This window comes from Scyliorhinus torazame, chromosome 21, assembly GCF_047496885.1.
Source record: "Scyliorhinus torazame isolate Kashiwa2021f chromosome 21, sScyTor2.1, whole genome shotgun sequence".
In the NCBI taxonomy this organism is placed as follows: domain Eukaryota; kingdom Metazoa; phylum Chordata; class Chondrichthyes; order Carcharhiniformes; family Scyliorhinidae; genus Scyliorhinus; species Scyliorhinus torazame.
In genome coordinates this window covers 70336941-70481119 of record NC_092727.1, presented here as the reverse complement: position 1 = coordinate 70481119, position 144179 = coordinate 70336941, and the positions used below count along the sequence as shown (strand labels likewise).

The 144179-nt window shown below is 47.0% G+C and overlaps 1 protein-coding gene across 1 annotated transcript; it reads right to left on the bottom strand.

The window, feature by feature from the left end:
* Positions 1-29848: 29848 nt before the first annotated feature.
* On the bottom strand, positions 29849-103767 carry gfap (glial fibrillary acidic protein). Its single transcript, XM_072486928.1, has 10 exons — positions 103591-103767; positions 87104-87508; positions 62757-62817; positions 55978-56073; positions 54921-55082; positions 45575-45700; positions 43217-43437; positions 41863-41906; positions 33865-33950; positions 29849-30056 (listed from the first exon to the last, which is right to left on the bottom strand). Exons 1-10 carry the CDS (start codon positions 103683-103685, stop codon positions 30015-30017), a joined length of 1338 nt encoding a protein of 445 aa, XP_072343029.1. The 5' UTR covers positions 103686-103767; the 3' UTR covers positions 29849-30014.
* Positions 103768-144179: the final 40412 nt, after the last annotated feature.

Genomic DNA, 144179 nt, shown 5'->3' with positions numbered 1-144179 from the left:
CTTGGAAGTGTGGATGAGCAGAGGGATCTAGGTGTCCATGTACATAGATCCCTGAAAGTTGCCACCCAGGTTGATAGGGTTGTGAAGAAGGCCTATGGAGTGTTGGCCTTTATTGGTAGAGGGATTGAGTTCCGGAGTCAGGAGGTCATGTTGCAGCTGTACAGAACTCTGGTACGGCCGCATTTGGAGTATTGCGTACAGTTCTGGTCACCACATTATAGGAAGGACGTGGAGGCTTTGGAGCGGGTGCAGAGGAGATTTACCAGGATGTTGGCTGGCATGGAGGGAAAATCTTATGAGGAAAGGCTGATGGACTTGAGGTTGTTTTCGTTGGAGAGAAGAAGGTTAAGAGGAGACTTAATAGAGGCATACAAAATGATCAGGGGGTTGGATAGGGTGGACAGTGAGAGCCTTCTCCCGCGGATGGAAATGGCTGGCACGAGGGGACATAACTTTAAACTGAGGGGTAATAGATATAGGACAGAGGTCAGAGGTAGGTTCTTTACGCAAAGAGTAGTGAGGCCGTGGAATGCCTACCTGCTACAGTAGTGAACTCGCCAACATTGAGGGCATTTAAAAGTTTATTGGATAAACATATGGATGATAATGGTATAGTGTAGGTTAGATGGCTTTTGTTTTGGTGCAACATCGAGGGCCGAAGGGCCTGTACTGCGCTGTATTGTTCTATGTTCTATGTTCTATGGTCCCCACAAGAGAGACATACCAGATCCAGGCATTACACCTGACCTCACGTTCATCTTAGCCAAAAGGCCAAGAGGCAATCTTGTTGTTTTTTTTTGAAGAAGCGACAGAGAAGGTCAATGAGGAGAATGTTGTTGATGTGGTGAACACGGACTTCCAAAGGCCTTCAATTCAGCGTCACACAAAAGACATGTATGAAATGTTAGAACACATGGAATCAATCGACAGTGACAACATGGATAAAGGATTGGCTGAGTGACAGGATACAGAATGTAATGGTTAATTAATTTTTTTTGGGTTGGAGGAAGGTATGTCGTGGAATTGCGGAGTCAGACTCTTGGGGTGGAATTTTCTGCTCCTGCCAGCGGCTGGTGCAGAAAACATGGAGTGAGGCCAGAAGTCAGATTTCTGAGGTCAGGAAATCAAGACAGAATTTTCCCCTCAGCACTTTCATGGAGGTATAATGGTGGGTCAACTTTCTTCATGTAATGTTGGGTCGACTTTCTCCGTGTAATGATAGCTCGACTTTCTCCGTCTAATGTTGGGTCGACTTTCTTCGTGCAATGGTGGTCGACTTTCTCCGTGCAACGGTGAGCCATCTTTCTCTATGAAATGGTGGGCTGAGTTTCTCCAAGGTCGACTTTCTCAGTGTAATGGCGGTTGACTTTCTCCATGTAATGGTGGTCGACTTTCTCCATGTAATGGCGGTTGACTTTCTCCATGTAATGGTGGTCGACTTTCTCTGTGTAATGTTAAGTTGACTTTCTCCATGTAATGGTAGTTGACGTTCTCTGTGTAATGTTGAGTTGACTTTCTCCATGTAATGGTGGTCGACTTTCTCAGTGTAATGTTGAGTTGACTTTCTCCGTGTAACGGCGGTCGACTTTCTCCATGTAATGGCGGTCGACTTTCTCCATGTAATGGTGGTCGACTTTCTCTGTGTAATGTTGAGTTGACTTTCTCCATGTAATGGTGGTTGACTTTCTCTGTGTAATGTTGAGTTGACTTTCTCTATGTAATGGTGGTCGACTTTCTCTGTGTAATGTTGAGTTGACTTTCTCTATGTAATGGTGGTCGACTTTCTCTGTGTAATGTTGAGTTGACTTTCTCCATGTAATGGTGGTCGACTTTCTCAGTGTAATGTTGAGTTAACTTTCTCCGTATAGTGGTGAGCTGACTTTCTCCATGTAATGGTAGTCGATATTCTCCATGTAATGGTGGGTCGACTTTCCCCGTTTAATGCTGAGTTGACTTTCTTTGTGCAATGTTGAGTTTACTTTCTCCGTGTAATGGTGAATCAACTTTCTCCGTGTAACGGTGGGCCATCTTTCTCCATGAAATGGTGGGCCGAGTTTCTCCAAGTAATGGTGAGTCGTCTTTCTCCGTGTAATGGTGGGTTGAATGTCTCCATGTAATTGTGGGTCAATGTCTCCTAAAATAATGAAACTTGAGGGCACGGACGTTTCAGTATGCAAGAAATAAGTCACAAACACATATCCATCCCCAGTCTCTGTGTTGGTAACTAGTCAGCCCTTAAACACATGACCAAGCACCTTCAATCACGTTATACGTTCTGGGAATATGTAGAATTTTAACCAGAGCATTTGCGCTTGTCTCTGAAAGGTGTCCGACATGTATTGTATTTCAGTCTCTAACTGAGCCATTCTCTGAGGTTTTAGTCGAGACGGATGTGGCTTTACTGGTTCAGAGTTTCTTATGTCTACATCCTGAATAGCTAACAACGTGTCCCCTCGTGTTTTCCTACAACGCTGTCTGTACTCTTTCTATTTCTCATGTAGTGCAATCAGTCTTTTCTGATTGCCCAATGAATGTTCAACCAAATTTCGAAGATCTCCTGCAGCTAAACTATGAGCAGTTTTGTCAATGCTGAGGGACATATTTAGTTTGTTTTGAACAAATAAACATTCCTCAACCCCTCCAGCTTTACATTCTTGCCATTTGTTCATGATAGGTTTGTGGCAGATCTATTCAGTAACAGCTGTTTATCGTTACTTAATAATCAGAACTGAGATTGAATTCAAAACTCTAGCCTGACTCTTCAACACTATCATTACTATTAGAATCAGACTCCTCTTCCTTGTGGTCATCTTCAGTCTTAGAATTCTCAGAAACTGGTTCTCTACTCAAGTTTATCTTTAACAAATCATAGAATCATAGAATTTACAGTGCAGAAGGAGGCCATTCGGCCCATCAAGTCTACACCAGTCCTTGGAAAGAGCACTCTACCTAAGCCCACACCTCCACCCTATCCCCGAACCTAGTAACCCCACATAACCATTTTTTTGGACACTAAGAGCAAGTTTTTGTTATGAATAAACAATAATTGTGCTTACATTTACAGATCTGGTGACTCTGATTATTGGCAGCCAAGGGCCAAAGATTTGGGGTATTTTGATAAGAATTATTGATTAATTCACTTGCGTTATGGCTCCGGGGCACATGCAGCTGGAATTGACTGTGCACTAGCCCAGGGTGTCACAACACTGCCAATCAGAAAAAGACCCATTTATTCCAACTCTTTGCTTCCTGTCTGCCAACCAGCTTTCTATCCATCTCAAGAAACTACCCTGAATTCCATGCACTTTAACTTTACATAGTAGTCTGCTATGTGAGACCTTGTCGAAAATCTTGGTCTAATTAAACCACATCCATCGCTTCTCCCTAGTCAACTCTATTAGTTATATCTTCAAAACGTTCTAGTCGATTTGTCAAGCATGATTTCCATTCGGCTCTCTGGGATCACAAGCCAGACAATTGGGGTAGATTTTAGGGTGTGTTGTCAAGAGGAAATTCCAGAATCAGGCGGGGTGATCAGTAGGTGGGGCCGTTTAATCCTTGGTCACTGCTGAGGATTTTGGGGTTTGATAATTTCGGAGTCCAACATGGGAGAGAGGCAGACTGGGGAGGGAACTATTCCAGGTTATGGGTTTGGATGTTACAGGCCTTCGACTGCCTCCTAGTCATTGATGCTAAAGAATTAAGCAACCTAAATCATCCTGAGATACAAAGAGCTTGAAAGAGCTCCACTACCAATTGGTGAGATCTCAAGTTCTGAATCAGGGGCTTCCTGAATGCCTGCAATTCACCATGAGTATTGACACAGAATGTGGTGAAACACAGAGATTACATCATATGTGGCACATATCCCATTGGACCAAGCACAAATAAAACTAGGTGATTTTGTTTTTGTTGGTTATTGAGGACTCAGTGACTGAACTCATACATGTAGAACACCAACTTGAACAATGGCCAGAGGCAGGTTCCCTTACAAACCCTTTGGCTCAGTGTGGGAATGTTGGAGGATATAGAAAGCACATTTTTCCGAGGACCTGCTACTGCTCCTAAGCAGGGAATTATCTGACACTGTTCCTCATGCTTCCAGGATCTGATATGCGAGAAGAGGCCTGAAAAAAATAGATTCAAACGTCATGGAGAAATCAAAACTAAACACTTGAGCAAATGGCGTCCTGACAACACAATTCCACAAATGGAAATACACATTTAAATGACTAAACTTAGGATTGGTCCCCTTGTTTTTTTCACTGAGTGGCGTACATGCACAACAGGCTGCTGCCAAAACAATAGTTCCCAGTTTTGATTACAACAGACCCGAACTTCCGAGCTCCAGTGTGTTGTGTCTGACGGGTATCTCAAAGATGTGCTGGGGCAGCCCTCCTGGATGTTCCCAGGTAAGGATTGCACAGTAATTGCCCAGAAGTGCAAACTTTTCCTGGGCAATTGTCTCGTGCTGGAAACCATCCGAAAGCTGCAATTTAAACCGTACATTTCAGATGGTCCCAACAGTGTTACATGAACCCAGCAAAAGTTTGAAGAATTCAAATTACTTCTCGACTCTGGGAAATGGTTGTTCACTGACTCATTGTGGGACTCCCCTCACAAACCCCTACCCCAGAGGAATGCCCACCCCTTGATTACTCCCTATTGGGGGCTTGCCCTATTATGTATTTTCTTTTATTCCCTTTTCTTCCCATGTACTTAATGATCTGTTGAGTTGCTCGCAGAAAAATACTTTTCACTGTACCTCGGTACACGTGACAATAAACAAATCCAATCCAATCCAATCCACAGGACTGCCCCCTCTTCTGGGCTCCTCCTTCCCCCACACAGAGCCCTCCCACCACCCACTATAGGGGACTATACTACCCGCATGGGATACCCACGCCTGTGGGGCTGCCACCTTCCCCTCCTCCCATGAGACTCATCCACCACTCCACGAATTCCACCCCCCCCCCCCAACCACCACGGGACATCCCACCCCGCAACAGGACTTCTTTAAACCCCCGACGGCCCCCCCCCACCCCAATCGGAATCCAACCATTCCTCTCCCCCTACAAGGCTGCCCCTTCCCCATCCCCAACTAAATCCTACCCACTTACCTTATGCACACCTTCCCCATGGCTTGTCAAAGACCTTTTAACCTAGCTGATCCTTTTAAATTACCTGATGTACAACAGCTAGTGCTGTAGATAAAGGAGTGTGGTTTACTTACCTTTGACCCTACAGCCTATGATGTTAGGCCCCAGGAACATGTTGAGCTGGAAGCTTGGGTGAGATAGGATTGGTTGGATTTCAAGGTCAGAACCTTTGACCAGAATAGCATTCTGACTCAACTATCACTCAATCGGAAGCCACAGCCCAATGAATTCACACCAACGACATCCATAGACCTTCGACAAACCTTCCTATTGATTCTTTTTCCACCCACCTCTTGCTCAAACTAAATTACTGAACAGTCCCAATTTTTCCTCGATCTGATTTCAGGTCATTGACCTGAAATTTTAACTCACTTTTCCCTCTTCACACATGCTGCCTGACTTTCTGAAAACTTCAAGTCTTTACTGTTTTGATTTCCTTTAATTCATATCATTAATTTCACCCTGACACACTTAACACTATTGCAAGCCTCACACCCATTCCTCACAGCTTGTATGCACTGGTAACTATTCAACCATGATAGCCACATCACTCTAACACGTGAGAGGATACTAACTGAGGCACTTTCCTCTCGTCAATGTCTCGTAACAGGAGGCAGCAGGAATTAATTTTTTATTGCATTCTTCAAGTTGTAAAGCCAATATGCAGAGTGGACACGGTAAACCCTGAATCCATTTCATTGCTTGCTACAAAAACCAATTCAAATTCAAATTGAATCCAATTCATTGGGCTGTATTCTCCGTCGGCGGGATCCTCCGTTTCGTCGGCAGCACACTCACGCCTGTGGATTTCCCATCGGTGTAGAGGTGCCCACGATGGGAAACCCCATTGGCCGGTTGCAGAATCCCGCTACCAGGAAACGGGCGTGGCGGGACAGAGACTCACGACCATGGCCTCCACGAGAGAGACATACAAGAACCAAACTGACAAGAAAAGGCAGTGCACTGCATCTTGGGCTTGATCTGACACTTGGTCAAAAGGCCGAGAGGAAAACGAGCACACCGGCATTTTAAACACCTGCGGGTGAGTCTGTGTGGAGCTGGAGGCCAAGGAGGATTCCTGAATGAGTGGAGGCAAAGTGAAATAAACTAATGAAAATATTTCTAATCAAGAAAGGAGTTTGGAAAGGAAAGGCTCTGATTCCACCCTCTCTGCAAATTTAATTCAGTTCTTGGTCCGTGGTCATAACAAGAATTCCACATCCCCTGTGTACGTTGCAAATACGGAATGGAATGTGGGGTCACGTGCAGCTCAGCCCCTGTCCACTGCTTGTCCCAGACAGCTCAAGTACACTCAATGAACAGGCTGAACTTGTCCCAGAAGAAACAGATAGTGGCCGCGTTCTCTGAATGCCATGATTTGGCCAGCCTGAGAGATACAGATGGGGTGGTAATTAAAAACACACAGCAATCATCAGGTGTTGGTGCTGAATCATCACTCGAACTGGTGCCATCACTGAAATATAATAATTTGTGATTTGGACACAGTGCACAGCCTGGTAGAATATTTCAATTCATTTCCCAAACTGAAAACTTGGCTGACAGTATTTGCACAATGTCAACCCGTGAGAAACCCTCTCTAGGTCTTCATCAAGGTCTGGGAGATTAATTCTGGGGACTGGAACACATTCCAAATTCAGGTACACAGTATTAACACCATCTTCCACACAGGGTTTGTTACAGAGTAAAGCTCCCTCTACACTGTCCCGTCAAACATTCCCAGGACAGGTACAGCACCTAGTGAGATACGGAGTAAAGCTCCCTCTACATTGTCCCCATCAAACACTAAGACAAATGCATAACCAACATTGGAAGCAAACAGCAGAGATTCCTTGCAGCTAGCGGCTAGTAACCCAGCCTCAGTAAGATGCCCATGTGGATAATGTGGACAGATTATGATCGACTGAGAACCAAACACATAGGATAGGATTTTCCGCGCAATCCGCCACGTGATTCGCGGTGGCGTATTTGGCCCGCCATTGACCGACGGCAGGATCTTCTGGTCAAGGACAAACTCCATTGTCAAGGAGTTTCCTACTGAATGTGCCCCTTGTTGCCAGGAAACCAATGGTGAGGGTGCACCATTGGTGGTGCCGGAAGATCCCGCCAGCGTAAATGGCCGTAAAATTCCGTCCGTAGTGGATGAACCAAAAATCTATCAGGGTGCCCGCCCGACTGCTCTGTGGGTATCATACATGCCAGTGTGGAATATGTGTATTCTTCATCTTTATTGCATAGATGGACTTGGAACACAAAGACAACGGGCGGGATTCTCTGAGCCCTCCCGTCGGGCCGGAGAATCATCGGGTGGCGGCGTGAATCCCGCCCCGACGCGGGCTGCCGGATTCTCCGGCGCTGGTTTTTTGGCGGGGGTGGGAATCGCACCGCGCCTGTTGGGGGCCATTGGCAGCAGCCCCCCGGCGATTCTCCGGCCCGCGTGGCCGCCCGTTTTCGGCGGATCCCGCCGGAGTAAAATACACCAGGTCCATACCGGCGGGACCTGGCTCTGCGGGCGGCCTGCAGAGTCCTTGGTGGGGGGGCGCGGGGAGATCGGACCCCGGGGGAGGGCCCCCACGGTGGCCTGGCCCGCGATCAGGGCTCACCGATCCGCGGGCGGGCCTGTGCCGTGGGGGCACTCTTTCCCTCCGCGTCGGCCGGTGTAACGGTCTGCCATGGTTTAGGTTTAAGGTGAGAGGGGCAATGTTTAGAGTAGATGTACGAGGCAAGTTTTTTACACAGAGGGTAGTGGGTGCCTGGAACTCGCTACCGGAGGAGGTGGTGGAAGCAGGGTCGATAGTGACATTTAAGGGGCATCTTGACAAATACATGAATAGGATGGGAATAGAGGGATACGGATCCAGGAAGTGTCGAAGATTATAGTTTAGTCAGGCAGCATGGTCGGCACGGGCTTGGAGGGCCGAAGGGCCTGTTCCTGTGCTGTACATTTCTTTGTTCTTTGTTCTTTGTTCTTTGTAATGGCTGGAACATATGGAGCTCCTGGATGCCATTGTGATCCAGGGAAAACGTATTTGAAGTAAATGTTTGTGGTTTGAGGAGCAATAGAATCATTGAGCTGGAGGCTGATCTGCAAACACTGCAATGTATGAGGGTGGGGGTATGTTACCTGGGTACTTTGTAACAGGAGATGGTCACATACCTTCGGGTAGGGTCTTCTGATTTGGCCCGAGGTCAAGGGCAGTAGGGCGTGACTGTGAGCGAGGCTGGTAAGAGGACCCAAAAGGCAGGACTGCAGGAACCTCAACCTTGGCCGTGGTCCGGCAGGTTTGAGGTACTTTCAGCTTGTTCGGATGAGAGTGGGGGCTGAAGAGTAGATAAGCTGACCTCGGCCCTGTGGTACAGGAGGCCATTCAAGTAGGGGGAACAAAAAGGAATTCTAGTAGGAGACAGGATAGAGAGATGGATTGGTACTGTGCCCTGCAAAAAAGAATGAGAATCCAGATAGCTGTATTGCCTGCCTAGTGAAGATTCTTCAATTTTTTTCCTTATTTTTTCTTCTTAGGTGCACATCTCTCTCGTCCAGCTTCAACTACTTTTAATTTTTCATATCGTGGGATACCGTTTAAAATGCCACCTTTCACATATCACCATTGATCACCATGTTTTGTGATGATGTTAGGATCACCGTTGCCAAACATGTTGTAATATGAATTCTCTAGATATTTCACTGATAACATCTTGAGAGTTGTACATTTAAACAAGAACGGTTTATTGTTAGTCTTTAACTATTTACAGATCCGATGTCACTGTCATGCATGGAGCTGCTCACCAAGCAGGTCGGCTTTCATGGTGTTCTGTCTGACTCCCTTACCATGCGACTCTATACATTATACGGCGGGTAGTGCTATTCTCCAGTCCCAAGTTAACCTTTTTCTGCTCAACATCTTTACATTACAATAGCATGCACACAATATCATACCAATCAACATCTTCTCCAGGGCAATTAAGAAAGGGCAACAAATGCTAGTCTTGCAAGCGATTCCCTAAACCAAGAACAGAAAGAACAATGCTAAGCCTCTCTGTCTGTGATTCATCCACCCCTCTGTCTATGATGTTTGCTCTCTGTGATTCATTCCTCTCTTTCTGCGACTTATTCCCTCTCTCTGTTTTATTCCCCCTCACCATCTGTTTATGAACAGGTGGATTGGCCATGATAAATTGCCCTTAGTGTCCAAAGTTGCCCTTAGTTTTGGGTGGGGTTACTGGGTTATGGGGATAGGGTGGAGGTGTTGACCTTGGGTAGGGTGCTCTTTCCAAGAGCCGGTGCAGACTTGATGGGCCCAATGGCCTCCTTCTGCACTGTAAATTCTATGAATGGGTGTCGGGAGCTGTGGATAATTATTGAGGGGCGATTATGGTACAGGAGAGGTTTGAAGGTCACAGGATTGTGTCTAGAGCTCCACGGTTGCTGCTGCTGTGGAAAAACAGGGTCACTCGAAAGTTCAAAAGTTGACCTGTTTATTGGAGAGATAAAATTAGCAACGACTGTCAAATTCTGATCACAGCTCCAGGCAATGGCGATTGGTCGGGTGACTGTCTGTGTGCTTTATTTATATGTCGCACTTTATTTCCCACCTGAGACATTAGTTTGGGATCACACTTTACCCAACCCCCATGCTCAGTCAGCCCGCTCACTGTTAATTCTGAAGTCAGGCTTGAACACAGCTTGTGACCTCTAGTGCTGGAAAGCAGACTGGCTGAGTCTACCTGAGGTGCTGCTCGCTGGCATCACCAGTTCCAGCAGCAAATAAGAAGTGACATTCAAATTACTGAGAATGAATGAAGAGAAGCAGATTACAAGAGGGAAGTGGTGAGCCAGGACAAGACGGAGGGCATGGGAATGTGGCATTATCTGTCAGTATGTCAGAAGATTGCAACAGTCAGTGGCACAACAATCTATCAGCACAGACCATAAACCCTAAGATGTAGAAGCAGAAGTAGGCCATTCGGCCCCTCGAGTCTGCTCCGCCATTCAATGAGATTGTGACTGATCTGAAATGATCATACATGAGAATTGTACAGGAGGGTTGTATATGAGTGGTGTATATGAGCTTTGCACATGAGGGCTGTATGTGAGGTTTGTATATGAGGGCTGTGTATGAATGGGTAAGGCAAAGGGTTAAGAAAGGTTAAATGAAAATGCAGTGATTTTTCACTGTACTGCCTGGACTGCTCTTTAGCTTTCAGGCCGGGGTCTCTGAGAGGGCAGTTTATGTCGGTCTCTGATGGGATCTTTGACGGGGGTCTAATGGGGGGTCTGATGGTGAGTCTGATGGGGGTCTGTAATGGAGGCCACTGATGGGGGCCTCTGATAGGGGTCTGGTGGTGGGTCTGTAGCCACCTGGGTTGGCCACTTCCCGACTTAAAATTAAGATACGCAAAGGATGCAGAGAAATTCAGCCAACACAGGAGAAACAAGCAGGTGCAAAGTTTCCTGTGTATTAGAACTTGCAGAAACCCAGACAGCACTGAAACCAGCAGCCATCTGCATATTACTAAGCGATCCCCGGGCACAATCGAAACATTTAAGGTGAATAAGGCCAAGCCAGACTCCTTGGCGCAAGAGGAGCCAAGACAAAGGAAGGCCAACGGACACTCAGGGACCGCCCAGCGATCAGGGAACGGCTCCAGTATTGGAGAAATCGATCCAAGTGATCGGAACGTAGTCCAATCACTTAGAACCAGATATGGGGTCCGCCCCGAAGCCCCTGGAGACTATAAAGTAGAGTCCCCGAGTTCAATTCGTCCTTCTTGGCAGGGGTTCTGCCCTAATGGGGTTCTGATCGAGGCTAGGGGGTTGTCGTGTCACCCTCATGCCTGCATGATGTGGGCAGGGTGACTTGTTATTCTTGTGGTGGGGGGGGGGGGGCAGGAGGATGCCCCTACTTGTCAGCAGGGTGAGGGATGTGGCAGGATTAGAACCTTGGGGGGGACAGAGGCCTGCTGATGGAACTCAGGATCCAACAGACTCCGGCAAGCTTTCCACCATGGGTATATTTACATGGCTTAGGAGATAGACTCGCACCTGGGCACCACGCCCAGCACGAGTGGAGAGCAGTCCCAATTCTCCGTTGGAGGGAAAACCTAAGCTCCAGAATGGAAAATCCCAGCCTTAGTCATTTTTTTGGAGCATGGGCGATACTTAATGAAATCCTCCACACTTAGAATGTTTTTTGGAGTGGGTCCTAAAGGCACCAACAAGATTATCTCCTCAGAAATCCGGCCTCCCTTTAAATCTCAAAGTTAAGTTATGTTAAGGGTATATAGTATATAGAATTTACAGTGCAGAAGGAGGCCATTCAGCCTATCGAGTCTGCACCGGCTCTTGGAAAGAGCACCCCACCCAAGGTCCACACCTCCACCCTATTCCCATAACCCAGTACCCCCAGCCAAAACTAAGGGAAATTTTGGACACTAAGGGCAATTTAGCATGGCCAATCCACCTAACCTGCAAATCTTTGGACTGTGGGAGGAAACCGGAGCACCCGGAGGAAACCCACGCACACACGGGGAGAGTGTGCAGACTCCGCACAGACAGTGACCCAAGCCGGAATCGAACTTGGGACCCTGGAGCTGTGAAGCAATTGTGCTATCCACAATGCTACCGTGCTACCGGGTGGCACAGTGGTTGGCACTTCTGCCCCACAGTACCAGGGACCCAGGTTCATTTGGTGACTGTGTGGTGTTTGTACGTTCTCCCAATGTCTGCATGGGTTTCCTCCTGGTGCTCCCACAGCCTAAAGGTGTGCAGGTTATGTGGATTGGCCATGCTAAATTTCCCCTTGGTGTCCATGGTTAGGTGGGGTTACGGGGTTACAGGGATAGAGTGGGGAATTGGGCCTAGGTGGGGTGCTGTTTCAGAAGTTCGGTGCAGACTTCATGGGCCGAATGGTCTCCTTCTGCACTGTATTGATTCTATGGTTCTATAGTTAAGTTGAAGGACCCCCAACCAGTCTACTGAAGGTTTTAAAGAAACATGCCAAATATCTTTAATGGAGAGTGTGGAAGCATGAAAAAGAGCTCAGTCAAGCTAAAGATTGAGGACGAAAACCAAGTAAGATGTTTAAATGCGAGTTTAGTGCCATACATCATCAGGCCTAAGGTTGAGGCAGAATTAGAGGCTGTTCAAGACGGGGGACCGTGGAACTCTGAATGTAAGTGATTGGGCAGTGCCAATGGTTCGGTATGCGCATGTGGTGATTTTAAAGTCACTGTTGTTATGGACCAGGGTTTAGAGAACCCCAAAGTCTATCATGGAGTTCACCTGACCCACAACTTTTAATAGATTGAGGTATGGGGAGCACACGGCCCACTCTACAGGTGTGGGACAGCAGAAATGGAAAAGTATTTTTTAAAGCAAAACAATGTTTATTCTATGAACTCAAATTAACCTTTTTAAAACATACAGTGAACATCTTAGCAACCATTAATTCAAATACAACCCCCAAAGAATACAACACTAAGTAATCCTTAATAACATCCCAAACAACATCCAAAAGACAAAAGAAACATCTTTTAACAGAAGCACATCAGGTTTACATTCACTACTGAAAACATTTATTATTCTGAATTCACCAAATGGTCGAGAGATAGTCTTTTCATGGCAGAAAGAAGAGCAGCACACCTGCTTTGTCTGGCTTCAGCTCCAACATTGAAAACGAAACCAAAAAATCATAGACACACCCAAGCTTTTCTCAAAGTGAAACTAAAAAGCAGAGCCAGAGCTCAGCTCCACCCACACTCTGACATCACTGCAGTAACATGAGCAGACAGACATTTCTTAAAGTGACATTCTCATGACACCTCCCCTCAACAAAAAAATAAAATAAACCATCAACTTCAAGATGGTTTCATTTTTCACCTTTGCACTATCCTTTAAGAAATGCACACAGTAAATATATTTTTCTGTTTCATAAACAACACACGCAAACAGGTATAATAATATAGTCCATTTTTTTTTTCTTCTTCCTCCAACTGAAATCCTTCTCAATTGACAGTCTCTTTGAACAAGAAGGTCTCTGCACGATCCATCCATTTCTCTACGCCTCGGCATCTCTCTTTAAAGTCAGATACTTTAGTTGAGTCTGGTCACAGAGTCCCTTGTAATTCTCCAACACAGGAGTATTGGTTATCACAGCTTTCAGGCAGTCAAATGCTTGTTGAAACTCCGCTGTCCACTGAAATTTTTGATGTTTCTTCAGCAAGTCCATCAGTGGAGCAATCACGCAACAAAACGTTTGCACAAATGTTCGATCAAATCCACTCATGCCAAGAAATCGCAATATTTCCCTTTGTCTTGAGGGTATTGAAAACTCCTCAATAACTGTTGGTTTCACATCTCGTATGACCATTTGACCCTGTCCGATGGTATGGCCAAGGAAAGTGACTTGGGGTTTTCCGAATTCACTTTTGGCTAGGTTTATCACCAAACCCGCCTCCTGAAGTCGATCAAATAACTCAATCAGGTGTTTTAAATGTTCTTTCCATGTCTGGCTGAAAATTACCAGATCGTTGATGTATACTGCACAATTGGGTAATCCTGAAACAATGTTGTTAGTTAACCGTTGAAATGTGGCTGGAGCGTTTTTCATGCCAAATGGCATAACTCTGAATTGGTGTATACCATCTGGAGTCACAAAAGCTGAAATCTCCTTCGCCCTTTCGGATAAAGGTACCTGCCAGTAACCTTTAAGTAAATCCAGTTTGGAAATAAAAGCTGATTGTCCCACTTTCTCTCAATGCAATCCTCCAACCGTGGAATAGGATAAGAGTCCGTTCTTGTAACTGTATTAATCTTTCTATAGTCCACACACAACCGTTGGGTACTGTCTGGTTTAGGTACCATCACTATGGGTGAGCTCCATTGGCTGCAACCCACTTCAATTATGCCATTTTTTAAGCATACTCACAATCTCTTTGTTAACCTGTGCCAATTTTAAAGGGTTAAGTCTATATGGATGTTGTTTGATTGGAACAGCATTTCCCACATCTACACCATGTATAGCCATTTTAGTACTTCCCAATTTATCTCTACAAACTTGCCCATGTGATATCAATAACTCTTTCAGGTCAGTCCGTTTTTCCTCTGGAATGTAACTCAACAATTTATCCCAATTTTTAAGAACATCCACGTTTTCCAATATAATTTGAGGTATGTCAAATTCACAGTCATCTGGATTTGATTCGTCACTTTGAGTTAGAATCATTAAAACCTCCTCCTTTTTCTCTCCTTCCCTTTCAAAGTACATTTTAAGCATATTCACATGACACACTCAGTGAGTTTTCCCTCTATCTGGTGTTTTTACCACATAATTCACCTCACTTAATTTCCTTTCAATCTGATAAAGTCCACAAAACCTTGCTTTTAAAGGTTCACCTACTACTGGTAACAATACTAAAACTTTATCTCCACTTGCAAAACTACAAACTTTGGATTTCTTATCCGCTACCCATTTCATCACATTTTGTGCAACTTTTGAATGTTGTCTAGCCAATTCACCTGCTCTATTTAATCATTCCCTAAAATTTGACACGTAATCCAATAATGTAATTTCCGATCTCTCACTCACCAATTTTTCCTCAATCAATTTAAGTGGTCCTCTTACCTCATGACCAAAAATTAGTTCAAAAGGACTGTATTTGGTTGACTCATTAGATGCATCCCTAATTGCAAACAGTACGAATGGAATTCCTTTATCCCAATCCTCTGGATAATCGTGACAATAAGCCCTCAACATTGTCTTTAATGTCTGATGCCACCTTTCTAACGCTCCCTGCGATTCTGTATAGTATGCAGTTGATTTAAATTATTTTATTCCTAAGCTATCCATAACTTATTTGAATAACCTTGAGGTAAAATTCGATCCTTGATCCGATTGTATTTCTGTGGGTAATCCATATCTAGTAAAGAATTTAAGTAACTCCTCCACAATCCTTTTAGCTGTAATATTACATACTGGAATGGCCTCTGGAAACCTAGTAGACACATCCATTATAGTCAAAAGATATTGATTCCCGTTTTTCGTTTTAGGAAGCGGTCCTACGCAATCAATTAGGACCTTGTAAAAGGTTCCTCAAATGTTGGAATGGGTATTAAGGGCGCTGGTTTTATCACTGCTTGAGGTTTCCCTATCACTTGACATGTGTGACATGATTGACAAAATTTAGTTACATCTTTATGTCGTCCAGGCCAATAAAAATGTTTTTCGATTTTAGTTTGACTTTTCCTTATTCCCAAATGACCTCCCACTGGTACGTCATGTGCAACTCGTAACACCTCCTTTTTATACCCTACCGGCAATACTACTTGATGAACGTCTGTCCACTTTTCATCCGCTAGCATATGCAAAGGTCTCCATTTCCTCATCAAGACATCACTTTTACGGTAATAACACTCTGGTATACACTCAGATTCCTTTTCCGTATATGCTTTCTGATACATCCGTTTTATTTCTATATCCTTTTGTTGTAACTTGGCCAATTTTCCTGAACTAAAAATATCCCCCTCATCCTCCACTTGTTCTTGTTCTTTTTCAACCATCAGATCAAAAATCGTTTCTGATAATTGCACTTCAACTTCATCTTCACTCTTTGATTTCTCCTCTTGTCTTAACCTGTGACTTTGCGACCTTGTTACTACACAATCCAGAAAAATCCCAGGATATTCGTCCATCAACACTTCAGTTGTCTGATTCTCCACTGGCTTCTCAACCACAGTTGGCATCACTCCCACCTGCGATCCAGCTATATCATTACCCAAGATAAACTGTGTTCCTGGACAAGATAGTTCCTCTATTACTCCTGCTACCACTTCACGACTCTTCACTGGACTTTCCAACCTTACCTTATATAATTGTATAATGGAACGCTACTCTTCTCACCCTGAATTCCACATATTACCACCTTTTCTGGCAACATTCTTCCCAAACTACATAACTCCTTATCTCTTACCATTAAAGATTGACTGGCTCCCGTATCTCTTCAAATTGTGACTTCTTTACCTGCTCCTCCTGATACACATGAGTCAACTTTACCCACACAAGTAAATACTTTAAAGACATCTGGCACCTTCTTATCAATCACCTCTTGATCAGGCTGTACAATATTTTGCACCTCCTTCGCTTCACTTGGGCTTTCATTTACCACTTTAACAGACCCCACTGTCTTATCCTGTTTTACCACATCAGCCTTCCCAGTGCCTTCAACCACCAACACTATGACTTTACATGGCCTAATTTATTACAGTGAAAACATTTTAAACTTTTCATTTCTTTTCCACCCTCCTGGATTTCCTTTTTAATCTGAGGTATACTCTCCTTATTATCTTCCATCAGATCACCTTTACCTTTACCACTTGAGTATTTCTCATGTCCCCAGTTTCTATCCCTCACAGGCTGAAATTGATGTCGGAAACCAAACTTTGATTTATGAACTAATTCATAATCATCTGCCATTTCTGCTGCTAACCTCACAGTTTTAACCCTCTGCTCTTCCACATGAGTTCTCACTACATCAGGAATTGAATTTTTAAACTCCTCCAAAAGTATAATTTCTCTGAGACCTTCATACGTTTGGTCTATCTTCAAAGCCCTTATCCACCTATCAAAATTACTCTGTTTGAGCCTTTCAAACTCCATGTATGTTTGATCAAATTCTTTCCTTACATTTCTAAATCTTTGTCTGTAGGCTTCAGGCACGAGTTCATATGCATCTAAGATGGATTTTTTTCACTTCCTCATATGACCCAGAAACCTCCTCCGGTAGTGATGCAAACACTTCACTAGCCCTACCTACCAGCTTTGTTTGAATCAGTAATACCCACATGTGCTGTGGCCCTTTCATTTGTTTAGCCACCTTCTCAAATGAAATGACAAAGGCTTCTACCTCCTTCTCATCAAACCTTGGCAATGCTTGGACATATTTAAATAGATCCCCACCAAGCCTTCGACTATGACGCTCTTTCTCACTATCCTCATCACTATCATCCAACTGTATGTTTCCCTTTACGTCTGCCAATTTTAACTGACTGTCATGATTCATGGCCATTTTCTGAAGTTCAAACTCTCTCTCTTTATCTTTTTCTCTGATCTGTATCTCCCTTTCTCTTTCTTTTTGTTCTGCTAGGGCTATTCTTTCTTTTCTCCTTTCTTCTCTCTCCTTTTCTTTTTCCTCTCTCTCTCTTTCGTATTCAAGCCGCTTTAATTCTTTCTCCTGTTCCATTTGTTTAATTTGTAACTGAATTTTTGCCATTTCCAATGAGTCAAACTGTATCACAGGCACCTTTAAATGCTTAGCCACCGCCATAATTCCCTCAGCTTTTCGCATTTTGTCAGGTAATGTTAACTGCAATGTTTTTGCCAAATCTAACAGTCTGCTTTTAGTCTCTGTCCGTAAGGTACTCCGTGTGACCGTCTCCACCCCCAAAAACTTCTGAGCCTCTGAAAGAGCCATTGTCCACAACACACTCCCTACTTAAACTAGAATACCACACCTGAAAAGCAACCACAATATGCTCACCCCTCACTGTCTTTAAGTTCACTAAGCCAATCCAATAGATAGACTTTTATCCCGGACGAGACCCTAATTTGTTATGGACCAGGGTTTAGAGAACTCCAAAGTGTATCATGGAGTCCACCTGACCCACAACTTTTAATAGAGTGTGGTATGGGGAGCACATGGCCCAATCTACAGGTGTTGTACAGCAGAAATGGAAAAGTATTTTTTAAAGCAAAACAATGTTGATTCTATGAACTCAAGTTAACCTTTTTAAAACATATAGTGAACATCTCAGCAAACATTAATTCAAATACAACCCTCAAAGAATACAACACTAAGTAATCCTTAATAGCTTCCAAACAACATCCAGAAGACAAAAGAAACACCTTTTAACAGAAGCACATCAGGTTTACATTCACTACTGAAAACATTTATAATTCTGAATTCACCAAATGGTCAAGGGATAGTCTTTTCATGGCAGAGAGAACAGCAGTACACCTGCTTTGTCTGGCTTCAGCTCCAACACTGAAAACGAAGCCAGAAAAACACAGACACACCCAAGCTTTTCTCAAAGTGAAATTAAAAAGCAGAGCCAGAGCTCAGCTCCACCCACACTCTGACATCACTGCAGTAACATGAGTAGACAGACATTTCTTAAAGTGACATTCTCATGACACTGTCAATTTGGTATTGTGTGCAGAGCAGACATTAATTGATGATTTATTTGCCGGGTTGGCTGGAGCACAGCATTTCAGTCAAGCTTATCTCTAGATAAATGTGGATCTAGGTTTCCAACAATATTTGACAATCGTGACACAAAGCGCTATTCAGATATAAAACATTCATTGAATCCCTACAGTGCTGAAGGAGGCCATCCAGCACATTGAGTCTGTACCTCTGAAAAAGCACCCTACCGAGGCCCACTCCCCTTAAACCCACCTAAGCTGCGCATCGCTGGACTATAAGGTGCAATTTTAGCATGACCAATCGACCTAACATGCACTGTAGGGATTCTATGATCAAAGTAGGAAAGGCTGAAAATGGGTTGTTGACCTGAAATGTGGGGTGGGGTTCTCCGTTCCCCATCGCCGATTTCGTAATCGGTGATTGGATGGAGAATTCCTTTTGACACCGAAATTGGGGGCAGCGCCTGTTTGACACAGGTTTTGTATGCTGCCGGTCATGGGGGTGCTTCTTCGAGGGCTGGAGGAACTGGTGGGGGGTGATCAGGGGGTGGCCAGGGGGGCACTATCTGGCAGGCCATGTCCGTGCATGGCCGGCGCCATGTTTTACGGCGCGACCGCTGCAGATTGTCGCCATGTGCAGGCGCGGCCACGGACCCGCCCATTCTCCGGCCGTTTATACCGTGGAAGCCGGGGGTTTTACACGGTGCGGCTATTAGCCCCTCACCAGTCACAGCATCAGTGAGGGGGCGCCGCCAATTCTTTTCACGTAAAACACCACAGATCCTCGGTACTTTGCCTCAGAAGCGGAAAATTCAGCCCATTAACTCTGCTTCTCTCTCCAAAGATGCTGTGATGTTTGCAGCTTTTTCTGTTTTCTGAAAGAAAGCAGACTCTGAAGCCTTGAGATAAGAACAATAGTGGATGAAAATAGCATTTTGTAATGGCATGAGGCTCAAAAGGATTGTACATGATTGGTCAAGAAAAGCATGATCACCACAGGATTGAAGGCAACTGCGGCAAGGGAGGGGTTAATTGGATGGGAACTAGGATTAAAGAGACCTTCCTGAGCAAGGCTGTTGGAGGAGAAAAGTCAGAACTTAATACCCACGAGGAGAGAGAGAAAAGAAATAGTGACTGGAGACCAAATGTTGTAAGAGCTGTTGTGGGGTACTTCAGTACAGAATGATATGGGAAGTATATAGATCACGTTTGACTGTAAATCACTGCCTGAGTTTATTGTTGCAGTTTACAACTTACTATACTTGTTCTGACTTTACCACATTAGTCTCATGACAGAACTTTGTTACCAATATGTTCCCATAACAGATCAGGGATTCAGTGCCTCCATATGGGGCCAACTCGATGGTGAATGCTTTTTGGGAGAAACTCAAAGTTTTGAGCTAATGACCTGGGCAGTTCTGGAGGGGAACCTTTGGAACGTGAGGACTATGGTGATCTTTGTGCGGGGTTTCCAGGATGGAAGGCGTACTGATCACAAAGATACACAAAGCTCTTTTGAAGAACTAAACTAATTTTATTAACACTACTAAATTTGAGTTCGCCACTTATTCTGAATAGCAAACACACATGTAAGAACTAAACTACACTCACTAACACTATCTCTATCTACTAACTATAACTATTATATCTTAACTAGCTCTGCAATATACCATGAATCTTATCTTCTTCAGATTCAAATCTAATCTCCTCCCACAAGCTCAAGAGCCAGTGCAATTTATAGTACTGTCCCTTAGCTCCCTCCACTGGCTCGGCTTAACATAACATTAACTCTTCACATGTTATACATTTGTATCATGTCACAAGAACCTTAATGGACTAGTGAGGGATCAAAGGCATTTACACAAAAAGTAAAGTACTTAAAAAGAAAAGGCGAGTCTATTCGCAGATATCTTCACCGCCTCATTCCTCCGCTCTGAGGTCCCCACCTCCTTCAAGAAGACCACCATAATACCAGCACCAAAGAAGAACAAGGTAGCCTGTCTCAACGACTACCGACCGGTGGCCCTAACATCTGTTATCATGAAATTCTTTGAACGGCTAGTCATGAGACGGATCACTGCCAGCCTCCCAGACGGTCTCGATCCACTGCAGTTTGCCTATCACCGCAACCACTCCACAGCAGACGCTATCTCACTGGCTCTGCAATCAATACTTGAACACCTCGACAACAAGGACACCTATGTAAGACTGCTGTTCATAGACTACAGCTCCGCCTTCAACACCATTATCCCAACAAGACTAATAACCAGACTCCGCAATCTTGGACTTGACCCCTCCCTGTGCAGCTGCATCCTCAACTTCCTCACCAACAGACCGCAATCTGTCAGGATAGGCAACAACACCTCCTCCACAATAGTCCCCAACACCGGAGCCCCGCAGGGGTGTGTGCTCAGTCCTCTACTGTACTTCCTATACACGCATGACTGTGTGGCAAGATTTTAACTCCAACTCAATCTATAAGTTTGCGGATGATACGACTGTGGTGGGCCGCATCTCAAACAATGACAAATCAGACTACAGGAGGGAGATAAATCACTTAGTTGCATGGTGTACCGAAAGCAACCTCTCTCTAAATGTTGGAAAGCCTAAGGAACTGGTCATCGACTTAAAGAAGCCCAGCACGCCACACACTCCCGTCTGCATCAATGGCTCCGAAGTGGAGATGGTCGATAGCTTTAAGTTCCTGGGGGTCACCATCACCAACAGTCTGTCCACTCACGTTGATGCAACAGTCAATAAAGCCCAGCAACGTCTCTACTTCCTACGGAAGCTAAAGAAATTTGGCATGCCTGCATCGACTCTCACAAACTTCTACAGATGTGCGATAGAGAGCATCCTATCAGGCTACATCACAGCCTGGTATGGCAACTGCTCGGTCCAAGATCGCAAGAAACTGCAGACTGTGGTGAACTCAGTCCAACACATCACACAAGCTTGCCACCCGCACATTGATTCTGTATACACCTCCTGCTGCCTCAGGAAGACAGACAGCATTATCAGAGTCCCCTCCCACCCAGGCATTTCCTTCTTCCAGACCCTTCCATCAGGCAGAAGGTACTCTCAAGTACAATGTCTGAAGACTCACACATCCAGACATAGGAACAGCTTCTTCCCCGCAGCTACAAGACTCCTCAACGACTCCCCCTCGGACTGATCTGTAAGAACACTATTCCCTGTAAGAACACTATTCACACGCCCTAGGCTCCTCTTGCTCATGTATTTGCTTTGTTTGCCCCCTTGTTCCGCACTGTAACCAATCACTGTCCAAAATTGCCCTTGGTGTTGGGTGGAGGTGTTGAGTTTGGGTAGGGTGCTCTTTCCAGGAGCCGGTGCAGACTCAAAGGGCCGAATGGCCTCCTTCTGCACTGTAAATTCAATGATAATCTATGATTAATCTAGGACAAAGGTTCGGCACAACATCGTGGGCCAAAGGGCCTGTTCTGTGCTGTATTTTCTATGTTCTATGTTTGTACTTCAGTACATGTGACAGTATATCAAGTCAAACAAATCAAATCAATAGATAAAGTTATATCATCCAAAGATGATTATCCGAATCATGAGAGGGTGAGATACCTTCTTGCTTTCAGCCCTCAGATAGATGATGAGATTTATTCATTGGAAAAATCAGAAAGTACAGCAGTTGAACCAAGAGTCCTGAAGTAAACAGGTCAGAAGATAGAGGGCTCGATTTAATGGACACGAATCAGTCCCGTGTTGAGCGCATTTAGCCGGGAGTTTCCAGTGCTGGCAGCTCTGAGAACAACCCCGCTATTAAATGGGGCTCTGCTTCATATCGGGGTCTCACCACCACAGCCTCTGGCCCTCCCGCCCCCTCCCAAGGCCCCAAATCACCAATTAAGGGGTCATTGAACCCTCCGCACCTCTCCCCACAAGGGCAGGACACCCTTGGGCCCGATCCCTGGCACAGGCATAATGCCACCTGAGCAATTTGACACTGCCAGCCTGGCACCCTGGCAGTGCCCCTGCCATCCTGGCAGTGCCAAGGTGCCCAGGTGGTAACATGCTTGTGCCGGGGTTCGGGCCCAGCTGTGCCCTGCCCTTATGAGGTGAGGTGCATGTGCTCGATGACCCCCTTATAGATGAGTTGGCGAGGGGTCCCACATGCCGCAGTGGGGAGTCTAGAGATCGGGGCGTCATTTAGAAATGGCGCCGTGATCTCTCCCTGCACTGGCAAGCAGAGCTTGTTATGGCAAGAAAATGGACTGAGTGCAGCCTTGGCCCAATATGAAGCAAAATCTCATTTAATAGTGGAGTCGTTCTCGGCGCTGCCAGTTCACTAGACACTGGACTCTATTTCGTTTCCGTTAAATCATGCCCCCAGATGCTAAGAGGTAGAATTCCCTGCTCCTCTCGCCAGCGGGATCTTCTGGTCCCGTCTGAGTCAATGGGCTGTTGAACGGCTTGCCGCATTTTACCGCTTCGTCCTGTTGCATTGGACTGTTAAATTCCACCTCTGCAAACCAGAGACCGGGTAAAACATGAAAAAGCCAATTAATGCTTTAAAAATAAAAACAACAGAAAGTTAGGAAACCAAAACAAACTGAAAGAACAGTTTAAAAGGTGTAACAAGAACATAAGAGTTGAAACCATAGTTTAGGCTGACAGTAATTGCTTTCTGTGCCAAGGAAAAAAATCAAATTGTGCAGGAGGGTAAATGGTAAAGAGGGAAATAAATAATTAAAATCCCCCAGCATAGTGAGAATGGAATATTCTGTTTTAAAGGACTGATAACTGGATGTTGTGTTCAGTTCTTGTGTGTGAGAATGGAGGGAGCTTCCTGTGAATGAAAGTCTGCTCATTTCTGAATTTGGTTTCAAGAGATGGAACAGTCTGCCTTGTCGGAGATACACCTCAGAGATGAAGCCTCGAGGACGTTTGGCATAAATTACATTTGCCTTATTCAAAACATTTTGCTTAAATTTGAATTGGGTGTTTTTAAAAGTTGCTATTCCTTTTTGGAGTTTGATTTGTAGACATGTCATACCGATCTGTTTCATAAGAGGCTACGGAGCAAACATCAGAAATTAAAAAGTAGTTAAAGAGAGAAAAGGATGGGGTGGGGTGGGGTGGGTGGAGGCACCCTGGGACGGCACAGTGGCACAGAGGTTAGCACTACTGCCTCACAGCTCCAGGGACCCGGGTTCAATCCCAGCCTTGGGTGACTGTCTGTGCGGAGTCTGCACGTTCTCCCCGTGTCTGCCTGATTTTCTCCGGGTGCTCCGGTTTCCTCCCATAGTCCAAAGATGTGCAGGCCAGGTGGATTGGCCATGCTAAATTGCCCCTTAGTGTCTAAATGTTAGGTGGGTTGCGGGGATAGGGTGGCGGCGTGGGCCTAGGTATGGTGATCTTCCAGAGGGTCAGTGCGAACACGATGGGCCGAATGGCCTCTTTCTGCACTATGGTGATTCTGTGATATACAAAGGAGATATGGGGAGATGCGGCACCTTTTCTGCAGTTGAAGACTGCAAGGTTGGTAGCTTTTAACGAAACTGGTTCATGAATATCTGTTAGGAGAGAAATTCCATTGCCCTGCATATGACAGCCTGTTATTTAAGGATGACATCCGGGCAACAGTAAGGGATGACATCGGTGCGATGGAGGATAAGGTTGAATCCATTTGGGTGGAAATCAGGAATAGTAAGGCGAAAAAGTCACTGATTGGAGTAGTCTATAGGCCACCAAATAGTAACATTATGGTGGGGCAGGCAATAAACAAAGAAATAACTGATGCATGTAGAAATGGTACAGCAGTTATCATGGGGGATTTTAATCTACATGTCGATTGGTTTAACCAGGTCGGTCAAGGCAGCCTTGAGGAGGAGTTTATAGAATGTATCCGCGATAGTTTCCTAAAACAGTATGTAATGGAACCTACGAGGGTACAAGCGGTCCTAGATCTGGTCCTGTTTAATGAGACAGAAATGATTCAGGATCTCATAGTTAGGGATCCTCTCGGAAGGAGCGATCACAATATGGTGGAATGTAAAATACAGATGGAGGGTGAGAAGGTAAAATCAAGCACTAGTGTTTTGTGCTTAAACAAAGGAGATTACAATGGGATGAGAGAAGAACTAGCTAAGGTAGACTGGGAGCAAAGTCTTTATGGTGAAACAGTTGAGGAACAGTGGAGAACCTTCCAAGCGATTTTTCACAGTGCTCAGCAAAGGTTTATACCAACAAAAAGGAAGGACGGTCGAAAGAGGGAAGATCGACCGTGGATATCTAAGAAAATAAGGGAGAGTATCAAATTGAAGGAAAAAGCATACAAAGTGGCAAAGATTAGTGGGAGACTAGAGGATTGGGAAATCTTTAGGGGGCAACAGAAAGCTACTAAAAAAGCTATAAAGAAGAGTAAGATAGATTATGAGAGTAAACTTGCTCAGAATATAAAAACAGATAGTAAAAGTTTCTACAAATATATAAAACAAAAAAGAGTGGCTAAGGTAAATATTGGTCCTTTAGAGGATGAGAAGGGAGATTTAATAATGGGAGATGAGGAAATGGCTAAGGAACTGAGCAGGTTTTTGGGTCGGTCTTCACAGTGGAAGACGCAAATAACATGCCAGTGACTGATGGAAATGAGGCTATGACAGGTGAGGACCTTGAGAGGATTGTTATCACCAAGGAGGTAGTGATGGACAAGCTAATGGGGCTAAAGGTAGACAAGTCTCCTGGCCCTGATGGAATGCATCCCAGAGTGCTAAAAGAGATGGCTAGGGAAATTGCAAATGCACTAGTGATAATTTACCAAAATTCACTAGACTCTGGGGTGGTCCCGGCGGATTGGAAATTAGCAAACGTGACACCACTGTTTAAAAAAGGAGGTAGGCAGAAAGTGGTTAATTATAGGCCAGTGAGCCTAACTTCGGTAGTAGGGAAGATGCTGGAATCTATCATCAAGGAAGAAATAGCGAGGCATCTGGGTGGAAATTGTCCCATTGGGCAGGCGCAGCATGGGTTCATAAAGGGCAGGTCGTGCCTAACTAATTTAGTGGAATTGTTTGAGGACATTACCAGTGCGGTAGATAACAGGGAGCCAATGGATGTGGTATATCAGGATTTCCAGAAAGCCTTTGACAAGGTGCCACACAAAAGGTTGCTGCATAAGATAAAGATGCATGGCATTAAGGGTAAAGTAGTAGCATGGATAGAGGATTGGTTAATTAATAGAAAGCAAAGAGTGGGGACTAATGGGTGTTTCTCTGGTTGGCAATCAGTAGCTAGTGGTGTCCCTCAGGGATCAGTGTTAGGCCCACAACTGTTCACAATTTACATAGATGATTTGGAGTTGGGGACCAAGGGCAATGTGTCCAAGTTTGCAGATGACACTAAGATAAGTGGTAAAGCAAAAAGTGCAGAAGATACTGGAAGTCTGCAGAGGAATTTGGATAGGTTAAGTGAATGGGCTAGGGTCTGGCAGATGGAATACAATGTTGACAAATGTGAGGTTATCCATTTTGGTCGGGATAACAGCAAAAGAGATTATTATTTGAATGATAAAATATTAAAACATGCTGCTGTGCAGAGAGACCTGGGTGTGCTAGTGCATGAGTCACAAAAAGTTGGTTTACAGGTGCAACAGGTGATTAAGAAGGCAAATGAAATTTTGTCCTTCATTGCTAGAGGGATGGAGTTTAAGACTAGGGCGGTTATGCTACAATTGTATAAGGTGTTAGTGAGGCCACACCTGGAGTATTGTGTTCTGTTTTGGTCTCCTTACTTGAGAAAGGACGTGCTGGCACTGGAGGGTGTGCAGAGTAGATTCACTAGGTTAATCCCAGAGCTGAAGGGGTTGGATTACGAGGAGAGGTTGAGTAGACTGGGACTGTACTCGTTGGAATTTAGAAGGATGAGGGGGGATCTTACAGAAACATATAAGATTATGAAGGGAATAGATAGGATAGATGCGGGCAGGTTGTTTCTACTGGCAGGTGAAAGCAGAACTAGGGGGCAAAGCCTCAAAATGAGGGGAAGTAGATTTAGGACTGAGTTCAGGAGGAACTTCTTCACCCAAAGGGTTGTGAATCTATGGAATTCCTTGCCCAGTGAAGCAGCAGAGGCTCCTTCATTAAATGTTTTTAAGATAAAGATAGATAGTTTTTTGAAGAATAAAGGGATTAAGGGTTATGGTGTTCGGGCCGGAAAGTGGAGCTGAGTCCACAAAAGATCAGCCATGATCTCATTGAATTGCTCGAGGGGCCCGATGGCCTACTCCTGCTTCTTGTTCTTATATTCTGATGTTCAGTCCCAAAGCAATGTGATTGTCAAAAAGAAAAAGGAAGCATTCGTAAGGTCTAAAAGGCTTAGGACAGATGAAGTCCTTGAAGAATATAAAGAAAGTAGGAAGGAACTTAAGGTAGGAATATGGAAGGCTAAAAGGTGTCATGAAATGGCGTAGCCAAACAGGATTAAGGAAAATCCTAAGGCGTTTTATAATATGTAAAGAGCAAGAGGGTAGCCAGAGAAAGGGTTGGTCCATTCAAGGAGATTAGAGGGAATCCATGTATGGAACCAGAAGAAATGGGCGAGATACTAAATGATCAGTATTCACCAAAAAGAAGGACTTGGTGATGAGGAGTATAGAGTAGAGTGTGTAGAGTCATGTTGATATTAATAAAGCGGAGGTGTTGGGCATCTTAAAAAGCATTAAAGTAGATAAGTCCCCAGGGCCTGATGGGATCGACCCCAGGAGGCAAGGGAGGAAATTGCTGGGGCCTTTACAGTAATCTTTGTATCCTCATTGGCTACAGGTGAAGTTCCAGAGGACTGGAGAGTAGCCATTGTTTAAGAAGGGCAGCAGGGATAATCCAGGAAATTATAGGCCGGTGAGCCTTACATCAGTGATAGGGAAATTATTGGAAAAGATTCTTAGAGACAGGATTTACTCACATTTGGAAACAAATGGACTTATTAGTGATGGACAGCATGGTTTTGTGAAGAAGAGGTTGTGCATCAATAATTTGATCGAGTTTTTCGAGGAAATGACAAAGATGATAGATGAGGGAAAGGCAGTAGATGTTGAATACATGGACTTCAGTAAAGTCTTTGACAAGGTGCCTCATGGTAGACTGGTACAAAAGGGGAAGTCACATGGGATCAGAGAAGAGCTGGCAAGTTGGATACAGAACTGGCTTGGGCACAGAAGACAGAGGGTAGCAGTAGAAGGGTGCTTTTCTGAATGGAAGGCTGTGACTAGCGACGTTCCACAGGGATCAGTTCTGGGGCCTTTGTTGCTCGTGGTGTATATAAATGATTTGGAAGAAAATGCAGCTGTTCTGATTCGTAAGTTTGCAGACGACACAAAAATTGGTGGAGTTGCCGATAATGAAGAGGATTGTCACAGGGTACAGTAAGATATAAACTGGTTGGAGTCTTGGGCGGAGAAATGGCAGATGGAGTTTAATCCGGACAAGTGTGAGGTAATGCACTTTGGAAGGTCCAATGCATGTAGGAATTACACAATAAATGGTAGAACTCTTGGGAGTATTGACAGGCAGAGAGATCAGGGCGTGCATGTCCACCGATCACTGAAAGTGACAATGCATGTGGATAAGGTGGTCAAGAAGGCATACGGCATGCCGGCCTTCATCGGTCGGGGCATTGAATATAAAAATTGGCAAGTCATGTTGCAGCTTACAGGACCTTAGTTAGGCTTCATGTGGAATATTTTGTACAATTCTGGTCGCCACACTACCAGAACAATGTGGATGCTTTGGAGCGGGGGCAGAAGCGGTTTACTAGGATGTTTACTGGTATGGAGGGAATTAGCTATGAGGAGAGGTTAGATAAACTCGGTCTGTTCTCACTGGAACGACCGAAGTTGAGAGGTCTACAAGATTATGAGTGGCATGGACAGAGTGGATATTCAGATGCTGTTTCCTAGGGTAGGAGAGTCACGTACTAGGGAACATAGGTTTAAAGTGCGTGGGGAAAAGTTTAGAACAGATGTGCGAGGCAAGCATTTTACACAGAGGGTGGTAAATATATGGAATACTCTGCCTGGGGAGGTGGTGGGAGCGGCATTTAAGGGGCATCTAGACAAATATATGAATAGGGTGGGAATGGAAAGAGCAGTACGGCAGCATAGTGGTTAGCACAATTGCTTCATAGCTCCAGGGTCCCAGGTTAGATTCCCGGCTTGGGTCACTGTCTGTGCGGATTCTGCACGTTCTCCCCGTGTCTGCGTGGGTTTGCTCCGGTTTCCTCCCACAGTCCAAAGATGTGCAGGTTAGGTGGATTGGCCATGCATTGCCCTTCGTGTTGGGTGGGGGTTACTGGGTTATGGGCATAGGGTGGAGTTGTGGGTTGGGTAGGGTGCTCTTTCCAAGAGCCGGTGCAGATTCAATGGGCCGAATGGCCTCCTCCTGCGCTGTAAATTCTATGATTCTATGATACAGACTCCGTAGGTATATACAGTTTTAGTTTAGCAGGTACCGTGGTCGGCGCATGCTTGGAGGGCCGAAGGGCCTGTTCCTGTATTGTTTTTTGTTCATTGTTCTTTGATTGTCTTGTAACTCGCCTCTAAAGTGGTTGCAAGTTGCTACAAGTTGTTCGAAAAGCCGCTGACCATTTTCTCAAGGCTTTGTGGTTTTATTTTTCTCAACAGCAACAGCACATCTTAAGAGTGAATGAAAAATTACTGAAATCTCACCTTTGGTAGAGTCACACATCATCAGATTCAGCTTACATCTGCTTTTTCCTGAAGAACTCAAACACTCGACTGATTTAAAAGCCTTTTATTGTTATCTTTGCATTAGAAAAGCAATGAGCCTTTTAGACACAGAACAAAGGACAATTATAAAGAACCTCCATAAAGAAAGCTGTTAGAATATTACTGGTGTCAGCCACGCAGCGTCAGGAAAGTAATTTTCCCATTGTTTAGTTAAAGTAGGTGCAGTCGTATTCAGACATCAATCAGTCTGAGTAGGAGACACAGTTGTTAAAATCACGCTTCTTCTATCCTTCCTGTTGTTCGGGGAGGTAGGCCTAAATGACACTGAATGGTGAGGGGAGCTTAAATGGTTAATCCTACCATTTAAACATCATAACTTGATAGAATGGATCAAAATCAAACAGCACACCTCTACGATTATCAGAAAGGATAATGGGGAGTGTCTCCTCACTCTCCGTGTACAGGGTGTCGGAGGAACACTGCCTCAGTTACTGAGGAGTATTGGTTCTGAGGATCCAAGTGTCCTTTCTCACTTTGAAATCAAAATTCAAAAGAAATGCCAGTAGCAAACACTTTGTGAAAACAGAATTGCTTACAGTTACCAAGGATGAGAAGATACTATCAAAAACCTGACTGTTACAGTACAAGAGATCAAAGCAAAGCACCCCAAGTTAAGTCAACTCCAGTATAGTTGCAAATAGAGCACAAATCACTTTGAAGCTGGAGCTTGTTAAATCTGTTTATTCTCAGTGAAGCTGTGTCCATTTTCACTGTGTTGATGTACCACACAATCCCAGGATTCCATTCACTACCTCCCCTGACCTATTCTATAAATGGCTACACTAGATCCACTAGCTGGTGACCGATGTGTCGGACGTCTCCACACTAAGCTGTTGCGCGCCCCGCTAGGCCACAACTACTCCCTCAGGGCAGTTCCTTGCGTTCCGCACTGGACTCGTTGATTACCTGTGGATAGATGGAAAAAAAAGTCATGGGAAGCTATGTTTGGAGCGGATCTCATTAAAACTTCCTCTGGGTGTTTGTATTCTAATTTAATCTCAAGTTTTATTTTTCTCAAGAAAACTGTATCTTCATCATAAAGGATAAACCCATGGCAATGGACAGAACAGACATGACCTTCTACCCTGATTCACCACTGTGGAGTTCCCTAATCTCAGCCACGCCACAGAGGGAGTCCTGCCATGGTGACCAACTGCCCCTTGCCTTTTGCGATTGTCCTGTATTTGAGGCCTGGGTATCCTGTGTCCCAGGTTGAAACTGCCAGAAAGCTGTTTTTCCTGCAATTCAGTCACTTCAATGTTTCACATAGGCAGTACCTGCTCTCCATCTGTTTGTGTCTGTTCATAGCCCCGACAACCCTCACTCGCCTCCTGTCCCCTCACCCCCATCACTCTCACAGTGCCTGGCACCTTTTCCCGTCCCCACATCCCCCACCGCTTTCACAGCCTCTGGCACCCGCCCCCATCTCTCCCCCCCCCCTCCCTCCACCGTCCCTACACCCCCCATCGCTCTCAGGCTTCTGGCACCCACTCATATCCCCCGCCGTCCCCACATTCCCCATCACTCTCACAGCCCCTGGCAGCTGCCTCCGCCCCCATATCACCGCCCCCCCATTCCTCCCCCCCTCCCTCCCCGTCCCCACATTCCCCATCGCTCCCAAAGACCCTGGCAATGCCCCACACCCCTCATCACTCTCGCAGTCCCTGGAAACCCCCAACCCCCCGATCCCCCCCATTGGTCTCACAGCCCCTGGAACCCACCCACCCCAGTCTCCACAACCCACACCGCTCTCATAACCTCTGACACCACCCCACCCCTGGCACCCGCCCCGTCCCCACATCCTCCAATGCTCTCAAAGCCACTGGCAAGCCCCAAACCCACCCCCAACAACTCCCCACCCCCCTGCCCTGCCTCGTCCCCACACATCCCCATCACTCTCACAGCCCTGAGAACCCCTCAACAACCCCCCCTCACCCCGCGCCCCCCCCCCCCCCCCCCCCCGCCCCCGCCCCCACACTCCCTCATCGCTCTCACAGTTTTGGCAGCTCCCCCCCCCCCACGCCAGTGGACATTCATATCAGAGCGCCCCCTAATTTTCTCTGCAAGATTTGGGTCCCACTGACATGGCCGGGGACGAGGGTAATCACTATCTTGGTCCAGTTGTGGTGACTGTAGACATAATGAGGGAGCGTTGGACAGTTGGAGGCATGGGTAGAATTTTGTGAAGCCCCCAGAAGCCGGAATTGTATGGAAGGCCAGTGGCCAACCCCTCTTCCGTGGGATGAAGCTATGGAATCAGGTTGGCAGTGTATTGATGGCCGAGCAAGCTTACCCAACAGCATTAGGAACCTCTTTTTAAACATTTGCCTGTCATGCATACTCATTCAACAGCAACCTCGCCAGAATTAAGTTATCAGGGAACAAGAAATACCTGTCTTCAGATTCACAACTGTCTGAATATTAGGCTATTGAGTTGATTGATCAGCCATGATCATATTGAATGGTGGAGCAGGCGCAAAGGGCCGAATGGCCTCTGCTCCTATTGTCTATGTTTCTATGCCATTGCGTGATGTGCAGCAGGTGAGGTTCCTAGTGGATTTGGAGTGAGTCAGAGCTGCCCTTTCCACTATACAGAACTTTGTTAATCCACAGGTGATGGGGCATTGATGACTGAGTTTGGGTGGCGGCTGGGAAAGTCTGACTAAGAGCGGGAGGGGGAGGTAGCAGCCCGATGAAGCTTTGTCAGGGGCGGGGGGAGGCAGAGGGAGGAAGTGGACGATAAAGAGAAGGTCAATGTTGAAATCCTGAGAGTGATAAGTGACAGAGGGAAGGTCAAGGATAATAGAGGGAGGGTCGAGGATGATGGATGTTCAGGCCACAGGTAATGATGGATAGTTTCAGAGTGCCGGGGAAAATCAAAGGTCAATTATAACTGGTCAAGAGTGATGGGACAGGTCATGCCAGGCAATTCGGGCTTACACTGTACACTATTAGTAACTGGCAGCAACAGGTCATAGAATCCCTACAGCGCAGGCGGCCACTCATCCCATCGAGTCTGCACCGACCCTCTGAAAGAGCACCCAACCTAGATGCACTCCCAATTACATGCACATCTTTCGACTCTTGGAGGCAACTTAGCATGGCGAATCCACATACCTGCATCTTTGGACTGTGGGAGGAAACCAGAGCATCCGGAGGAAACCCACGCAGACACAGGGAGAATGTGCAAGCTCTACACAGTTACCCAAGATTGGAATTGATACCGGGTCCCTGGCGCTGTGAGGCAGCCACTGTGCCACCATGCCGCTGCCATTAAGAATTAACTAGTTTTGATCAATATCAGGCCAGCACTGAGCAGAGGTGGAGACCTGCAGGTCAGATTAACAACCAGTGCCAGCAGTGCCAGGCAGTATATGGACAGGTTCCATCACTGCCAAACAGGCAGAAAGGAATGTCATTCCCTTTCAATGCCCAAGGGAGGGGAAAAATGATGCAGTGAGGGTGGAAGGCGATGACTTCCAGTTCCAGGGTCACTATAAGATTCTCTGTGGGCGAGGCTGCATCACCATGAAGAATTCTCTGCAGTGAACCTCCAGGATGCTCAGACAGGAGGGAGGGAAAGAAGAGTTTCCTGCTGCCATACTGGGACATAGGACCTCCCGCTGTTCCTGGACACCATTGGAGGAGAACCTGAGGGGGGGGGGGGGGCATCATTGAAGTGTGGTGCCACTCTTTGTCTGCATTCGGACATTTGCCACTTTAGTATGGGATGGCAGCAGCTCCAGGGATCCAGGTGGCAGGAGACGCAGGGGTGGCAGCAGTTCCCAAAAACCTCCTCGCTCACAGCTTCTGGCTTGGTGAATGCCTGTTTGGTGCCCTTTAAACCTGGTGCCTGGACCTTTGACCCCATGAGGTAACAGCGAGAGTATTGTCTTCTTGTCCGTCATTGCCACATGGTTGGCCTGGCTCCTCGCTCACGAGTGCCTAACCAGCTGCCGACCACGTGGTTGCACGTGGCCACTTGTCGCACTAACACGGAGACACCTCCCACTGCCGAAAACCTAACTGCTATTGGGTGATTCTGACCATTGATGTTCAGGTGAGACACTAACCCAAGACCCTTTCTGTCCTCTCAGGTGGATTCCACAACACTGTCGGAAGAAGAGGCAGGGAGTTTCCCTGGGTCTCCCAACAAATATGATTCCCTTAACCAACATCTCTAAAACAGATTAAGTAGTCTATTTCACATGTTTGTTTGTGGGATCTTGCTGTGTACAAATTGGCTGTAGTATTTCTTGCATTAAAACAGTGGCTACAAAAATACCGAATTGGCTGAACAGAGAGTATTGGGGTGTCCTTTATTTGTGAAAGGAGTTATAGAAATTCATGTATTTTAGCCTCGATTTTACTTTATGGAATATTTTGTTGTTAACGAGGTTGTTTCTGGACTTAATAGGAAGTTTGGAAGGTTGGTAGTGCCTGGTTTTCTGGGTTCATCTCAGGTCAACACACGAAGAAGCGTGTGCCAGTGTCAGAGCTCATACCAGGCAGTGTCAGACCTCAGATTGTACACTATTGAGATTGGCGACTGGCAGTAACAGGTCCAAACAAGGTTCTGACCAATATTGGGGCCAGCCCTGGGCATAGGTGAAGAGCTAATTGCTGGATTACCAACCAGTGCCAGTAGTACCTGGCAGAAATGTATAGATTCCATCACCCCCTAACAGAATGGTTATACCCTTTGAATACCCACCTGTCCATCCCTCGTCTCCACTGTTTTGATTAGAATATTCCTTCTCGCTTGAATGTCCGTGGAGCCTTTAGATTCCAGGCTTGTCTCTATGGAAACAGTAAGCACCAGTCATTGAATAACGAGACATTACGCCAGATCGAGACAAGAAACAGAGGCAGGAACCTTCTCCTGAGGGGTAGGGAGAAGGAATTGTCACTGTGAGCAGGGATTAGGAGGAGAGAGTTTGGTGGGGGTGGGGCTGGCAGGTGATGAGGGGTAAATCATAGAATTTTCAGTGCAGAATGAGGCCATCGAGCCCATTGAGTCTGCACCGGCCTTTGGAAAGAACACCCTACCCAAGCCCACACCTCCGTCCTATCCCCGCAACCCAGTAACCCCACCTGACCTTTTTCCAATTTATTCCAATCAAGCAACCCCTAGTGGTGATGTAGCTCATCGCTAAATCAAATCTAACCCAGTCTTCCTACCCCTCTGGGAAATTCTCCTCCCTGGAGCATCTTGTCTTGTCCACACATTCATGCTTCTGATTTAAACTCCTTGGGATGGATTCACCACAGCCCCTTCGGCGAAATCATGTTTGGCGCGGGGGCGGAGAATCGACTTTTATGCGAGAATCAGGCCCAGCCCCTTTCCGCTCCCACGATTTTCCGGTCCCCGGTGAATCGCTCGCCCACGAATCACGACGCGCAGCTGGGGAGCCATTGCCAGAGGCCCTCCCGGTGATATTCCGGTCCCGACTGGCCGGGTTCCCGACGGCGTGGTTCTAACCACGTCTGGCCAGTCAGTTATCGGGGCAGCGATCGGGGGGGTCGGATGCAGCGGCGCGGGGCCGGTCGGGGAGATCTTCTTTCTGAGTGCTAGTCCGCGGTCCGTGTCCGCCATGGCTCTCGGCACGGCCGCTGGAGGCTGTTGCCGTGCGCATGCACGGACTCGGAACCGGAAATGCGGGGGCCTGTATCTGCAGCAAAACTGCGTGAAGCTCCCCGGGTAAGCCCCCTGCAGGTAAGTGAATTGCTCTATATTTTTTTCAGGGCAGTCTGGGGTAAAACGGCAGCATTTTTACGCTGGCGTGGGGACATAGCCCCATATTTGGAGAATCCAGCCCCTTGCTCTCACAAGATATTCTCACAAATATTTCTCCACGTTTCACACTGAGAGATCTTCTTTGCTTTCTTCTCTGCCTCTGCACTGAGTTCATCTCACCTTTGGTAATTCCTGGGGTGGGGGGGGGGGGGGACTGCTCCGATACTTGTGTATCATTCCCTACCTGCAACAGTAGTGGACTCGCCAACACTAAGGGCATTCAAATGGTCATTGGATAGACATGTGGACGAAAAGGGAACAGTGTAGATGGGCTTTAGAGTGGTTTCACAGGTCGGCGCAACATCGAGGGCCGAAGGGCCTGTACTGCGCTGTAATGTTCTATGTTCTATGTTGTGTGGTGGGGGGGTGGAGAGGGGGAGGAGAGCCCTAATACTTCTGTAGTAGGGAGGGGTTCACCCTCATGCTTATTGGGGTGGGGAGGTCCTCCGTGTCCATCAGGGTGGTGGGGGGAAAGTTTACTTTAAACGCTGATCGGGACACCCTTTAAAGATGGCGCATCGATCTCTTTGGAGCCGGCCTTGCCGACACTGTCGGGCCACCAGACTCTGTCCACAGAGTGTCAGAGAATGTGGAGTGGAAAGCCGGCTGTGCAGCTGGAGAGACACACCGGCTTTCAGTCAGAGCTTGACACTCTGACAAAATCTGGTAAATCTACAACAGCTCACAGAAGCAATGGCCTCTTAGGATCTGTGCGAATGGCTCTGTGCCTGCCTTAGATCCATTGGTGGTATGCACCTTGAGCCACCCCCCTACGGAGAACAGGAAATAAAGAACAAAGAACAATACAGCACAGGAACAGGCCCTTCGGCCCTTCAAGCCTGTGCCGGTCATGATACCACCCTTGGATAAAACCCTCAGCACTTCCTTGTACCGTAACCCTCTATACACATTCTATCCATGTATTTGTCGAGATGCCTTTTGAACGCCATTAATGTATCTGCTTCCACAACCTCCCCTGGTAACGTGTTCCAGGCACTCATCACCCTCTGTGTAAAAAACCTGCCTCACATATCTCCTCTAAACTGTGCCTCACGGACCTTAAACCAATGTTGCCTGGTGACTGACCCCTCCACCCTGGGAAAGAGTGCCTGCCCATCCACTCTATCCATAATCTTGTAGACCTTTATCAGGTTGCCCCTCAATCTCCGTCGTTCTAATGAAAACAGTCCGAGTCTATTCAGCCTCTCCGCATAGCTAACACCCTCCAGACCAGGAAACATCCTAGTAAACCTCCTCTGTACCCTCTCCAAAGCCTCCACATCCTTCTGGTAGTGTGGCGACCAGAATTGTGCGCAATATTCCAAGTGCGGCTTACCAAGGTTCTATACAACTGCAGCATGACTACGTTCAGGTGGTCTGGCACTGAAACCCAATCGGGTGACCCGGTTCGAGGTATTATCTTTCCTGTGGCCAGGACCAGAAAGGGATATAAACATAGAACATACACTGCAGAAGGAGGCCATTCAGCCCATCGAGCCTGCACCGACCCACTTAAGCCCTCACTTCCACCCTATCCCCGCAACCCAATAACTCCTCCTCACCTTTTTGGACACTAAGGGCAATTTAACATGGCCAATCCACCTAACCCGCATGCCTTTGGACTGTGGGAGGAAACCGGAGCATCCGGACGAAACCCACGCAGACACGGGCTAGAACGTACAGACTTCGCACAGTGACCCAGCGGGGAATTGAACCTGGGACCCTGGCACTGTGAAGCCACAGTGCTATCCACTTGTGCTACCGTGCTGCCCACTAAAACCTCAGCTCTCCAGGACATCACCACTGCAGCAGCAAGTGTGATTTGGTTCTTCACTGGAAGTTGTGTGGAGGAATTCACTCAGTGGACTGACCAGTTGGGAATGTGGGGCGGAATTCTCCGGAAATGGCACGATGTCCGCCGACTGGCACCCAAAACACGCAAATCAGTCGGGCATCGCGCTGCCCCAAAGGTGCGGAATGCTCCGCATCTTTGGGGGCCGAGCCCCAACCTTAAGGGGCTAGGCCCGCGTCAGACGAATTTCCGCCCCGCCAGCTGGCGGAAAAGGCCTTTGGTGCCCCGCCAGCTGGCACGGAAATGACATCTCCGGGCGGCGCATGCTTGGGAGCGTCAGCGGCCGCTGACGGCATTCCCGCGCATGCGCAGTGGAGGGAGTCTCTTCCGCCTCCGCCATGGTGGAGACCGTGGCGAAGGCGGAAGGGAAAGAGTGCCCCCACGGCACAGGCCCGCCCGCGGATCGGTGGGCCCCGATCGCGGGCCAGGCCACCGTGGGGGCACCCCCCGGGGCCAGATCGCCCCAAGCCCCCCCCCAGGACCCAGGAGCCCCCTGCGCTGCCTTGTCCCGCCGTTAAGGTAGGTGGTTTAATCTACGCCGGCGGGACAGGCATTTTAGCGGCGGGACTTCGGCCCATTCGGGCCGGAGAATCGCGGGGGGGGGGGCCGGCAACCGGCACGGCGCGATTCCCACCCCCGCCGAATATCCGGTTTTGGAGAATTCGGCAACCGACAGGGGCGGGATTCACGCCAGCCCCCGGCGATTCTCCGACCCGGCGGGGAGGTCGGAGAATCTCGCCCAAGGTCCTGCACGTGGGTCTTACAGAGCAGCTGGTGCTGTGAGTACATTGGTGAGTGGGTCCTTGAAGGATCTCTGCATAAAGTGGAGATTGTGTCCATAGTTGTTTTGTGGAATTTATACTTATTATTGACCTTAGAGGATAGTGAGGTCTCCTGTTTAAGAGTCTTATATCTTCTCTATCACTAGGTATCTTTTAGGACATTTTCTCCACCATCATCTCCAACATTAAGTGCAAGAATCTCATGGACTTGCTGCTATAAAGATCAAGACTGTAAAATCAGCTGTATCCCACCCTTCCACTAGCCCACAGGGCTGAACCGTCTAAGATTGTACCGGAGGGGGGAGGAGGAGGTGCTTGACACCCCCCAGCACTAGCAAAATATTAGGCAAGTGGTGGGGCCATCCTACCAAATTTTATGCTCGCCAGCCTGTTATCTGGGGTGGGGGTGCGAGGGAGCTCTAACATTTAGGGCTTTTACCCCGAATGGCCTTTTAGCCACACATCTCCTCAGCTTCTTTCCACCTCCTTTTCCTGCCATTATAACTGCAATTCTCAAAAACCCCATGACTTCTCTGTTGTTGTGAATCACTGTATCTTCTCCAACCCTCCCTTCCTCTCCAAATCTGTGCCCCTTTTTCTCAGAACTCCATATTTGAATCCCTCCAATCAAGTCCATGAGCTTCTTGCACTAAAGTCTTCCACACATCGACACAATTACTTAGACCAACTATTTTCACCATTGTAACATCGTCTGACCCCAAATTTGTCTCAGTTTAACTGCTGCTGTTCATGTGTTACCTCGGGACGTAACTATTCCAAACCGCTCCTGGCTACTCTCCCATGTCCTAATCTCTGCAAGCTGAAGATCATCAGAAGCTCTGCTACCTGAGCCCTAACTTGTAGCAGCTCCCGCTCAGCCATGTTCCCTGTTCCCGGTCAGTTGCCTTGGTTTTAGAATTCGTACCTTTATTTTCAAACCATTTCACGGCCACACTCCACCCTGAATGTGTAAACCCCATGACTCCATAGATCATTGCACATTGGCCAATTGAGCATTCCTAGTTTTAATCACATAGGTGGCTGTGCCTTCAGCGTCCTGTAAGCCCCAAGCTCTGGAATTCCCTCACAATATATTTCCAATGCTCTTTCCTCCCCTAAGTCATTTCTTAAACTCTGCCTTTTTGATCAAGGTTTTGAACATCTAACAAAAGGAAAAAAGGGCTGACTTTTCCACTCTGGGGATTAAGAATTTGAAGATATTTTTGAGGCAGGGCTGAGCAAAATGCCTGTGACTCAGCCAAAAGGCTGTTTCTGGAACCCACCTCTTCATTCACCTGAGGAAGGAGCAGCGCTCCGAAAGCTAGTGATTCGAAACACACCTGGTGTTGTAAAACTTCTTACTGTGCTCACCCCAATCCAACGTCGGCATCTCCATATCACAGCCAAAAGGGAGTTAATGACCGACTTCACATCCAAGGAAATACAATGTACAAAACAAATGTCGTCCAATGTACTAAACAGGAAGGATCCCTACAGTGCAGACGGAGGCCATTTGGCCCAGCGAGTCTGCACCGACCCTCTGAACGAGCACCCTACCTAGACCCACTCCTCCACACTCTCCCCGTAACCTCACCTAGCCTTCACGTCTTTGGACTGTGGGAGGAAACCGCAGCACCGGAGGAAACCCACGCAGACACGGGGAAAAAGGGCAAACTCCATACAGTCACCCAATTCTGGAATTGAACCCGGCTCCCTAGCGCTGTGGGTAGCAGTGCTAACCAGTGAGTCCCCGTGTCGCCTCCAAATGAAATTATTGACCAATAAAGCACATGATTGAGGAAATGTGACTTTGGTGATGTTGAGCATGTCAAACTGGAAATCAAAACAGAAATAATCAAAGATTGTCTCCAGTCAACAGGACCGAGAAGCACTTGAGAAAGACAGAAAACTGTCAGAACCGTTGGATTAACAAGATCACTATCGCTTTCAGAGTCCAGAGTTACTGAAGTTGAAGCTGCCAACAGTAACTATCACACTCCAGTGAACACTATTTTAACACTCACATGACACGAAACAAGCAACAACAACTCTCAAAAAATAGAGTTGCAATTTGTCCAAAGAATGTTTCTCCTGTGGCGGGTGGTGATTACTCACGTCAGGCAGAATGTCCAGCTTCCAGTAAACAGCATAAAGCTTGTGTTTGCCCCTCATCAGCAAAATCAACCACTGCCACCAATACTGGCAGGAGGGTACCAAGTGGGTGTACCACAGCAAAAGAGCGAGATAATGTAACCAACGCAGAAGCAGGTAACCCTAAATATACTTTTATACTCTCTTTCAAACACAGCAAGCAGCCACGTGTGGCAGTGACCATTGGTGACCCCCTGGCCCTCCTCTTGGAATACAGGCACATTGGCACTGCTACCCTGGCACTGCCAAGGTTCCCGGGTGGCACCACAAAGCCAGTAGTAGCACTCCCAGGGTGCGAGCACCAGGTTTCCCAGGTGCCATGGTGGCACTGCCAAGGGTCAGGGCCTGGGGGGGGTCTTGCCCATGAAAGCAGGTTGCAGGGTGGGTATGAAAGAGCCTCTGGAAGGTTGAAGGGTGGGGGTCCTGGAAGAGGGGAGCGTGAAAGGGGGCATGTGAAGATCTGAAAAGGGGGGGATATTCCTCAACCCCATGTGTGTAGGGGGCTGACGTTTCCCATGCATGGAGGGTGTGGGGGACCCACAAACTTGCATTGAGTTCCCAGGGTCCCATGTTCGATTCCCCGCTGGGTCACTGTCTGTGCGGAACATAGAACATACAGCGCAGAAGTCTGCCATTCGGCCTATCGAGTCTGCACCGACCCACTGAAGCCCTAACTTCCACCCTATCCCTGATATCCAATAACCCCCCCTAATCTTTTTGGTCACTAAAGGCAATTTATCATGGCCAATTCACCTAACCTGCACGTCTTTGGACTGTGGGAGGAAACCGGAGCACCCGAAGGGAACCCGCGCAGACACGGGGAGAACGTGCAGACTCCACACAGACAGTGACCCAGCGGGAAATCGAACCTGGGACCCCGGCACTGTGAAGCCACAGTGCTATCCACTTGTGCTACCGTGCTGCCGTTCTCCCCGTGTCTGTGTGGGTTTCCTGCGGGTGCTCCATCAGTGAGTCTGTACTGACCCTCTGAAATAGATCCTGACTTGGGCCCATGCCCCCTCCCTATCCCCAGAACCCCAACTAAACCTTTTGGACACTGAAGGGCAATTTAGCATGGCCATTTCACCTGACCTGCACAAATGTCCACCAATTAAGTGATTATGTTACAAAATGAACTATTTCCAGTTAGCTATTGTTAAATAAATACAAGAGTTTACGTATGTAACTGATGAAGTTGAATGTTTAAGTTATACTTGAATTTATTGTTTATTCTTTTGGAAACAAACTACTGGCGGCAATAGCTTCAGCTACCTGGGCTCAAAAACTCTGGAATTTCCTCCCTCAACCTCTCCGACTCACTCCCTCACTTTCCTCCTTTTAAGATGCTCCTTAAAATCTACAGGATGGATTCTCTGTAGCCCGACAGCGAAATCGTGATCGGCGATCGGGCGCAGAATGGATTCCGATGGCGGAATCGGGGTGGCACCGGTTCACCATGCTCCGCCCCCTCCAAACTGGTGTCATCGTGACGCGTACCACGCGCCATTACAACGCTGTTGGCGCATCATCGACCGCCCCACCCACGATGCTCCGCCCCTGATGGGCCGAGTTCCCGACGGTGCGGGCCACGTGTGGTCCCAGTGGTCGGAAAGCCCACGTGCCGGCTGCGGACAGTGTCCAGCACCGCCACACCCAATCAGGATCGATGCCGCTGGCCAGGGGGGCTTCTGCTAGGGCTGGGGGGACTGGTGGGGGGTGGGCTGTGGGGTTGAGGTTAGTGGGTTAGGGTTCGGGCACGGCTGGCGCAATGCTTTACGACGCGTCTGGTGCAGGTTGTCAGCCCTGCGCTCGTGTGGCCCAGGACCCGGTCATTCTACGGCTGTTTTCGACGCGATTCACAGGAGTTTCACGAGGTACTGGTGCTCGCCCCTCACCGGTACTAGAATTGGTGAGGGGTTTCCGCTGATTTTCCTGTTGTGAACATCCCGCGGATTATCCGTTCGCCTGAGGAACAGAGATGCCAGCCCCACCTCTTTGACCAAACTTTTGGTCACCTGTTTTGATTTCCGTTCTGTAGCTTGGTGTCAGATTTAGTCTGTGAAGCATGTTGAGATGTTTTACGATGTTAAAAGTGCTATATAAATGCAATTTGTTGTTGTTCACGCTTACCTCGGATTTGTAGAGATGAGAAGTTCTGGACAGGCATCGAAATTCTGTAAATAAAAAGACACCCATTATCAAACTGTTGGAGCATCTCTTTCTACCACCACAGAGCTCATTCGACACAGGCTGATGTCCCGTAGCAATTGACCATGGGTAGTGAGAGGGCACTGACTCACTAAGGGGCAGGAGGGTTGGGTGGTTGCTTTGGGTGGGGTTGGTGACAAAAAACCTTGAAGTGGATCTCAGAAATTCCAGAGCTGGAGAGTGGGAAGTACCTATCTCGGAGTGAGGATGGTAGAGGAGTTCTCTGAGTCCCATAGAGTCAGGGTAAGCATATGATAGTGCATAGGTTATGTCACTGGACGAATGCACAGAGAACTCACAACCCAATGGTGTGAGAATTCAGTGCCATAACATCTGGATATAGAAATATGGCATTAGTAAGATGACTTTGAAGCTGTTCATTGTTGTAAAAACCCAATTGGTTTACTAATGTCCTCTAGGGAAGGACATCTGTCAAAGGAGAATGGTTTTGACTTTGCTAAAGGATAGTTTTGGCCATTTAGATTTCACTGTGAATGGATCGACAGTCGGATGTGGCAACAATCACATGGTTGGTACCAGTAAGTCACTGCTAGGCACCATCTGCAAAACACTGAAATTGATCCTGCTGTAGACAACAAGGGATCCCACAGAAAGTGCATGGCAACCAGCCAAGGTGAGAAAGATTTGTTCAGAACCCAGGTCCTATTAAGTCGTTACACACAAAGGCTCGATGGTAAGGTGCAACCGAGGACAAATCAGATCCATTCCAGCTCCTCAATTACCGTGCAGTCCTATTGCATAGAGGACAAAATCCCAAATAAACCAGGAACAAGAGTCAAGAATGCCAATCTCACAGAGCGCCGTGAGAAATTAAAGAAACCTCCAGACAAGGTCACCATTATAAAATCTGGACGCACCAGCAGCTTACTTCTACACTTTAGAAACTCATCGATTCATCAGTTCTTACATTTACGTAATGGTAACTAAACATGACCAGGTATTATAAATAGTTATACTTCTTTGGAAGGGGATGAAAGTAGCTTTAAAAAGAAAGGAAGATGTTGTAAATGCCATTAAGGGATAGCAACATTACACCATTAGAATGGGAGTGTGTCATCCGATCCAGTCTCAGTTTTACTTTGGTCTGGAGCAAAATACACACACACAGCTCTGCAGCTCTGACGTCTTCAAGCTTTCTATCCATGTATCTCTGTTCACATGTGCTTAGAATTAATAAATGAACCCACAACATGATTGTCCAATACCCAGTGAATGATTGGTGCCTTTATATCATGATAACAAACACAACAATTACCTGCTCTCCTCTCCCTCCAGCAGTTTCCTGTAGGTGGCGATCTCAATGTCCAGAGCCAATTTGACATTGAGCAAGTCCTGATAAGCCCGCACATGACGGGCCATCTCCTCCTTCAGGTTTTGGATGTCACTCTCCAATTGGCTAACGGTGTCCTGGCAGTTATTGGTTTCAAAATTCAAGCGTTCCTCCATCTCGCGCAACTGACGCTCCAGTGACTCGTTCTGTTAGAGAACAGAGATGTGAACTTCTGCAGTGATGACTATCACACCTGGGATCGCATCTACATGCTCATCGAAACACAGGTCACAATATTTGGGTTGTCTTTTTTGATAAACAGATTTTACCGATTTTAAACCCCACCACTCTCCCTCTCTCTCCAGAAGGTTCTGGTGTGTACCAGAACACAGCGTCTCAGATGCTCACCCAAGAGACTACTCCCCATCTGTTGAATTGAATCAATTGAGTGCTGGCATCACATGTGGGCTTAATCCTGGTCCCACCTATGCATTTTCTAGGAGTATGAACCTTGGTGATCATCCATCGCTAATCGAGAAGCTCGAAGACCTTTATACTCCTGGTTGAAATCATTTAAACAGCATGCACTGGTGACCAAATCTGAGGCTCTGTGGTCCACACAGTTTTCCTAATTAAGCTATTAGGGGCAGGTTTGGAACCCGTAATCCTTAGGCTGATAACACATCAGCTAGTATCTCCCCTTTCCTGATGCCACAACCCAGCCTGTGCCCAGTGGCAGGTGCCAGCACTCTGCGAAGGGTCACCTGTGGATCTCTTCACTCCCCCCCATCAATACAACTGCAACAAAATCACATTTTGCAATTTTTGGTGGCTGGTGATAAATAGGGGCTGGTGATAAACAGTGGGATAAACAGCTGGCTTGTAATGCAGAACAATGCCAGCAGCACGGGTTCAATTTCCGTATCGGCCTCCCCGAACAGGCACCAGAATGTGGTGACTAGGGACTTTTCACAGTAACTTCATTGAAGCCTACTTGTGACAATAAGTGATTCTTAAAAAGACATTGGGCTGGATTCTCCGCTGTCGGGATTCTCCGTTGCGCCGACAGCCCGGGGATATCCCGATGGGGTGGGGCTGACCACAATGGGAAACCCCATTGGACGGTTTTAGAGACTGAGAATCCCGGGGGTGCATTGCACCTCGTGTGGCGGGACGGAGAATCCCACCCCCTGTGTCATTATCTTATATCAGAGCATTGCAAACACATTCCAAACAGGACATTAGGGCTGGATCAGAATTATTATCCAGAAATGTTATCTGTTTCATTTAAATTATTTCCCATTTCATCGATATTTCACCTTAATCTCAAGCTGGACGTTACAACACAGGGTTAGATACAGAGTAAATCTCTCTCTGCACTGTCCCCATCAAACGCTCCCAGGACAGGTGAAGCACGGGGTTCGATACAAAATAAATCTCTCTCTACACTGTCCCAAGGCAGTTGAAACTTTACACTGCAACTCTTCTGTGCTCTATATGAACCGATGTGGGGACTGAAAATAAAATGGACGGGATTCTGTGATCCTGAGGCTGAGTGTTGACACTGTCAGAAACGCCGTCACGTTTCTCACCGGCGTCAACACGGCCTCAGGATCAGCAATTCTGGCCCCGACAGAGGACCAGCACGGGCACTGTCGTGGTTCACGCCTCTCCAGCTGCTGATCCCAGCATGAACTGGGCACCGTGGGAATCACCCGTGGATCGCACATGTGCAGTGGCACCGGCGCCAATGCGCGCATGCGCAATGGCTCCCTTCAACGCGCCAGCCCCGATGCAACATGGCGCAGGGCTACAGGGGCCGGCGTGGATGAAAGGAGGCCCCCAGCCAGAGAGTTCAGCCTGCCAATCGGTGGGCCCCGATCGCGGGCCAGGCCACATTGGAGGCCCCCCCTTCTGGGGTCGGACCCCCCCCCCCACAGGCCGCCCCCGACACTTCCACGCCGAGTTCCCGCTGGCTGAGAGCAGGTGTGGACGGTGCCGGCGAGACTTGGGTTCTTTACGACGGCCGCTTGGCCCGCCCCGGGCTGAGAATCGGCCGGGCTGGTGCTAATGGGGAATCGCGTGCCGGAGTTGTGGCGCAATTTGCACCGGTCGCGGGGATTCTCCGACCCGGCCCCAGGCTCAGAGAATACCGCCCATCCTGTTTCCTTCCCCAGCTATAATATTGATCTCTCCATGGAGTGCAGAATATTCATTCCTCTTTTAACCAAAAACACACCCTGACTATTCTTTTGGACATTCTCTGAATTCTCTGATTTATTTCAGTGAGGTTTTCCCTGCCCTGCTGTTTCTATTTGCTGTGACCTTGTAGCAAAAACTCACCGTCCCTTTCAGCCCCTCCAGGTCACATGTGAGGGACTGCATCTGCCTTCGATAATCATTCACCTCCTGTTTGGCCTGACGCAGGGCTTCAGCCTGCCGAGAGGCAGCGTCGGTGAGATCTAAGAACTGTGCACAAAGAATCAACATTAAAAGGTCAATAATAAGCAACACAGGGTGGTAAATGCAGATCCAGCTGAGTTCAGTGAATGATTGTCGGAACAATCAGATGGCAATGTATCATCTATTTGACACCAACACTCCCAAACACACCATCTAGCACACACCAACACTCCTAAACACACCATCTAGCACACACCAAAACTCCCAAACACACCATCTAGCACACACCAAAACTCCCAAACACACCATCTAGCACACACCAACACTCCCAAACACACCATCTAGCACACACCAACACTCCCAAACACACCATCTAGCACACACCAACACTCCCAAACACACCATCTAGCACACACCAAAACTCCCAAGCACACCATCTAGCACACACCAAAACTCCCAAACACACCATCTAGCACACACCAACACTCCCAAACACACCATCTAGCACACACCAACACTCCCAAACACACCATCTAGCACACACCAACACTTGTGAACACATCTTCTAGTATGGACCAACACTGTCGGACACATCATTAACTAATTGAACCTTTAGTTTAATTTTGTTTGATTCAAAATTTTCCTCAAGGTTCCTTTGGGGATCAAAGGGATCACCATTAAATAATCACCTGGCTCCCCAATGTTTTTAAATTCATCCTGTTTGACAGGTGGAGTAGATTTAGAGACAGACAGTAATAGTGGATCTATGATGCACATTTTCATAACTGAAGTACTCAAAAGGCTGTGAGACCCTCCCCTCTATTTATAGGAATAGGTTAATGGTCACAATCTGGAGATCTGTGGAAATACACTGGATCAAGCCACCTTCTACCCCACAGCCTATAGAAAACGGTCACCCTCAAAACAAGACTTAAACATTTACCTGGCGGTGGTCCAGCAAAGAAGAAGAAATGGGAGACAAGTTGGTGGATTGTGCTCCAACTATGCTAGCATGCATGGCCTTTGAGTTTGAAGCTTATGGGTTTGTGTTTCACACTAGGAACTGGCAGACATAATCTTGGCGGACATTCTGGTGCAGTATTGAGGTAGTGCCAAATTGTCAGAGGTGCTATCTTTTGGATGAGATGCTAAGCTGAGGCCCCATCTGTCCTCACAGGTGGATGTAAAAGTTCTCACGGCACTGTTTCAAAGAAGAGCAGGGTCGCTCTCCTTGGTGTCCTGATCAATATCTATCCCGAAAAGACATTCTCTGGCTATCGATCTCATTGTTATTTCTGGAATCTTGCTATTTGCTATTTGACTAGAACCTGAAGGCACAGTCTCAGACTGAAGGGATGATCCTTTAAAACTGAGATGAGGGGGAATTTTTTCAGCCAGAGGGTAGGGAATCTATGGAACCCGTTGCTACAGAAGGCTGTGGAGCCAATTGACTGAGGGTCTTTTATAAATGTTTTCTATTGGGTTTTTGAACAAAGTATATTTATCGTTATGTACACAGAATAAGATATATATATATATAGAAGAGAAGGGCTGATACAAACATACCAAAAAAAAAAGTAATAATAAAAAATACAATTAAGTAACTGGTAAGGTATTATGCATGAGCTCAACAGCAGCAATTCTGTACAATTGGCAAAATTATTTACAACACATAAGTAGGCATCTGTTTGTTGGGGGGGGCGGGGGGGTGCGTGGAGACGGGGAGGTAGATATACATTTGGGTGCCGGAGAAACAATTGCAGAGGGCAATACTCGAATGGGTCTGGTGTTGGTGTTGTTACTTGCTTCTCCCAGATGGATTTCGCTGCTGTTGTCGTCTCGCGCTCACCTCCGCTTCAGCCATTCCTCCCATCTTTCGCCTGTATTCTCCTTTCTCTGTTCCTGTAGATGCCAAGTTTGTTATCGTTTCCCGTGCCTTCCTTCCGGCTATCATGTCCCTGCCTCACCCCTACCTCCCTGGTTCTCCTCTATTGTTCCCTGTCTCTTCCCTCTTCGCCCCCCTCTCCCCTGCTTCTGCCCCCCTCCTGTGGGTTGCCTTTCTTTCCTCTTAGGTTTAGCTGTCCCCCCTGTCTATCTCTCCCTCTCATGCTTTGGCTACTTTCCCCTGCTCGTTGGCTACCTGGTTATTCTTCTGTTTGTTCGTTGGCCACAAACAGGTCCCGGAACAATTGGGTGAATGGCTCCCACGTTCTGTGGAAGCCGTCGTCTGACCCTCGGATGGCGAATTTGATTTTCTCCATTTGGAGAGATTCCGAGATGTCGGACAGCCAGTCTGCAGCTTTGGGTGGTGCTGCTGACCGCCAGCCGAACAGGATTCTACGGCTCCAGAGTCCCCACCCTATTTCAATCCCCAGGTCGTCCTCCCATTTCTTTCTTGTTGCGTCCAGTATGGTGTTGGCCCCTTCTACCAGTCGGTCATACATGTCGCTCCAGTTTCCTTTATCTAGTATGCTTGCGTCCAGTAACTCTTCCAGTAATGTCTGTCGTGGCGGTTGTAGGTACGTCCTTGTCTCCTTTCGTAGGAAGTTTTTGAGTTGCAGGTACCTTAGCTCATTCCCCCTGGCTAGCTGGAATTTTTCTGTCAGTTCGTCCAGTGTTGTGATCCTGCCGTCCGTGTATAGGTCCCTGACTGTCAGTGTTCCTCCGTCCTGTCTCCACCTTTTGAAGGTGGCGTCAGTCAGCACTGGTGTGAACCTATGGTTGTTGCAGATGGGAGCTTTGTCCGCCTTTTTGGTCAGGCCAAATTGCTGCCACAGTTGGGTCCAGGACTGGAGGGTGGCTATCACCACCAGGCTGTTGGAGTGTTTTTTGGGTGGGGATGGGAGTGCTGCCGTGGCGAGAGCCCGGAGGGAGGACCCCATGCAGGAGGCCTCCTCCGCGCGCACCCACTCGGCTTCTCGCTCCTTGATCCATCCCTTTATTCGCTCGGCCTTCGCCACCCAGTGGTAGAATTGTAGGTTTGGGAGAGCAAGCCCCCCCTTGGATTTTGTTTTTTGTCGGACCTTCTTTGGGATCTTAACATTCTTCCCCCCCATACAAACACCATGATTAGTTTGTCTAGTGCTTTGAAAAAGGCCTTGGGGATGTAGGTCGGAATGAATCTAAGTAGGAAGAGGTACCTGGGCAGTAATTTCATTTTGATCGTCTGGACTCTCCCCGCGAGGGAGAGTGGGAGTGTGTTCCATCTTTGCAGGTCCTTTTTTACTTCCTCTGTCAGACTGGTGAGGTTCCATTTGTGGATCCCTTTCCAGTCTTGGGCTATTTGGATCCCCAGATAGCGGAATTTGTGTCGGGCTTGTTTAAACGGCAGTCCCATTAGTGCTGCCCCGCCCCCCCCCTACTTGTGGGTGTACCGGGAAGATCTCGCTTTTGCTCATGTTGAGGTTGTAGCCCGAGAAGGCGGCAAACTCTTTCAGGAGCACGGTGATTCCGTCCATGCTGCTTTGTGGGTCCAAAATGTAGAGGAGCAGGTCATCTGCATAGAGTGAGACTCTGTGCTCTCTGCCGCCCCTTCAGATCCCCCTCCAGCTTTTTGCTGCTCTGAGCGCAATTGCTAGTGGTTCGATCGCTTGGGCGAACAGCAGCGGGGACAGTGGGCATCCTTGTCTGGTGCCCCTGTGTAGCTGGAAGTATCGGGAGTTGGTGTTATTGGTCCATACGCTAGCCATGGGAGTGTTGTATAGGAGTTTTACCCAGGAGGTGAATCCTGTTCCAAGCCCGAACCGCTCCAGCTCTATGAGGTACTTCCATTCGACTCTGTCGAAGGCCTTTTCTGCGTCTAGGGAGACAATCACTTCTGGTACTCTCTCCCCGGAGGGAGTCATTATCTCGTTCAGCAGCCGCCTGATGTTCGAGGTAAGCTGTCTACCTTTGACAAAGCCCGTCAGGTCCTCTGCGGCCACCTCTGGTATGCAGTCTTCTAGCCTTTTGGCTAGGATTTTGGCCAGTATTTTGGCATCTGCGTTCAGCAGTGAGATGGGTCTGTATGACCCACATTCCATTGGGTCTTTATCTTTCTTAGATATCAGCGAGATTGAGGCCTGTGCTAGCCTGGGTGGTAGTGTGCCCCTAGCTAGCGAGTCTGTGAACATGTCGCAAATATTTTGTAGAGGTCCGCCGGGAACCCGTCTGGTCCCGGCGCCTTTACCACCTGCATGGAGCTAATGCTGTCCATGGTCTCTCCCAGTGCTAGTGGTGCTTCCAGGCCCCATTTTCTGCCCTCCCGCATGACTGGTATGTCCAGTCAATCAAGGAACCGTTTCATCCCGGACTCCCCCATTGGGGGCTCTGAGGTGTACAGCCTTGGTAGAAGGCCTTGAAGGTTTTGTTGATCTTTTCTGGTTCTGTTTCTAATGTGCATCTGGTATCCCTGATTTGTGCAATTTCTCTGGTGGCTGCCTGTTTTCTCAGCTGGTGTGCCAACAGGAGGCTGGCTTTGTCTCTGTGTTCATACAGGGTTCCACGTGCCTGGCGGAGTTGGTGCACTGCTTTCCTGGTGGGGAGCAGATCAAAGTTCGTTTGTAGCTCTTTCCTCTCCACCAGGAGCTCTACGGTCGGAGCCTCGGAGTATTTACGGTCTACCTCCAGTATGGAGTCGACCAGCTGCTGCCTAGCCGCCCTCTCCTCCCTATCTCTTCGCACTTTGAAAGCGATGATTTCCCCTCTTAGTACGGCCTTTAGCGCTTCCCAGTACATGGAGGATGAGACCTCCCCGTTTTGGTTGTTCTCCGTGTACTCTGCTATGGCCCTCGATATCTTTTTGTTGAAGGCCTTGTCAGCTAGTAGGACAATGTCCAATCTCCATGTGGGGCGTTGGGCCCTGCCCGTCTCCAGCCTCACGTCCATGTAGTGTGGAGCGTGGTCTGATATCACAATTGCGGAGTATTCCACTTGGTCTATCCCTGGAAGCACCGTTTTCTCCACCACAAAGAAGTCAATTCTGGTGCATATGTTGTGTACTGGAAAGAAGAAGGAGAATTCCTTCTCCCCTGGGTGGGTGAACCTCCAGGGGTCCACCGCTCCCATCTGTTCCATAAAGCGACCGAGTTCCCCATTTTGGGGTTTGATCTGTCAGTCGTTAGATCCTGTACACAGTCGAAGTCCCCCCCCCATGATTAGCCGGTGCGTCGCTATGTCAGGGGTTTCTGCTATGGTCTTCTTGATGAAGCTTGGGTCGTCCCAGTTGGGTGCGTACACGTTAACTAGTATTACCGGTGTCTCATCCAGGGCCCCGCTGACCATGACGTACCATCCCCCTGGGTCCTTAACCGTCTTTGTCGCCCTAAACATCATCCTCTTGCTGATCAGTATTGCCACCTCCCTGGCCCTCACACCATTGCAGGAATGGTAGGTTTGTCCCACCCAGCCCTTTCTTACCCACAGTCGGTCCTGCTCTCTCAGGTGTGTCTCTTGGAGGAAGACTATGTCGGCCTTCATATTTCTTAGGTGGGTGAGGACTCTTGATCTTTTCACTGGGCCGTTGAGTCCCCTTACGTTCCAGGTGACTATCCTGGTGGGGGGGGGGGCTTCTGTTCCCTCGCTCCTGTGAGTTTAACCATATTTACCTGGTGGACGTGCCCCTGCCCTCCGGGGTTTCCCTTTGTTAGGGGGCCGTCCAGGATGACCGCTGTCACTACTCTCTCCATGCGGTCGGGTTCCTGCACTCCAGGGTTTCCCTTTGTCCCGGCGGCACCCGACATGGTCGCCAATGTGCGTCCACCACGTTGGTAGTCCCCTGCACTCTGGAGTCTCCCTTCGCCCAGAGACCGTACTGGGTGGATGCTTGCAGCAATTCCTTGTTCCGAGCCCTTGGTTGTAGCACTTTGTAGACCTATTGCTATTCCTTTTCTAGCCTTGTTTGTCCCTCCTTTCCTGTGTCCACCCCCCCTCCTGTCCCTCCCTCTTTGTGTCCCGCCCCTCCCCCCCGGTCTTTCCCCCCTTTCCCGCCTCTCCCGTATATCCCTGTATCCTGTACACAGTTGAAGCCCCCCCCCCCCAAGATTAGTCGGTGTGTCGCAATGTCAGGGATTTCTGCCATGGTCTTCTTGATGAAGCTTGTGTCATCCCAGTTGGGCGCGTACCCCCATTTGTCCCTCTTTCCCCTGTTCCTATCCCTGTTTGCTCTCCCGCCTCTGTTGAGTGGTGCCCCCCCCCCGCCCCTGCCCGGCGCCTTCCCCCTGGGGGCACCCTGCAGCCCTGCTTTGTTGCATGTCCCCGGCGCTAGCTTTCCTGCTAGTGCAGTGTCCCCCCTCTCGGGAGTTACTGTCTCGCTTCTCCCTTGCCCGGCCTCTATGGTTTTCTGCCCGCTCTTCCCCCATCCTACCCTGCACTCCTCTCGCATGCTCTCCCTTCTCCGCTACTGCCGCATTTGGGGTATTGCGTACAGTTCTGGTCACCACATTATAGGAAGGACGTGGAGGCTTTGGAGCGGGTGCAGAGGAGATTTACCAGGATGTTGCCTGGTATGGAGGGAAAATCTTATGAGGAAAGGCTGATGGACTTGAGGTTGTTTTCGTTGGAGAGAAGAAGGTTAAGAGGAGACTTAATAGAGGCATACAAAATGATCAGGGGGTTGGATAGGGTGGACAGTGAGAGCCTTCTCCCGCGGATGGAAATGGCTGGCACGAGGGGACATAACTTTAAACTGAGGGGTAATAGATATAGGACAGAGGTCAGAGGTAGGTTCTTTATGCAAAGAGTAGTGAGGCCGTGGAATGACCTACCTGCTACAGTAGTGAACTCGCCAACATTGAGGGCATTTAAAAGTTTATTGGATAAACATATGGATGATAATGGCATAGTGTAGGTTAGATGGCTTTTGTTTTGGTGCAACATCGTGGGCCGAAGGGCCTGTACTGCGCTGTATTGTTCTATGTTCTATGTTCTATGTACTCTCGTTCCCTCGTGCTGGGGCCTGGTCTCCCACCTGAAGCGGTCCCTCAGGTAGTGGTTTGCTTTTTGTTCAGGGTGCGCTCGCCATGGCAGGGGTGGGGGTGGGGGGGCCTGACCTTGTCCCCCCCCGTCCCCCATCGGCGGTTGTTGCCCCTTGCCTGGGGCCCCTTATTTCTACCCTAGCTGTTGGTTTTCAAGCCTGTGTTCCTCGACAAACTTGTTTGCTTCGGCGGGGGCTGTGACGAAGTATTCTCTTTCTTGGTATGTGACCCAGAGTTTCGCTGGGTGCAGCATACCAAATCGCACTTTGTTCTTGTGAACAGTTGCTTTCGCTCTATTGAATTTGGCCCGTCTCCTGGCTAGATCTGCCCCAATATCCTCGTAAACTCTAATGAAGTGTCCTTCCCATTTGCAGGTTCTGTTTTGCCTGGCCCAGCGCAGGATTGTTTCCCTGTCTTGGTACCGGTGCAGTTTAGCTATAACTGCCCTCGGGTGGTCCCCTGCCTTGGGCTTCAGGCGCAGCGACCGGTGTGGATAGGGTGGACGTAGGGAAGTTGTTTCCTTTAGCAGGCGAGACTAGGGGGCGCAGCCTTAGAATAAAAGGGAATCACTTTAGAACAGAGATGAGGAGAAATTTCTTCAGCCAGAGAGTGGTGGGTCTGTGGAATTCATTGCCACAGAGGGCGGTGGAGGCCGGGACGTCGAGTGTCTTTAAGACAGAAGTTGATAAATTCTTGATTTCTCGAGGAATTAAGGGCTACGGAGAGAGAGCCGGTAAATGGAGTTGAAATCAGCCATGATTGAATGGTGGCGAGGACTCGATGGGCCGAATGGCCTTACTTCCGCTCCTATGTCTTATGGTCTTATGCTCTGTCCATTTCTGGTGGGTTGGGGAAAGTTTTCCTCCCCATTAAGTTGCCCAGCATCTCAGCCACGTATGCTGTGGGGTTTCTATCCTCGATCCCCTCTGGTAGGCCCACTATCCTGACGTTTTGCCTTCTCGAGCGGTTTTCCTGATCGTCCACTCTGCCCTTTAGGCTCCCCTGCGTTGTGCCCAGTATCGCCATCTCCTTCTCCACGGCCATGATCCGGTGGCTCATGTCAGTTGCGGCTTTTTACAGCTCTTTAATGGTCGCCTCTTGGGCTTCCAGTTTTTCCTCTTGGACTTCCAGTTTTTCCTCTTGGGCTTCCAGTTTCTCCTCTGCTCTGCCCAGGGCGAGCTGCACCTCCGCCAGGACCATGGCCATTGCTGCTTGCACTGCGGCCTCTATGTCTGCTCTGGCCTGTGCCTTGTTTTCCTGCTGAATGTTCCCTCAGCGCCTTGGCAAAGGCTGCCTTCCAGTTCTAGTTAGCCCCTGGCCCAGGGGGAAAATGCTCCTGTCTGTCCAGTTCTTTTTGTTGCGGCGAACCTTCCGTTCCGCCGCTTCGTGCGCCAATTAGCTCGTCTGAACAGGCTCGTCCATTGCCCCATCTGCTTTTGGTGCCTTTTCTCCCTCTGCTTTGGCTCCCTTCTGGCATTTTTTCCCCACTTTCTTCCCCCCTCTTTCTTTTCCCCTCCCTTCTCTCCTTTAACACTTTTGTTTTTATAAAACTCTTTTCAAGTAAATTTTAAAAAAAAAAGTGAACAAATTTCTTTATCTTTAAAAGTTTTCTTTTCAAAGTTTTTTTTTGAAAAAGGGGAAGTTCTTTTTTTCCCCCTCACTCACCCAGGGTCGAGAGAGAGAGAGAGAGGCTTCTGGTCTGGCCGGGAGTCCCTCTTTGTTCCGCCGACTGCCTCATGGTGGTCGCGGCCAGGAACGGAAGGGGGGGGGGGGTTCGCCGGTCGTTCCTGTTGGCTCGGTCCCCGCTCGGTCTCCGCTTTGGTCCGGGCCGCCGCTCGTCCTGCCCCGCGCTCTGCTACCGTGTGTGGGGGTGGGGGGGGGGATCGTTCCGCTCCCGAGCGCCCAGGTCTCCCGCTTTAATTCGCTTTGGAGCCCGAGTTCTTCTTTGTCCCCACTCTCTTGTTGCGGGGGGCCCAAGCGGGTGAATTTGCGTGCTTGGCTGCAAATTCTCGGCAACTTTGTTCCCCCGCCAGAAGCCGAATCCAAGAGAGGGATTAATAAGGGCATCGGGGTTATGGGGAGAAGGTAGGAGAATGGGGAGGAGAAATATATCAGCCATGATATGTCACTTGATGGGCAGACTTGATGGGCGAAATGGTCTAATTCTACTCCTATATCTTTTGAAACTTATGATTGCTACGTCACAATGGGGATAACACATCAATGTGATAAAGTCTTTTGGGTTATCCTGAGGTTATGAAAGGCTCTTTATAAACTCAACAATTTCTATTTTTCAAGGACAGGGTTGCCAATCAGGGATGGAGCTTGCTTACCTTGGACTTGTACCAATCCTCAGCCTCCTGCATGTTCTTACTGGCAACAGACTCGTACTGGATGCGGATATCCTTGAGGGCAGCAGTGAGGTCTGGCTTAGACATGTCCACATCCACGTGGATCTGCTGCAACTGCAACTGATCCTGTAGTTCCCGTATTTCCTAGCAGAGCAAGATCAGGAAACAGATGAAAGCATCCGTCAGGCAGTTGCATCTCCAGGGACCCTGCCTCTTGAGGGTGCTATGTGCCCTGAGACACTGTCCCCCCTCTTCCCCATGAGGGTGCTCCATACCCAGACCCCTTTCCCATCCCTGCAACCCATTCCCCACCCCCAAACCACTCCACCACCCCGAGGGTAGCTGTCGAAATAGGAGGGGACCAAGGATACATCAGAGCTAGCGGTGTGGGAGCAGGAAGGGAAGCCATTGAAAATGATTCTCTGGCTCCAAAGAGTATGGTAAGAATGGAACCCGGTGACTACAATCCCATCAATTTGGAGGACAGCCATTGGAGGAAGATGGTAGGAACAACTGTGCCCTTCAGACTCATCTTTTGTTTCTTTACTTGCCCGATTATCATCATCCCTTTTGTCAGTTAATCACTCCTGACTTCCAAGCTACCCCAAAGCTTCCCTTTTATTCTTCCCCCCCGAAGCTGTCTCACATCTCTGAATACTCCCCATTCTGACAAAGTGTCAGCAAAGCCTGAAATGTTAACTCTGTTTCTCTCCCCACTGATGCTCCCTGACCTGCTGATTATTTCCAGCATTTTACTGTTTTTATTTCAGATTTTCACCATCCAAGGTATTTTTCTCCCATAACCATTGAGGCTTTCTGGTCCACCAGGCCCCATGGTGAATCCTGGCTTTGTGGGTTCACAATTTATAGTTTTCATCAGATCTAAAGAGTCCCCCACCTCGTTCTTTATTCTCCAGTCAGATCTGGTCACGGGCCTGTTGGTGAGAGGCAGAAGGAGCTGGTGCACTGCAGCCAGAATTCAATTGGATCCCAGTCGCTCCCTGCCCCTTCCCAACCACACTGGGTGGAGAGTCCTTACCTCATCGTGGACTTTCTTCAAAAAGTCAATCTCATCCTGCAGGGATTCAATTTTCCGCTCCAGGTCGACCCGAACCAAAGCAGCATCGTCAACGTCCTTGACAAGGGGAGAGGAGTGCAGGGTTATATGCAGCTGAGAGCAACCATTCACCTGCAAAGAGATGCTCCCTAATGGGCCTCCTGGACGCTACTGGTGTCAGGAACAAGATTGTGAGAGAGGGTATTCAGTGAGCGGTTTCACTGCAGGGGTGGCTCAGAGAGGATTCCACTGGGGAAAGGATGTCTCAGAGGAGAGGGCGCTTTCGAAGGAGGAGATGGGCTTCAGAGGGGATAGACGATAAACACACAAAACTGGCGGCTGTTGAATTTTACCATTGAAAGTTTAGGAATGTTCAGTAAGGCTCTGCACTCTTCATCTGCCTGAATCTTTGCAAGGTGCCCACGGCTTGAGGGGATTTTGTCAATCTTGAGTTTAGCAGTTTCACAGCATTTTCCTGTTCATACTCTTTATCTGCACAAATAATTTCCAGTAACAGTTGCGGCCTGCATTGTGGCCCGGAGTCGGAATTTCTTCCTCTCCCTCCCTCACCTGGGGGACAATCAGACCATCAAGAGCTTCTCACTGTTGCACTAACTGGGATTAGATAAATCATCACAGACCCCCCTGGACGGAGTCTGTGCGTATACCATACCGGGCATGTGTAACTCACCAAGCATAGTCTGGCTGGTGTGGTGACAGGAGCACAAGAACAGGAGAAATAAGACCAAGAGTAAACAATACAGGCTCTCGAGTTTGGCTCCACCATTTAACTCCACCATTGCTGATGTGTCTCAACTCTACTTTCCAGCTCTTATCCTTGAATTCCTTGAGAGACTAACAAACTGTGAATCCCAGCCTCAAATATGTATTCAATGATGGACCATTCACAAACCTTTGAGGAAGAAAATTCTGAAGATTCACCACCCTTTTAATGAAGTAATTACTCCTCATCTGAACCTCTGAGAATACTGGCTCAAATGACTCACCCTCTCTTCATATGTGGACCCTTCCATCACAGGGACCAATCTAGTGAATCTTATCTGTGCCGCCTCCAATGTAAGTATATCCTTCCTTAAATATGGAAACCAAAACTGCTCACAATATTCCAGCTGTGGTCTCACCAAAGCACTGTACAACTGGTGTAAAACCTCTGCCTGTGCTCCAATCCCCTGACAATAAAAGCCAACATGCCATTTGCCTTTCTAATTGCTTACTGTGCCTGTGTACTCGCTTTGCGTTCCTTGTGTGAGCACACCCACGTTTGTCTGAACATCATTGAGTGGTTTTATGTCTTTTAAGTATCATTCTTTTGTATTCTTACAACCAAAGTGAATAACGTCAACTGTCATCACATTATACTCCATCTGCCATCTTGTTGCCCACTCACTTAAGTGTCCGTATCTTTTTACAGCCTGTGTCCTCTTCACAGCTTACATTTCCGCCTAGCTTTTTATTGATGTGGAAATGCTGGCGTTGGACTGGGGTGAGCACAGTAAGAAGTCTTACAACACCAGGTTGGCACCAGATCACAAACCCACTCAAGTTGACTGACAACACAGACGACGCTGAGAGACTCTGCCGTCGCACCTCTCTCACACTCCTCAACCACCTCGTACGCCAGCTCAACAGCAGACGGCGCAACCTGGAAACCAAGATAGAGGCCATATTCTCAACTTGCGCTCAGTACGCAGCAGACCAGCTGCGGAACACCGCTAAACAGATGAGACAACAATACTATGCCACCTATATGCACACCAAGAACAGGAAGCTTGAGAAACTCGGCATCACCGCCAGCAGCAACCAAGCCACCCCCGGTACCACAGTAGAAAACAATATAGGGAAATCTATTGTCAACTTGTCGGACTACACCCTTCAACCAGTCAAAATCGAAGTCTTCAGCAGAGGGCTCAATTTCTGGACCATCACCAAAATGGACCCCATCAGTCTTGCGGCAGACACGGAGGAACTCATCAGGCGAATGAGGCTCCGGGAATTCTTCCACAGACCCCAAGAGGCTGACAGCGAACCCAAGGAGACTACCAATGAACCGGAACAGCAGACCGAGAGATCTGCGGTGCGGCAACCAAAGAGAAAAGAGTCGAATTGGACCCCTCCGGAAGGCCGCTGCCCTAGACTCGACATGGGTATGCTCAAGCCATCAGGAGTCACGTCAATGCCAGATTCATCAGTCGCATTCACAAGACAGCCCTGAATGTCACCCAAGCACAATGCAATGCCATCCGCGCTCTCAAGACCAACCGCAACATCGTCATCAAACCAGCAGACAAAGAAGGGGCCACCGTCATACTGAACAGAATGGACTATTGCAAAGAAGTATACCGACAACTCAACAACCAGGAACACTACAGACAGTTACCCGCAGATCCGACCAAGGAATATATCCACCAACTGAACAGACTGATCAAGACCTTGGGTCCAGACCTTCAGAGCACCCTACGTGCTCTCATCCCACATACTCCCCTCATTGGAGATCTCTACTGCCTCCCGAAAATACACAAGGCCAACACACCAGGCCGTCCTATCGTTTCAGACAATGGGACCCTGTTGGAGAACCTCTCTGACTACATCGAGGGCATCTTGAAACCCATCATACAAGGAATGCCCAGCTTCTCTCGCGACACAACGGGCTTCCTACAGAAACTCAGCACCCATAGACCAGTTGAACCAGGAACATTCCTCGTCACAATGGACGTCTTGGCAATCTACACCAGCATCCCCCATGACGACGGCATTGCTGCAACAGCCTCAGTACTCAACACCGACAACTGCCAATCTCCAGGCGCAATTCTGCAACTCATCCACTTCATTGTGGATCACAACGTCTTCACCTTCGACAACAAGTTCTTCATCCAGACACATGGGACAGCCATGGGGACCAAATTTGCACCTCAATATGCCAACATCTTCATGCACAAGTTTGAACAAGACCTCCTCACCGCACAGGACCTTCAACCGATGTTATACACCAGATACATGGATGACATTTTGTTCCTTTGGACTCACGGCGAAGAATCACCGAAACGACTACACCATGACATCAATGAGTTCCATCCCACCATCAGACTCACCATGGACTACTCTCCAAAATCTGTTGCATTCTTGGACACATTCATCTCCATCAAGGACAGTCACCGGTCACTTCAGCACTTCGCTTTACCGCAAGCCCACGGATAACCTCATGATGCTCCACTTCTCCAGCTTCCACCCTAAACACATCTCCAATGGACAAGCCCTCCGTATACACAAGATCTGCTCAGACGAGGAGGAGCGTAACAGACATTTACAGACGCTGAAAGATGCCCTCGTACGAACGGGATATGGCACTCGACTCATCGATTGACAATTCCAACGCGCCACAGCAAAAAACCGCACCGACCTCCTCCGAAGTCAAACACGGGACACAACCGAGAGTACCCTTCGTCGTCCAGTACTATCCCGGAGTGGAGAAACTATGACATCTTCTTCGCAGCCTTCAACATGTCATCGATGAAGATGAACATCTTGCCAAGGTCATCCCCACACCCCCACTACTTGCCTTCAAACAACCGCTCAACCTCAAACAAACCATTGTTTGCAGCAAACTACCCAGTCTTCAGAACAGTGACCACGACACCACACAACCCTGCCATGGCAATGTCTGCAAGACATGCCAGATCATCGACATGGATACCACTATTACACGTGAGAACACCACCCACAAGGTACGTGGTACATACTCGTGCGACTCGGCCAACGTTGTCTACCTCATATGCTGCAGGAAAGGATGTCCCGAAGCGAGACCTTGGTGAGACCATGCAGACGCTGCGACAACGAATGAACGGACATCGCGCAACAATCACCAGGCAGGAATGTTCCCTTCCAGTCGGGGAACACTTCAGCAGTCAAGGGCATTCAGCCTCTGATCTCCGGGTAAGCATTCTCCAAGGCGGCCTTCAGGACGCGCGACAACGCAGAATCGCCGAGCAGAAACTTAGTTCCGCACACATGAGTGCGGCCTAAACCGGGACCTGGGATTTATGTCGCATTACATTCATCCCCCACCATCTAGCCTGGGCTTGCGAAATCCTACCGACTGTCCTGACTTGAGACAATTCACACCTCTTTAACCTGGGGTTACCCCTATCTCTGGATCTGTAAAGACTTAATTACCTGCAAATGCTCGCATTCTAAGCATTGTCTTGCATCTTTGAATTTGTCTATATATATGTTTCTGGAACATATCTCTTCATTCACCTGAGGAAGGAGCAGTGCTCCAAAAGCTAGTGCTTGAAACAAACCTGTTATATTTTTATTGATAGCAAACTGAGGCACATTACTCTTTGTCTCCTTGTCTAAGTCATTGAAATAGATTGTAAATAGCTGGGTTCCCAGCACTGACTCTTGTGGCACTCCACGAGCCACAGCCTGCCAGCTTGAAAATGCCCTGTTTTTTTAAATTCATTTATGGGATGTGGTTAGGCCAGCATTTATTGCCCATCCCTAGTTGCCCTTCAGAAGGTGGTGATGAGTTTATCCCTACTCTCTGCTTCCTGTTTGTTAATCAATTCTCTACCCACAGGAACATATTAACCCCATTTCCATGAGACCATATCTCGCAAATTAGCCTTAAAGGTGGGGTGGTTTTATGCCGGCGTTCGCTGCGGGCAAAAATGGTGACACCAGCAGAAAGTCCCACGAGATTGCGGGAACGAGCATCTCGGCGGCGAGATCTCGTTTTCAGATTTTCCCCGCACCTCGCTGGTGATGTAATGACGTTCCTTCCCAGGACCTCGTTTAAATTCATTAAAATAAATTAACATGGACTTAAAGTGCTTCCCCGCCACATGCTCCTGCCGAGTTAGAAATTTCCCCCCGCCTCACCGACGTGACATCACATTGGCAAGGTTTATAAGGTGTACCTAAAAACGGGAAGCAGTCGAGGGGAAGGTGCCGGGGGTGCAATAGCTCCCGGGGAGGAGGGGAGAGGGACGTGTCGGGGCAGTGTCCTAGAGCTGCTCCCTGGTTCACTGGGACAGCAGCGAAGGAGCATTTTCATTGCCCGAATCTAGACCTTCGGAGGGATTCCAGGGCATGGACTATTGTGCAAAGGTTTATCAGGGTGACCACATTTTTGGAATGTAAGCCACACAGAGATACTTTCAATCAACAGCAGAGAATAACTGGCCAATTTAACAAGTGATAGTGCAGTGATCAAAGAAAATCTCAGATGTCTTGTTTTTCAGTAACATCCTTGTTACCCATTTCTCCACACAAAGTAGACAAGAGATAAGTATCTTGAATTCAAGCCTCAATCCCATTACCAGAGATTTTAGGAACCGAAAGTCGATGCATTTAGAACATAGAATCCATAGAATCCTACAGTGCAGAAGAAGGCCATTGGGCTCATCATGTCTGCACTGACTCCATGAAAGAGCACCCCACCCAGGCCCACTCCCCCTCTAACTCCATCTAACCACACATCATTGGACTGTGGGAGGAAACCAGAGCACCCTGAGGAAACCCACGCAGACACATTTCATTCATGTGCAGCTCTTCCACGATCTTCATCTCAAACTCATGATTCTTAACGTCCATTATCCTGGTAGCAGTCATGATTATGGATAGATTAGAAGGAGAAAGAGGTTGGGGTTGAAGTGTGGAACTATCCCTATCTCAAGGATATCATAATCTGTTGTCTACTGCAGAGCTTTGCTAAATAAAGAAGAGGTGGCACAATGGTTAGCACTATTGCCTCACACCGCCCGGTTCAAGTCTAGCCTTGGGTGGCGGTCTGTGTGGAGTTTGTACGTTCTCCCCATCTCTGTGTGAGTTGGCTCCGGGTGCTCCGATTTCCTCCCACAGTCCAAAGATGTGCAGGTTAAGTGGATTAACCATGTTAAATTGTCCCTTAGTTCCAGGGATGTGCAGGTTAGGTGGAGTTACAGGGATAGATGGGTGGGTGGGCCTAGATAGTGTGCTCTTTCAAAGGATTGGTGCAGACTAGATGGGCCAAATGGCTACCTTCTGCACTGTAGGAATTCTGTGGTCCTATGGTTCTAATCAGCATGGACAGTTGGAAGGAGTTTGTGGTACAACCGCTAATTATAGGAGAAAACTCAAGCCAAACTCAACAAAACCAAATGTGTTTACACACAGAAAGAGTCCATTTGGCCTATTCTGGCAGTCCTAACATTTGCCAGATCAATCTAAACCTAATCTCACTGCCCCAAATTCCCGATAGTTCCGCATCTTCCTTATTTATTCAATTTTCCATCAAAAGTGTCCTGCAGTAAAGCATGTGGTGTTCCTCCATTCCACCGTGCATAGACAGAATTTCTCTTCAGTGATAACCTAATCTCAGTTGATGGTGGGAAGGAACAGGTTTCCTCTTTCGGTGTGACTTGGGTGGAAGGTAGGGAAGAAGGATTGGCAAAGATCACAGACTCTTTGTGGAACATGCTGGAATTTCCTTCCATTGAAGAGTCATAAGGCAGCTCTAAATGGAAAGGTTTTCATTGAAGTATCACCCATATCATGGTCCTGTCCATGGGTGTCCATGTAATGGCCGAGGACACCATCTCCACCATTGCCCTGTACCCGAGGTGAACTACCTCAGATACTAATTAATCTCTCTGCTATCTTAATCCTTCCCATAGCTAGCATTTCATCACTGGTACACAGTTTCACTGTTAGAGATACACAGCCGCAGACATTCAGTCTTCCCTGACACAGTATCTTACCTGTCTGAATGCTGTTAAATTGTTCTCAGCATCTGTCCGCAGACTCATTTCATCCAGTGATCTAAAAAACACAATTTTGGAGTGGGGGTGGGATGTGATCTGTTAAATAATTTGAAGAGCAGGCACTGTCAGCTATGCCTCCAACAGTTCATGTTTCTGAATCAGTTCCCTCAGTATTTCAGTAAAGTGTCTCTCAATGGACAGATTTCACCAGTTACCAAAGCCCTTCTTCAGCTTCTTTCCGCATGTGATCCAATCACCTGCCTATCATCAATTATTAAATGTCTTCTTAAAATTCACGTACTTCCCCTCCATTTATCTCCATGGAAATCCATTAGGATAATTAGGTGAGGATATCTGATCACACCAGCCTGGCAACTCCAATCAAATTACACCTTTCAAAGTGTTGACTTACTCCGTTCCCAATAAGAGATTTTGGCGCCGTGGTTGCTAAACTAGCAGACACATTAATACTGTATTTGCTGTATCCCCTCCTCTTTGACTAAAGGAGCAAAGACCGTAGTCACCTCGACCTCTGATGGTTTGCCTGATTCCAATGAGCTTTATAACATGTTGCTGAGACCCCTTGCCTTTTCTTCAGTAAAAACATCTACATCAACCAGCTTCTTTCTTACCCTTTAGATCATTCTGTTCCGATTATCCCCCATTACTTTCCCACTTCCCTTTATTCCTGATAGCTTGGCCAGAAGTTTCCAGCCTGTGGGTCTCACGGCGGTATAGCGTGGCTTCGATGGGAAATCTCATTGGCAAGTGGCGGGAGTATGGAATCCTGCCGCCACCGAACAGCGTGCCGCCGAGAGAGAGGCGGTTGGGGGATCGCATGAATCCAGACCCTTACTTCTTTTCTATTACAATGCTAAAGAAAAGTATACACCATGCAGAATTCACCGTGCCCTTATTCTCCAATATGATTAAACCTGAGCCTCTCCATAAAAGTCCTCTCCTCCTTTCATGTGCTCGTTTCCTCCTCCAAACTTATCAGTTACAAGATTTTCTTCGAACTTCCTGTTTGACTCATTCTAATCTGGCTCCTCTTGACGATTCCTGGAACTCAATCAGTCTTCATTCTTGGTGCAACTCTTTCCCATTCTCCTAACGTTTAAACATTATCCCTAACCTATTGTAAGCTATCCCTACCTGCCACAAGTTAGCACTAACCTGTCAAAAACTATGCCTAACCTGTGACAAGCTATCCCTAACCTGTTGCAAGCTATCCCTAATCTGCCACAAGTTATCCCTCACCTACCACAAGTTATCCCTAATCTGCCACAAGCTAATCATAATCTACCAAAAGTTAATCCTAACCTGTCACAAATTAGCCCTAACCTGCCACAAATTATCACTAACCTGCCACAAGTTATCCCTAACCTGCCACAAGCTATCTCTAACCTGCCACAAGTTATCACTAACCTGCCACAAGTTATCCCTAACCTGCTACAGGCTATCCTTAGCCTGCCATAAGTTATCCCTAACCTGCCGCGAGCTATCACTAACCTGCCACACGCGAATCCCAACCTCCCACAAGTTATCACTAACCTGCCACAAGCTATTCCTAACCTGCCACAAGTTATCCCTAACCTGCCACACGTTATCCCTAACCTGCCACATGTTATCCCTAACCTGTCACAAGCTATCCCTAACCCGCCACAAGTTATCCCTAACCTGCCACATGTTATCCCTAACCTGCCACATGTTATCCCTAACCTGTCACATATTATCCCTAACCTGTCACAAGTTATCGCTAACCTGCCACAAGTTATCCCTAACCTGCTACAGGCTATCCCTAACCTGCCGTAAGTTATCCCTAACATGCCGCGAGCTAACCCTAACCTGCCACAAGCTAATCCTAACCTGCCACAAGTTATCGCTAACCTGCCACAAGCTATTCCTAACCTGTCACAAGTTATCCCTAACCTGCCCCAAGCTATTCCTAACCTGCCACAAGTTATCGCTAACCTGCCATATGTTATCCCTAACCTGCCCCAAGCTATTCCTAACTTGTCACAAACGATCCCTAACCTGCCATATGTTATCCCTAACCTGCCACATGTTATCCCTAACCTGCCACATGTTATCACTAACCTGCCACAAGTTATCCCTAACTTGCCACAAGTTATTCTTAACCTGCTACAGGCTATCCCTAACCTGCTGTAAGTTATTCCTATCCTGCCGAGAGCTATCCCTAACCTGCCACAAGCTAATCCTAACCTGCCAAAAGCTATCCCTAACCTGTCACATGTTATCCCTAACCTGCCACAATCTATTCCTAACCTGCCACAAGTTATCCCTAACTTGCCACATGTTATCCCCAACCTGCCACTTGTTATCCCTAACCTGCCACAAGCTATCCCTAACCTGCCACAAGCTAATCCTAACCTGCCACAAATGATCCCTAACCTGCCACAAGTTATCCCTAACCTGCTACAGGCTATCCCTAACCTGCCACAAGCTAATCCTAACCTGCCACAAATTATCCCTAACCTGCCACAAGTTATCCCTAACCTACTACAGGTTATTCCTAACCTGCCGTATGTTATTCCTAACCTGCCGCGACCTATCCCTTACCTGCCACAAACTATCCCGAACCTGCCACATGTTATCCCTAACCTGCCACAAGCTATTTCTAACCTGTCACAAACAATCCCTAACCTGCCACATGTTATCCCTAACATGCCACAAATTATCCCTAACCTGCCAGAAACTAATCCTAACCTGTCACAAGCTAATCCTAACCTGCCACAAGTTATCCCTAACCTGCCACAAATTATCCCTAACCTGTCACAAACTAATCCTAATCTGCCACAAGCTAATCCTAACCTGTTACAAGTTATCCCTAACCTGCCAGAAACTATTCCTAACCTGTCACAAGCTAATCCTAACCTGCCACAAGTTATCCCTAACCTGCCACAAACTATCCCTAACCTGCTACAAGCTAATCCTAACCTGTCACAAGCCAATCCTAACCTGCCACAAGTTATCCCAAACCTGCCACAAGTTATCCCTAACCTGCCACAAATTATCCCTAACCTGCCAGAAACTAATCCTAACCTGTCACAAGCTAATCCTAACCTGTCACAAGTTATCCCTAACCTGCCACAAGTTATCCCTAACCTGCCACAAGCTAGTCCTAACCTGTTACAAACTATCCTTAACATGTCACAAGCTATCCCTAACCTGTCACAAGCTAATCCTAACCTGCCACAAGTTATCCCTAACCTGCCACAAATTATCCCTAACCTGCCACAAGCTAAAACTAGCCTGCCAGACACTAATCCTAACCTGTCACAAGCTAATCCTAATCTGTCACAAACTATCCCGAACCTGCCACAAGTTATCCCTAACCTGCCACAAGCTAATCCTAACCTGTCACAAACTAATCCTAATCTGCCACAAGCTCATCCTAACCTGCCACAAGTTATCCCTAACCTGCTACAGGCTATTCCTAACCTGCCGTAAGTTATCGCTAACCTGCCACAAGCTATTCCTACCGTGCCACAAGTTTTCCCTAACCTGCCACATGTTATCCCTATCCTGCCACAAGCTATTCCTAACCTGTCACAAACTATCCCTAACCTGCCACAAGTTATCCCTAACCTGCCACAAGCTATTCCTAACCTGTTACAAACTATCCCTAACATGTCACAAGCTATCCCTAACCTGTCACAAGCTAATCCTAACCTGCCACAAGTTATCCCTAACCTGCTACAAATTATCGCTAACCTGCCACAAGCTAAAAGTAGCCTGCCAGACACTAATCCTAACCTGTCACAAGATAATCCTAACCTGTCACAAACTATCCCGAACTTGCCACAAATTATCCCTAACCTGCCACAAGCTAAACCTAACCTGCCAGAAACTAATCTTAACCTGTCACAAACTAATCCTAACCTGCCACAAGTTATCCCTACCTTGCCACAAGCTAATCCTAACCTGTCACAAACTATCCCTAACCTGCCACAAGCTAATCCTAACCTGTCACAAGCTAATCCTAACCTGCCGCAAGTTATCCCAAACCTACCAAAAGTTAATCCTAACCTGTCACAAATTAGCCCTAACCTGCCACAAATTATCACTAACCTGCCACAAGTTATCCCTAACCTGCCACAAGCTATCTCTAACCTGCCACAAGTTATCACTAACCTGCCACAAGTTATCCCTAACCTGCTACAGGCTATCCTTAGCCTGCCATAAGTTATCCCTAACCTGCCGCGAGCTATCACTAACCTGCCACACGCGAATCCCAACCTCCCACAAGTTATCACTAACCTGCCACAAGCTATTCCTAACCTGCCACAAGTTATCCCTAACCTGCCACACGTTATCCCTAACCTGCCACATGTTATCCCTAACCTGTCACAAGCTATCCCTAACCCGCCACAAGTTATCCCTAACCTGCCACATGTTATCCCTAACCTGCCACATGTTATCCCTAACCTGTCACATATTATCCCTAACCTGTCACAAGTTATCGCTAACCTGCCACAAGTTATCCCTAACCTGCTACAGGCTATCCCTAACCTGCCGTAAGTTATCCCTAACATGCCGCGAGCTAACCCTAACCTGCCACAAGCTAATCCTAACCTGCCACAAGTTATCGCTAACCTGCCACAAGCTATTCCTAACCTGTCACAAGTTATCCCTAACCTGCCCCAAGCTATTCCTAACCTGCCACAAGTTATCGCTAACCTGCCATATGTTATCCCTAACCTGCCCCAAGCTATTCCTAACTTGTCACAAACGATCCCTAACCTGCCATATGTTATCCCTAACCTGCCACATGTTATCCCTAACCTGCCACATGTTATCACTAACCTGCCATAAGTTATCCCTAACTTGCCACAAGTTATTCTTAACCTGCTACAGGCTATCCCTAACCTGCTGTAAGTTATTCCTATCCTGCCGAGAGCTATCCCTAACCTGCCACAAGCTAATCCTAACCTGCCAAAAGCTATCCCTAACCTGTCACATGTTATCCCTAACCTGCCACAATCTATTCCTAACCTGCCACAAGTTATCCCTAACTTGCCACATGTTATCCCCAACCTGCCACTTGTTATCCCTAACCTGCCACAAGCTATCCCTAACCTGCCACAAGCTAATCCTAACCTGCCACAAATGATCCCTAACCTGCCACAAGTTATCCCTAACCTGCTACAGGCTATCCCTAACCTGCCACAAGCTAATCCTAACCTGCCACAAATTATCCCTAACCTGCCACAAGTTATCCCTAACCTACTACAGGTTATTCCTAACCTGCCGTATGTTATTCCTAACCTGCCGCGACCTATCCCTTACCTGCCACAAACTATCCCGAACCTGCCACATGTTATCCCTAACCTGCCACAAGCTATTTCTAACCTGTCACAAACAATCCCTAACCTGCCACATGTTATCCCTAACATGCCACAAATTATCCCTAACCTGCCAGAAACTAATCCTAACCTGTCACAAGCTAATCCTAACCTGCCACAAGTTATCCCTAACCTGCCACAAATTATCCCTAACCTGTCACAAACTAATCCTAATCTGCCACAAGCTAATCCTAACCTGTTACAAGTTATCCCTAACCTGCCAGAAACTATTCCTAACCTGTCACAAGCTAATCCTAACCTGCCACAAGTTATCCCTAACCTGCCACAAACTATCCCTAACCTGCTACAAGCTAATCCTAACCTGTCACAAGCCAATCCTAACCTGCCACAAGTTATCCCAAACCTGCCACAAGTTATCCCTAACCTGCCACAAATTATCCCTAACCTGCCAGAAACTAATCCTAACCTGTCACAAGCTAATCCTAACCTGTCACAAGTTATCCCTAACCTGCCACAAGTTATCCCTAACCTGCCACAAGCTAGTCCTAACCTGTTACAAACTATCCTTAACATGTCACAAGCTATCCCTAACCTGTCACAAGCTAATCCTAACCTGCCACAAGTTATCCCTAACCTGCCACAAATTATCCCTAACCTGCCACAAGCTAAAACTAGCCTGCCAGACACTAATCCTAACCTGTCACAAGCTAATCCTAATCTGTCACAAACTATCCCGAACCTGCCACAAGTTATCCCTAACCTGCCACAAGCTAATCCTAACCTGTCACAAACTAATCCTAATCTGCCACAAGCTCATCCTAACCTGCCACAAGTTATCCCTAACCTGCTACAGGCTATTCCTAACCTGCCGTAAGTTATCGCTAACCTGCCACAAGCTATTCCTACCGTGCCACAAGTTTTCCCTAACCTGCCACATGTTATCCCTATCCTGCCACAAGCTATTCCTAACCTGTCACAAACTATCCCTAACCTGCCACAAGTTATCCCTAACCTGCCACAAGCTATTCCTAACCTGTTACAAACTATCCCTAACATGTCACAAGCTATCCCTAACCTGTCACAAGCTAATCCTAACCTGCCACAAGTTATCCCTAACCTGCTACAAATTATCGCTAACCTGCCACAAGCTAAAAGTAGCCTGCCAGACACTAATCCTAACCTGTCACAAGATAATCCTAACCTGTCACAAACTATCCCGAACTTGCCACAAATTATCCCTAACCTGCCACAAGCTAAACCTAACCTGCCAGAAACTAATCTTAACCTGTCACAAACTAATCCTAACCTGCCACAAGTTATCCCTAACTTGCCACAAGCTAATCCTAACCTGTCACAAACTATCCCTAACCTGCCACAAGCTAATCCTAACCTGTCACAAACTAATCCTAACCTGCCGCAAGTTATCCCAAACCTACCACAAGTTATCCCTAACCTGCCACAAATTATCCCTAACCTGACAGAAACTAATCCTAACCTGCCACAAGCTATTCCTACCGTGCCACAAGTTTTCCCTAACCTGCCACATGTTATCCCTATCCTGCCACAAGCTATTCCTAACCTGTCACAAACTATCCCTAACCTGCCACAAGTTATCCCTAACATGTCACAAGCTATCCCTAACCTGTCACAAGCTAATCCTAACCTGCCACAAGTTATCCCTAACCTGCCACAAATTATCCCTAACCTGCCACAAGCTAAAAGTAGCCTGCCAGACACTAATCCTAACCTGTCACAAGATAATCCTAACCTGTCACAAACTATCCCGAACCTGCCAGAAACTAATCCTAACCTGTCACAAGCTATTTCTAACCTGTCACAAACTATCCCTAACCTGCCACATGTTATCCCTAACCTGCCACAAATTATCCCTAACCTGCCACAAGCTAAACCTAACCTGCCAGAAACTAATCTTAACCTGTCACAAACTAATCCTAACCTGCCACAAGTTATCCCTAACTTGCCACAAGCTAATCATAACCTGTCACAAACTATCCCTAACCTGCCACAAGCTAATCCTAACCTGTCACAAGCTAATCCTAACCTGCCACAAGTTATCCCAAACCGGCCACAAGTTATCCCTAACCTGCCACAAATTATCCCTAACCTGCCACAAGCTAAAAGTAGCCTGCCAGACACTAATCCTAACCTGTCACAAGATAATCCTAACCTGTCACAAACTATCCCGAACCTGCAAGAAACTAATCCTAACCTGTCACAAGCTATTTCTAACCTGTCACAAACTATCCCTAACCTGCCACATGTTATCCCTAACCTGCCACAAATTATCCCTAACCTGCCACAAGCTAAACCTAACCTGCCAGAAACTAATCTTAACCTGTCACAAACTAATCCTAACCTGCCACAAGTTATCCCTAACTTGCCACAAGCTAATCCAAACCTGTCACAAACTATCCCTAACCTGCCACAAGCTAATCCTAACCTGTCACAAGCTAATCCTAACCTGCCACAAGTTATCCCAAACCTGCCACATGTTATCCCTAACCTGCCACAAATTATCCCTAACCTGCCAGAAACTAATCCTAACCTGTCACAAGCTAATCCTAACCTGCCACAAGTTATCCCTAACCTGCCACAAGCTAAACCTAACCTGCCAGAAACTAATCTTAACCTGTCACAAACTAATCCTAACCTGCCACAAGTTATCCCTAACTTGCCACAAGCTAATCCTAACCTGTCACAAACTATCCCTAACCTGCCACAAGCTAATCCTAACCTGTCACAAGCTAATCCTAACCTGCCACAAGTTATCCCAAACCTGCCACAAGTTATCCCTAACCTGCCAAAATTTTTCCCTAACCTGCCAGAAACTAATCCTAACCTGTCACAAGCTAATCCTAACCTGCCACAAGTTATCCCTAACCTGCCACAAGCTAATCCTAACCTGTCACAAACGAATCCTAATCTGCCACAAGCTAATCCTAACCTGTCACAAGTTATTCCTAACCTGCCAGAAACTATTCCTAACCTGTCACAAGATAATCCTAACCTGCCACAAGTTATCCCTAACCTGCCACAAACTATCCCTAACCTGCTACAAGCTAATCCTAACCTGTCACAAGCTAATCCTAACCTGCCACAAGTTATCCCAAACCTGCCACAAGTTATCCCTAACCTGCCACAAGTTATCCCTAACCTGCCAGAAACTAATCCTAACCTGTCACAAGCTAATCCTAACCTGCCACAAGTTATCCCTAACCTGCCACAAATTATCCCTAACCTGTCACAAGCTAAACCTAACTTGCCACAAGTTATCCCTAACCTGCCACAAATTATCCCTAACCTGTCACAAGCTAATCCTAACCTGCCACAAGTTATCCCTAACCTGCCACAAGCTAATCCTAACCTGTCACAAACTAATCCTAATCTGCCACAAGCTCATCCTAACCTGCCACAAGTTATCCCTAACCTGCTACAGGCTATTCCTAACCTGCCGTAAGTAATCGCTAACCTGCCACAAGCTATTCCTACCGTGCCACAAGTTTTCTCTAACCTGCCACAAATTATCCCTAACCTGCCAGAAACTAATCCTAACCTGTCACAAGCTAATCCTAACCTGCCACAAGTTATCCCTAAACTGCCACAAGCTAATCCTAACCTGTCACAAACTAATCCTAATCTGCCACAAGCTAATCCTAACCTGTCACAAGTTATCTCTAACCTGCCAGAAACTATTCCTAACCTGTCACAAGCTAATCCTAACCTGCCACAAGTTATCCCTAACCTGTCACAAGCTAATCCTAACCTGCCACAAGCTAATCCTAACCTGCCACAAGTTATCCCAAACCTGCCACAAGTCATCCCTAACCTGCCAGAAACTAATCCTAACCTGTCACAAGCTAATCCTAACCTGCCACAAGTTATCCCTAACCTGCCACAAATTATCCCTAACCTGCCACAAGCTAAACCTAACCTGTCACAAGCTAATCCTAACCTGCCACAAGTTATCCCTAACCTGCCACAAGCTAATCCTAACCTGTCACAAACTAATCCTAATCTGCCACAAGCTCATCCTAACGTGCCACAAGTTATCCCTAACCTGCTACAGGCTATTCCTAACCTGCCGTAAGTTATCGCTAACCTGCCACAAGCTATTCCTACCGTGCCACAAGTTTTCCCTAACCTGCCACATGTTATCCCTATCCTGCCACAAGCTATTCCTAACCTGTCATAAACTATCCCTAACCTGCCACACGTTATCCCTAACCTGCCACAAGCTATTCCTCACCTGTTACAAACTATCCCTAACTTGTCACAAGCTATCCTTAACCTGCCACAAGTTATCCCTAACCTGCCACAAATTATCCCTAACCTGCCACAAGCTAAAACTAACCTGCCAGACACTAATCCTAACCTGTCACAAGCTAATCCTAACCTACCACATGTTATCCCTAACCTGCCACAATCTATCCCTAACCTGTCACAAGCTAATCCTAACCTGCCACAAATTATCCCTAACCTGCCACAAATTATTCCTAACCTGCCACAAGCTAAACCTAACCTGCCAGAAACTAATCCTAACCTGTCACAAACTAATCCTAATCTGCCACAAGCTAATCCTAACCTGTCACAAGTTATCCCTCACCTGCCGCAAACTAATTCTAACCTGCATAACGTGTTCCTAACCTGCCACAAGCTAATCCTAACCTGCCACAAGTTATCCCTAACCTGCCACAACTTATCCCTAACCTTCCACAAGTTATCCCTATCCTGCCACAAGCTAATCCTAACCTGCCACAAGATATCCCTAACCTGCCACAAGCTAATCCTAACCTGCCACAAGCTAATCCTAACCTGCCACCACAAGTTATCCCCAACCAGCTACAAGTTATCCCCAACCAGCCACAAGCTATCCCCAACCAGCCACAAGCTATCCCTAACCTGCCCCCATGGCAGTTGTATAGACTGGTTTTACAATTGGCTCATTTCATACCTGAATAAATGACATTCCTGCTCCATAAAATCACAAAATAATATTCTCCCTCAATATTCCCAGCAATTCGTCCCCCAAAGCTAGGCTTTGTTGGCTGTCTGAATGTTTGCGGTGGGGATAAGGGTGTCAGCCACAGGCACTTTGAAGCTGATTTGCTATTGTGTGATTTGTGCCCTGGACAAGTTGTCCTGGGATTGTAAAACCTGGGTGGTAAGCGTGAAGATTGGGCAAGCCTGTTGAAATCCACAGCTGGGAAAGGCAGAGTTTGCCTACAGCAGCAATTCACCACACATTCCTCATGGGACCCAGAGAGCTTTGTATTTAGTTTTTGAGGTTTTCATTAGAGCTCTGGTGGGTGTTAATGGATTGATTGTTTGAGCAAGTGATTTTGCAAAACCCAGTCCCTAATGTCTTAACTTTATACATCAAATATTCGAATACATTCGCACCCAGTCTTGTTCTGATGTAGTCAGGTCTCCAATTGTTACAATTTATCTCCAGTATTCCTCATATATTCCTCAATTGTAATATTTCTAGAATTGATATAAAAAACAGTCTGGGTTGGAGGTCTTGCTTCGCACTAAGTTTCCTCAACAATTGATCTCCTTGCCTCAGTTAATTTGTCATCTTCCTTTCCTCCTCCATGCTCCAAGAGAGCATTGGCGGGCATTGGCCGGGATTCTCCATTGCGAGTCCGCCCCGCTACTGCTGCTAGCGAGGATGGAGAATTTGGCACTCAGCCCAATCTCCCATTCACTGCAGTGGGACCAGAGAATCCCGCTGCCCCGTGAAGTACGGAGAATCCCGCCCACAGACTGATTCATAGCAAAGGTCTGGCTGACCAGGAAACTCTCCCACTCTTATCACCTGCCATCCGACACATTGGAAGGAATTATGGTTTGGCCACATTACGACCGAACCTGACTATCATATGGCCATCAAACCCTGATGTGGAACTTGAAACCAGAGGGAAGGACTCTACCTATTGCGTCACAAGACCTCTGGCTGCTTCTTGTACTGTAATTAAATTCACCGTCTCCATCACCCTAACCGCTCCCCTTTTCCATTCTATCTGTTTGAAGTTTTCATTTATCCCGATTTAAACGTCACCATTTGCCAATTTAAATCTATCCCTACTCCAGTAGTTGTTTAGTTTACCAGGGCAGCACTTTATAGACAAACAGATTTCAAAGGGGTGGTGTCACTCTCTGCCTCTGATGGCTGACGTGGACACACAGCAACAACTATAATTACACATTTAAGGTAATGGGCAGGAGGGTTTGAGGGGATGTGAGGAAGAATGTTTTTACTGAGGGGATGGTGAGAGTTTGGAATTTGCTGCCTGAAAGGGTGGTGGAGGCAGAGAAACTCATTACATTTAGGAAGTCTTTAGATGCGCATTTACGATCCCAGGGCATCAAAGCTATGGGCCAAGCATTGGAACATCGGTTTTGAATGGTTAGGTGGTTGTTTCTGACCGGCACATGCCAATGACATTGAGGTGGTTCAGCCAGACAAGAGCAGAGTGTGTCACTGTGATGTCTCCTTTATGTTTGTGAATTGGACCCTGAGTCGTTGCGTGGTCCATGATGTCTTCTGGGTAATCACACTGGGGCAATTTAATTTTCAGTTTGTAAATCTGTATCCACAAAGCTGTGGTTTTATGGTTGAGGTTACAGTTGCCCTTGAGTTTTGTAGAAGATGCTGGATTAAAATAAATATTCTTCCATTGATTTACAGCACATTCTGCAATCAATTAATTCACAGCAAAATAAACTCTTTGCCAAAGCAATATTTAAATTAAAATTCCATTCCCCCACCCCCTTCCTCATACTTAATTTCTGGTTGACAGGTCATTTAAATTATATAACATAAAAACAACACTTTAAAGGGAATTGTTCTGTGATATATTTAAGGATTACGTGAGTTGACTTTATGTTTCAAAGCGTGTAATGAGGCAGTGGGGAAGGGAACACTGACAAAGGAGAATACTTGCAGGCACGGAGATGGGTTGAAGTGTGTATACTTCAACGCAAGAAGCATCAGGAATAGGGTGGGTGAACTTAAGGCATGGATCGGTACTTGGGACTACGATGTGGTGGCCATCACGGAAACTTGGATAGAAGAGGGGCAGAAATGGTTGTTGAGGTCCCTGGTTATAGATGTTTCAATAAGATTAGGGAGGGGGTATAAGAGGTGGGGGGGGGGGGGGGTGGCATTGTTAATTAGAGATAGTATAACAGCTGCAGAAAGGCAGTTCGAGGAGTATCACCCGAATGAGGTAGTATGGGTTGAAGTCAGAAATAGGAAAGGAGCAGTCACCTTGTTAGGAGTTTTCTATAGGCCCCCCAATAGTAGCAGAGATGTGGAGGAACAGATTGGGAAACAGATTTTGGAAAGGTGCAGAAGTCACAGGGTAGTAGTCATGGGTGACTTTAACTTCCCAAATATTGAGTGGAAACACTTCAGATCAAATAGTTTGGATGGGGTGGTGTTTGTGCAGTGTGTCCAGGAAGTTTTTCTAACACAGTATGTAGATTGTCCGACCAGAGGAGGGGCAATATTGGATTTAGTACTTGGTAATGAACCAGGGCAAGTGATAGATTTGTTAGTGGGGGAGCATTTTGGAGATAGTGACCACAATTCTGTGACTTTCACTTTAGTAATGGAGAGGGATAGGTGCGTGCAACAGGGCAAGGTTTACAATTGGGCGAAGGGTAAATACGATGTTGTCAGACAAGTATTGAAGTGCATAAGTTGGGAACATAGGCTGTCAGGGAAGGACACAAGTGAAATGTGGAACTTGTTCAAGGAACAGGTACTACGTGTCCTTGATATGTATGTCCCTGTCAGGCAGGGAAGAAATGGTCGAGTGAGGGAACCATGGTTGACAAGAGAGGTTGAATGTCTTGTTAAGAGGAAAAAGGAGACTTATGTAAGGCTGAGGAAACAAGGTTCAGACAGGGCATTGGAGGGATACAAGATAGCCAGGAGGGAACTGAAGAAAGGGATAGGAGAGCTAAGAGAGGGCATGAACAATCTTTGGCGGGTAGGATCAAGGAAAACCCCAAGGCCTTTTACACATATGTGAGAAATATGAGAATGACTAGAGCGAGGGTAGGTCCGATCAAGGACAGTAGCGGGAGATTGTGTATTGAGTCTGAAGAGATAGGAGAGGTCTTGAACGAGTACTTTTCTTCTGTATTTACAATTGAGAGGGGCCATATTGTTGGAGAGGACAGTGTGAAACAGACTGGTAAGCTCGAGGAAATACTTGTTAGGAAGGAAGATGTGTTGGGCATTTTGAAAAACTTGAGGATAGACAAGTCCCCCGGGCCTGACGGGATATATCCAAGGATCCTATGGGAACAACAAAGAACAAAGAACAAAGAAATGTACAGCACAGGAACAGGCCCTTCGGCCCTCCAAGCCCGTGCCGACCATACTGCCCGACTAAACTACAATCTTCTACACTTCCTGGGTCCGTATCCTTCTATTCCCATCCTATTCATATATTTGTCAAGATGCCCCTTAAATGTCCCTATCGTCCCTGCCTCCACTACCTCCTCCGGTAGTGAGTTCCAGGCACCCACTACCCTCTGCGTAAAAAACTTGCCTCGTACATCTACTCTAAACTTTGCCCCTCTCACCTTAAACCTATGCCCCCTAGTAATTGACCCCTCTACCCTGGGGAAAAGCCTCTGACTATCCACTCTGTCTATGCCCCTCATAATTTTGTATACCTCTATCAGGTCGCCCCTCAACCTCCTTCGTTCCAGTGAGAACAAACCGAGTTTATTCAATCGCTCCTCATAGCTTATGCCCTCCATACCAGGCAACATTCTGGTAAATCTCTTCTGCACCCTCTCTAAAGCCTCCACATCCTTCTGGTAGTGTGGCAACCAGAATTGAACACTATACTCCAAGTGTGGCCTAACTAAGGTTCTATACAGCTGCAACATGACTTGCCAATTCTTATACTCAATGCCCCGGCCAATGAAGGCAAGCATGCCGTATGCCTTCTTGACTACCTTCTCCACCTGTGTAGCCCCTTTCAGTGATCTGTGGACCTGTACTCCTAGATCTCTTTGACTTTCAATACTCTTGAGGGTTCTACCATTCACTGTATATTCCCTACCTGCATTAGCCCTTCCAAAATGCATTACCTCACATTTGTCCAGGTTAAACTCCATCTGCCATCTCTCCGCCCAAGTCTCCAGACAATCTAAATCCTGCTGTATCCTCAGACAGTCCTCATCGCTATCCGCAATTCCACCAACCTTTGTGTCGTCTGCAAACTTACTAATCAGACCAGTTACATTTTCCTCCAAATCATTTATATATACTACAAAGAGCAAAGGTCCCAGCACTGATCCCTGTGGAACACCACTGGTCACAGCCCTCCAATTAGAAAAGCATCCCTCCATTGCTACCCTCTGCCTTCTATGGCCTAGCCAGTTCTGTATCCACCTTGCCAGTTCACCCCTGATCCCGTGTGACTTCACCTTTTGTACCAGTCTACCATGAGGGACCTTGTCAAAGGCCTTACTGAAGTCCATATAGACAACATCTACTGCCCTACCTGCATCAATCATCTTAGTGACCTCCTCGAAAAACTCTATCAAGTTAGTGAGACACGACCTCCCCTTCACAAAACCGTGCTGCCTCTCACTAATACGTCCATTTGCTTCCAAATGGGAGTAGATCCTGTCTCGAAGAATTCTCTCCAGTAATTTCCCTACCACTGAAGTAAGGCTCACCGGCCTGTAGTTCCCGGGATTATCCCTGCCACCCTTCTTAAACAGAGGAACAACATTGGCTATTCTCCAGTCCTCCGGGACATCCCCTGAAGACAGCGAGGATCCAAAGATTTCTGTCAAGGCCTCAGCAATTTCCTCTCCAGCCTCCTTCAGTATTCTGGGGTAGATCCCATCCGGCCCTGGGGACTTATCTACCTTAATATTTTTTAAGACACCCAACACCTCGTCTTTTTGGATCACAATGTGACCCAGGCTATCTACACCCCCTTCTCCAGACTCAACATCTACCAATTCCTTCTCTTTGGTGAATACTGATGCAAAGTATTCATTTAGTACCTCGCCCATTTCCTCTGCAAGAGATGAAATTGCAGAGCCGTTGGCAATGATCTTTTCGTCCTCACTGTCAACAGGGGTGGTACCAGGGGATTGGAGAGTGGCGAATGTCGTGCCCCTGTTCAAAAAAGGGACTAGGGATAACCCTGGGAATTACAGGCCAGTTAGTCTTACTTCGGTGGTAGGCAAAGTAATGGAAAGGGTACTGAAGGATAGGATTTCTGAGCATCTGGAAAGACACTGCTTGATTAGGGATAGTCAGCACGGATTTGTGAGTGGTAGGTCTTGCCTTACAAATCTTATTGAATTCTTTGAGGAGGTGACCAAGCATGTGGATGAAGGTAAAGCAGTGGATGTAGTGTACATGGATTTTAGTAAGGCACTTGATAAGGTTCCCCATGGTAGGCTTCTGCAGAAAGTAAGGAGGCATGGGATAATGGGAAATTTGGCCAGTTGGATAACAAACTGGCTAACCAATATAAGTCAGAGAGTGGTGGTGGATGGCAAATATTCAGCCTGGATCCCAGTTACCAGTGGCGTACCGCAGGGATCAGTTCTGGGTCCTCTGCTGTTTGTGATTTTCATTAATGACTTGGATGAGGGAGTTGAAGGGTGGGTCAGTAAATTTGCAGACGATACGAAGATTGGTGGAGTTGTGGATAGTAAGGAGGGCTGTTGTCGGCTGCAAAGAGACATAGATAGGATGCAGAGCTGGGCTGAGAAGTGGCAGATGGAGTTTAACCCTGAAAAGTGTGAGGTTGTCCATTTTGGAAGGACAAATATGAATGCGGAATACAGGGTTAACGGTAGAGTTCTTGGCAATGTGGAGGAGCAGAGAGATCTTGGGGTCTATGTTCATACATCTTTGAAAGTTGCCACTCAAGTGGATAGAGCTGTGAAGAAGGCCTATGGTGTGCTCGCGTTCATTAACAGAGGGATTGAATTTAAGAGCCGTGAGGTGATGATGCAGCTGTACAAAACTTTGGTAAGGCCACATTTGGAGTACTGAGTACAGTTCTGGTCACCTCATTTTAGGAAGGATGTGGAAGCTTTGGAAAAGGTGCAAAGAAGATTTACCAGGATGTTACCTGGAATGGAGAGTGGGTCTTACGAGGAAAGGTTGAGGGTGCTAGGCCTTTTCTCATTAGAACGGAGAAGGATGAGGGGCGACTTGATAGAGGTTTATAAGATGATCAGGGGGATAGATAGAGTAGACAGTCAGAGACTTTTTCCCCGGGTGGAACAAACCATTACAAGGGGACATAAATTTAAGTTGAAAGGTGGAATATATAGGAGGGATATCAGAGGTAGGTTCTTTACCCAGAGAGTAGTGGGGGCATGGAATGCACTGCCTGTGGAAGTAGTTGAGTCGGAAACATTAGGGACCTTCAAGCAGTTATTGGATAGGTACATGGATTACGGTAAAATGATATAGTGTAGATTTATTTGTTCTTAAGGGCAGCACGGTATCATTGTGGATAGCACAATTGCTTCACAGCTCCAGGGTCCCAGGTTCGATTCCGGCTTGGGTCACTGTCTGTGCGGAGTCTGCATGTCCTCCCCGTGTCTGCGTGGGTTTCCTCCGGGTGCTCCGGTTTCCTCCCACAGTCCAAAGATGTGCAGGGTAGGTGGATTGGCCATGATAAATTGCCCTTAGTGTCCAAAATTGCCCTTGGTGTTGGGTGGAGGTGTTAAGTTTGGATGGGGTGCTCTTTCCAAGAGCCGGTGCAGACTCAGGGGGCCGAATGGCCTCCTTCTGCACTGTAATGATAATCTATGATTAATCTAGGACAACATTGTGGGCCGAAGGGCCTGTTCTGTGCTGTATTTTCTATGTTCTATGTTTCCTCGGTGTCCCTGGGAGTTAGTGAATTTGGTGAATCAAAGTGGCTGTCGGGTTTGGTGCATTGTCATTCCTGATGGGTCGAAACACACTCAGACCTTCTGCCCACAGGTCACACGACCCACAGGCCCAGTTGTTAAAAATATCTCCTTTTCTCTGGTACCACTCATGCTGCAGAGGAGCGGGCATCTCCATTTATATTCATGACCCATTGTGGCAGGGGTGAGGAAACTGAAGGGTTGTTTGTCCATCACATGCCCTTCAAACACCATGCTCCCAATGCATTCCTGCCACATTAGTGCAGGTGCTGAAGCCAGAGCTCCAGGCAGGACGATAGGAGACTGATGTTGAATAGGCAACTAGTTTCTGGCTGTGTAGAGTGTGCTCAGGGCTTTCCTCAGCTGGTAGATCAATCAATATACTGCTTCCTCCTCTGGTATTTGTAATACCGAATCTCTAAAAGCAAAAAGATTTTACAAGTTGTGGATTTTTAACAAGTCCTAATTTCTATACTCAAGACGAATGATGTCAGCAAAAACAGAAAGTGCTGGAGTACTCAGCAGGCCTGGCAACATCTGTGGAGAGATAAACAGAGTTAATAAGGTCATGCTTCACTGCATTGAGGCATTGGGGAGTGAGGAGTGGGGGGAAGTAAAGAGGCATGCTTCCTGTAATTACATGGGAAGGTGCTGTGGGAAGGGGATGAGGTGTTGAGAGTGATGGAAGATGGAACAGAGTAATGGGAGGGAGTGGTCCCTTGGGAATGCTGACAATGGAGGTGATGGGAAGAACCATTTAGTGGTGGCATCATTCTGGAGTTGGCAGAAATGGTGGGAAATGACCTGTTGGATGTGGAGGCTGATGGGGTGGAAAGTGGAGACCTAATTGTGGTTCAGGGAGGGAGAGCAGAAAGATGGGGAATTAAAAAAAATTCATTCTTGGGATGTTGGTGACGCTGGCTAGGCCCATCCATAATTGCTCTTGAGAAGGATTTGGACATGCTTAAGGGCCCTGACAACCACAGGTGGGGTGGTGGTAGCGGGGGCGGGGGTGGGGGGTGGGGGGGCAGGGGTGGGAGTGGAGGATTGTTCCGAATGTGGAGGAATCCTGGGTTGGGGAAATATGATCACATCTCAGAAGATCTGGCATGGAAGGTAGCATTATCATAACAGATATGTGGAGGCGGAGAAACCGGGAGAGTAGAATGCAGTCTTAGGCAGTGTAGTGTGTGAGGAGGTCTAGTCCAGGTAGCCTTGGACTGGTGATCATATGGTGAATCTTTTAGTGGACAGTCTATCTCCCAGAAATTAAGTCAGAGAGATTGAGAATGGGGAGAGCCTATGGTAAAGCTCCCTCTACACTGTCCCCATCAAACTCTCCCAGGTCAGGTACAGCACGGGGATAGATGCAGAGTAAAGGTCCCTCTACACTGTCCCCATCAAACTCTCCCAAGACAGGTACAGCACGGGATTAGATACAGAGTAAAGCTCCCTCTACACTGTCTCCATCAAACATTCGAAGAGCAGCAGCAGTAAGGATTAGAAATGTTGCCCGATCATTGTGCCTTAGCCACAACCATACATAAGTTTCCCCCATTATCCCCTGCAGTGAGAAATATCTGGTCGTGGAAATCTGATTCACATCAACACATTTCTATTCTGCCCATGAAAGATCCTGACAGTTACTGTTTGCCTAATGTGACAGCACCTTTAGTAAAGACAGGAATAATGAGCCTCTGTGGTAGACCAATTACTCCAGGGTCTATTTGATGAGTTAATTATTTGAGTGATGACCATTTTGAAATGTTTTAATGTTCTTTCAGATATTTGACAAATAAAGTATATTTTTGCAAAAATAAGTATGTCACGAATATTACATGCATCACAATTGTGTTAAAGCACCTCAAGAATGCAACACAATGTAGGCAGAGAACCTGAATATTATTGCACATAGAGTAATGGCCATTTTGAAATATTTGTCATGTTCTTTCAGATATTCTATGAATAAAGAATATTTTTGAAGAAAAAAAAATCTTAGCGTGGGGATGTGGGAGAGGGAAGGGATCGCAAGGGTGTGCCGAGCAGCAGATGTGGAGTGGAACAAATTAGAAACATGTTTTAAACATCCTCTTCACACAGTGAACAAAACAATGTTGTGCATCAAGTCTTTGGGATGAGAGATTGGAAAGGGGTGTGCCGATTCACAATTACCAGTATCATACCTGTGTCCAAACAGGAAATTAGCCCTCCTTTCTAACATCAGCCAGAATGTAGAGGCCGTGGATTGGGAACTAACGTTTACCTCTGGGTTCCAAATTCAAACCTTAACTTTAACTTTCCCAACATTGACTGGGACAGCCATAGCATTAGGGGCTTGGATGGAGGGAAATTTGTTGAGTGTATTCAGGAGGAATTTCTCATTCAGTATGTGGATGGACCGACTAGAGAGGGGACTTGACCTCGTCTTGGGAAATAAGGAAGGGCAAGTGACAGAAGTGTTAGTGAGGGATCACTTTGGGACAAGTGACCATAACTCCATTAGTTTTAAGATAGCTATGGAGAATGATAGGTCTGGCCCAAGAGTTAAAATTCTTAATTGGGGCAAGGCCAATTTTGATGGTATCAGACAGGAACTTTCAGAGGTAGATTGGGGGAGACTGTTGGCAGGCAAAGGGACGGCTGGTAAATGGGAGGCTTTTAAAAATGTGTTAACCAGGGTTCAGGGTAAGCACATTTCCTTTAGAGTGAAGGGCAAGGCTGGTAGAAGTAGGGAACCCTGGATGACTCGAGATATTGAGACTCTGGTCAAAAAGAAGAAGGAGGCATATGACGTACATAAACTACTGGGATCAAGTGGATCCCTTAAAGAGTATAGAGATTGTCGAAATAGAGTTAAGAGGGAAATCAGGAGGGCAAAAAGGGGACATGAAATTGCTTTGGCAAATAATGCAAAGGAGAATCTAAAGAGCTTCTACAGATACATAAAGGGAAAAAGAGTAACTAGGGACAGAGTAGGGCCTATTAAGGATCAACAAGGACATCTATGTGCAGAGCCACAAGAGTTGGGTGAGATCCTGAATGAATATTTCTCATCGGTATTCACGGTGGAGAAAGGCATGGATGTTAGGAAACTAAGGGAAATAAATAGTGATGTCTTGAGAAGTGTGCATATTACAGAGGAGGAGGTGCTGGAAGTCTTAAAGCGCATCAAGGTAGATAACTCCCCGGGACCTGATGAAATGTATCCCAGGATGTTGTGGGAGGCTAGGGAGGAAATTGCGGGTCCCCTAACAGAGATATTTGAATCATCGGCAGCCACAGGTGAGGTGCCTGAAGATTGGAGAGTGGCGAATGTTGTGCCCTTGTTTAAGAAGGGCAGCAGGGAAAAGCCTGGGAGCTACAGACCGGTGAGCCTAACGTCTGTAGTAGGTAAGTTTCTCGAAGGTATTCTGAGAGACAGGATCTACAAGCATTTAGAGAGGCAAGGACTGATTCGGGGCAGTCAGCATGGCTTTGTGCGTGGAAAATCATGTCTCACAAATTTGATTGAGTTTTTTGAGGGGGTGACCAAGAAGGTAGATGAGGGCAGTGCAGTATACGTTGTCTACATGGACTTTAGCAAAGCCTTTGACAAGGTACCGCATGGTAGGTTGTTGCAGAAGGTTAAAGCTCACGGGATCCAGGGTGAGGTTGCCAATTGGATTCAAAATTGGCTGGACGACAGAAGACAGAGGGTGGTTGTAGAGGGTTGTTTTTCAAACTGGAGGCCTGTGACCAGTGGTGTGCCTCAGGGATCGGTGCTGGGTCCACTGTTATTTGTGATTTATATTAATGATTTGGATGAGAATTTAGGAGGCATGGTTAGTAAGTTTGCAGATGACACCAAGATTGGTGGCACAGTGGATAGTGAAGAAGGTTATCTAGGATTGCAACGGGATCTTGATCAGTTAGGCCAGTGGGCCGACGAATGGCAGATGGAGTTTAATTTAGATAAATGTGAGGTGATGCATTTTGGCAGATCGAATAAGGCCAGGACCTACTCAGTTAATGGTATGGCGTTGGGGAGAGTTATAGAACAAAGAGATCTAGGAGTACAGGTTCATAGCTCCTTGAAGGTGGAGTCGCAGGTGGACAGGGTGGTGAAGAAGGCATTCGGCATGCTTGGTTTCATTGGTCAGAACATTGAATACAGGAGTTGGGACGTCTTGTTGAAGTTGTACAAGACATTGGTACGGCCACACTTGGAATACTGTGTGCCGTTCTGGTCACCCTATTATAGAAAGGTTATTATTAAACTAGAAAGAGTGCAGAAAAGATTTACTAGGATGTTACCGGGACTTGATGGTTCGAGTTATAAGGAGAGGCTGGATAGACTGGGACTTTTTTCCCTGGAGCGTAGGAGGCTTAGGGGTGATCTTATAGAGGTCTATAAAATAATGAGTGGCATAGATAAGGTAGATAGTCAACATCTTTTCCCAAAGGTAGGGGAGTCTAAAACTAGAGGGCATAGGTTTAAGGTGAGAGATGAGAGATTCAGAAGGGCCCAGAGGAGCAATTTCTTCACTCAGAGGGTAGTGAGTGTCTGGAATGTGCTGCCAGAGGTAGTAGTAGAGGCGGGTACAATTGTGTCTTTTAAAAAGCATTTAGATAGTTACATGGGTAAGATGGGTATAGAGGGTTATGGGCCAAGTGCGGGCAACTGGGACTAGCTTAATGGTAAAAACTGGGCGGCATGGACTGGTTGGGCCGAAGGGCCTGTTTCCATGCTGTAAACTTCTATGATTCTATGATTCTAACTGATGAGATTGGTGAGTTTTCTGCAGTAAGGTTTCTGTGTGAGATGAGTTTGGGACACTCTACCTGGTAAAGAACAAAGAACAAAGAAAAGTACAGCACAGGAACATGCCCTTCGACCCTCCAAGCCTGTGCTGACCATGCTGCCCATCTAAACTAAAATCTTCTACACTTCCGGTGTCCGTATCCCTCTATTCCCATCCTATTCATGTATTTGTCAAGATGCCCCTTAAACGTCACTGTCATCCCTGCTTCCACCACCTCCTCCGGCAGCGAGTTCCAGGCACCCGCTACCCTTTGTGTAAAAAACTTGTAACGAGTGGTCTTCCTCCTACACAATAAAACGGACATGGAAATTGGGTGGGAAATGAGAGAAAAATATCACACCAGAACATGAGGAGGCAAATTTAGCTCCTTGAGCCTGTTCCACTATTCAATCAGCCAATTGTACCTCAAATTCATTTATCTGCCTTTGGTCTATATCTCCTGATAGATTCAAGTGATGTGTTGTGGGAAGAGGTTCATGGGAATACAGATCAGTTGGACCAAATGACTCGTTCCTGTGCTGTTAATATGATGTAATACCTGTATCTAATATGGATTTATCAATCTCAGTCTTGCATGTCTTCTAGCCACTGGATGGAAATCACTTGTCTGTTCCTAAAGGACAGTGTGTTGACCAGTTTGCTCAAACGCATTGAGGTGCATTCCAGTAGAAGCATATTCTGTAAGATCAGATGCCACTGGGAACTTGGTCTCAATGTGTGGCAAGAACAAGTGATAGATGTAAGGCTTTTGCCCATATTTTTATTTTTCCAGTAGGGGTAATGTCTATCCAAAGCCATTCATATAGATGTCAAGCACTTTCTTCATTAGACAGGAAGGGCGTATGGTAGCATCCTTGGCTGCCCCCTAAAGGCTGGGTTGAAAGCAGACAGGGGCAAGGCTTCGGGGGTCCTGATTGAGAGACCCAAGGAACTAGGAGGGACAATATGGCTTAAAAATGATCATGAGAACCTCATATTCCAAAAACTCCAACTGCAAAAAGGGAACTGAAGAATTTGAGGTGAATTGCGTGCCAGATCAGGTGGCCAACTTCTTAGTATACTTGAAGAGGCTGCATCAGTTGTCTTTGCACAGTGCCCCTTTCGTCTAACTACGTCCTACCATATGGGTGTTGACTAACCCAAGGGCGTCTACTATTACTTTGAAACTGGACATGTGTATCAGCCCAAGAGGCTGCAGTTCTCCTCTCCTCACTTGAGAGAGATTGCCATTTGGTAACTATTGGAAAGAGTGCTCAGACAGGTATTGGTGGGTGTGAGGTTCAAGTACCTGGCTCAGGTAGATGGAGTGAGAAACAGCAATTGCAGTGAGCTGTGCTCTAATATCATATTTTGCATCCAGGAATCTAATTGATTCTCTCCATGTTGGGCACAAGTATGAATACCAAACTGTCTCAGCATAACCAACAGTTGAGGAAAGCTCCCTTGTCTGGCCCCAGCAACATGCTACAGGTCTAACACAAAAAGTAGGCCCTACTGCACGATGCATTTCATATACAATCTGTACAGTGGGTCATAGAGGTGGAGGCGCAATGTCTAACTGCACAACTCATGTCCCCAATCAAATTGTTTTAAAGTGTGTCCTAAATCCTTTATCCACTCATTGCTGAGTCTCCAAAGGGGAGAACTGGAAGTCTGCAGATTCTGGAATACTGTTCTCCAAATTATTTAGTTAATTTCAGAGAATGATATAGATGGTGAAACATGTTTAAAGCACCAAATTGACTCCACTGAAATATGAAAGACTGTGGTGATTCCGCAATCCTCCCCATCTCCAAGTCATATAACAGGAGAGGAATGAATGAAAGTGCGAGTAAATCTTCTGCTGGAGGACAGCATTTTAGCCAGTTAATGCCAGGACAGGCAGAAAGGAGTAACTTTCAAAAGGCAATTTGTTTATATACTTGACGGAATTTGGTGGAATTGGCAAAAATATTGTGGTGGAGCGGGGAGGGAAACAACTTGACGCTGGCCATTTCAAAGAGGTGCACAACCTCAATGGGCCTATTGGCTCTTCCTTCACAGTCTGACTGAATAATTTGAACAACGGGGGCAGATTTCCATTGTCACTGTTTGGAGGTCAATCTGTTAGGGTGAAGTGCGTGTTAATTACAGACCCTGTTCAATTCTCATCCCATTGGGAAACTAGAATATGCGTGTGATCTGCCCAAGCAGGTTCATATCGTGGGGGCGGGGGGGTTAGTTGGGATTCAGAAATCCAGCTCGGTATAATCTGGGAATGCCTTACCTCTGTTTCAAGTTGTTCCGTTCCTCCAGCAGATTGTCCCTCTCGATCTCCAGACGGGCCTTGCTGCTGTTCAGCTGGTCCATCTGGTGCCGCAACTCTCTGATCTCATCCAGGTACATATCCCCCAGCCGGCTGGGCTCTTTCCCCTTGATCTGGTTGAGCTCAGCGGTCAGGACCGTGTTCTGGTTTTCCAGGAAGCGAACCTTCTCGATGAAACTGGCAAAGCGGTCGTTTAGATGCATCATCTCAAACTTCTCGTTGGTCCGAGTCTCCTTGAACTCGGCATTGAGGGCATCTGACAGGGAGAAGTCGAGCCTCTCCTGGAACATTCCGGAACTTTTTGTTGGATAGTTGATGTGCTTCAATCGAATCATGGAACTTCTGGAGGAACTTGGCAAAACAGACCTGTGCAATGAGATGAAATTAGCACGAGCAAGGACTTGATTAATTTTTCCTCAATCTATCCCAGTGTAAACACTTTTATTCCCATTCAATTTCCGGGAGAATTCCAAACCCTATTGTGTAGTGAGTTTTGGCAGATATTGCAGTTATTGACAACGGGAAACATCACTGGCAACCCCAATCCCATCCTTACGTGACATCAACCATTTCCTGTATTACAGTCAGTATCACAATGGAATATAGACTCTCTGTGTTACAATCAGTATCACAATGGAATACAGACTATCTGTGTTATAGTCAGTATCACAATGGAATATAGACTCTCTGTGTTACAATCAGTATCACAATGGAATACAGACTATCTGTGTTATAGTCAGTATCACAATGGAATATAGACTCTCTGTGTTACAATCAGTATCACAATGGAATACAGACTATCTGTGTTATAGTCAGTATCACAATGGAATATAGACTCTCTGTGTTACAATCAGTATCACAATGGAATACAGACTATCTGTGTTATAGTCAGTATCACAATGGAATATAGACTCTCTGTGTTGCAGTTAGTATGATAATGGCATATAGATTCTCTATGTCACAGTCAGTATCACAATGGAATGTAGACTCTGTGTTACAGTGTGTATGACAATGGAATCTAGACTCTCTGTGTTACAGTCAGAATGATAATGGAATATAGACTCTCTGTGTTACAGTCAGAATGATAAGGGAATATAGATTATCTGTGTTACAGTGTGTATGACAATGGAATATAAGCTCTCTGTGTTACAACGTGTGTGACAATGGAATATAGACTTTGTGTTACAGTCAGAATGACATTGGAATATAGACTCTGTGTTACAGTGTGTATGACAATGGAATAAAGACTCTGTGTTACAGTGTGTATGACAATGGAATATAAACTCTGTGTTACAGTGTGTATGACAATGGAATATAGACTCTGTGTTACAGTCAGAATGATAATGGAATATAGACTCTCTGCGTGACAGTGTGTATGACAATGGAATATAAACTCTCTGTGTTACAGTGTGTATGACAATGGAATAAAGACTCTGTGTTACAGTCAGAACAATAATGGAACATAGCCTCTGTGTTTCAGTGTGTATGACAATGGAATATAGACTCTCTGTGTTACAGTCAGAATGATAATGGAATATAGACTCTCTGTGCTATAGTCAGAATGATAATGGAATATAGACTCTCTGTGTTACAGTGTGTATGACAATGGAATATCGACTCTGTGTTACAGTCAGTATCACAATGGAATATAGACCCTGTGTTACAGTCAGTATCACAGTGGAATATAGACTGTGTTACAGTCAGAATGATAATGATAATGGAATATAGACTCTCTGTGTTACAGTCAGTATCACAATGGAATATAGACTCTCTATGTTATAGTCAGTATTGGTTTCTTCACCCCAGGAAGAATCTACTTGCCTCAGAGATGGTCCACAAAGGTTTACCAGATTTACTCAGGGATGGGAGCGCTATCCTATAACAGAATGTGTAGAAAGGACTCACATTCTCAGGCGATCAGAAGAATGCGAAATAGTCTCATTGAAACATACAAAATTCTGAGAACACTTTCAAGAGTAGATGCTGAGAAGACCTTCCATCTGCATTAAGAGGCTGGAATTGTGGATAATAGTCTCATTGTAAGGATATGGCCATTTATGACTGAGATGAGAAGACATTTCTTCACTCAGAAGATTGTAAATCTTGGAATACTGTACCCCAGGGGGTGCGGAATTCAGTATTTGAGTATATTCAAGACTGAGGATCAAATTATATTTGGGCACTATAGAAATCAAGGGATATGGGAATAGGTGGGAAAGTGAAGGACATGATCATATTTAATTACAAAGGGGGATCCATGGCTTCCTCTTTCTCCTATTCCTTTTATAACAGCAACTCCACCCTGTGGGTTCTATGTAGACTCACTATATAACAGGAATTGCCCCTATGGAATATATACTGTAAGGGATCCTCCTGTTAATCCCTGTCTTTCCCTTGTTTTCCTTTTAATTTCTGTTATTCTGCTATTTCAATTTTTGTAAACAGGATCAAATTTTAAGTTGAAAACAGGAAACTCCAGCAGGATGTGCTGTTTGGTCTGACATCAGTGCTGATACATCGTGATGGACTTGGCTGTTGAACAATAGACTATTTCAGATTGCTGGGGCTTAGTTGATGATCAATGATGATTGGTGCTGACTGTTCTGAAACGTTCTGCAAAGGCAGGAAGACTTCATCTTGTTTTAGTTTTGTTTTGAACTCAGAGCTGAGGCAGGCTCTTTTGAGTTTCTCTCTCTGTGAAAGGGTAAACCTCTCTCAAACATCCGGTTGGAGACTCTGTTTTTTCCTCAGTAAAGTTGGAGGACATTCTAGTGAGTCTGGAAACCAAGTAAGTGTAAAACCCAGACTGAGAACTGGGTTTGAGGGGAGAGGAAATCCAGGCAAATCACCAGCAGAAAACAGGGTCAGTAGCTTAAAACCCCCTTTTAAAAAACATTGTATGGGAAACTTTGTTCTTATCGCATAAAGGCTGTTGGGTCATTCTGGTGGAGTTGGAAACAAAGAAGAATTTCACAGGCCTGAGGCTGTGAGGGAATCCTACAGCTGGAAGTGCTGACTGAATGGTGATACCAGAAGATCCTTGTTAGTGATCCAACCGGTTGTTTCAAGCACTCTGTACCCTGGGAGGACTGCCTGCTGCAACGGCTTCAACATCCGAAGTAAGGACACTCGTCTTCCATTTCAAATTAATTTTCTTATTATTCCCTCCCCTCCCTCTCTGTGTGTCTGTCTTGTGTGTGTTTCGGTAGAGGGCGGGACGGTAAAAGGGGAGTAGTAGATTGGCTGGCCAATATTCGATTATCTCTATTTTTAAAAAAAAATAGATGTATTTCACTGACAAACCTGCGGCCTGTAAGTCATTGGAGCAGCCAAGAGTCAAAGATCTCAGAAAGTATATACAAATTATTGGTTAATTTACTTGTGTTGGGACTCTGGGGTCTGTAGGGCTGGAATTGATACTCATTGTATTGCAGCAACTCCCCCTATGGGATATATATACTCACCATATTTCAGCAACTCCCCCTATGGGACATATATACTCAATGTATTACAGCAACTTCCCCTATGGAGTATATATACTTAATGTATTACAGCAACTCCCCCTATGGAGTATATATATTCACTGTATGAAGTCTTACAACACCAGGTTAAAGTCCAACAGGTTTGTTTCAATGTCACTAGCTTTCGGAGCGCTGCTCCTTCCTCAGGTGAATATATTCAGGTATATATTCACTGTATTACAGCAACTCCCTCTATGGTATATAAATATTCATTGTATAACAACAACTCTCCCCATGGGATATATATACTCACTGTATTACAGCAACTCTTCCTATGGGATATATATACTCAATGTATTACAGCAATAGCCCCTATGGATATATATATTCACTGTATTACAGCAACTCCCTAAATAGGGTGTATATATTCACTGTATTACAGCAACTCCCTCAATGGGACATATATTCAATGTATTACAACAACGCCCCATATGGGATATATATATTTGCTGTATTACAGCAACTCCCTTGATGGTATAATATACTCACTGTATTACAGCAACTCTCCCTATGGGATATATATACTCACTGTATTACAGCAACTCGCTCTATGGGATATGTATACTCACTGTATACAGCAACTTCCCCTATGGGATATATATTTATACTCATTGCATTACAGCAAATCCCCCGATGGGACATATATACTCACAGTATTGTAACAACTCCCTCTATGTGTTATATATACTCACTGTATTAAAGCAATACTTCTTATGTGATGTAAATATGCACTGTATTACAGCAACTACTCCTATGGGAAATATATACTCACTGTATTACCGCAACTCCCGTATGGGATATATATACTCACTGTTTTGTAGTAACTCCCTCTATGTGTTATATATACTCACTGTATTAAAGCAACACTTCCTATGTGATGTATATCCACACTGTATTAGAGAAACTCCCTGAATGGGATATATATACTCACTGTATTACAGCAACTCCGCCTATGGGTGCTATATACTCACAATATTACACCAAATCTACCTATGGGTTATATATACTCACTGTATTACAGCAACTCCGCCACAGGGTTATATATACTCACAATATTCCGCCAACTCTACCTGTGGGTTATATATACTCACTGTATTACAGCAAATCAGAATACCATCAGTGTTCACATTACTGGGTTAGTAGTCCAGAAACCTAGATTAATAATCCTGAGATATGGCTTCAAATCCCACTGTGACATTTGTGGGAATTTAAGTTCAGTTACTTAAACAAATCTATAATAAAAAGCTAGAATCAATAATCATGATTATGAAACTAAACAATTGTCATAAAATCCCATGTGGACCGCCAATATTTTTTAAGAAAGGAAATCTTAAAAAAAGGCTTAAGTATGACTCCAGGACCACAGCCGTGTAATTGATTAATATCTGCCTTCTGAATTGGCCCAGGAAGCCCCTCAGTTGTACCTAACTTTTATTTAAAAAGTCTAAGATGAATAAAACTGGATAGACCACCTGGCACTGGTCTAGGCACTGGAAACAACAAAGGCACAACAAGACTAATCAACCTTGCTTGCAAAGTTCTCCTCACTTGCATTGGCTGGTGGCAAAATTAGGAGAATTGTCCCTTAGTCTGGTCAAGCTTTATGGAGTGAAAGTGTATAGGGTTGCTGCAGAAGACAATGATCGCTTAGAGACTACCAACAGTGCTTGATGCCAAAATGACCAGTCACTCCATAAAGAGGTGACACCAACCAGCTGTTTTGAATTATTTGCTGGGCTCATGGTTTAATTAGGCCAATTTAAATACGCATTGAATTGTGATGACGGTGAAGCTATTTTGATTTCTGATAATTTGACCAATTAGTCAGTGGTAAAAATACCCATTCTGCCACATCATCAGCTTGGATGAAATGCCCATAAACTTCTATCTGCCCACAATAAAACTGTGGGGAGTGAAAGTTTGAAAGCTGCTCTGGTGAAAACCACATGATATGAGAAGACAATATTCATTGGTACTATTCTGCATGGCTGACTTTCCCCTCCTATCCCTGTAACCCCATCTAACCTGCACATCTTTGGATTGTGGGAGGACTCCGGAGCACCCGGAAGAAACCCACGCAGACATGTGGAGAATGTGCAAGCGCCACATAGTCACCCAAGATCGGAATTGAAGGCTGTGAAGGCTCCAGAACTAGCTGTGACCCTAACCAAGCCGTTCAAGTAAAGCCACAAACTGCATCTGCCTGAGAATGTGGAAGAATGACTAGGTACGTCCTATCCACAAACAACAGAATACAATTGAACCAGCCAATTATCCATTCCCCACCACCTTTCAAATCATGATCATCAGTAAAGTGATGGAGAGTGTGGTTGACAGTGCTATCAAGTGGCTCTAACTCATCAGTAATCTGCTCACTGACGCTCAGTTTGGGTTCTACCAGAACCACTCTGCTCCTGATCTCATTACAGCCTTGGTCCAAACATGGACAAAAGTGCCAAATTCTGGAGATGAGCTGAAAGTGATTTCCCCTGATATCAGGGCAGCATTTGACTAAGTGTGGTATTAAGGAGCCCCAGCAAAATTGAAATCAAAGGGAATCGGGAGAAAACTCGGCACTGGCTGGAGTCATACCTAGCACAAAGGACGATGGTTGTTGGATTTCAATCATCTTAGTCCCAGAACACAGCTGCAGGAGGTCCTCAGAGTTATGCTTTAGAGTCAACCATCTTCACTACTTCAACTGACTTTCCCTCCATTGTAAGGTCAGAAGTGGGGATGTTCACTGATGATTATACAGGGTTCAGTTCCACATACAATTGGTTACCATGAACCAGAAGTTGGACAGTCAGATAAATATTGTGGCTACAAGAGAAGGCCAGAGGCTGGTGATGTGTTGGGTGTTCTGGATCACAAGCAGGTCACCAACACTTGAAGTGGTGCAACTCTATTTTATTATAAGGTTAACTATATTAACATTCTTGAACTGTGGGTAAATGCAACAGCTTTAACTGTTGACCCTTGCCTAGTCCTAACCAGGTGATGCACTCAGCACATGGTGAATGTCTGTGTTACAGGCTGTGAGCACTGCGCTCCAAGCTGGCTGCTACTAGAATGAGCGGGAACTCTCCTGTCCCCTGTCTTTATAGTGCGTGTGCTCTCACTGGTGATTGGCTGCAGTGTTGTGTATGTTGATTGGTCCCACTGCATGTCCATCAGTGTGTGTGTCTGCACCATGATATACTGGTGTATATTATGACATCCCCCCTTTTATATAAAGAACATGTGCCTGCGTGACAATAAATATCGTGTAGTGAATGCACCTGACTATGTGTGTGCGTGTTATTTACATGACTATGTACATGAGGCTAATCTATTTACATGGGAAGGTGCCTGGTGCAGAGAAATAGGGTGTCACACCAACAACGAAGTGAACATTATATACAAACTACTGGAACGATGAAACAGGATAACAGAACAGATCAAAGAGTCCAACATTGTAAAACTCATAAGTCAAGTCTTTGAGGTGGGCAACGAATTCTGGTTGACCGCCTCACGGGTGGGTCAGGAGCCACTGGCTGAGGAATGGGCTGGGCCACGGCAGAGTGAGGAGGATGCAGAATATTCGGAATCTCCACATAGTCCAGGTTGGGGACAACAAGAGGGCGTGGCACCGGTGGAGGCTCACGTAGCGAGCATGGAACGAGACGAAGGGCACGCCGATTAGGTTGGCGAATGGAACCATCTGGCAGACGAACCAGGAACGAGTTGGGAGACACCTGCCGAAGAACCACAGCAGTTGCAGACCAGCCACCCTACGGAAGATGGATGCGGACGTTGTCATCCGGCGCCAGAGCAGGGAGATCAGTCGCCCGAGCGTCATGCGCCGCCTTGTGTTGTGCACGAGACTGTTGCATCCGCTGAAGGACCGGAACGTGGTCGAGGTCGGGGACGTGAATGGACGGCACCGTGGTCCTGAGGGTGCGACCCATGAGCAGCTGGGCTGGCAACAGGCCCGTGGAGAGTGGGGCCGAACGATAGGCCAGCAAGGCGAGGTAGAAGTCGGATCCTGCATCGGCAGCCTTGCAGAGGAGCCGTTTGACGATGTGGACGTCCTTTTCCGCTTTGCCATTGGATTGGGGATGCAGGCGACTGTATGTCACATGCACAAAGTTGTACCTGCTGGCAAAGTTGGACCATTCCTGGCTCGGGAAGCAGGGGCCATTGTCCGACATCACAGTGAGTGGGATGCCGTGACGAGCAAAGGTCTCCTTGCAGGCGATGACCGCCGATGATGTGATGTCGTGCAGGCGTACGACCTCCGGGTAGTTCGGAAAATAGTCTACAATCAGAACATAGTCCCTGCCGAACGCATGGAACAGGTCAACACCTACCTTAGACCAAGGGGACGTGGCCAACTCATGGGGCTGTAGGGTCTCACGTGGTTGGGCCGGCTGGAACCGCTGACAGGTGGGGCAGTTGAGCACTGTGTTGGCGATGTCCTCATTGATGCTGGGCCAGTACAAAACCTCTCGGGCCCTCCGTCGGCACTTCTCCACGCCAAGATGGCCCTCGTGTAGCTGTTCCAAAACGGGCTGGCGCATGCTGTGCGGGATCACGATGCGGTCCAGCTTCAGGAGGACACCATCGACTACTGCACGATCGTCTCTGATATTGTAGAACTGCAGGCATTGGCCCTTGAGCCACCCGTCCGTCATGTGGCGCATGACACGCTGTAGTAGGGGGTCAGTCGCAGTCTCGCGGCGAATGTGGATAAGGCGTTCATCCATGGCCGGCAGATTGGAGGACGGGAACCTGGCAGACGAACCCCTCTGGGTCACACAGGGTGTTGACTGCCCTGGACAGAGCGTCGGCTATGATCAGGTCCTTGCACGGGGTGTATAGAAGCTGGAAATCGTACCGCTAGAGTTTAAGCAGAATGCGCTGGAGGCGAGGGGTCATATCATTCATGTCTTTTTGTATAATGTTGACCAGCGGGCGATGGTCGGTCTCGACAGTGAATTGGGGGAGGCTGTACACGTAATCATGAAATTTGTCGACTCCAGTCAACAGGCCCAGGCACTCCTTTTAAATCTGCGCGTAGCGCTGTTTCGTGGGGGTCATGGCACGTGACGCATATGCAACGGGGGCCCATGATGAGCAGGAGCACCGCCCCAATACCGGATTGGCATGCATTCATTGAAATTTTTGTTTCCTTCGTGGGATCAAAAAATGCCAATACCGGGGCCATGGTAAGCTTGGTCTTAAGCTCCTCCAATTCGTGCTCGTGGGCGGGAAGCCATTGGAAGTCTGTCCTGACCAGGTTCCGGGGAGCTGTGGTATGGGAGGCGAGGTTGGGGATGAACTTCCCCAGGAAGTTGACCATGCCCAAAAATCGGAGGACCGCCTTCTTATCCGCTGGCTTCTGCATGGCCGTGATGGCTGCCACCTCATCCGCATCCGGTCGCACACCCAACCGGGAGATGTGGTCCCCTAGGAACTTGAGTTCCGTCTGGCCGAAGGAACATTTGGCTCTGTTGAGGTGATGGTGAGGAGAAGCTCTGTCTTTTCAGGATCGGCCAGGTCTTCTAGTTCGGCTGCCAGCAGGAAAATTTCAAACTTTTGCCGGAATGCCCACCAGTTTTCGCGGAGATCGCCGTGGCATTGGAGCTGCTGCGGAACCCAGATCTTGAACATCTTGCCTGGGTATCGTTGGTGGTTGTCACTGTACGCTGAGGTGCCCCATAGGGTTGTAGATGTCTAGTCGGCGGACATATTATTGATGGAGATTGATCAATTTTTGAATGCTAAGGGGCTTCAGGAATATGGAGATTATGGGGTGGGGAATTGAGAAAGGTTGGCCACAATCGTATTGAATAGTGAAGCAAGTCTGAAAGACTGACTGGCTTATTCTTGCTCCCTGTTCTTACAGAATCATAGAATGTTCACATCGCAGGAGGTCATTCAGCATATTGTGTCCAAGAGCTCAACTCCCTCCCCTCATAGCCCCGCACATGATATCTTTTCAGGAGCTTATCCAATTTCCCTTTTTGAATCTGCTGCCACCACACGTCAGGCAGAGCATTCCAGATCTCAACCGCTCGCTGTGTTAAAAAGCTTTCCCTCGTGTCATGCTTGGTTCTTTTGCCATTTACCTTAAATTGTTGCCCTTTGATTATTTCTTGTGCAACATATGCTGATATAGCTTGTGTTCATTACACAGCCAGACAAAATAATAATAATAATAATCGCTAATTGTCACAAATAGGTTTCAGTGAAGTTACTGTGAAAAGCCCCGAGTAGCCACATTCCGGTGTCTGTTCGGGGAGGCCGGTACGGGAATTGAACCTGCACTGCCGGCATTATTCTGCATTACAAACCAGCTGTTTAGCCCACTGTGCTAAACCAGCCCCTCAGCCAGACAAGTTGAGTGTCAACCTGCAAATCCTTCCAACACACTCCAATGGCTGGCGGTTAGAGTGGGAGAGAATCCCGGTCAGCCCTGTGGTGGGAAGACGTTGGAGCCAACACATCACTGCCCAGAGCTCCAGACTACACATGTATGAGTTGCCATGGCAACTCGGATTCCCTGAGTGATCTGTAACAAACTACCACCATTGAAATAGCGATTCCTCGCGTCGCTAGAGAGTGAGGACTGGCATGTTCATGGGAGGCGTTTATCATTTTATTCATTCATGGGATGTGGGTGTCGCTGGCTGGGCCAGTGTTTATTGCCCATCACTGAGGGCATTTAAGAATCAACCACGTTGCTGTGTGTCTGGAATCACGTGTAGGCCAGACCAGGTTTCCTTCTCTAAAGGACATTAGTGAATCAGATGGGTTTTTACAACAATCGACAATGGTTTCATGGTCACCTTCAGACTTTTTATTCCAGATTTTTATCGAATTCAAATTCCAATATCTACACTGGTGGGATTCAAACCCAGGTCCCCAGAGCATTACCCTGGGTCTCTGGATTACTAGTCCAGAGACAATAACCCTATGCCACTGCCTCCCCTATGTCACCCCCATGTCGTCATTCATTATCATGGAAAACAATAAGAGATCATGAACTTCAACCCTTTTTGATTTGATTTATTATTGTCACATGTATTAGTATACAGTGAAAAGTATTGTTTCTTGCATGCTGTACAAACAATGCATACCGTAGATAGGGAAGGAAGGAGAGACTGCAGAATATAATGTTACAGTTATAGCAAGGTGTAGAGAAAAGATCAACTCAAAATGAGGTAGGTCCATTCAAAAGTCTGATGGCAGTAGGAAAGAAGCTGTTCTTGAGTCGGTTGGTACGTGACCTCAAACTTTGGCATCTTTTTCCTGATGGAAGAAGTATGTCCAGGGTGCGTGGGGTCCTTAATTATGCTGGCTGCCATTCTGAGGCAGCGGGAATTATAGGTAGAGTCAATGGATGGGAGGCTGGTTTGCGTGATGGAGATGAGTTTCGTAGGAATGATGGTGTTGAAGGCTGAGCTGTAGTCGATAAATAGGAGTCTGATACATGACCTTCTGTAGTTTCCTGCGGTCTTGGGCAGAGCAGGATCCATACCAAGCTGTGATACAACCAGAAAGAATGCTTTCTGTGGTGCATCTGTAGAAGTTGGTGAGGGTTGTAGCTGACATGCCAAATTTCCTTAGTCTTCTGAGAAAGTAGAGTCGTTGGTGGGCTTTCTTAACTATAGTGTCGGCATGGAGGAACCAGGACAGGCTGTTGGTGATCAGTCCACTTAAAAACTTGAAGCCCTCAACCCTTTCTACTTCGTTCCCATTGATGTAGACAGGTGCATGTTCTCCTCTACGCTTCCTGAAGTCGATGACAATCTCCTTCATTTTGTTGACATTGAGGGAGAGATTATTGTCGTCGCACCAGTTCACCAGATTCTCTATCTCATTCCTGCACTCTGTCTCGTCATTGTTTGAAATCCGACCCACTACGGTGGTGTCATCAGCAAATTTGAAAATCGAGTTGGAGGGGAATTTGGCCACACAGTCATAGATGTATAAGGAGTATAGTAGGGGGCTGAGGACACAGCCTTGTGGGACACCAGTGTTGAGGATGATCGTGGATGAGGTGCTGTTGCCTATCTTTACTGATTGTGGCCTGTGGGTTAGAAAGTTCAGGATCCAGTCGCAGAGGGAGGAGCCGAGGCCAAGGCCACGGAGTTTGGAGATGAGTTTCGTAGGAATGATGGTGTTGAAGGCTGAGCTGTAGTCGATAAATAGGAGTCTGATACAGGTGTCTTTGTTATCTAGGTGTTCCAGGGTAGAGTGCAGGGCCGTGGAGATGCTGTGGACCTGTTGCAGCGGTAGGCAAACTGTAGTGGATCACGGCAATCTGGGAGGCTGGAGTTGTTTCGTGCCATGACTAACCTTTTGAAGCACTTCATGATGATGGATGTCAGAGCCACTGGATGATAGTCATTAAGGAATGCTGCTTGACTTTTTTTTGGTACAGGGATGATGGTCGTCTTCTTGAAGCAGATAGGGACCTCAGATTGTTGTAAAGTGAGGTTGAAGATGTCTGTGAATACCCCCGCCAGCTGATCCGCGTAAGACCTGAGTGCTCGTCCGGATACCCCATCCGGGCCAGTGGCTTTCCGTGGGTTGACCTTCGAGAAGGCTGCTCTGACGTCTGCAGTGGTGATCTCAGATACAACCGCGGCTTCTGGGGTGGAGGGCTCGCTCTTGCTGACCTCTTGCTCAAAGCGGGCATAGAATGCGCTGATCTCATCAGGGAGGAAGCGTTGAGCTCATCAGGGAGCAACCCTGGCTGCTTCTGACCCTCCCTGACACATGGGTGCTGAGGTCAAAGGTCTCGGGCCAGATTTTCTGGCCCTTCTGCGGTGTGTTTTCCGTCATTGGCCCCTGCTGGGATCTTCTGGTCCCGCCGATGTCTCCGCCATTTTTCCAGGTTTGCCTGTCCCACCGCCGGGGAACATGGGGCGGGATTCTCCCCTACCCGGTGAGGCGGGCCGTACCAGCGCCGAGGAGTGGCGTGAACCACTCCGGCGTCGGGCCGCCCGGAAGGTGCGCAATCCTCCGCACTTTCAGGGGCTATGCCGGTGCCGACGGGGTTGGCGCCGTGCCAGCCAGCGTGGAAGGGCTTGGCGCCGCGCCAACCGGCGCCGAAGGGCCTCCGCCGACCGGCGCATGCGCGGGAGCGCCAGCGTGTGCTGGCATCATCCCAGCGCATGCGCAGGGGGTTCTTCTCCGCGCCGGCCATGGTGGAGGTTGACAGCAGCCGGCGCGGAGGGAAAGAGTACCCCCACGGCACAGGCCCGCCCGCGGATTGGTGGATCCCGATCGCGGGCCAGGCCACCATGGGGGCACCTCCCGGGGCCAGATCCCCACGCGCCCTCCCCAAGGACTCTGCAGGCCGCCCGTAGAGACAGGTCCCGCCGGTACGGACCTGGTTTGATTTACGCCAGCGGGTCCGGCCGAAAACTGGTGGCCGCTCAGTCAGCCTATCGCGGGGTGGAGAATCGCCCGTGGGGCCGCTGCCAGTGGCCCCGCCAAAACCCGGGCGCCGGAGAATTTGGCAGCCGGCGTCGGGGCGACGGGACGGGATTCACTCGCCCCCCGGCGATTCTCCAAGCGGGGGGTCGGAGAATCCCGCCCATGCTGTGAGTGAGGGGGGGGGGGGGGGGCGATGTCTTCGGCAGGACCGGAAGGTCTCACCGGCAGGAAGGACCGGAAAGTTCTGTCCCTTGCCTCCATTACCACTTGTCGAAGATTAGCCAACTCCACAGGCCAGGTATCAACCATGACATCTCTAACCTGCAGGTTTTATTGTCAGTTTTAAGTGTCGTCAGTGAACCCCTGTGTCAGAAAGTTGGGGAAACTAAATTTGAAGCAACCATCAGCTTTGTTAATAACTTCACTCCTTCGCTACTTCTTCTTTTGTTTCTGTAGCAAATAATACATAATCCATCATGGAACTTTCCAGACACTCTCAACCATTAATTTATTCCATTCTTTCACATTTAGTTCCTAACTGAAAGGAAGATTAATCAGTGGTGAGCCGAGCGGGTGTTTAATCCAGGGAGCTGCTGCAAATGCTGTCTGTGCAATAACTTTCTGACGAATCAGCCCCAGGCAATCTTCTCAAATCCAAATGCCTAATTCTCCGGGGAGGAATATAGACAGAGAAAAATTACATTAACTCATACCTTTCACAAATTCAGGACATAACAGTCAAGGAAGTAGTTTTGAGATGGAATCGCTGTTAGAATGTAGGGAACATGGCAGCTCCCACAGACAGCACTATGATAACGGTGTTGATTGAGGGAATTATATTGGCCAGGACACTGGGTAGAAGCTAACTCCCCTGCTGTATTTTGAAATAATGCCAAGGGATCATTTACATCCACTTGATTTGGTCCTGACTTACGCTTTCCAATCTTATTCTGTTCATTTTGAGGTTGAGAATTGACAGCAAAAGGGTAACCAAAAGGGTTACTCCAGATTTGAATCATCCAATGACTAAGCAGCTCTTCCAGTCCACCCCCCTCTCTCTACATCTCTCCCCAGTATCCCTGCACTCTCTTGGTCCATTCTCTCTTCCCCGTCTTCTATCCCTATTACCCTGCCCCCTTCTCCCATCTGTCGTGCTTTCCTCTCCCCACCTCCGTCCTTTTGATTTCCCTCGCTATCTCTTGGCCTCCCTCTGTCATTTCCCATTGTTTCCCTTCCTTCTGCCCATCTCCCTCTTCTTCTGTTATCCCTCTCTCTTTGATGCCCCTCTCCAACTGTCTTAGAGCACATAGAATTCCTACAGTGCAGAAGGAGGCCATTCAGCCCATCGAGTCAGCACCGACCCTCTGAAACAGCGCACTACCTAGGCCCACTCCCCCACCCTATCCTCGTAAACACCACCTAACGTACACATCCTTGGACACTAAGGGGCAATTTAGCATGGCCAATCCACCCAATCTGCACATTTTTGGATTATGGGAGGATAGAACAAAGAACAAAGAACAAAGAACAAAGAAAAGTACAGCACAGGAACAGGTCCTTCGGCCCTCCAAGCCCGTGCCGACCATGCTGCCCGACTAAACTACAATCTTCTACACTTCCTGGGTCCGTATCCTTCTATTCCCATCCTATTCATGTATTTGTCAAGATGCCCCTTAAATGTCACTATCGTCCCTGCTTCCACCATCTCCTCCGGTAGCGAGTTCCAGACACCCACTACCCTCTGTGTAAAAAACTTGCCTCGTACATCTACTCTTAAGGCGCCCCTCGCACCTTAAACCTATGCCCCCTAGCAATTGACCCCTCTACCCTGGGGAAAAGCCTCTGACTATCCACTCTGTCTATGCCCCTCATAATTTTGTATACCTCTATCAGGTCGTCCCTCAACCTCCTTTGTTCCAGTGAGAATAAACCGAGTTTATTCAACCACTCCTCATAGCTAATGCCCTCCATACCAGGCAACATTCTGGTAAATCTCTTCTGCACCCTCTCCAAAGCCTCCACATCCTTCTGGTAGTGTGGCGACCAGAATTGAACGCTATGATACCAGAGCACCTGGAGGAAACCCACGCAGACACAGAGAAAACGTGCATACTCCACACAGGGAGTCACCCAAGGCCAGAATCAAACCCAGGTCGCTGGCGCTATGAGGCAGCAGTGCTACCACTATACCACCCGTCTTTTTTTCTCCATATTACCTTTCATCCATCCCTCTCTTTCTCCTATCCCACCCCCACCTTTCCCTTTTTCCAGCACTTTGAAACCCATTCAGTGAATGTTAAATGTTGCTGATGTTTACAATAATATTTCCAGGGCACGTCAATTCACTCAATGGTGAAAGTTTTTGTTAGAACAGAAATACTTTCAGGATGCACTAGGGGGTGCCATTTCCTTCAAATTCTGTCCCACCAATTGGAGCAGACAGACTGAGGGGTGGGGAGGGTGGGTTATGGTCTGATGGGTGGAGGAGGGGTGTGGGCGTGCCTGCCACTCGATGTACGCTTCAAAAGAGTGTCTGAAAGACTGAATAAAAAAAGAATGCATCCTTCCATCTGTGAAATACTGTGACACTCTCTCTCTCCCTCTCTCGCCCCTGGTATGAGACCTTCTCTGTCTCTCTCTCTTCCTCCCATGCTGAGAACTGCTCTCTCTCTCTCTGCGCTGACACTCCCCTCTGGAACCCCTGAACTGAAAGCCCTCTCTCTCCCCTCCTGCACTGTGACTCCTTTCTCACTCCCCTCCTTACCGATAACCTCTCTCTTGTTCCCCACCCCTGTACTCAACCCTCTGTTCTCTCCCATCCCAGTGACACCCCTCTCCCCCTACCATGCTGACATCTCCTCTCCCCCTGCCCACCCCCACCCCTGTATTGTGACACTCCTCTGCCTCTCTCACCTCCTGTACTGATATTCCTCACTCTCTGCCGAAGTTGACAGTGCTGATTTCCAGCCCTGTGCGAACAGTTGGGTTAATAAAGACACTGTTAAATGAAGAACAAGTTTATCAACAATTAATCAGCGGGTCTGAAGAGAACCATGAATCAACACAGAACCTCAGTGGGTACAAACAGGTTCACAGACTGTACCAGAGCCTGGACCAGTTCTTAAATAGTCCAGAAACTGTGCACGGAATGTAAAGCATGTATAGAGTAATAAAATTATTATACATTGAACATGCAAATCAGTTCGACCCTATTCAGGCAAGCAAAATCAGAACTTACAATATTTCTAAACTAGTTCAGATACTGTACAACCAGGAACCTTCAGCAACTCTGAATCCACTCAGGTGGATCCATCGAGGTGACAGCTGACTAGTAACTCCAGATGTGTCTGCATCTGCATCTGAAGGTGTAGCTCTCACCTCCAGTCACACAGTTACAACAAAATTCCAGCAATTTATGCCTGTCTGTCCCATCGTGGGAGCTTTTGCGCAGGTTACAAGCAAGACTGCAGAAAAAGATGTTGCATTATTTGGTACCTCTTTGTGTAGCTGTATCTGCTTGAAGGAACTGTGAGACCCCCAAAACGCCTTCTGTAAGACGAGGTCTGCATTGACTCGAAACTCACGCTCATCTTTGCTCTCTTTGTACCTATACGTGTTGTTGCTGCAAGTTAGAGATCCGGGATTGAACTCTCTCCCTGCTCCCAGCCTGCTTATATACACAATCCTATCCCTGGATAGAGGCCAGCCGTCAGGAAATGCCACAGGGTCCTAGCACTCACCCTTTGTGACGTATGGTAATCAGTGCCTATCCTTACTAACTCATCATGCTAAAATACTGGTATTCAGAACTAACAGCAGTCCAGTTCCACAAATACTGATAAAAATAAATTAGGTTTGAACTGAATCAATATTGCCTCTTGTCTGGATGGGTTACTATAGGCCAAATTTTTAATCTCTGATAGCCGGTGTAAACCTGACGAGACAGATGGGCCGACCGTTACAGAGAAGGTGGGTGAGAACTGTCTTCGCAAATATTAATGAGTGCATTGCTAGGGCCATTTCAGAGGGCAGTTAAGAGTCAACCACACTGCTGTGGGTCTGGATTCAGATGTAGGCCAGACCAGGTAAGGACAGATTAAAGATTTACTAGGATGCTACTGGGACTTGATGGCTTGAGTTATCAGGAGAGGCTGGATATAAGAACATAAGAACGAGGAGCAGGAGTAGGCCATCTGGCCCTTCGAGCCTGCTCCGCCATTCAATGAGATCATGGCTTATCTTTTATGGACTCAGCTTCACTTTTTTCCCTGGAGCGTAGGAGGCTGAGGGGTGATCTTAAAGAGGTCTATAAAATAATTAGGGGCATAGATGAGGTAGATAGTCAACATCTTTTCCCAAAGGTAGGGGAATCTAAAACTAGAAGGCATAGGTTTAAGGTGAGAGGCGAGAGATACAAAAGGATCCAGAGGAGCAGTTTTTTCACATAGAAGGTGGTGAGTGTTTGGAATGAGCTGCCAGAGGCAGTCATCGAAGCGGGTATAATTTTGTCTTTTCAAGAGCATTTGACAGTTATATGGGAAAGCTGGGTATAGAGGGTTACGGGCCAAATGCGGGCAATTGGGAGTAGCTTACTGGTAAAAATTGGGCGGCATGGACAAGTTGGGCCGAAGGGCCTGTTTCCATGCTGTAAACTTCTATGATTCTATTCTCAAAAAACATTAACAGTGGTAACTGAGGACTGGGTACATTTGAGGGTGTGATAATCATATTAGCTACATAACAGTGGACTGTGCATTACAGGGTATAGATATCAGACTATAATAATCAATGCATGATGTTAGTGGCCATCTAATGTGACTTTATACATGATATTGTGGGAGGTCAGTTTGGGTTCTGAGATGTTGGGTGAGATTCTCCGGCCTCCCAGCTGCGTGTTTCTCGGCGGTGGGAGGCACAAGCCGTTCGCTGTCAGTGGGGTTTCTCATTGAAGTCACCCCACGCCGCTGGGAAATCCACGGACGAAGGGTGAGCTACTGGCGGGACCAAGAATCCCACCATCAGCAAGCAACAGAGAATTTTGGCCAATATCTTTCCCTTTTCATGGAAGGCTCAAAAAGACTGACAGAAGATGCAACTTAGATTCAAAAAACTGAAACGAGCAAAGAGAAGGAAACAAAATAAGGACAGAGTCTACGGACTGAAATTATTGAACTCAACCTTGAATCCAGAAGGCTGTGAAGTGCCGAAGTGAAAGCTTACGTTGAGCTTCACCGGAACAGCGCAGCAGGCCGCGGACAGAGATGTCAGCGTGAGAGCAAGGTGGAGCATTAAAATGACAGGCCATCATAAACTCGGGATCATGGTTGTGGATAGAACAGAGTCGGCAAGTGGTTACCCAATGTACGTTTGGCCTCCACAGTGCACAGAAGGGCACACTGTGAGCAGCGGATAGTAGGCTAGATTGAAAGAAGTAGACGTAAGTCACCTTCACCTGGAAGGAGCATTTGGGATTTGGACGGTGAAGGGAGAGGAGGTCAAAGGACAAGGGCTACATCCCCTGAAATGACATGGAAATATTTCTTTGCTTGTTTTGGGTTTTTCAGGTAGCAGTGCATCTGCCCTCAGCACAAATTTTTAGTTTACTTTCTTGCCCCATTTCCATTCCTTTTGCCCCTGGGATACTAACTCTTCCATCATTCAATCTCTCCTGACTTTCACCCTAGCACAGACTGTCCTTTCGTCCTTGACCCACCCCTCAAAACCTATAACATCTCAAACTTGTCCCAGTTCTGATGAAAGATCATTGATCTGAAAGATTAGCACTCTCTACACAGACGCTGAGCACTTCCAGAAAAGAGGAGTTGGCTGTTCATCCCTAGGCAGTTTGTGGAACTCTGCTGTTTCAGGTAATAGCCTTGTGTTTCACCTGTACAACAACAGCAGCGACTGGCTTTCTTACATATGGTCCAACTAGATGAGTGATTGTTGTCCACAAAAAACTAACAGCAATTAAATAAAACCGTGGATGTATTTTGTGCCTGATCACATCCCTGTAATATCATTAAAATGTGGAGTGAAGCATTGGAACATGAACAGAGGCATTCAGCCCCTAGAGTTTGTTCTACCATTCCCCATTTATCCACCTTGATTAGTTATCTCTTACCCTACGTCATGTGAGAGTACCTTTAAGAAATGGGTGTTTATAAATGGGTGTGTATATAAGTATCTGTAGTGAGAGTACTTTAAAAAAATGGGTGTTTATTACTGCAGTGATGTCAGAGTGGGCTATCTGTCAGCTTTTCACTTTCCTTTTCGGCTGTTTGCTGCATGGTGTGTTTTAGTTTCGTTTTCAGTGTTGGAGCTATAGCCAGACCAAGCAGGTGCACTGCTGTTCTCTCTGCCATCAAAAGACTATCTCTTGATCATTTGGTGAATTCAGAATTATAAATGTTCTCAGTAGTGAATGTAAACCTAATGTGCTTCTGTTAAAAGATGTTTCTTCTGTCTTCTGGATGTTGTTTGGGAAGTTATTAAGGATTACTTAGTGTTGTATTCTTTGAGGGTTGTATTTGAATTGATGGTTGCTAAGATGTTCACTGTATGTTACAAAGGTTAACTTGAGTTTTGCTTTAAAAAAAATACTTTTCTATTTCTGCTATACCACACCTGTAGGGTGGGCCGTGTGCTCCCCATACCACAATCTAGTAAATGTTGTGGGTCAGGTGATCTCCATGATACACTTTGGGGTTCCCTAAACCCTGGCCCATAACAAATTAGGGGCTCGCCTTGGATAAAAGTCTATCTATTGGATTGGCTTTGTGAACTTAAGGACAGTGAGGGGTGAGCATATTGTGATTGCTTTTTAAGTGTGGTATTTTAGTTTAAGTGGGGAGTGTGTTGTAGACAATGGCTCTTTCAGAGGCTCTGATGTTTATGGGGGTGGAGACGGTCACACGGAGTACCTTACGGACAGAGACTAAAAGCAGGCTGTTAGATTTGGCAAAAACATTGCAGTTAACATTACCTGACAAAATGCAAAAAGATGAGGTAATTATGGCGGTGGTTAAGCATTTAAAGTTACCTGAGATACAGTCTGACTCATTGGAAATGGCAAAAATTCAGTTACAAATTAAACAAATGGAACATGGAAAAGAATTAAAGCAGCTTGAATACGAAAGAGAGAGAGAGAGGAAAAAGAGAGAGAAGAAAGAAAAACAGAAAGAATAGCCCTAGCAGAACAAAAAGAAAGAGAAAGGGAGATACAGATCAGGGAAAAAGATAAAGAGGGAGAGTTTGAACTTCAGAAAATGGCCATGAAACATGACAGTCAGTTAAAATTGGCAGACGTAAAGGGAAATGTACAGTTGGATGATAGTGATGAGGATAGTGAGAAAGAGCGTCAAAGTCGAAGGCTTGGTGGGAATCTATTTAAATATGCCCAAGCATTGCCAAGGTTCGATGAGAAGGAGGCAGAAGCCTTTTTCATTTCATTTGAGAAGATGGCTAAACAAATGAAATGGCCACAGGACATGTGGGTATTACTGATTCAAACAAAGCTGGTAGGTAGGGCTAGTGAAGTGTCTGGGTCATATGAGGAGGTGAAAAAATCCATCTTAGGTGCATATGAACTAGTGCCTGAAGCCTACAGACAAAGGTTTAGAAATTTAAGGAAAGAATTTGGTCAAACATACATGGAGTTTGAAAGGCTCAAACACAGTAATTTTGATAGGTGGATAAGGGCTTTGAAAATAGACTAAACGTATGAAGCTCTCAGAGAAATTATGCTTTTGGAGGAGTTTAAAAATTCAATTCCCGATGTAGTGAGAACTCATGTGGAAGAGCAGAGGGTTAAAACTGCGAGATTAGCAGCAGAAATGGCAGATGACTATGAATTAGTTCATAAATCAAAGCTTGGTTTCCAACATCAGTTTCAGCCTGTGTGGGATAGAAACTGGGGACATGAGAAATACTCAAGTGGTAAAGGTAAAGGTGATCTGATGGGAGATAATAAGGAGAGTGTACCTCAGATTAAAAAATAAATCCAGGAGGGTGGAAAAGAAATGAAAAGTTTCAGATGTTTTCACTGGAATAAACTAGACCATGTAAAGTCATAGTGTTGGTGGTTGAAGAAAAGCACTGGGAAGGCTGATATGGTAAAACAGGATAAGACAGTGGGGTTTGTTAAAGTGGTAAAGGAAAGCCCAAGTGAAGCGAAGGAGGTGCAAAAGATTGTACAGTCTGATCAAAAGGTGATTGATGAGAAGGTGCCAGATCTCTTTAAAGAATTTACTTGTGTGGGTAAAGTTTACTCATGTGTATCAGGAGGAGCAAGTAAAGAAGTCACAATTTTAAGACATATGGGAGCTAGTCAATCTTTAATGGTAAGAGATGAGGATATATGTAGTTTGGGAAGAATGTTGCCAGAAAAGGTGGTAATGTGTGGAATTCAGGGTGAGAGGAGTACCATTATGTAAGGTAAGGCTGGAAAGTCCAGTAAAGAGTGGTGAAGTGGTAGTAGGAGTAATAAAAAAACTATCTTGTCCAGGAACACAGTTTATCTTGGGTAATAATATACCTGGATCGCAGGTGGGAGTGATGCCTACTGTAGTTGATAAGCCAGTGGAAAATCAAACAACTGAAGTGTTGAAGGACGAATATCTTGGGATTTTTCCGGATTGTGTAGTAACAAGGTCGCAAAGTCACAGGTTAAGACAAGAGGTGAAATCAAAGAGTGAAGATGAAGTTTAAGTGTAATTATCAGAAACGATTTTTGATCAGATGGTTGAAAAAGAACAAGAACAGGTGGAGGATGTGGCGGATATTTTTAGTTCAGGAAAATCGGCGGAGTTACAACAGAAAGATGTAGAAATAAACCGGATGTATCAGAAAGCATACACGGAAGAGGAATCTGAGTGTATACCAGAGTGTTATTACCGTAAAAGTTATGGCTTGATGAGAAAATGGAGACCTTTACATATGCAGGTGGATGAAAAGTGGGCAGAAGTTCATCAAGTAGTATTGCCGGTAGGGTATAGGAAGGAGGTGTTGCGAGTTGCACATGAGATACCAGTGGGAGGTCATTTGGGAATGAGGAAAACTCAAGCTAAAATCCAGAAACATTTTTATTGGCCTGGACTACATAAAGATGTAGTTAAATTTTGTCAATCATGTCACACATGTCAAGTGATAGGGAAACCTCAAGCAGTGATAAAACCAGCGCCCTTAATACCCATTCCAGCATTTGAGGAACCTTTTACAAGTTGATTACGTAGGACTGCTTCCGAAAACGAAAGGTGGGAATCAATATCTTTTGACGATAATGGATGTGTCTACTAGATTTCCAGAGGCCATTCCAGTACGTAATATTACAGCTAAAAAGATTGTGGAGGAGTTACTTAAATTCTTTACTAGATATGGACTACTCACAGAAATACAATTGGATCAAGGATCAAATTTTACCTCAAGGTTATTCAAAGAAGTTATGGATAGCTTAGGAATAAAACAGTTTAAATCAACTGCGTACCATCCAGAATCGCAGGGAGCATTAGAAAGGTGGCATGAGACATTAAAGACAATGTTGAGGACTTATTGTCAAGATTATCCAGAGGATTGGGTTAAAGGAATTCCATTTGTACTGTTTGCAATTAGGGATGCATATAATGAGTCAACCAAATTTAGTCCTTTTGAACTAATTTTTTTCATGAGGTAGGACCACTTAAATTGATTAAGGAAAAATTGGCACGCGAGAAATCGGAAATCGCATTATTGGATTACGTGTCAAATTTTAGGGAACGATTAAATAGAGCAGGTGAATTGGTGAGACAACATTGAAAAGTTGCACAAAATGTGATGAAATGGGTAGCGGACAAGAAATCCAAAGTTCGTAGTTTTGCCAGTGGAGATAAAGTTTTAGTGTTGTTACCAGTGGTAGGTAAGCCTTTAAAAGCTAGGTTTTGTGGACCTTATCAGATTGAAAGGAAATTAAGTGAGGTGAATTTGTGGTAAAAACACCAGATAGAAGGAAGATTCACCGAGTGTATCATGTGAATATGCTTAAAAGGTACTTTGAAAGGGTAGGAGAGAAAAAGGAGGAGGTTTTAATGATTCTAACTCAAAGTGACAAACCAAATCCAGATGACTGTGAATTTGACATACCTCAAATTATATTGGAAAACGTGGATGTTCTTAAAAATTGGGATAAATTGTTGAGTTACATTCCAGAGGAAAAACGGACTGACCTGAAAGAGTTATTGATATCACGTGGGCAAGTTTGTAGAGATAAAGTGGGAAGTACTAAAATGGCTATACATGATGTAGATGTGGGAAATGCTGTTCCAATCAAACAACATCCATATAGACTTAACCCTTTAAAATTGGCACAGGTTGACAAAAAGATTGAGCGTATGCTTAAAAATTGAAGTGGGTTGCAGCCAATGGAGTTCACCCATTGTGATGGTACCTAAACCAGATGGTGCCCAACGGATGTGTGTGGCCATAGAAAGGTTAATGCAGTTACAAGAATTGACTCTTATCCTATCCCACGTTTGGAGGATTGCATTGAGAAAGTGGGACAATCAGCTTTTATTTCCAAATTGGAGTTAAAGGTTACTGGCAGGTACCTTTATTCGAAAGGGCGAAGGAGATTTCAGCTTTTGTGACTCCAGATGATGTATACCAATTCAAAGTAATGCCATTTGGCATGAAAAACGCACCAGCCACATTTCAACGGTTAACTAACAAAGTCGTTTCGGAATTACCCAATTGACGATCAGGTAATTTTCAGCCAGACATGGACAGAACATTTGAAACATCTGATGGAGTTATTCGATCGACTTCAGGAGACAGGTTTGGTGATAAACCTAGCGAAAAGTGAATTTGGAAAAGCCCAAGTCACTTTCCTTGAGGAGTTTCCAATACCCTCGACACAACGGGAAATAATGCGATTTCTTGGCATGAGTGGATTTGATCGAACATTTGTGCAAACGTTTTGTGGCATGTTCGCTCCACTGATGGACTTGCTGAAGAAATGTCGAAAATTTCAATGGTCAGCGGAGTTTCAACAGGCATTTCACTACCTAAAAGCTGTGATGACGAATGCTAATGTGTTGGAGAATTGCAAGAGACTCAGTGATAAGATTGAACTAGAGTATCTGACTTTAAAGAGACATGCCGAGGCGTAGAGGAATGGATGGATCATGCAGAGACCTTCTTGTTCAAAGAGACTGTCAATCAAGAAGGATTCCAGTTGGAGGAAAAACAAATGGACTATATTATTACACCTGTTTGCGTGTGTTGTTTTTGAAACAAAAAAGTATATTTACTGTGTGCATTTGTTAAAGAATAGTGAAAAGGTGAAAAATGAAACCATCTTGAAGTTGATCGTTTATTTTTTTTTCTTGGGGGGAGGTGTCATGTGAGAGTACCTTTAAGAAATGGGTGTTTATAAATGGGTGTGTATATAAGTATCTGTAGTGAAAGTACCTTTAAGAAATGGGTGTTTATTCCTGCAGTGATGTCAGAGTGTGGGTGGAGCTGGGCTGTCTGTCAGCTTTTTACTTTCCTTTTAGGCTGTTTTCTGCACGGTGTGTTTTAGTTTCATTTTCAGTGTTGGAGCTGAAGCCAGACCAAGCAAGTGTACTGCTGTTCACTCTGCCATCAAAAGACTATCTCTTGATCATTTGGTGAATTCAGAATTATAAATGTTCTCAGTAGTGAATGTAAACCTAATGTGCTCCTGTTAAAAGGTGTTTCTTCTGTCTTCTGGATGTTGTTTGGGAAGTTATTAAGGATTACTTAGTGCTGTATTCCTTGGGTTGTATTTGAATTGATGGTTGCTAAGATGTTCACTGTATGTTAAAAAGGTTAACTTGAGTTCATAGAATAAACATTGTTTTGCTTTTAAAAAAATACTTTTCCATTTCTGCTGCACCACACCTGTAGAGTGGGCCGTGTGCTCCCCATACTACAATCTAGTAAAAGTTGTGGGTCAGGTGAACTCCATGATACACTTTGGGCTTCTCTAAATCCTGGCCCATAACACCTATAACACCTATAACAGCCTCAATAACATTATGGAGATTTCCACCATCCTTTATCATAGAATCACAGCATTGTTACAGTGTCGAAGGTTACCTGAATAGCTTGAAAGGCAAGTTCAAAAGGTCCTCCTCATGTCTGCCCATGCCAATGTATGTCCCTCTACACACCATCTATGACACCTCATGCCAATTCATACACTATACCCTGTGCAGAACCAATGAACGCTTTTGTGGTAGTAGGATTTATAACAAAAAGCTTTAAGCTTCATTACTAACTTTCTTAAAACTCCTTTTTGAATACAGGCCAATAAAGTATGAATATCTGAAACTGCAAGACCTTGAAATCTCTTTGTCTTGTGTAAGTAAATATTGTGCAATTGACAGAACAGATCAGAGAGCCAGTTCTGTCAATCAAACAATGTTTCCCCTGGGGATCAGGGGTGGGATTCTCCGACCCCCCCCGCCGGACCGGAGAATCAGCGGGGGGCACCGTGAATCCCGCCCCGCCGCCCGCCAGATTCTCCGGCGCCGATTTTCCGGCGGGGGCGGGAATCGCGTCACGCCGGTAGGGGGCCGTTGGCAGTGGCCCCCCCGGCGATTCTCCGCTCCGCGATGGGCCAAGTGGCCGCCCGTTTTCGGCCAGTCCTACCGGCGTAAATCAAACAAAGTCCTTACCGGCGGCACCTGGCTCTGCAGATGGCCTGCGGAGCCATCGGGGCGGGGGGGGTGCGGTGTGATCTGGCCCCGGGGGGGGCCCCCACAGTGGCCTGGCCCGCGATCGGGGCCCACCGATCTGCGAGTGGGCCTATGCCGTGGGGGCACTCTTTCCCTCCGCGCCGGCCGCTGTAATGGTCTGCCATGGCTGGCGCAGAGACGAACCCCCCCTGCACATGCGCTGGGATCACGCCAGAACACGCTGGTTCTCCCGCGCATGTGCCAACTCGCGCCTGCTGGCGGAGGCCCTTTGGCGCCGGTTGGCACGGCTTCAATCTCGCTGGCGCCAGCTGGCGTGGCGCCAACCCTGCCGCGCCGGCCTAGCCCCTGAAGGTGCGGAGGAGTGCGCCACTCCTCGGCGCCGGTACAGCCCACCCCGCCGGATGGCAGAGAATCCCTCTACAGGTGTTTCAGATGAGTAAACATGAGATGATGTTCTCAGATGAGTAGACAGAAAGAAGCTTTTTCCCCTTGGTGGAGCAATCAAATACCAGGGAGTATAGATTTAAGGTAAGGTGTTGAGAGGGGATGTGAGGAAATTTTTTTTGGGAAAGGGCCGCATGGTTGCACAGTGGTTAGCACTGCTGCCTTACAGCGTCAGGGACCCAGGTTCAGTTCCGGCCTTGGGTGACTGTGTGGAGTTTGCACTTTCTCCCCGTGTCTGCATAGGTTTCCTCCGGATGCTCCGGTTTCCTCCCACAGTCCAAAGATGCGCAGGTTAGGTGCATTGGCCTTGCTAGATTGTTCGTTAGTGTCCAGGGATGTGTGGGTTGGATGGGGTTACAGGGATAGGGCAGCGCCTGGTTAGGATGCTCTTTCTGAGAGTCTGTGCAAACTTGATGGGCTAAATGACCTCCTTCTGCACTGTAGTGATTCTATGATTCTATGAGTTTCAGTCCTCTAATTAATTTCTCTCAGCTAACCTTCGTTATGTATTCTTGGCTGAGAGCCCAGAAATCCAAAACAGGACAACATCCTATTGCCACTCTAGGGTTAATTGGTTCTCTACAGCGTATAGCGGGTGAATGGGCATTGCTTGGAATGCGAGCCAAAAGGCCATAGAGGGTGAGTAGGGATGAAATATATAGCTTGGCATGGGGGCATGTGGGTCCTTGGGGGTGAGTAGGGATGAATACCTTGGCAAAAGGAGACATACGGAGTGGGTATGGGGGCATGAAGCTCCAAACCTACAAACTCTACCAACTAAAAGAACAAGGGTAGTGGACGCGTAGGAACACCACCACCTGCAAGTTACTCTTTAAGTCGTTCACCATCCTGATTTGGAAATATATTCCTTCACTGTTGTTGGGTCAAAATCCTGGAACTCCCTCCATAACATCACTTTGGGTGTATCTACGAGACAGGCACTGCAGCCGTTCAAGAAGGCAGCTCACCACCACCTTCTCAAAGGCAATTGGGGATGGTCAATAAAGACTGGCCCAGTCAGTGATGCCCACATCTTGTGAACAAATATTTTTAAAATGGATAAGGCATGGGCAGGGGTGAAGGGGGATTGGGGTGAGGGCTAGAGGGTCTGCAGCTGCCTTTAAATTATTTCCTGGTTGGCTGACCCTAGTGTAGCCCGCACTGTTCCCCCCTGCCCTCCCCCCCCCCCTCCCCCCGCCCTCCCCCCACCCCACAAAGGGAAAATTCTAACTTTCCTGACACTTTCTCATGAAGCGGGAGAGCCAAACCTGGAATTTTCCTGGCTCCTGATTTGCGCCTCAAGGGCGAAATTCCAGCCCATTGTGTCCAGAATGGAAATATTGCAGGTGGGCGCCTACTCAGGGTCTGTACAGCTGCAAGAAAACATCTGTCTCTATTTGGGATAAAGGTCAATGCTCTATTTACCTTCGAAATTGTTTCTTGTACCTGCCCTCTTGGATACAAGGAAAGAGCAGGTAATGGGGATTTGAGTAGAAGGCCCAGCAGAACCGATGGCAGATATTGATGCCAAATGACCCCCAATTGCCCTGCAAACTGTGTGATGTAGAGCTTGAATTTGGAGAGCTGGTTATAAAAAGCAGTGGCATCAGGACCTGGGAGAACTCCCTCGTAGCCAGGCACTCACTTCATTTACACAATGTACAAAGCCCCTGTGAAGGATGTCGCCAGTTGTCTCTGAGCCAAGTCACATCAATTCCAGCACCATTAAACACGAAGAGAGTGAAAAGAGAGCTGTCAGTTCCCTCCACAACTTTCTAACTTCTGTTTTAATTTTTTATTTTATTGATGGGAGAGGCGCAGCGAGTGCCTAGAAACCCTGGTTATTTATGTTGTGGGAGACCCTTGATGCTGCTGTCTCTGACAAACTGTAAATGGCTTGAGATGGGTAATGTTTCTGAGTTCTCAGGGAAATCTGTTGCCTATTTATTGAGACTGGTCCTCGTTCTCTGAAAGAAGGGTGGGACATGTGAGGAATCAGTCCCAAGTCTGCTATGTCTATTGTAGGCTATTGGACCTGGATTTTCAAAAATGGCTGGCAGGAAACTGCTTTTGGGATTCTCACCCCCATTCCCACTGCCCCCCAATGTTCACTGGCATGGCAGAAGGCTACAGTTTGGTTAGCCCACACCCTGCAATGCTGACTTGGCTAGCTCATTGTGAGCATTTCCTAGTCCCTTGCTTCTTTTTGTGGAGTTGGGTCAGCTCTTGGATGACTTGGCATCTCAGAGGAGCCATGAACATCAGTCTGGATTCGGCAATCTTTCGAAAGGTAAGTTAAAAAGGTCTTCTCCATGCCCCTTTGATGCCTCCCATGCCCAGCTATTCCAAATCAGTGCCAACTCATGTTCCCCAAGCACCCTAAGTGCCCTCATGTCAAATCATGGCGCTTCCATTCCCATTCATTCAGTGCACAGAACCAATGAGTTCCATAACGTTTGTTTGGAATTGCTTAGAAAAAAAAAATCACAAATCTTCATTTGAAAAAAACTGCTGTTCCTCCAACCCTATACAAATATCAATCATTTAGGCTATTGACAGGGTGGATACAGAGAGGGTGTTTTTTTCTTTTGGGGGAGATTAAAACAAGAGGAAACAGTTTAAGCTCTCCCTTTTCAGATGAAATTTAGGAGGTATTTTTCTCTCAGTGGGTCATTAGTTTGTGGGATTTGCTTCCAAGAATTTCCTCAGTCAAGCATACATAATCAGGATAGGTGGATGGACTCTTTCAGTTGAATTGGATGTTCTCATTATGTATGCTGGACAGAGAACCTGGACTCATTAAAGGATTATTTCAGAAGGAGTTCTGTTTTGACAACAGGAGGGAACTGTTGCGTTTGTTTGCTTGACATCTCTAAGTGCTCATAATAATTGTCCTTTCTGTGATCTCTTTTGTCAATGTCTCAATATTTATTTGTGCAAGATTGAGGTGTTTCAAATCTCTGTTGTATCGGATTGACAATTTCACAGGGATGTCAAAACAGCAACTTCTTTTCGAAATAATATTTGTGAATGGGTGTTCATAGAATTTACAGTGCAGAAGGAGGCCATTCGGCCCATCGAGTCAGCACCGGCCCTTGGAAAGAGCACCCCACCCAAGCCCACACGCCCACCCTATCCTCGAAACCCAGTAACCCCACATTGTCCAAAAGGACATTTTTGGACACTTAAGGGCAATTTAGCAAGGCCAATTCGCCTAACCTGCACACCTTTGGACTGTGGGAGGAAACGGGAGCACCCGGAGGAAATCCACGCAGACACGGGGAGAATGTGCAGTGACCCGAGCCGGGAATCGAACCTGGGATCCTGGAGCTGTGAAGCAACTGTGCTAACCACTGTGCTACTGAGCCAGTGCCGCGTGTTGTTTTCTGAGCAGTCCCATACATGCCATTATTACAGATGGCGCATTGGTTCGGTACATAGTGTATACTGTTTTTTTTAAAGCTGTTAAGGGCCAGCATTTATTGCCTATCCCTAATTACCCTTTAAGTGGCTTGCTAGGCCATTTCTGAGGCAGTTAATGGATATGGAAGGGCCAGGGAAAGGGTTGGAGTAAGGAGGTGTGACGTCTGAGGGCTAGAGGGCCTAACAGCCTTTCAGACAACTGGGTTAATGCCTCAGAGAAATGAGACAGGTGTTCTAATCAGTTCTTTTTGGCACTTGGCTGCCCCTGTGGCCACTTACACTCTGCTTGTGGGGTCAATGGGCTTAACTCTGTCCCACATCCACCCCCATCCCAAATCCTGGAATGAAGATTGTGGAATTTTGGGGGCTTTCTACAGAGGCGGGTCTGGTGGGTCAGAGACTTGACTGCCTCAGTACTGGAAATCTATCCCTATGTCTTTACAGAGATTAACAAGATTTCTGGTACACATTGGTTTAAATTGAAAAGTACAATTTGGGACTGAGGAATGTGAGCTGACTGAGGAAGCCATTCAGCTTCCCAAGTTAGCTACACAGGGAGAGAAGGAGGCATTCAATCCCATGAGCCTTTTCTGCCATACAGCTTGATTGTGGCTGACTCTTCGCTCAACTTCGCTGATTTGCCCTGGTCCATATCCTTTGATTCCTCTTGCTAATAATAAATAAACCTTTATCTTCGAAATAACATCCACAGACATTTGAGGGAGAGAACTCCAGAATCGACTACAAAAACAAAAACAAAAACAAAATACTGCAAAAGCTGGAAATCTAGAATAAAAACAGAAAATGCTGGAAATACTCTGGCAGCATCATTGGACAGAAAAACAGAGTTCGTTTCTCAGGTCGATGACCTTTTGTCAGATGAAAACATTGCTCTGGTGAATCTGCACTGCATCTCCTCCAATGTTAACTATCATTCTGTGAACAAATTGAACACGACTCCAGACAAGGTCTTACCAAGACTCTAGTAACTGAAGCCCCTTTGTATTTCAATTCCTTTGAGATAAACATTACAATTGTCTTTGGATTTTTTTTAACCTAGCCATTAGCTTTTAGTGGTTAATTCTATGCAGCCCAAAATCTCTTTGCTCCTCCACAAGTCTTAGGCCGTGATCTAGTGGCCCCGCAAATCCCGTAATGGCCGTGAAATCTCGCGATCCTTAAATTTAATTTTGAGAGCGGGGTGCCCTTTCCTGATCTTAGAATCCTGATGTTACGGTATGTATAGGCTCTGCCGCCGTAGCTGGCTGTGTAATACGGACCAGCAGTTTGAAATTATACAAGGTGCTGTTGAGAATCATCGAATAGTGTTATAACCTGCCTGCTTACCATTGGCTGGGGACTAATGACAATCCCACAATCCTGTATGAGCTTCCCCAATGAGGGGGGCGGAGAATCATTAGCAGACTCCCTGTATAAATAAAGCTGGCCAGTTTGGAACCAGCAGGAAGGAGTAAGCAGCAAGCGAGGTTGCTGCTGTTGTGTATATATATGTTATTGTAAATAAATGTTATTTCTTTGTATCCTTGAAACTCGTGCTGGATTCTTCGTGGCCCTCACAAAACTGGCGACGAGGGTTAAAGTGAATAGCTGTCTACACTGCTGAAGCCACCTCCCTGGATTTTTGTTGGATACAGGTTGGAAGTTGCTTTCTATTACACCATGCCTCTGTACGGACGTTTGGATGTTTTTGATGCTGCGCTGGAAAGCTGGAATCAGTATGCACAACGGATGCATTACTATTTCCGGGCAAACAATATCACCGAAAACGAGCGCCAGGTGGTCATATTGCTCACCGCCTGCAGCCCGCATACGTTTGGGGTGATTAGGAGCCTTACGTATCCAGCTGCGCCGGACACCAAAATGTTTGATGAACTTGTGAATTTAGTGGGGCAGCATTTTAACCCAACCCCGTCCACGATAGTCCAATGTTACCGGTTTAATACCGCTGAGAGGACCCCAGGAGAATCCCTTGCCGACTTTCTATCCAGGCTACGCAGGATTGCGGAGTACTGTAACTATGGTGAGACCTTGTTAGAAATGTTACGCGACCATTTGGTTTGCTGTATTAACAATGCGGCCACCCAGAGAAAGTTGTTAGCTCAGCCAACATTGGCTTTTCAACAGGCCATTCAAATAGTATTGTCCCGAGAGAGCGCAGAACGAGGAGTGCAGGAGATACAGGGAATGGAAGTGCATGCTTTGGGACGCAACCCCTTCCGTCCGAAAACGTACCCCCGCACTCCTACGGTACCTTGGCGAGACGACGTCCGGATTGACGCCAGTGGCCGTCGGACATTCCTCCCCGAAGGGAGCCTTCTCCAGAACCAATGGATGAGGAGCCATGTCCGTGTCAGACTTGTAGGCGCCGACCCCGTCGCGGACGCCGGTCCTGGGGGCGAGCCGTCGTTCCGACTGAAACTGGGACCAGCCCAGGGGCCGTACCTTCCATGTGGATGAACCAGCGGCGACTACGCCTGAGGACGTGGAGACGGAGGACGACTGCCTGCAACTGCATTGTGTGGCAGCTCCCCGTGTGGCCCCCATTAAGGTGACAGTACGGGTCAATGGTCACCCGCTTGAGGTGGAGTTAGACACTGGCGCAGCGGTCTCTGTGATCGCCCAGAGGACATTCGACCGCATCAAGCAGGGTATACAGACCCTTACATTAACCGACACACAGGCCAGGTTGACCACCTACACGGGGGAACCATTGGACATTGCAGGAACTAAAATTCCCCCTGTTGTTTATGAACGCCAGGAGGGACGTTTCCCACTTATCGTGGTGCGCGGCCATGGGCCCAGCCTGTTGGGTCGGGACTGGTTGCGCCATTTGCGCTTACAGTGGCAGCACATCCTCCAAACAGTTTCTGGAGGGTTGACTGAGGTGCGAGGATGATACCCAGATGTATTCCAGCCCGGTTTGGGGAAAACAAAAGGGGCCGTAGCCCGTATCCAAGTCGAACCAGGAGCCACGCCGCGCTATTTCTGGTGCCTTACGCCTTGCTCGAGAAGGTAGAAGGGGAGCTCACTCGTTTGGAAACTTTGGGTATTATCAGGCCCGTCCGTTTCGCTGACTGGGCAGCACCAATTGTACCTGTAATGAAGCCAGATGCCACAGTTCACTTGTGCGGCGACTATAAACTTACAGTGAATACGGCTTCCCGACTCGATCGATATCCAATGCCTCGCATAGAGGATCTCTACGCAAAGCTTGCAGGTGGACTCTCGTTCACAAAATTAGATATGAGTCACGCCTACCTACAGTTGGAGCTGGACCCTGCCTCCCGACCATATGTAACGATTAATACACACCGGGGCCTGTATGAATATACACGGTTGCCCTTTGGAGTATCCTCTGCCTGCGCTAATTTTCAACGCGTTATGGAGGGCATTTTGAGAGGTTTACCGCGTGTCGCTGTCTACTTAGATGACGTTTTGATCACAGGGACGTCGGAGCAGGAACATTTGGAAAATCTGGAGGCTGTCCTTAGACGCTTTTCGGAGGCTGGAGTCCATTTACGTCGCACAAAGTGTGTCTTTCAGGTGAAGGAAGTAGTCTACCTGGGTTATCGGGTGGACCGCGAAGGTTTGCACCCCGTCGCAGAAAAGGTGCGTGCGATTCAACAGGCCCCCGCCCCGACTGACACTTCGCATCTTCGTTCTTTTCTCGGCCTCTTAAATTATTACGGGAAGTTCCTCCCCAATCAGGCAACTACGCTGGCCCCATTGCATCTTCTGCTAAAGAAAAATCACACCTGGGTTTGGGGTCAGCCGCACGAAACCGCTTTCCGGCGGGTAAAACAACAATTGTCGTCGCCTGGGTTACTAACCCACTATGATCCTGGAAAGCCTTTGCTTGTCACATGTGATGCATCCCGTATGGTATTGGGGCCGTCCTGTCCCACAAGATGGACAACGGGGCCGAGCGGCCGATAGCTTTCGCCTCCCGCACATTGACTGCAGCGGAATAAAAGTATGCGCAGATCAAGAAGGAGGGCCTGGCAGTGGTCTTTGCGGTGAAACGTTTCCAACAGTACGTGTATGGCCGCCACTTCACTATCGTGACTGATCATAAGCCCCTGCTGGGACTTTTCAGAGAGGATAAGCCAATACCACCCATTGCTTCCGCACGGATCCAGCGCTGGGCTTTTTTGCACGCTGCATACGAGTATTCTTTGGAGCACAAACCAGGAATGCAGATAGCAAGTACCGATGCACTGAGCCGATTGCCTTTATCGACCGGCCCCATGTTGACCCCCACGACCGGTGAGGTGGTTGCAACCCTAAATTTTATGGACACCTTGCCTGTCACGGCATCACAGATCCGTGAGTGGACCCAGACTGCGCCAGTCCTGTCAAAGGTTCGTCACATAGTCCTGTATGGTGGGCAGCATAGACAGCTCCCAGGCAAGTTGCGGGCATTTTCCTCCAAGCTGTCAGAATTCAGCGTGGAAGACGGCATCCTCTTGTGGGGGACGCGTGCGATTGTCCTGGAAAAAGGACAGGAGCTGATACTAAGAGACTTGCTCAATGGGCATCCAGGTGTGACCAAAATGAAAATATTGGCCTGGAGTGATGTTTGGTGGCCAGGCCTCGCCGCCGACATTGAGAACATGGCCCAAAACTGCTCCCTTTGTCAGGAGCATCAGAAGCTTCCGCCGGCTGCGCCCCTACATCACTGGGAATGGCCAGGGCGGCCTTGGGCGCGCTTGCATGTGGATTTTGCCGGTCCTTTTCAAGGATCCATGTTACTTTTATTAATCAACGCCGAGTCTAAATGGCTAAAGGTGCATAAGATGCTAGGCACAACGTTCTGCGCAACAATTGAGAAGGTGCGTTTGTCTTTTAGTACACATGGTCTCCCCGAGGTCCTGGTTAACCATAAGGGCGGCAAGTTTCGCTCAGCTTTTCTCACCTGGTTCAGCACTCTGCAACTTTCATAAAATTGCACCCCCAGTTTCTCACTTTCCCCTGTCTATCTCTGTACTCACAACCATCCAAGATATCTTGAGGGCAGAATTCTTTGGCTTTGTTGCAACCGGAGAGGGGCTGAAAATGTGGTTAGCCATTCCAAACTCTATTACCTCCAGCGGGACTGAAAGATTCTCTAATTCTGGCCTCTTGGACATATCTGATCTTAATCATTCCATCGTTGGTGGTTGTGCCTTCAGCTGCCTATCCCCGAAACTCTGGAATTCCCTCCCTAAATCTCTCTCTCCTCCTTTAAGGCACTCCTTAGAAACAGGGAAAATGATTTCCATCTGTCTCCTTCACATGTTCCAGTTAACATCCTGATAACTTCAATAAAATTGGGGCTGGGTTAGCACAGTGGGCTAAATAGCTGACTTGTAATGCAGAACAATGCCAGCAGCATAGGTTCAATTCCCGTACCAGCCTCCCCGAACAGGCACCGGAATGTGGCGGCTAGGGGCTTTTCATAGTAACTTCATTGAAGCCTACTTGTGACAATAAGCGATTATTATTGTTATTAAATTAATCCTTAACCTTATAATTTCCAGGGAATACAAATGCAGTTTGTGTCATCATAGCTCATGATTTAACCGTTAAGGTCCCAGTATCAGTATCATGCTGGTGAATCTACACTGCACTTCCTTCAAAGCCAATATATGCTTCCTAAGTGTGGTGTCCAGACCTACACTAAGGAACTCCAGGTACTGGTTAAACAAGGATATTGTATATATGAAGCATGTCTTCAATCCACTTGCATTCTCATCCTCTCGATATAAAAGCCAGCATTCCATTAGCCTTTTTGACTATTTTCTGAATCTGTTCATGACAGTTTAATGATCTATGTACTTGTCCGCAAAATGTTTGGAACTTCCACTGTTCTCACCATTTGAAAAATAGCTGAATCCCACGGGAATCGGCGGGGCGGGCAACTACGGCGCGAAGGAGTGGTGTGAACCACTCCGGCGTCGGGCCGCCCCGAAGCTGCGGAATCCTCCGCACCTCCAGGGGCTAGGCCGGCGCCGTAGTGGTTTGCGCCGTGCCGGCCGGGCTTTGCGCCATGCCAAATGGCACTGAAGGGCCTCCGCCGGCTGGCGCGAGTTGGCACATGCACGGGAGCGCCAGCGTGTGCTGGCGTCATCCCAGCGCATGTGCAGGGGGGGTTCATCTCCGCGCCGGCCATCGCGGACTGTTACACCGGCCGGCGCGGAGGAATAGAGTGCCCCCATGGCACAGGCCCGCCCGCGGATCGGTGGGCTCCGATCGCGGGCCAGGCCACCATGGGGGCACCCCCCGGGGCCAGATCCCACCACGCTCGCCCGAGAAGACCGCAGGCCACCCGCGGAGCCAGGTCCCGCCGGCAAATACCTGTCGTAACATACGCCGGTGGGACCCGCCGAAAACGTGCAGCCAATCGGCCCATCGCAGGCCGGAGAATCGCCGGGGCGGGGCCGCTATCAGCGGCCGCCGACTGGTGCGGCGTGATTCCCGCCCCCGCAAAATCCCTGGCGCCGGAGAATCCGATAGCCGGCAGCGGCGGGATTCACGCCGCCCCCTGCCGACTCTCCGACCCGGCGGGGGGTCGGAGAATCACGCCCACCCTGTTTTAACCTTTTTGGGTCCACAATGGATGACCTCACATTGCCTACATTGAAATTTTGTTCCACAGTTTTGCCCATTCACTATTTCTCTTTGTAATTTTATGTTCCCATCAACACTGCTGACAATGCCACCTATCTTGCCCACCTACCTTGTGGCAATGACAAATTTGGGTATGTAACTTTCTATCCCATCATCTATTACTATTACTGTTACTGGCTATCCCTCTCTAACGAGGTCAATTGTATTCCATGAGTCTGAAAATGGCTGATGAGGCTGATTTGGGATCTGAATATTTATGGTATGGAGAGTATCTGTTGTCAGTGTGGGAAGCCTGGTTGTGTATTATCAGTTCAGGTCATGGAGTGTTCTTTTCGACGCTCTCGCTTTTCCTTTTCATTTTGTCATCGGGTTTCAAAATACTGGGATCCTTCCCACAGACTCTGGCGCCATCTGGTTCTGCCCAGGGTAATGGTCAGCCAGGAGTTAATGTCAACATTGCATTTCTTTTACGTTGACTTTCAGCGTATCTTGAAGCACTTTGTCTGTCCTCCTCTGGTGCATCTGCCCAAGGGAGCTGGGAGAGGACAATCTGCTTTGGGAGCCTGATATCTGACATCTGAGCTTGATGATTAGCACAATCAAGCTGATGGCCAATGATCCTAGCCTTGATGCTTACAGTGCCTACTTGTGAGAGGACTGTGGTGTTGATGCGTCTGTTGACCCACTTATTATGTAAGATCTTCTGCAGGCAGTATTGACGGTATGGTTTCAGTGTTTTGAGGTGGCTCTTGCGCATTCCCATGTTCCAGCCCCACACAGTAAGGAAGGGATCATGACCACATGGTAGACCATGAGCTTGGTTTCCATTTTGAGGTCGTGGCTCAAACACTGGCTTCCTCAGGTGGCCAAAGGCTACACCAGCAGATTTCAGGTGATGGCGGATTTCTTCATTCATGTCAGCTGTCTATGAAAGCTAACTTTCAAGGTACATTTTGCAGTCACTAATCCTGAATCCTAATCAATGGACTTGAGAGTGTGCATTTGGAGGTTGCTGATGGAGGACTTTAATCTTCTGAATGTTGATGTAAGTCTCATCTTCTCGGATGACTCATTAAATACATTGTGATTCTCTGGCGATCCGACACATACCTACTGCAGAATCACCAGTGTAATGAGCTCAATGTCTGAGGTCAGGATGGTCTCCGTTTTTTATTGGAGTCATCTAAGATTAAATAGGTTATCTTCCATTCAGTAAATAAGCTGCATTCCAGCAGGGAGTCTCTAGTCAGATGGAGAATGGCAGCAAGGAAATTGAAAAAAAGAGTTGGGGCAATGACACAACCTTGTTTGATTCCTCTCTTGACCTCGAAAGGGGCGGTTATGGATCTGGTGTTAAGGATCACAGCTATCTCATCATGAAACACAAGAAGGATGTAACAAATTTTTGAGCACATCCATAGGACTGGCACAGTGGTTAGCACTGCTGCATCACACGCCAGGGACCCGGGTTCGATTCCAGTCTTGGGTGACTGTGTGGAATTTGCACTTTCTCTCCATGTCTGGGTGGGTTTCCTCTGGATGCTCCGTTTTCCTCCCACAGTTTAAAGATGTGCAGGCTAGGTGGGGTTACAAGGTTACTGAGATAAGGTGGGAGAGTGTGCCTCGGTAGGGTGCTCTTTTGGAGGTCGGTGCAGACTCAGTATGCCTAATGGCCTCCTTCTTCACTGTAGGGATTCTAATGGATTTTATGGGTACTTCAGCAGGAACTTCCAGAATGCCTCATAATTTACAAAGTGCAAGTTATAGACTGCTATATCAAGATATTATATCTTGTTTGTGATATTTTTCTTGTAGTTAGTGAGCTGTAAAACCCATGATAGCTGTGCTCTTGTTGGTCGAAACCCACACTGAGATTTGGGGAGGAACCTCTGGAAGTTGATTCAGAAGGATTAATGCAATAATCTTTCCTGTAATAAGAACATAAGAACTAGGAGCAGGAGTAGGCCATCTGGCCCCTCGAGCCTGCTCCGCCATTCAATGAGATCATGGCTGATCTTTTTGGACGCAGCTCCACTTTCCGGCCCGAACACCATAACCCTTAATCCCTTTATTCTTCAAAAAACTATCTATCTTTATCTTAAAAACATTTAATGAAGGAGCCTCAACTGCTTCACTGGGCAAGGAATTCTATAGATTCTCAACCCTTTGGCTGAAGAAGGTCCTCCTAAACTCAGTCCTAAATCTACTTCCCCTTATTTTGAGGCTATGCCTCCTAGAACATAGAACATAGAACATAGAACAATACAGCGCAGTACAGGCCCTTCGGCCCACGATGTTGCACCGAAACAAAAGCCATCTAAACTACACTATGCCATTATCATCCATATGTTTATCCAATAAACTTTTAAATGCCCTCAATGTTGGCGAGTTCACTACTGTAGCAGGTAGGGCATTCCACGGCCTCACTACTCTTTGCGTAAAGAACCTACCTCTGACCTCTGTCCTATATCTATTACCCCTCAGTTTAAAGTTATGTCCCCTCGTGCCAGCCATTTCCATCCGCGGGAGAAGGCTCTCACTGTCCACCCTATCCAACCCCCTGATCATTTTGTATGCCTCTATTAAGTCTCCTCTTAACCTTCTTCTCTCCAACGAAAACAACCTCAAGTCCATCAGCCTTTCCTCATAAGATTTTCCCTCCATACCAGGCAACATCCTGGTAAATCTCCTCTGCACCCGCTCCAAAGCCTCCACGTCCTTCCTATAATGCGGTGACCAGAACTGTACGCAATACTCCAAATGCGGCCGTACCAGAGTTCTGTACAGCTGCAACATGACCTCCCGACTCCGGAACTCAATCCCTCTACCAATAAAGGCCAACACTCCATAGGTCTTCTTCACAACCCTATCAACCTGGGTGGCAACTTTCAGGGATCTATGTACATGGACACCTAGATCCCTCTGCTCATCCACACTTTCAAGAACTTTACCATTAGCCAAATATTCCGCATTCCTGTTATTCCTTCCAAAGTGAATCACCTCACACTTCTCTACATTAAACTCCATTTGCCACCTCTCAGCCCAGCTCTGCAGCTTATCTATATCCCTCTGTAACTAAGGTTCCAGTTCTAGTTCTGCTTTCACCCGCCAGTGGAAACAACCTGCCCGCATCTATTCTATTTATTCCCTTCATAATTTTATATGTTTCTATAAGATCTCCCCGCATCCTTCTAAATTCCAATGAGTACAGTCCCAGTCTACTCAACCTCTTCTCGTAATCCAACCCCTTCAGCTCTGGGATTAACCTAGTGAATCTCCTCTGCACACCCTCCAGCGCCAGTACGTCCTTGCTCAGGTAAGGAGACCAATACTGAACACAATACTCCAGGTGTGGCCTCACTAACACCTTATAACCTCCCTAAGTCTTAAACTCCATCCCTCTACCAATGAAGGACAAAACTCCATTTGCCTTCCTAATCACCCGTTGCACCTGTAAACCAGCTTTTTGTGACTCATGCACTAGCACACCCAGGTCTCTCTGCACAGGGGTATGTTTTAATATTTTATCATTTAAACAATTATCCCTTTTGCTATTATTCCTACCAAAATGAATAACCTCACATTTGTCAACATTGTATTCCATCTGCCAGACCCTAGCCCATTCACTTAACCTATCCAAATCCCTCTGCAGACTTCCGGTATCCTCTGCACTTTTTGCTTTACCACTCATCTTAGTGTCGTCTGCAAACTTGTACACATTGCCCTTGGTCCCCAACTCCAAATCATCTATGTAAATTGTGAACAATTGTGGGCCCAACACTGAACCCTGAGGGACATCACTAGCTACTGATTGCCAACCAGAGAAACACCCATTAATCCCCACTCTTTGCTTTCTATTAATTAACCAATCCTCTATCCATGCTACTACTTTCCCCTTAATGCCATGCATCTTTATCTTATGCAGAAATCTTTTGTGTGGCACCTTGTCAAAGGCTTTCTGGAAATCCAGATATACCACATCCATTGGTTCCCCATTATCTACCGCACTGGTAATGTCCTCAAAAAATTCCACTAAATTAGTTAGGCACGACCTGCCCTTTATGAACCCATGCTGCATCTGCCCAATGGGACAATTTTCATTCAGATGCCTCGCTATTTCTTCCTTGATGATAGATTCCAGTATCTTCCCTACTACCGAAATTAAGCTAACTGGCCTATAATTACCCGCTTTCTGCCTACCTCCTTTTTTAAACAGTGGTGTCTCGTTTGCTAATTTCCAATCCGCCGGGACCACCCCAGAGTCTCGTGAATTTTGGTAAATTATCACTAGTGCATTTGCAATTTCCCTAGCCATCTTTTTTTTTAACAAACAATTTTATTGAGGTATTTTTGGCATTGTAAACAGTTACAGATAACAGAAATGTGCAAACATCAATATAAAACCAACACTTCAATCAACCATACTGCACATGCCCGCTCCTCTCCCACAGACACTACCCACCTATGTATCCCTCCTACTGTACTCTAATCTCCCCCCTCCCTCCCCCTCTCCCCCTCTTCCTCTCTTCCTCTCTCTCCCCCCCCTCCCCCCCCCCACTGACGTTCAGTCTCCCGCGAAGAAGCCGATGAATGGTTGCCACCTTCGGGCGAACCCCAGTACAGATCCCCTCAAGGCGAACTTAATTTTTTCCATACCCAGAAAACGTGACATGTCCGAAAGCCATAGTTCGGTCTTCGGGGGTTTTGAGTCCCTCCATGCCAGCAGTATTCGCCGCCGGGCTATTAGGGAAGCAAAGGCCAGAACATCTGCCTCTTTCTCCCCCTGGACTCCCGGGTCTTCCAAAACCCCGCAAATTGCCACCCCTGGACTCATCACCACCCTTGTTTTCAGCACCCTGGACATGACCCCCACAAATCCCTCCCAGTACCGCCTAAGCTTAGGACATGCCCAAAACATGTGAACGTGGTTCGCTGGTCCTCCCGCGCATCTAGCGCACTTGTCCTCTACCCCAAAGAATTTGCTCATCCAAGCTACCGTCATGTGGGCCCGGTGAACGACCTTAAATTGAATCAGGCCGAGCCTGGCACATGTTGCGGTTAAGTTTACCCTACGCAGGGCTTCCGTCCACATCCCGTCCTCCATCTCCCTGCCAAGCTCTTCCCCCCATTTGAGTTTCAGTTCCTCCGCCTGGGACTCTTCCCCCTTCATGAGCACCTTGTAGATATCCGAGACTCTACCCTCTCCTCCTTCTCCTCTCGAGGCTATTCTGTCCTGGATCCCTATTGGCGGGAGGCGTGGGAAGGATGGGACCTGCCTGCGTACAAAGTCCCGCATCTGTATGTACCTGAAGTAATTTCCCCTTACCAGCCCAAATTTCACCTCCAAGCCCCTCAAACTCACAAAGATCCCCTCCAGGAACATATCGCCCCCCCCGCCATGTTCAAAACCCTCCAACCATGTTCCCGGGGGCGAATCGATGGTTATCACATATTGGAGCCCAGACAGACCTCCCCTACATGCCCCCTCCACTGGCCCTATATCCTCAGGGCCGCCCCCACTACCGGGCTGGTGAGGTAGCTGGCTGGCGACAGCGGTAGGGGAGCCGTGACCGGGGCTGCCAAACTGGTGCCCCTGCACGAAGCCGCCTCGACTCGCTCCCAGATAGACCCCGTACCCACCATCCACTTCCTTATCATGGCTATGTTAACCGCCCAGTAGTAGTTGATCAGACTCGGTAATGCCAGTCCCCCCTTGCTGCGGCACCTTTCAAGCATCGCCCCCCCCCCCCAGTCATTCCCTTCCACCCCTTAGCAGCTCTCAACGCAATCGCTAAAGGCTCTATGGCCAGCGCGAACAGCAACGGGGAGAGTGGGCACCCCTGTCTGGTCCCGCAATGTAGTCTGAAATAATCTGACATTATCCTGTTCGTCCTAACGCTAGCTTTTGGGGCCTAGTACAATAGTCTGACCCAATTAACCAGTCCCTCCCCGACCCAAACCGTCCAAACACCTCCCACAAATAGCCCCACTCCACCCGTTCGAAGGCCTTCTCAGCGTCCATTGCCACCACTACCCCATGCCATCACTTTTAGCACTCTGGGATGCATTCCATCAGGGCCAGGAGACTTGTCTACCTTTAGCCCTATTAGCTTGCCCATCACTACTTCCTTAGTGATAACAATCATCTCAAGGTCCTCACCTGTCATAGCCTCATTTCCATCAGTCACTGGCATGTTATTTGCGTCTTCCACTGTGAAGACCGACCCAAAAACCTGCTCAGTTCCTGAGCCATTTCCTCATCTCCCATTATTAAATCTCCCTTCTCATCCTCTAAAGGACCAATATTTACCTTAGCCACTCTTTTTTGTTTTACATATTTATAGAAACTTTTATTATCTGTTTTTATATTCTGAGCAAATTTACTCTCATAATCTATCTTACTCTTCTTTATATAGCTTTTTTAGGAGTTTTCTGTTGCCCCCTAAAGATTTCCCAGTCCTCTCGTCTCCCACTAATCTTTGCCACTTTGTAGGCTTTGTAATGGAAAGCAGAGAGATGCCTCTGTAATTTCCACATTTGGATTGGCCCATTTCTTGAAGATTGTCACATTCATTCTATCCTTGAGATCATTTGGGATTTCCTCTTCATTCCAGACCCATAGGATGAGGACATGTTGGTTCCTGTCCTCCATGTTTAAAGATTTCAGCAGGGTTCCCTCAGCTCCTGCTGCTTTGCTGTTCTTCGATTGTTTGAAGCCTTCCATCACATCCATGGGCAATGGCAGAGTTCCAAACTCACCTCTAATTGGATATTGTGGGCTGGAGTCAAAAAACTCCCATCAACAATTGGTTGAACAGGTTTTCAACATGCTCCTTCCAAAAGGTATTGAAAGCATCCTTTCCTTCATCGCCTGGCCAACCCCCACCCGCCCCCCAACCCTTGCAGAAGGCCCCCTGACCAGTGGCATGGATCCCAGCCGAGTGTGGCGGCGCTGGACACTGTCCGCAGCCGGCACGCCGGCTTCCCGACAGCTGGGACCACACGTGTTCCGTGCTGTTGGGAACTCGGCCCATCGGGGGCAGGGCATCATGGGTGGGCATGCCGGTGACGCGCCAATGCCGTTGAAATGCGCGTCACAATGATGCCAGTTTGGAAGGGGTGGAGCGTGGCAGTCCGGCGTCAAACCGGTACCAGCCTCGATTTCAGTGCGAACATCCACTCTCCGCCCGATCGCCAAACACAATTTTGCTACAGAGAATCCTGTCCGTGAGGTGCATGGGTAGAGTGGATAGTCAGACGTGTTTTCCCAGGGTGGAAGAGTCAATTACTAGGGGACATATATTTCAGGTGCGAGGGGCAAAATTTAGAGGAGACGTGCGAGGGAAGTTTCTTACCCAGAGGCTAGTGGGTGCTGTTGCGTTTGGTGTTCGATGTCGAGCAAGAAATTCATAGAAATGCTTGTGACTTGTCCAAACCAGGATCTTTGTTAAATCATGCATTGTAAGATAATGATCTGTTGCAGAGCAAGTTTTCATGGAGTTTCTTTGTACTCCCTTGGAGCAACCCCTTTGCACGACTGTCCTCATGTACGTACTATAACCTTCTGAGGATCACTGGATCTGCCCGCACTTATATCAGAGTGCCTTGTCACATGAGCACTGTCTCGAGACTGCATGGTGGATCTGTACTGCCACCTGCTGATTGGAGGTGGCATCACCAACTATCTACAATATTGTTTACAGGCATATCACCCCAGGTGCCTGAAACTCGCTGTCAGAGGAGGTGGTGGTAGCAGGTACGATAGTGATGTTTAAGGGGCATCTTGACAAATACATGAATAGGATGGGAATAGAGGAATATGGACCCTGGAAATGTAGAAGGACTTAGGTTAGATGGGCAGCATGGTTGGCACAGGCTTGGAGGGCTGAAGGGTCGGTTCCTGGGCTGTACTTTCCTTTGTTCTTTATTAGCATCGATCCTTTTTAGTCCTCAAAGAATAAGGGAATAATTTCTCATTCTTATAATCATCAGAGAAAATTGGCCCATTCTACTAGCTCTCATCAGCAAACATGCCAGGAATCAATTGAATGAATCTTTGTCGCATGAGGTACGAACTGTAGGACAGCAGAGATCTCACAGGGTTGTGACACTGAAGGAGGTTACAGAGAGTGGGAGAAGGGAAGAGGACTTTGAAAACAGTGCTCAGAATGTAAGATTTGAGACAATGTTAATCAGGAGCAAATGAGTAGGTGATGTAGTTGGATATTTCATCACTCTCTCAGACAAATTGAGCAGATTAGGGTGGCAGAGCAAGGAAAATAGAGCAGAACAGCAGATGCCCTTTCCAGAGCGGATAGCACCAGAGCTGCACAATAACACAAGCAGCACCAAACCCAGCGGAATGGGACATATCATCGCCTATCTAACAAGGAAATACCAATAGTGGGACACAGAATATATCCACAGCCAGACACTGACTGTACCAATAGCGGGACACTGCATGTAACCAAAATCGGGACAATGACTGTGTCCAACATCGGGACACTGACTGTACCCAACATCGGGACATTTACTGTCCCATAGCGGGAGAGTGAAAGTACTCAATATGGGGACACTGACTGTACCCAACATCGGGACATTGACAGTCCTATAACGGGACAGTGAAAGTACCCTACATTGGGACAGTGAAAGTACCAACATTGGGACACTGATGGTGTCCAACATCGGGACACTGATTGTGTCCAACATCGAGACAATGTGTCACATAGCCTGGGTCACATTGAGATCCAAAAAGACGAGGTGTTGGGTGTCTTAAAAAATATTAAGGTAGATAAGTCCCCAGGGCCTGATGAAATCTACCCCAGAATACTGAAGGAGGCTGGAGAGGAAATTGCTGAGGCCTTGACAGAAATCTTTGGATCCTCGCTGTCTTCAGGGGATGTCCCGGAGGACTGGAGAATAGCCAATGTTGTTCCTCTGTTTAAGAAGGGTAGCAAGGATAATCCCGGGAACTACAGGCCGGTGAGCCTTACTTCAGTGGTAGGGAAACTACTGGAGAGAATTCTTCGAGACAGGATCTACTCCCATTTGGAAGCAAATGGACGTATTAGTGAGAGGCAGCACGGTTTTGTGACGGGGAGGTCGTGTCTCACTAACTTGATAGAGTTTTTCGAGGAGGTCACTAAGATGATTGATGCAGGTAGGGCAGTGGATGTTGTCCATATGGACTTCAGTAAGGCCTTTGACAAGGTCCCTCATGGTAGACTAGTACAAAAGGTGAAGTCACATGGGATCAGGGGTGAGCTGGCAAGGTGGATACAGAACTGGCTAGGCCATAGAAGGCAGAGAGTAGCAATGGAAGGATGCTTTTCTCATTGGAGGGCTGTGACCAGTGGTGTTCCACAGGGATCAGTGCTGGGACCTTTGCTGTTTGTAGTATATATAAATGATTTGGAGGAAAATGTAACTGGTCTGATTAGTAAGTTTGCAGATGACACAAAGGTTGGTGGAATTGTGGATAGCGATGAGGACTGTCGGAGGATACAGCAGGATTTAGATTGTTTGGAGACTTGGGCAGAGAGATGGCAGATGGAGTTTAATCCGGACAAATGTGAGGTAATGCATTTTGGAAGGTCTAATGCAGGCAGGGAATATACAGTGAATGGTAGAACCCTCAAGAGTATTGAAAGTCAAAGAGATCAAGGAGTACAGGTACACAGGTCATTGAAAGGGTCAACACAGGTGGAGAAGGTAGTCAAGAAGGCATACGGCATGCTTGCCTTCATTGGGGCAGCACGGTAGCATAGTGGATAGCACAATTGCTTCACAGCTCCAGGGTCCCAGGTTCGATTCCTGGCTTGGGTCACTGTCTGTGCGGAGTCTGCACGTCCTCCCCGTGTGTGCGTGGGTTTCCTCCGGGTGCTCCGGTTTCCTCCCACAGTCCAAAGATGTGCAGGTTAGGTGGATTGGCCATGTTAAATTGTCCTTAGTGTCCAAAATTGCCCTTAGTGTTGGGTGTGGTTACTGGGTTAAGGGGTTATGGGGATAGGGTGGAGGTGTGGGCCTCGGTAGGGTGCTCTTTCCAAGAGCCGGTGCAGACTCGATGGGCCGAATGGCCTCCTTCTGCACTGTAAATTCTATGAAATTGGCCGGGGCATTGAGTATAAGAATTGGCAAGTCATGTTGCAGCTGTATAGAACCTTAGTTAGGCCACACTTGGAGTATAGTGTTCAATTCTGGTCGCCACACTACCAGAAGGATGTGGAGGCTTTAGAGAGGGTGCAGAAGAGATTTACCAGAATGTTGCCTGGTATGGAGGGCATAAGCTATGAGGAGCGATTGAATAAACTCGGTTTGTTCTCACTGGAACGAAGGAGGTTGAGGGGCGACCTGATAGAGGTATACAAAATTATGAGGGGCATAGACAGAGTGGATAGTCAGAGGCTTTTCCCCAGGGTAGAGGGGTCAATTACTAGGGGGCATAGGTTTAAGGTGAGAGGGGCAAGGTTTAGAGTAGATGTACGAGGCAAGTTTTTTACGCAGAGGGTAGTGGGTGCCTGGAACTCGCTACCGGAGGAGGTGGTGGAAGCAGGGACGACAGTGACATTTAAGGGGCATCTTGACAAATACATGAATAGGATGGGAATAGAGGGATACAGACCCAGGAAGTGTAGAAGATTGTAGTTTAGTCGGGCAGCATGGTCGGCACGGGCTTGGAGGGCCGAAGGGCCTGTTCCTGTGCTGTACATTTCTTTGTTCTTTGTTGAGACACCGACTATGTCCAACAATGGGACAGTGACTATCCTACAGCGGGACTGTGACTATCCTACAGCGGGACTGTGAAAATACCCAACATCGGGACACTGACTGCATCCAACATCGGGATACTGACTGTGTCCTATAGCGGAGACAGTGAAAGTATCAATCATCGGGACACTGACTGTATCCAACATCGGGACACTGACTGCATCAAACATCGGGACACTGACTGTATCCAACATCGGGATACTGACTGTATCCAACATCGGGACACTGACTGTATCAAACATCGGGACACTGACTGTATCCAACATCGGGATACTGACTGTATCCAATATCGGGAGACAGACTGTACCCAATATCAGGACACTGATGGTACACAATAGCGGGAGGCAGACTGTATCCAACATCAGGGGACAGACTGCATCCAACAGTGCAACACTGACTGTAACCAATATAGGGATATTGACAGTATCCAGTATCGAGACATTTAATGCATCCAACAGCATGACCCTTACTGCTACCAATATCGCGACACTGACTGTATCCAATATTGGGGCATTGACTGTACCCAACATCAGGACACTGACTGTGCCCAACTTCGGGACAATGACTGTGTCCAACAGTAGAACATTGACTGTATCCAATAATGGGACACTGACCATACCCAACAGCGGGACGCTGACTGCATCAAATATTAGGACACAGACTATGGCTAACATTGAGACACTGACTATACCCAGCATTGAGTGACAGACTGTACAAAACAAGGGAGACAGAATGTACCCAACGCCAGGGCACTGACTGTATCCAACTTCGGGACACCGATTGTACCGAATATCGGAAAAATGACAGTATTCAAGAGAGGTACGCTGACTGTATCAAATAGAGGTACACTGACTGTATACAACATCCAGACACTGACTGTATCCAATAGCGTCCCGCTATTGTCCCGCTAGTGTCCCACTGACTGTATTCAAGAGCGGTACGCTGACTGTATCAAATAGCGGGACACTGACTGTATACAACATCCGGACACTGGCTGTACCCAATAGCGGGACACTGACTGTATTCAATAGCGGGACACTGACTGTATTCAATAGTGGGACACTGACTGTACTCAACATTGAGAGACAGCCTGTACCCAACATCAGGGCACTGACTACCCAACTTCGGGACACTGACTGTACCCAATATCTGGACACTGACAATATTCAAAAGTGGTACTCTGACTGTATCAAATAGCGGTACACTGACTATATATGACATCTGGACACTGACTCCACCCACTAGCGTGACACTGACTGTACCCAACATCGGGACAGATTGTACCCAACATCGGGACTGATTACACTGACTGTAATCAACATTGGGACACTGACTGTAATCAACAATGAGACACTGACTGTAATCAACATTGGGACACTGACTGTAATCAACATTGGGGCACTGACTGTCATCAACATTGGGACACTGACTGTAATCAACATTGGGGCACTGACTGTAATCAACATTGGGACACTGACTGTAATCAACATTGGGACACTGACTGTAATCAACATTGGGACACTGACTGTAATCAACAATGGGGCACTGACTGTAATCAACATTGGGACACTGACTGTAATCAACATTGGGACACTGACTGTAATCAACATTGGGACACTGACTGTAATCAACATTGGGGCACTGACTGTAATAAACATTGGGGCACTGACTGTAATCAACATTGGGACACTGACTGTAATCAACATTGGGACACTGACTGTAATAAACATTGGGGCACTGACTGTAATCAACATTGGGACACTGACTGTAATCAACATTGGGACACTGACTGTAATCAACATTGGGACACTGACTGTAATCAACATTGGGGCACTAATTGTGGCCAATGGCAGAAAACACTGTATCCAAACGAGGGAACTGGACCAGCCATATAAATACTGTGGATATAACAGCAGTTCAGAGACAGGGATTGCGGCAAATTATTTACCTTCTAACTCTGTAAAGTGTGTTCACTACCCAAGCGGCACAAGTCAGGAGTGTAATGGAACTCTCTCCACTTGCCTGGATGAGAACAGTTCCAACAACAGTCAAGAAGCTCAACACCACCCAGGACAAAGCAGCCCACTTGATTGGCAGCCCATCCACAAACATTCACTCCTGCCACCACCGATGCACAGTATCAGTCGTGTGTACCATCTACAAAATGCACTGCAGAAACTCACCATGGCTCCTTAAGCAGCACCTTGCAAACATTTCCATCTAGAAGGACAAGGGCAGCAGATGCATGGGATAAACACCACCTGTAATTTCTCCGAAAGTCACTCACCATCCTGACTTGGAAATGTATCACCGTTCCTTCACTGTCGTTGGGTCAAAATCCTGGAACAAAGAACAAAGAAGAACAAAGAAAATTACAGCACAGAAACAGGCCCTTCGGCCCTCCCAGCCTGCGCCGATCCAGATCCTTTATCTAAACCTGTCTTCTATTTTGCAAGGATCCAATTCCCTCTGTACCCCACCCGTTCACATATCTGTCTAGATGCATCTTAAATGATGCTATCGTGCCCGCCTCTACCACCTCCGCTGGCAAAGCGTTCCAGGCACCCACCACCCTTTGCGTAAAAAACTTTCTACGCACATCTCCCTTAAACTTTCCCCCTCTCACCTTGAAATCGTGACCCCCTTGTAATTGAAGCCCCCACTCTTGGAAAAAACTTATTGCTATCCACCCTGTCCATACCTCTCATAATTTTGTAGACCTCAATCAGGTCCCCTCTCAACCTCCGTCTTTCCAACGAAAACAATCCTAATCTACTCAACCTTTCTTCATAGCTAGCACCCTCCATACCAGGCATCATCCTGGTGAATCTCCTCTGCACCCTCTCTAAAGCATCCACTCCTTCTGGTAATGTGGCAACCAGAACTGCACGCAGTATTCCAAATGTGGCCTAATCAAAGTCCTATACAACTGTAACATGACCTGCCGACTCTTGTACTCAATACCCCGTCCGATGAAGGCAAGCATGCTGTATGCCTTCTTGACCACTCTATCGACCTGTGTTGCCACCTTCAGAGTACAATGGACCTGAACTCCCAGATCTCTCTGTACATCAATTTTCCCCAGGACTCTTCCATTGACCGTATAGTACGCTCTTGAATTAGATCTTCCAAAATGCATCACCTCGCATTTGCCTGGATTGAACTCCATCTGCCATTTCTTTGCCCAACTCTCCAATCTATCTATATTTTGCTGTATCCTCTGACAGTCCTCCACGCTATCCGCAACTCCACCAATCTTAGTATCATCTGCAAACTTGCTAATCAGACCACCTATAACTTCGTCCAGATCATTTATGTATATCACAAACAACAGTGGTCCGAGCACAGATCCCTGTGGATCACCACGAGTCACCTTTCTCCATTTTGAGACACTCCCTTCCACCACTATTCTCTGTCTCCTGTTGCCCAGCCAGTTCTTTATCCATCTAGCTAGTACACCCTGAAACCCATACGACTTCACTTTTTCCATCAACCTACCATGGGAAACTTTATCAAACGCCTTACTGAAGTCCATGTATATGACATCTACAGCCCTTCCCTCATCAATTAACTTTGTCACTTCCTCAAAGAATTCTATTAGGTTTGTAAGACATGACCTTCCCTGCACAAAACCATGCTGCCTATCACTGAGAAGTCTATTTTCTTCCAAATGTGAATAGATCCTATCCCTCAGTATCTTCTCCAACAGTTTGCCTACCACTGACGTCAAGCTCACAGGTCTATAATTCCCTGGATTATCCCTGCTACCCTTCTTAAACAAAGGGACAACATTAGCAATTCTCCAGTCCTCCGGGACCTCACCCGTGCTCAAGGATGCTGCAAAGATATCTGTTAAGGCCCCAGCTATTTCGTCCCTCGCTTCCCTCAGTAATCTGGGATAGATCCCATCCGGACCTGGGGACTTGTCCACCTTAATGCCTTTTAGAATACCCAAAACATCCCCCTTCCTTATGCCAACTTGACCTAGAGTATTTAAACATCCATCCCTAGCCTCAACACCTGTCATGTCCCTCTCCTTGGTGAATACCGATGCAGAGTACTCATTAAGAATCTCACCCATTTCCTCTGACTCCACGCATAAATTCCCTCTTTTGTCTTTGAGTGGGCCAATCCTTTCGCTAGTTATCCTCTTGCTCCTCATATACGAATAAAAAGCTTTGGGATTTTCCTTAACCCTGTTAGCCAAAGATATTTCATGACCCCATTTAGCCCTCTTTATTGCGCGTTTGAGATTTGTCCTACTTTCCCGATATTCCTCCAGAGCTTCATCAGTTTTAAGTCGCCTAGATCTTATGTATGCTTCCTTTTTCATTTTAGCTAGTCTCATAATTCCACCCGTCATCCATGGTTCCCTAATCTTGCCATTTCTATCCCTCATTTTCACAGGGACATGTCTGTCCTGCACTCTAATCAACCTTTCCTTAAAAGATTCCCACATTTCAAATGTGGATTTACCCTTAAACAGCTGCTCCCAATCCACATTCCCTAGCTCCTGCCGAATTTTGTTATACTTGGCCTTTCCCCAATTTAGCACTCTTCCTTTCGGACCACTCTCGTCTTTGTCCATGAGTATTCTAAAACTTACGGAATTGTGATCGCTATTCCCAAAGTAACCACCGACTGAAACTTCAACCACCTGGCCGGGATCATTCCCCAATACCAGGTCCAGTATGGCCCCTTCCCGAGTTGGACTATTTACATACTGCTCTAAGAAACTCTCCTGGATGCTCCTTACAAATTCTGCTCCATCTGCGCCTCCAACACTACATGAGTCCCATTCAATGTTGGGGAAGTTAAAATCTTCCATCACGACCATCCTATTGCTCCTACAAATTTCTATAATCTGTCTACATATTTGTACCTCTACTTCACGCTCGCTTTTGGGAGGCCTGTAGTAAAGTCCTAACAATGTTACTGCACCCTTCCTATTTCTTAGCTCTGCACATATTGCCTCAGTGCTCGAATCCTCCATCTGCCCTCCTTAATCACAGCTGTGATATCATCTCTGACCAGTAATCCAACTCCTCCATCCCTTTTACCTCCCTCTCTATCCCACCTGAAGCATCCATACCCTGGGATATTTAGTTGCCAGTCTTGCCCTTCCCTCAACCAAGTCTCAGTAATACCAATAACATCATATTCCCAGGTACTAATCCAAGCCCTAAGTTCATCTGCCTTACCTGCTACACTTCTCGCATTGAAACAAATGCACCCCAGACCACCTGTCCCTTTGCGTTCATCATCTCTTCCCTGACTACTCTTCCCCTTAGTCACATTGAGTTTATTATCAAGTACCTTACTGACTTTAGTTGCTGCCTCTTTACTGACCTCTAACTTCCTAATCTGGTTCCCATCCCCCTGCCACATTAGTTTAAAACCTCCCCAACAGTGTTAGCAAAAGCACCCCCTCGGACATTGGTTCCAGTCCTGCCCAGGTGTAGACCATCCGATTTGTAATGGTCCCACCACCGCCAGAACCGATTCCAATGTCCCAAAAATCTGAACCCCTCCGTCCTGCACCATCTCTCAAGCCACGTATTCATTCTGACTATTCTTGAATTTCTACTCTGACTGTCTCGTGGCACTGGTAGCAAATCCTGAGATGAAATGAAAATGAAAATGAAAATCACTTATTGTCACAAGTAGGCTTCAAATGAAGTTACTGTGAAAAGCCCCTAGTCGCCACATTTCCAGCGCCTGTTCGGGGAGGCTGTTACAGGAATTGAACCGTGCTGCTGGCCTGCCTTGGTCTGCTTTCAAAGCCAGCGATTTAGCCCTGTGCTAAACAGCCCCTGCAATGGAAATCGCTTATTGTCACAAGTAGGCTTCAAATGAAGTTACTGTGAAAAGCCCCCAGTCGCCACATTCCGGCGCCTGTTCGGGGAGGCTGTTACGGGAATTGAACCGTGCTGCTGGCCTGCCTTGGTCTGCTTTCAAAGCCAGCGATTTAGCCCTGTGCTAAACAGCCCCTGATTACTACCTTTGAGGTCCTACTTTTTAACTTATCTCCTAACTCCCTAAATTTTGATTGTAGGACCTCATCCCATTTTTTACCTATATCGTTGGTGCCTATATGCACCACGACAACTGGCTGTACACCCTCCCCCTTCAGTATGTCCTGCAGCCGATCTGAGACATCCCTGACCCATGCACCCGGGAGGCAACATACCATTCGGGAGTCTCGTTTTCGACCACAGAAACACCTGTCTACTCCCCTTACGATTGAATCCCCTATGACTATAGCCCTGCCAGTCTTTTTCCCGCCCTTCTGTGCAGCAGGGCCAGCCACGATGCCATGAGCCTGGCTACTACTGCCTTCTCCTGGTGAGTCATCTCCCCCAACAGTATCCAAAATGGTATACCTGTTTTGTAGGGAGATGACCGCAGGGGACACCTGCACTGCCTTCCTGCTCTTTCTCTGCCTTTTGGTCACCCATTCCCTGTCTCCCTCACCAATCCTAATCTGCGGTGTGACCAACTCACTGAACGTGCTATCCACGACCTCCTCAGCATCGCGGATGCTCCAAAGTGAGTCCATCCGCAGCTCCAGAACCATCATGCGGTCTAACAGGAGCTGCATCTGGACACACTTCCCGCACATGAAGGAGTTAGGGGCATTGGCCGCGTCCCTGAACTCCCACATTGAGAACGAGGAGCATAACACGGGTCTGGGATCTCTGCCATTTTTACACTTTACCTTAACTGATTACAAATATAATATTAAATAATGAATAAGTGAAAGGAATAAAGATTTTACTTACCAATCACAATACTTACCAACACACAAAGAGTTAAATTTCACCCAGCTACTGCTAATTGGAGCACGGTCCTTACCAGCCAATCAGGTCACTGCTTTGCTGTGATGTCACTCTTCAAGGTAAGTTTTAACAGTTTTTAAAGAGGAAAACTTACCTTCTCGACAGACCCCTGGCCAGTGCTCCCGCCGAAAATCTGAAGGCCGCTTCTCAGGCAGCTGTGTCCCCGCCGCTCTTTTATCCTGTGTCCCCGCCGCTCTCCCTGCGCTCTTTTATCCTGTGTCCCCGCTGCTCTCCTCGCGCTCTTTTATCCTGTGTCCCCGCCGCTCTCCTCGCACTGTTTTATCCTGTGTCCCCGCCGCTCTCCTCGCGTTCTTTCACTGTGTCCTCACCGCTCTCCTCGCACTGTTTTATCCTGTGTCCCCGCCACTCTCCTCGCGCTCTTTCACTGTAAATTCAGGTAAAAATAAAACACTTAACCAGCAACCATTGCGCCCCATGCGAGAACAGCAATCAGCAATTGCACTGATGCAAATTTTCCCCGCAACAGCCAATCAGCATCTCCGCTCTACTGCCCTCTGCTGGATGCTTGCCTTGACTTGAACACCTAGGGTGCCTTGCTCAGGTACACTTTCTGGATGCAGTGACCGCAATGCACTGATGCAAATTTTCCCCACAACAGCCAATCAATAGCTCCGCTCTACTGCCCTCTGCTGGAACATCCTCCCTAATAGCAGTGTGGGTGCACCTGGACCACATGAATGGCAGTGGTACAACAAGGCAGCACATCATCACCTTCTCAAGGGCAATTAGGATCAGGCAATAAATATTGGCCTGACCAATGATGCTCACACCCCATGGAAGAATAAAGAACACTCAGAATGTCAGGGCATTACTCAGAATTGCTTCAGGAGTGCTCTGTGCTCCATTGCACTAGTACCTGTCAGTCTGCTGTGTGCAAAAACTCACAAACATAGAAAATTCTATGTCATGTTTCAGGGTGGGTAAACTGAACTAAAAGGGGTACATTTTGGTGCGATAATGTAAAACGGGTGACTGGAAATGGGATGCCCATTTTACAACTCTATGGTATTTTATCTCTATTAAGATGCAAATAAAGCTTTGTAAAACTGTCCATTACCCCTTTGCCATTTCACCCTATCCCATTCAGTGAAAACCACAGAATTGCTCCAGTGCAGAAGGAGGCCATTTGTGCCATCGTGTCTGCACAGGCTCTCTGAATGAACAATTCACCTGGTGCCATTCTTCTGCTCTCTCCCCGGAACCCTGGACATCGCTTCTTTTCGACTAATCAGAAAATTCCCTCTTGAATGTCTCGACTGTACTTGAAAATGATTCCTGATTAAATTTAAGGGCACACAGATACTTTTAGGGATCATTAGGACCTCAGGGAATCCTGACTGAAAATTAAGAGGTTCATTTCCACACCACAAGAGCCAATTGATTATAAAAAGTTTAAATCGAAATAAAGAGGTTTTATTTAGAGAAATCCCAACTCATTTTTCACCATTCGATTGAGTTCATTGAGCCTGTGAATTCTCTGCATATCCTGGGATCTGAGGAATGTTGAACAGCAGGCTCAAAGTTACAAATAATGTCCTGACTTTCAGAGCCTGAGCTGCAGAATAAACAATATGACTTTTCACTCGCTTTCCAAATGAAGCATGTCGCAGTGAAATGCTCTGATTCATCTCACGGGTTACACTGGGGAGGCCCCACCACAGTTACCCAGAAGCAATGCCTCAGCCAGTCCAGCATGGCTAACATGTCTGCTTCTGTAATGTACACACATTCAATGGGATGATTTGTGGAAAAGTACATACAAAATCCGATGTGCTTCTGTAGTTGGAGCCAATCCCCACATAATACTGGCGGAATGAGCCATTCACCCTGAAAGTGTCTTGAATGGGTATGTGAATTCTGGATTTTGAACACTCCCAGGGCAGGTACAGCACAGGGTCTGATACAGAGTAAAGCTCCCTCTACACTGACCCCATCAAACACTCCCAGGACAGATACAGCACAAGGTTAGATACACAGGAAAGCTGAATCTGCACTGTCCCCAACAAACACTCCCAGGACAGGTACAGCATGGGGTTAGATACAGAGTAAAGCTCCCTCTGCATTGTCCCCATCAAACACTCCCAGGACAGATACAGCACAGGGTTAGATACACAGGAAAGCTGAATCTGCACTCTCCCTATCAAACACTCCCAGGACAGATACAGCACAGGGTTAGATACACAGGAAAGCTGAATCTGCACTGTCCCCAACAAACACTCCCAGGACAGGTACAGCATGGGGTTATACGCAGAATAAAGCTCCCTCTATACTGTCTGCAATAAATACTCCCAGGAGTAAGAGACAGAGTAAAGCTCCCTCTGCACTGACCCCATCAAACACTCCCAGGACAGATACAGCACAGGGTTAGATACAGAGGAAAGCTGAATCTGCACTGTCCCCAACAAACACTCCCAGGACAGGTACAGCATGGGGTTATACGCAGAATAAAGCTCCCTCTATACTGTCCCCAACAAACACTCCCAGGACAGGTGCAGAGTATATATTATATACAGAGTAAGGCTCCCCCTACACTTTCCCCAACAAGCACTCCCAGGGGTTAGAGACAGAGTAAAGCTCCCTCTACACTGTCCCCAACAAACATTCCCAGGACAGGTAAAGCATGGGGTTAGATACAGAGTAAAGCTCCCTCTGCACTGGCCTCAACAGATACTCCCAGGCAGGTACAGCACTGGGTTAGATACAGAGTAAAGCTCCCACTACACTGTCCCCATCAGGCATTCCCAGGACAGGCACAGCATGGGGTTAGATATAGAGTAAAGCTCCCTCTACACTGTCCCCAGCAAACACTCCCAGGACAGATACAGTCCCACAAGACCCGATTAATCTCCCCATGAGGCTCGTGGAGTATGAGCCCCCCCCCCCCCCCCACTGAAGGACCGAGACCATCAGGGGGTTTGTTAAATCGTTGTCAGAAAAGCCAGCTCAGGTAGGATCCGAGCTGCAGAGTAGCCCTGACTGGGTTTGTTACTTGTGGATACATTCTTCTACTAAATAAACCATTTTTTGACTCTTCTTTCTGGACTCCGCCATGACTACTAAATTTGCGATGAAGATAAAGTGGAACAACAGTCAGTGCTGCTCACCATTTGAAGCACCTTTTTACACCAAGGAATATGGTTTGTATCATGTTAAAAATGCCTCTCTTTGGCAGACTCGATGCATTTGATGCGAGTGTGGAGGACTGGACGGAGCATATGCATAATTTGTTGAAAGCAAATTCACAAGGGCTGGTTTAGCACAGGGC

Excerpts from the sequence above, each read along its gene's own strand:
- gfap (XM_072486928.1), bottom strand. The coding sequence starts at position 103,685 with ATGAGCGTGAGTTTCGAGTCAATGCAGACCTCGTCTTACAGAAGGCGT. Across the intron at positions 45,701-54,920 it reads AGGATTGGTACAAGTCCAAG|TTCTTAGATCTCACCGACGC; the intron begins GTAAGCAAGCTC and ends CTTTGTGCACAG. Across the intron at positions 30,057-33,864 it reads TGGAGACGAGGGATGGACAG|GTAATCAACGAGTCCAGTGC; the intron begins GTGGGTATTCAA and ends ATCTATCCACAG.